This window comes from Panthera leo, chromosome E3, assembly GCF_018350215.1.
Source record: "Panthera leo isolate Ple1 chromosome E3, P.leo_Ple1_pat1.1, whole genome shotgun sequence".
Lineage (NCBI taxonomy): Eukaryota > Metazoa > Chordata > Mammalia > Carnivora > Felidae > Panthera > Panthera leo.
This window is the reverse complement of record NC_056694.1, coordinates 17,023,286-17,167,464: the sequence shown is the minus strand read 5'-3', so window position 1 is coordinate 17,167,464 and position 144,179 is coordinate 17,023,286. Positions and strand designations below refer to the sequence as shown.

Genomic DNA, 144,179 nt, shown 5'->3' with positions numbered 1-144,179 from the left:
CAGGTCCTTTATCCATTTTGAGTTTATTTTTGTGAATGGTGTAAGAAAGTGGTCTAGTTTCATGCTTCTGCAGGTTGCTGTCCAGTTCTCCCAGCACCATTTGTTAAAGAGACTTTTTTTCTATTGGATATTCTTTCCTGCTTTGTCAAAGATTAGTTGGCCATACAATTGTGGGTCCAATTCTGGAGTCTCTATTCTATTCCATTGGTCTATGCGTCTGTTTTTGTGCCAATACCATGCTGTCTTGATGATTACAGCTTTGTAGTAGAGGCTAAGTCTGGGATTGTGATGTCTCCCGCTTTGGTCTTCTTCTTCAATATTTGGCGATTTTGATTGGGATTGCATTGAATGTGTAGACAGCTTTGGGTATTATTGATATCTTAACAATATTTATCCTTCCAATCCATGAGCACGGAATGTTTTTCCATTTCTTTGTGTCTTCTTCAATTTCCTTCATAAGCTTTCTATAGTTTTCAGCATACAGATCTTTTACATCTTTGGCTAGGTTTATTCCTTAGGTATTTTATGATTCTTGTGCAATTGTGAATGGGATAAGATTCTTTATTTGTCTTTCTGTTGCTTCATTATTATTGTATAAGAATGCAACTGATTTCTGTACATTGATTTATATCCTGCGACTTTGCTGAATTCATGTATCAGTTCTAGTAGACTTTTGGTGGAGTCTATCAGGTTTTCCATGTCATCTGCAAAAAGTGATAGCTTGACTTCATCTTTGCCAATTTTGATGTCTTTGATTTCCTTTTTTGTCTGATTGCTGATGCTAGAACTTCAAACACTATTGTTAAACAACAGCGGTGAGAGTGGATATCCCTGTCATGTTCCTGATCTCAGGGGGAAAGCTCCTTTTTTCCCCATTGAGGATGATATTAGCTGTGGGCTTTTCATAAATGGTTTTATGATGTTTAAGTATATTCCTTGTATCCTGACTTTCTCGAGGGTTTTTATTAAGAAAGAATGCTGAATTTTGTCAAATGCTTTTTCCGCATTGATTGACAGGACCATATCGTTCTTATCTTTTCTTTCATTAATGTGATGTATCACATTGATTGATTTGCGAATGTTGAACCAACCGTGCAGCCCAGGAATGAATCCCACTTGATCATTGTGAATGATCTTTTTATATGCTGTTGAATTCAATTTGCTAGTGTCTTCTTGGGGATTTTTGCATCCATATTCATCAGGGATATTGGCCTGTAGTTCTCTCTTTTTGCTGGATCTCTGTCTGGATGGCAATCAAAGTAATGCTGGCTTCATAGAATAAACCTGGAAGTTTTCCTTCCCTTTCTATTTTTTGGAACAGCTTGAGAAGGATAGGTATTATCTCTGCTTTAAATGTGCGGTAGAATTCCCCAGGGAAGCCATCTGGTCCTGGACTCTTATTTGTTGGGAGATTTTTGATAACTGGTTCAATTTCTTCACTGGTTATGGGTCTGTTCAAGTTTTCTATTTCTTCCTGTTTGAGTTTTAGAAGTGTGTGGGTGCTTAGGAATTTGTCCATTTTTTCCAGGTCCAGTTTGTTGGCATATAATTTTTCATAGTATTTTCTGATAATTGCTTGTATTTCTGAGGGATTGGTTGTAATAATTCCATTTTCATTTGTGATTTTATATATTTGGGTCATCTCCCTTTTCTTTTTGAGAATTCTGGCTAGAGGTTTATCAATTTTTTCAAAAAACCAACTCTTGGTTTCATGGATCTGCTCTACAGTTTTTTTTTTTTTTAGATTCTGTATTGTTTATTTCTGCTCTGATCTTTATTATTTCTCTTCCTCTGCTGAGTTTGGGGTGTCTTTGCTGTTCTGCTTCTTGTTTCTTTAGGTGTGCTGTTAGATTTTGTATTTTGGATTTTTCTTGTTTCTGGAGATAGGCCTGGATTGCAATATATTTTCCTCTCAGGACTGCCTTCACTGCATCCCAAAACGTTTGGATTGTTGTGTTTCCGTTTTCATTTGTTTCCCTATATTTTTAAATTTCTTCTTTAATTGCCTGGTTGACCCATTCATTCTTTAGTAGGGTGTTCTTTAACCTCCATGTTTTTGGAAGTTTTCCAGACTTTTTCCTGTGGTTGATTTCAAGTTTCATAGCATTGTGGTCTGAAAGTGTGCATGGTATGATCTCAATTCTTTTATACTTATGAAGGGCTGTTTTATGACCCAGTATGTGATCTCTCTTGGAGAATGTTCCATGTGCACTCGAGAAGAAAGTATATTGTGTTGCCTTGGGATGCAGAGTACTAAATATATCTGTCAAGTCCATCTGATCCAATGTATCATTCAGGGCCCTTGTTTCCTTATTGATCCTGTGTCTAGATGATCTATCCATTGTTGTAAGTGGAATGTTAAAGTCCTATGCAATTACCACATTCTTTTTTTATATATATATGAAATTTATTGTCAAATTTGTTTCCTACCACATTCTTATCAATAAGGTTGCTCATGTTTGTGATTAATTGTTTTATATAGTGGGGGCTCCCATATTCTGTGCATAGACATTTATAGTTGTTAGGTCTTCCTGCTGGATAGACCCTGTAATTATTATATAATGCCCTTCTTCATCTCTTGTTACAGCCTTTAATTTAAAGTCTAATTTGTCTGATGTAAGTATGGCTACTCCAGCTTTCTTTTGACTTCCAGTAGCATGATAGATAGTTCTCCATCCCTTCACTTTCAATCTGAAGATGTCCCCAGGTCTAAAATGAGTCTCTTGTAGACAGCAAATAGATGGGTCTTGTTTTTTTTTTTTTTTTTAAATCCATTATGATATCCTATGTCTTTTGGTTGGAGCATTTAGTCTATTTACATTCAGTGTCATTATTGAAAGATATGGGTTTAGAGTCATTGTGATGTCTGTAAGTTTCATGCTTGTAGTGATGTCTATGGTCCTTTGTGGTCTTTGGAACATTTCACTCACAGAATCCCCATTAGGATCTCCTGTAGGACTGGTTTAGTGGTGATGAATTCCTTCAGTTTTTGTTTGTTTGGGAAGACCTTTATCTCTCCTTCTATTCTGAATGAGAGACTTGCTGGATAAAGGATTCTCGGCTGCATATTTTTTCTGTTCATCACATTGAAGATTTCCTGCATTCCTTTCTGGCCTGCCAAGTTTCAGCAGATAGGTCTGCTACTATTCTTATGTGTCTACCTTTGTAAGTTAGAGACTATTTAGCCCTAGCTGCTTTCAGAATTTTCTCTTTATCCTTGTATTTTGTCAGTTTCACCATGATACGTCATGCAGAAGATCGATTTAAGTTACGTCTGAAGGGAGTTCTCTGTGCCTCTTGGATTTCAATGCCTTTTTCCTACCCCAGATCAGGGAAGTTCTCAGCTATTATTTGTTCAAGTACACCTTCAGCCCTTTTCTCTCTCTCTCTCCTTCTTCTGGAATTCCTTCTGGAATATCCATGGATATTGTTCTGTTTGATTGCATCACGTAGTTCTCTATTTCTTCCCTCATACTCCTGGATTTTTTAATCTCTCTTTTTCTCAGCTTCCTCTTTTTCCATAATTTTATCTTCTAATTCACCTATTCTCTCCTCTGCCTCTTCAATCCAAGCTGTGGTCACCTCCATTTTTTTTTTAAATTTTTTTTAACGTTTATTTATTTTTCAGACAGAGAGAGACACAGCATGAACGGGGGAGGGGCAGAGAGAGAGGGAAACACAGAATCGGAAGCAGACTCCAGGCTCTGAGCCATCAGCCCAGAGCCCGATGCGGGGCTCGAACCCGCGGACCACGAGATCGTGACCTGAGCCGAAGTCGGACGCTTAACCGACTGAGCCACCCAGGCGCCCCAGTGGTCAACTCCATTTTATTTTGCACCTGATTTATAGCATTTTTTAGCTCCTCATGACTATTTCTTAGTCCCTTGATCTCTGTAGCAATAGATTCTCTGCTGTCCTCTATGCTTTTTTCAAGCCCAGAGATTAGTTTTATGACTATATTCTAAATTCTTGTTCTGTTATATTGCTTAAATCGTTTTTGATTAATTCATTAGCTGTCACTACCTCCTGGAGTTTCTTTTGAGGAGAGTTCTTCCATTTCATCATTTTGGGTAGTGCCTGTGGTGGCTCCAAACTGCAGGGCACTTCCCCTGTGCTGTCTGGAGTAACTTGTGTTGGTGGGCAGGGATGCAGACCCAATGTCTGTCCCTAGCCCACCACTGGGGCCACAGTCAGACTGGTGTGTACCTTATCTTCCCCTCTCCCAGGGGCAGGACTCACTGTGGAGTGGTGTGGCCCCTTTCTGGGCTACTTGCACACTGCCAGGCTTGTGGCGTTGCTTCGATGGGATCTGGCCAAGGGCATATTAGCCTGGGTGGATCCGCTAGGTGCACAGGGTCAGAGAGGCAGGCTTAGCTCACTTTACTATCGGTGGTCCCCTGAGGGAGGGGCCCTGCAGCACCAGGAGGGAGACAGGCCCGTGGGAGGGATGGATCCACAGAAGCACAGTGTTGCGCATTTGTGTGGTGCAAGCAAGTTCAGTGATGGGAACTGGTTCTCTTTGGAATTTCGGCTGGAGAATGGGAGAGGGAAATGGCGCTGGCTAGTGCCTTTGTTCCCCCACCAAGCTAAGCTCTGTCTTCACGGGCTCAACAATAGCAGAGCTGTTGACTTTTAACATTCCAGATGTTAGGTCCCACTGCCTGTCAGAACTCACAGAGTCCAGTTCCTCCACTTTTGCAAGCCAGACTTCGGGGGCTCTGCCTTGTTGGGCAGGCTGCCCCTCCACCTCCCTGGCTCCATCCTGCCAGTCCGTGTAGCACGCACCACCTCTCTGCCCTTCCTACCCTCTTCTGTGGGCCTCTTGTCTACGCTTGGCTCCTGAGAGTCCTTTCTGCTAGTCTTCTGGTGGTTTTCTGGGTTATTTAGGCAGATGTGGGTGGAATCTAAGTGATCAGCAGGATGAGGTGAGCCCAGCGTCCTATGCCACCATCTTCTTGTTTCTCCCAGTTAAAAAATTTTTTTAATGTTCATTTATTTTTGAGTGAGAGACAGAGTGTGAATGGGGGAGGGGCAGAGAGAGAGGGAGACCCAGAATCTGAAGCAGGCTCCAGGCTCTGAGCTGTCAGTACAGAGCCCCACCCAGGGCTTGAACCCACAAACTGAGAGATCATGACCTGAGCCAAAGTCAGACACTTAACCGACTGAGCCACCTAGTCATCCCTTTAGTTCCTTAAAAAAAATTATTTATTTTGAGAGAGAAGGAAAGAGAGTGAGAGTGCACGCATGTGTGTGTGACTGTGAGCCAGGGAGGGGCAGAGAGAGATACAGTGAATCCCGAGCAGACTCTGTGCTATCAGCACAGAATCCAATGTAGGGCTAGAACCTATGAACCATGAGATCATGACCTAAGCCAAAATCAGTACTCATACACTTAACTGATTGAACCACCCAGGCGCCCCTGAATTTCTGATTCCTTAAATTGTAAAGTTAGGATATTGATTTGAGGTCTTCCTTTTATTTTAATGTGTTTATAGCTATAAATTTTCCCTTAACACTGCTTTCATGTCGTCCCATTTTAAGTTTTGATATGTCATGTTTTTGCTTCATTCATCTCTAAGTATTTTAAAATTTCCCTTGTAATTTCTTCTTTGACCCATTGGTTGTTTAAGAGTGTATTGCTTAATTTTTACAAATTTGTGAATTTCCCAGTTTTCCTTCTATTGTTGATCCTAATTTGCTCCCATTATGGTTGGAAAAGATACTTTGTGTAATATCTATCTTTTAAAATGTATTGAGAGTGGGGTTCCTGGCTGGCTCAGTCAGTATAGCACACATCTTGGGGTAGTGAGTTCAAGCCCCATGTTAGGTGTAGAGCTTTCTTAAAGAAATCTGTTGGGACTTAAGGGGCACCTGGGTGGCTCAGTCAGTTGAGTGTCCAACTCTGGATTTTGGCTCAGGTCATGATCATGGTTCCTGGATTAAGCCCCGTGTTGGGCTCTGGGTTGGCAGTGCAGAGCCTGCTTGGGATTCTCTCTCTCCCTCTCTCTCTCCCTCTCCCCTGCTCTCTTTCTTTCTCTCAAAAATAAATAAACATTAAAAAAATAAAGTGAGTCTTTTATAGAAAGCACACAGCATATAGTTGGATCCTGTTTTTCAAATCCATTCTATAATCCTTGTCTTTTGTAAAGAGGTTAATCCATTTACATATGAAGTAATTACTGATAAAGAGGGACTTACTTCTGTCATGTTGCTGTTTATTTTCTTTATGTTTATGACTTTTATATCCTTCATTTTATGCATTACATTTTTTGGGTTTAGTTGATTTTTTTTTTTTTTTTTGCAGTGAAACATTTAAATTCCATTCTCATTTCTATTTTTGTATATTGTATACATGGGGTTTGGTTACCATGGGGATTACATTCAACATCATATTTATAACATTTTAATTTTAATTAAAAATTTTTTAATGTTTATTTATTTTTGAGACAGACAGAGACAGAATGCAAGTGGGTTAGGGGCAGAGAGAGAGGGAGACACAGAATCCGAAGCAGGCTCCAGGCTCTGGACTATCAGCACAGAACCCAATGCGGAACTTGAACTGTGAGATCATGACCTGAGCCGAAGTCGGATGCTCAACTGACTGAGCCACCCAGACACCCCTAATTTGAATTTATACTAGCTTCACTTCAGTAACATACTAAACTCTGCTTTTATATAGCTCCATTCCCATGGAATTTGGCTTACTTGTTTATTTATTTATTTAGAGAAAGAAAGAGTAGGGGAAGGGCAGAGGGGGGGAGAGAGAGAGAGAGAAAGAAAGAAAGAAAGAAAGAAAGAAAGAAAGAAAATGTTAAGCAGGCTCAATGCCGAGTGTGGAGCCTGATGGTAGGGCTCTATCTCATGATCATGAGATTATGACCTGAGCTGAAATCAAGAGTCAGATGTTTAACTGACTAAGCCACCCAGACGCCCTCCACCCTCCATTTTGCTTATTTATGTCACAAAATTGCATCTTTATACACTGCATGACCAAAAAATAGACTAATACGTGTTTTTAACTATGCATTAGTTTCTTAAATTATGTAGAAAATAAAATGTGGCCTACAAACCAAAGGTAGTAATACTAGCCTTTAGATTAGTAGTTTACAAAGTGCATCAATTTCTTAAATTGTGTAGAAAACCAAAAAAGGAGTTACACACCATTGTTACAATAACACTAGTGTTTACTACTGCATGTATTTACCTTTAACTGAGATTTTCATTTCTTCATATGACTTCAAGTTGTTGAGTAGTGTATTTTCACTTCTTTTTTTTAAGTTTATTTATTCATTTTGAGAGAGAGAGAGAGAGAGCAGGGGAGGGGCAGAGAGAGAGAGGGAGAGAGAGAGCAGGGGAGGGGCAGAGAGAGAGAGAGGGAGAGAGAACCCCAAGCAGGCCCCCTGCACTTATCATGGAGCCTGATATGGGGTTTGACCACACAAACCATGAGATCATGACCTGAGCTAAAACCAAGAGTCGGACCAAGAGCCCAGGTGCCCCTAGTGTCCTTTCATTTTAAACTGCAGGACTCCCTTTAGCATTTCTTTCAGGGTAGATCTAGTGGTAATGAGCTCCTTCAGCTTTTGTTTACCTGGGAATGTCTTGATTTCTCCTTCACTTTTTTTTAATGTTTCTTTATTTGTTTTGAGAGAGTGTGTGTGTGAGCAGGGGAGGGACAGAGAAAGAAGGTGAGACAGAATCCCAAGCAGGCTCCATGCTGTCAGAGAAGAGCTTGACACAGGGCTCAATCTCCCGACTGTGAGATCACCACCTGAACCAAAATCAAGAGCCAGATGCTCAACCAACTGAGCCACCCAGGCACCCCTCTCTTTGACTTTTGAAGGACAGTTTTGTGGGATATAAAATTCTTGGCTTACAATTTTTTTCTTACAGTACTTTGAAAATATCAGCCCAATGCCTTTTGGCCTCCAAATTTTTTGATGAGAAATCTGCTGAAATTTTATTTAATATCCCTTCTTTGTGATGATTCACTTCTCTTTTGCTGCTTTCAGACTCTCTTGTCTTTGGCTTTTGACAGTTTGATTATAATATGCCATGTATGAGTCTCCTTGAGTTCATCCTGCTTGGAATTTATTGAGCTTTTGTAATATATACATTCATGTCCTTCATAAAATTGGGAATTTTAGCCATTATTTCTTCAGAAAATCTCTCTGACCCCCTCTCTCATCTTCTGACACTTCCACAATGTGTATATTGGTCTGCTTAATGATGTTCCACAGGGGGCCATCTGGGTGGCTCAGTTGGTTAAGTGTCCAACTCTTGATTTTGACTCAGGTCATGATCTCATGGTTTGTGAGATTGAGCCCCAAGTTGGGCTTTCCAATGACAGCAATCAGTCTGCTCAGGATTTTCTCTCTCTTCTCTCTGCTCCTCTCCCGTTCTCTCTCTCTCAAAAATAAACATTAAAAAAAATCATGTTTCACAGATCCCGTACACTCTTTTAACTTTTCTTCAATTTTTTGTTGTTTCTCAGACTCAGTAACTACAGGTTATTGTCCTACCTTTAAGTTTGCTAATTCATTTTTCTGTCTGATCAAACCTGCTTTTATAACTTTCTAATGAATTTTACACTTCAATTAATGCACCTTTCAGCTCTAAAATTTCTTTTTGGCTTCCTTTTATTGATATTTCCATTTTGTTTATATATGTATAATATAATATACATATGTATTATATAATATAATATACATATATATAACATACATATATATTATATATGTATATATATGTATATATATATATATATACATACATAATATATATGTAATTTCTTTACTTTCTCTATGTTTTCCTTTAGTTATTTGAGCAATTTTAAGCAGTTGTTTTATTTACTCTTTATTTATTTAAATCTAAGTTAGTTAACGAACACTGCAGTATTGGTTTCAGGAGTAGAATTTAGTGAATTATCATTTACATATAACACCCAGTGCTCATCCCAACAAGTGCCCTCCTTAAGGCCCATCACCCATTTAGCCCTTCCCCCCACCCAACGTCCCTCCAGCAACTCTTGTTTTTTTTTTTTTTTTCTGTATTTTAGAATCTCTTATGGCTTGCCTCCCTCTCTGTTTTTATCTTATTTTTCCTTCCTTTCCCCTATGTTTATCTGTTGTGTTTCTTAAATTCCATATATGAGTGAAATAATATGATATTTGTCTTTCTCTGACTGACTTATTTCACTTAACGTAATACATTCTAGTTCTATCCATGTTGTTCCAAATAGCAAGATTTCATTCTTTTTGATCACTGAGTAATATTCTATTGTATAAATAAATAAATAAATAAATAGTTATATTTATTTATTTTTGAGAGAGAGAGAGAGAGAGAGAGAATGAGTGTGAGTGAGCAAGGGGTGGAGAGAGAGAGAGGGAAAGAGAGAGAGAGAGAACCCCATGAGGGGCAGAGAGAGAGAGAGGGAGAGAGAGAGGGAAAGAGAGAGAATCCCAAAGTGGGACTCAAGCTCACCTGATAAGGAGCTCAAACTCATGAACTGTGAGACCATGACCTGAGCTGAAGTTGGATGGTTAACTGATTGAGCCACCCAGGCACCCCTATATATCACATCTTCTTTATCCATTCATTTTTCGATGGACATTTGGGCTCTTACCATAATTTGGCTATTGTTGATAGTGCTGCTATAAACACTGGGGTACATGTGCCCCTTTGAATCAGCATTTTTGTATCCTTTGGATAAATACCTAGTAGTGCAATTGCTGGGTTGTAGGGTAGCTCAATTTTTGATTTTTTGAGCAAACTCCATACTGTTTTCCAGAGTGGCTGCACCAGTTTGCATTCCCACCAACAGTGCAAAAGAGTTGCCCTTTTTCCACATCCTTGCCAACATAGGTCATTGTCCTAGTTGTTAATTTTAACCATTCTGACAGGTGTGAGGTGGTATCTTACCGTGGTTTTGATTTGCATTTGCCTGATGATGAGTGATGTTGAGCATCTTTTCATGTGTCTGTTAGCCATCTGGATGTGTTCTTTGGAAAAATGTCTGTTCATATCTTTTGCCCATTTCTTCACTGGATTACTTGTTTTTTGGGTGTTGAGTCTGATAAGTTCTTTATAGATTTTGGATACTAACCCTTTATCTGATATGTCATTTGCAAATATCTTCTTCCATTCTGAAAGTTGCCTTATAGTTTTGTTGATTATTTCCTTCTCTGTGCAGAAACTTTTTTTATTTTAAAGTTTATTTTTGAGGGAGAGAGTGCAAGTGGGGGAGGGCAGAGAGAGAGAGAGAGGGACAGAGGATATGAAGCAGGCTCTGTGCTGAAAATAGAGAGCTCGGTGCAGGATGTGAACCTATGAACCGTGAGATCATGACCTGAGCTCAAGTCAGACACTTAACTGACTGAGCCATCCAGGTGCCCCTAGATGCCTTTTATCTTGATGAGGTCCCAATAGTTTGTTTTTGCTTTTATTTCCCTTGCCACCAGAGACATGTCTAGTAAGAAGTTGCTGCTGCTGAAATCAAAGATGTTGCCTGTTTTCTCCTGTAGGATTTTGATGGCTTCCTGTGTCACATATAGGTCTTTCATCCATTTTGAATTTATTTCTGTAGATGGTGTAAGAAAGTGGTCCAGGTTCATTCTTCTGCATGTCACTGTCCAATTTTCCCAACATCATTTGCTGAAGAGACTATCTTTTTTCCATTGGATAATCTTTCTAGCTGGCCATACATTTGTGGGTCCATTTCTGGGTTCTGTATTCTGTTGCATTGATTTATGTGTCTGTCTTTGTAGCAGTCCCATACTGTCTTAATGATTACAGCTTTGGAATACAGCTTGAAGTCTGGAATTGTGATGTCTCCAGCTTTGGTTTTCTTTTTCAGGATTGCTTTGTCTATTCAGGGTCTTTTCTGGTTCCATACAAATTGTAGGATTGTTTGTTCTAGCTCTGTGAAGAATGCTGGTATTATTTTGATAGGGATTGCATTGAATGTGTAGATTGCTTTGGGCAGTGTTGACATTTTAACAATATTTGTTCTTCTGATCAATGAACGTGGATTTTTTTCCCATTTCTTTGTGTCTTATTCAATTTCTTTTATAAGCTTTCTATAGTTTTCGGCATGCAGATCTTTTACTTCTTTGGTTAGGTTTATCCCTAGGTACTTATGGTTGATTTCTGGTGCAATTGTAAATAGGATTGATTCCTTGATTTCTCTTTTTGCTGCTTCATTATTGGTGTATAGCAATGCAACTGATTTCTGTACATGGATTTTTATATCCTGTGACTTGGCTGAATTCATGTGGCAGTTCTAGAAGTTTTGTGTTGGAGTTTTTCGGGTTTTCCACAGAGTATCATGTCATCTACGAAGAGTGAAAGTTTGACTTCTTACTTGCTGATTTGTATGCCTTTTATTTCTTTTTGTTGTCTGATTGCTGAGGCTAGGACTTCCAACACTATGTTGAACAACAGTGGTGAGAGTGGACATCCCTGCTGTATTTCTGACCTTAGATGGAAAGCTCTCAATTTTTCCCCATTGAGGATGATATTAGCTGTGGGTCTTTCATATATGGCCTTTACAATTTGAGGTATATTCCTTCTATCCCTACCCTCTTGCGAGTTGTTATCAAGAAAGGATGCTGTATTTTGTCAAATGCTTTTTCTACATCTATTGAGAGGATCATGTGGTTCTATCCTTTCTTTTATTAATGTGATACATCATTTATGGATATTGAACCACCCCTACAGTCCAGGAATAAATCCCACTTGATCATGGTGAATAATTCTTTAATGTATTATTGGATTTGGTTTGCTGTTATCTTTTGAGAATTTTTGCATCCACGTTTATCAGGGAGATTGGTCTGTAATTCTTCTTTTTAGTGGGATCTTTGCCTGGTTTTGGAATGAAAGTAATGCTGGCCTCATGAATGAGTTTGGAAATTTTCCTTTTATTTCTACTTGTTTTGGAACATCTTCAAAAGAATAGGTGTTAACTGTTATTCAAATGTTTTTATTAGAATTCCTCTGGGAAGCCATCCAACCCTGGACTCTTGTTTGTTGGGAGATTTTTGATTACTGATTCAATTTACTTACTGGTAATGGGACTGTTCAAATTTTCTACTTCCTCCTGTTTCAGTTTTGGTGGTTTATATTTCTAGGAACTTGTGCATTTCTTCCAGATTGCCCTATTTGTTGGCATATACTTACTCATAATATTCTTTTATCATTGTTTGTATTTCTGTGGTGTTGTGATCTCTCCACTTTCATTTATGGTTTTATTTATTTGGGTCCTTTCCTTTTTCTTTTTGATAAATCTGACTAGGGGTTTACCAATTTTGTTAATTCTTTCAAAGAACCAGCTTCTGGTTTCATTGATTCGTTCTACTGACTTTTTTTTTTTCTTCAATATTATTGATTTCTGCTCTAATCTTTATTAGTTTCCTTCTTCAGCTGGTTTTGGGCTTTATTTGATGTTCTTTTCCCAGCTCCTTTAGGTGTAAGGTTAGGTTGTGTATTTGAGACATTTTTTTTCCCTTCTTTAAGAAGGCTTGGATTGCTGTATACTTCCCTCTTATGATTGCCTTTGCTGCATCCCACAGATTTTGGACTATCATGTTTTCATTTTCACTGGCTTCCATGTGCTTTTTAGTTTCCTCTTTTATTTCTTGGTTAACCCATTAGTTCTTTAGCAAGATTTCTTCAATCTCCAATTATTCATGATCTTTAAAAAATTTTTCTTGTGGTTGATTTCAAGTGTCATAGTGTCATGGTCTGAAAATGTGCACGGTATGATCTCAATCTTTTTGCATTTTTTGAGGGCTGATTTGTGACCCATGTCCCATGTGCACTCAAGAAGAATGTGTATTCTGCTGCTTTAGGGTGAAATGTTCTTAATATATCTGTTAGGTCCATCTGGTCCAGTGTATGGTTTAGAGTCATTGTTTCCTTGTTAATTTTTTGCTTAGATGATCTATTCATTTCTGTAAGTGGGGTGTTGAAATCCCCTACTATTGTGGTATTATTATTTTTTTAAATCTTTATTTATCTTTGAGAGAGAGAGAGAGAGACAGACAGACAGAGCATGAGCAGGGGAGGGGCAGAAAGAGAGGGAGACACAGAATCTGAAGCAGGTTCCAGGCTCTGAGCTGTCAGCACAGAGCCCAACATAGGGCTTGAACTCACAGAGCACAAGACTGTGACCTTAGCTGAAGTCGGACACTTAACCAACTGAGCCACCCGGGCGCCCCTATTATTATGGTATTATTATCAATGAGTTTCTTTATGTTTGTAATTGACTTATATACTTGGGTTCTTGCAAGTTGGGGGTATAAATATTTGCAATTGTTATAAATCTTGGTGGATAGACCTTAATTATGATATAAAGGCAATTGTTTTAAAGTGTCTAGGTCTACCATCTGGTCTTCCTCTGGAATAGTTTCCATTTTTTTCCCCTTTGAATTGGGCCATACTTTCTAACAATATAGTAGCTCTGGAAATCAGATTCTTTCCCTTCCCCAGGGTTTGTGTTCTCTCTGTCTCTCTCATTCTCTCATTGTTGTAGGCTATCTCTGTGTCAGGGATCAGCTTGAGGTATTAATGTCCTCTTTGGGCATTTATGGTGACTTTCCAGACTCTTCCATGTAGCAGTTTCTCTTTTTTTAAATATGAAATTTATTGTCAAATTGGTTTCTATACAACACCCAGTGCTCATCCCAAAAGGTGCCCTCCTCAATACCCATCACCCACCCTCCCCACCCTCCCACCCCCCATCAACCCTTAGTTTGTTCTCAGTTTTTAATAGCAGTTTCTTTTGAATGTCCTAGTTCTTAAATGGCTGGCTCCCCCCAAAAAAAGAAAAGGAGAAAAAATGGAGAAGAAAATGTCAGGAGCCCTTTAAATCCCCTGGATTTTTGCTTCAGTCAGAGATGGAGGGGCTTCCATATCTGGGGAGGATGGAAATCCAACATGGCTGCCTGCCTGTGTCTGAAACTCTGAGATCAGAAGCTGCAATCAATAATCAGAACACTCCTGCAAGCTGCATGCAAGCTGCTCCTGGAACATAAACACAGCTTCCTGCTGCCAGACTGTGGGAGATGGGAGATCCATAGCTGCTGCAATAATAAGAAATGAAATAGACTGAAATTAGCCACAAGTGTATACATAGACTCCAGAGTTCCTATACAGTCCCACCAGACAGATTATGCCATTACAATTGCTGTCTAGGTAGGGAGAAGAATTCCTTGTTCTCCCTACTTTGCTATCTTTTGGAATCATCATTCTGTTTCAATTAATTTTGAGGGGATCTTTATTAGAACCAGCCACTGTTCTGTGCACTGGAAATAGAGTGATGAGCAAGACACACAAGAGTCTCTGCTCTTAGAGAAGTTATATATTATAGTTGGGAGTCAAACAATAGAAAAACTAAATAAATACATAATTTCATGTCATGATAAGTGCTATGAAAAAATACTTGAGTATCTGTAGCAGACATCGTAGTTTCTCCACTCACATCCCAATCAGTGTTTAACATTCTTATGTAATCTAGTCAGATTTCTAGCTATCATTGCCTGCAAGTGCTTGCCTGACGGTTCTTTCTGTTTCTTGGAGTCTCTTCTATGTGGGTGTAGGTCAGGCAGGTTGGGAGTACCAGAGAATTAGGCTACCACAGAGAACACCCCTCAACCAATAGCTGATGTGAATTGTGGATAAGAATTTAGACCCTTTGCCCTTCAGGTGGATAACTTTGAGGCATGTTCATTTATGTATGTATGTATGTATGTATGTATGTGTGTGTGAAAAGAAACTTATTTACATAATATTATTGAATACAAAAGAAAACATACAACTTGGCTGTGAAGACCAAACACACATGACATAACTAACAACAAACAATATGGTGGAAATTTGTAAACAAGAGTTAAATAATTAAGAATAGTAATCTTGACTATCAGGATGTTTTAGACAATTATCAGCTAGTTGAATTTTCCAGATAACTGAATTGTATTCCTTTCAGAATCCAAAAGAATTTTATTTTACTCATTATCCTTTCCAAATATTTATGCAATCCCTTGACTTTTTAAATAGAGTCAGCTAACATGATGCAATCTAAAATTCACGTTATCTACCCTCTCCCATCCAAGTACTAACCAGGCCCGACCCTGCTTAGCTTCCGAGATCAGACGAGATCGGGCGCGTTCAGGGTGGTATGGCCGTAGACTACCCTCTCAAAATAATACCAGCATTCTTCACAGAGCTAGAACAAACAATCCTAAAATTTGTATGGAACCAGAGAAGACCCTGAATAGTCAAAGCAATCCTGAAAAAGAAAACCAAAGCTGGAGGTATCACAGTTCCGGACTTCAAGATGTACTACAAAGCTGTAATCATCAAGACAGTATGGTAGTGGCACAAAAACAGACACATAGATCAATGGAGCAGAATAGAGAATCCCCAAATGGACCCACAAATGTATGGCCAACTAATCTTTGACAAAGCCTGAAAGAATATCCAATGGAATAAAGACAGTATCTTCAGCAAATGGTGTAGGGAAAACTAAACAGTGACATGTGGAAGAATGAACCTGGATCACTTTCTTACACCACACACACAAAAAAACTCAAAATGGATAAAAGACATAAATGTAAGACAGCCATCAAAATCCTAGAGGTTCTCCTCTAGGTACCTCCTAGCAGGTAAAAACTTCTCTGACCTCAGCTGCAGCAACTTCTTTCTCAACATGTCTCCAAAGGCAAGGGAAACAAAAGCAAAAATGAACTATTGGGACCTCAAAATAAGAAGCTGCTGCACAGCGAAGGAAATAGCAAAACTAAAAGGCAACCGACAGAATGGGAGAAGATATTTGCAAATGACATATTAGATAAGGGGTTAGTATCCAAAATCTATAAAGAACTTATCAAACGCAACACCCAAAAAAACAAATAGTCCAGTGAAGAAATGGGAATAAGACATGAATAGACACTTTTCCAAAAAAGATATCCAGATGGCTAACAGGCACATGAAAAAATGCTCAACATCACTCATCATCAGGGAAGTACAAATCAAAACCACAATGGGATACCACCTAGCACCTGTCAGAATGGCTAAAATTAACAACTCAGGAAATGACAGATGTTGGCTAGGATGCAAAGAAAGAGGAATCCTTTTGCACTGTTGGTGGGAATGTAAACTGGTGCAGCCACTCTGGAAGACAGTATGGAGTTTCCGCAAAAAATAAAAAATTTAGCTACCTTATGACCCAGAAATTGCACTCTTAGGTATTTATCCAAAGAATACAAAAATGCTGATTCGAAGGGGCACATGCACCCCAATGTTTACAGCAGCACTATTAACAATAGCCAAAGTATGGAAAGAATCCAAATGTCCCAAATGTCATCTACAGATGAATGGATAAAGAAGAGGTGGTATATATACACAATGGAATATTACTTGGCAATCAGAAAGAATGAAATCTTGCCATCTGCAACAACGTGGATGGAACTAGAGTGCACTATGCTAAGCAAAATTAGTCAAAGACAAATATCATATGATTTCATTCATATGTGGAATTTAAGATATAAAACAGATGAACATAGGGAAGGGAAGCAAAAATAATATAAAAACAGGGAGGGGGACAAAACATAATAGACTCTTAAATACAGCAAACAAACTAAGGGTTGCTGGAGGGGTTTTGGGTGAGGGCATGGCCTAAATGGACAAGTGGCATGGAGGAGGGCACTTGTTGGGATGAGCCCTGGGTGTAATATATATAGGTGATGAATCACTAGATTCTACTCCTGAAATCATTATTATACTATATGCTAACTAACTTGGATGTAAATTAAAAAAAATAAAATAAAAAGAGATAATAATAAAATTCACTTTACCTAGAAAAAACACAAAATCCTTCTTTAATCTCACTAATTATAATATGGGTATTTCTTTTTTAAATTTATCAGTACATGTAGTAATCCTAAGCAGCAGGCACTGTTCTTAGTATTTAACATATCTGCTAAATCAGTTTCTTATTCTTTTTTTAAAATATAATTTATTCTCAAGTTAGCTAACATACAGCGTATACAGTGTGCTCTTAGCTTCAGGAGTAGATTCCCACGGTTCATCACTTTTCTCTTTCTCAATTTTTGAGAGAGAGAGAGAGAAAGAGACAGGATGTGAGCAGGGGAAGGGCAGAGAAAGAGGGAGATATAGAATCTGAAGCAGGCTCCAGGCTCTGAGTTCTGAGCTCTCATCCCAGAGCCTGATGTGGGGCTCAAACAAATGAACTGTGAAATCATGACCTGAGCTGAGGTCAGATGCTTAACCCACTGAACCACCCAGGCATCCCTCATCACACAATTTTATGGTATTCTTCCTATTCCCACTTCCCCACCAGTGTTTCTTGCATCACCTCCCAAATAAATTACTTGCACTTGGATCCTTGTCTCAGGGTTCATTTTTAGGGGAACCCAAGCTAAGATTTTATCAAGAGGGGGTCTGGGGATGGATGGGAAGGAATGACAGGGACCCTATAAATAGGTGCCCACCTGTGGTCACTTGGTCAGGTGCACACCCATTGGCGAGTCATTGAGAAAGTCTCCGTGGTTTGGATAGCTATTCTGAAATTTTATCTATGCCTTTATATATAGTGGACCGTTGGCCCTGCCCAGGGCAAAAAAGGGCCCTCATGTCTGAGCTATAGCAACTTCCTGTGGTGGTCAGAGTGTGAAAGCTTTTTTTTTTTTTTTTTTTAAAGCTTATTTATTTTTGAGAGAGAGAGAGAGAGAGAGAGAGAGAGAGAGAGCTAGAGCACATATGAGCAGGGGAGGGGCAGAGAGAGAGGAAGAGAGAGATTCCTAAGCAGGCTCCAGCTCAGTGCAGAGACTGATGTGGGGCTCGCATTCATAAACTGTGAGATCGTGACCTGAGCTGGAACAGAGCGTGAAAGCTTTTACCAAAACAAACCAAGTATATTCATGAAACTACTCCTCCACACCCTGATATTCTCTCATCCAGAGCTTATGGTCTTCCTCTTTCTTCAGCTCCTTTTCCTGTTAATAGGTATAGGCACTTTGTTGTTTTAAATTATTTACTGGTGTTTTTATTTTCTTTCTGATCATAAAAGTCATTTTTTTTGGTATAAAAAATTTAAATACAAAAGAAATACAGAAGAAAATTCATAGACCACAATTCTTTGACACAACTCACATTGAGAAGTGGGATCTATGTCCCCTCTCCTTGAATGTGGATGAGCTCTGTGACTGCTTGACCAATAGAATATGGTGGAAGTGACTCTGTGACAGTTTCCAAGTCAAAACCTTATGAGGCTTGACACTTTCAATTATTGTTTTTTGGAATACTTATTCTTGAATTCTAATCACTGTGCTGTGAAAAGCCCAAGGAATATAGAGAGGCCACATGAAGGTACTTCAGTTTACAGCCCCAACTGAGCTCCCTGCCTGCACCACTGCCAGTTATGTGAGTGACCAATTTTGAAAGTCCAGCCCAACTGAGCCTTGGATGATTCCAGCCTTAGTCATGATCTGACTGAAACCATGTTAGGTTTAATGAGAACAGCTGAAGCTAGACAACCCACAGGACAATGAGACAATGAGTTACTGTTTTAAGTCACAAAGATTTGTAGTGGTTTGCTATGCAGCAATAAATGATTGGAACAAACTCGTAATCCACTGTCTAGAGATAACCATTATTAACATTTTGCTTTTCTTAACCACACACATTTTTATCTTTTTTAAAAGTTAGTTGTTAGTTAGTTAATTTAAAACATTTATTTATCTATTTTGGGAGAGAGAGAAGGAGGGGCAGAGAGAGGGAGAAAGAGAGAATCCCAAGCAGGCTCTGCATTGACAGCACAGGGCCTGATGTGGGGCTCTAACTTATGAATGATGAGATCATGACTTGAGCTGAAACTAAGAGTTGGATGATTAACTGGACAATTAATCAACTGAGCCACCCAGCAGCCTCCATACATATATGTTAAAAGAAGTTAATTAATTAATTAATTAATTAGTTTTGAAAAAGAGAGAGAGAGAGCAGGAGAAAGGCAGAGGGAGATAGAGAGAGAATCTTAAGCAGGCTCCATGCTTAGTGGGCCCAATCCCATGACCCTGGGATCATGACCTGAGCCAAAATCAAGAGTTGGATGCTCAACCAAGCCATCCAGGCACCCCTAAATAAATAATTTTAGAAAAAAATGAACAGAGGAGTGGCTGAGTGGCTTAGTCAGTTAAACGTCAGACTCTTGATAATCTGCTTAGGTAATGATCTCACGGTTTGTGAGATGGAGCCCCGAGTTGGTCTCTGTGCTGACAGCATGGAGCCTGCTTAGGATTCTCCCTCTCCTGTTTCTCTGCCCCTCCCTGACTCATGTACAAGTGCATAGTCTCTCTCTGAAAATAAATAAATAAATAAATAAATAAATAAATAAATAAATAAAATATTTAAAATATTTAAAAAATGTACAGATTTTTAATGGATTTTTTAAATTTATTTTTATTTTATTTTATTTTTTCAATATATGAAATTTATTGTCAAACTGGTTTCCATACAACACCCAGTGCTCATCCCAAAAGATGCCCTCCTCTATACTCATCACCCACCCTCCCCTCCCTCCCTCCCTCCTCCATCAACCCTCAGTTGGTTCTCAGTTTTTAAGAGTCTCTTATGCTTTTGCTCTCTCCCACTCTAACCTCTTTTTTTTTCCCTTCCCCTCCCCCATGGGTTTCTGTTAAGTTTCTCAGAATCCACATAAGAGTGAAAACATATGGTATCTGTCTGTCTCTGTATGGCTTATTTCACTTAGCATAACACTCTCCAGTTCCATCCACATTGCTACAAAGCACCATATTTCATTCTTTCTCATTGCCAAGTAGTATTCCATTGTGTATATAAACCACAATTTCTTTATCCATTCATCAGTTGATGGACATTTAGGCTCTTTCCATAATTTGGCTATTGTTGAGAGTGTTGCTATAAACATTGGGGTACAAGTGCCCCTATGCATCAGTATTCCTGTATTCCTTGGGTAAATTCCTAGCAGTGCTATTGCTGGGTCATAGGGTAGTTCTATTTTTAATTTTTTGAGGAACCTCCACACTGTTTTCCAGAGTGGCTGCACCAGTTTGCATTCCCACCAACAGTGCAAGAGGGTTCCCGTTTCTCCACATCCTCTCCAACATCTATAGTCTCCTGATTTGTTCATTTTGGCCACTCTGACTGGCATGAGGTGACATCTGAGTGTGGTATTGATTTGTATTTTCCTGATGAGGAGTGATGTTGAGCATCTTTTCATATGCCTGTTGGCCATCCGGATGTCTTCTTTAGAGAAGTGTCTATTCATGTTTTCTGCCCATTTCTTCACTGGGTTATTTGTTTTTCGGGTGTGGAGTTTGGTGAGCTCTTTATAGATTTTGGATACTAGCCCTTTGTCCGATATGTCATTTGCAAATATCTTTTCCCATTCTGTTGGTTGCCTTTTAGTTTTTTTGGTTGTTTCCTTTGCTGTGCAGAAGCTTTTTATCTTCATAAGGTCCCAATAGTTCATTTTTGCTTTTAATTCCCTTGCCTTTGGGGATGTGTCAAGTAAGAGATTGCTACGGCTGAGGTCAGAGAGGTCTTTTCCTGCTTTCTCCTCTAGGGTTTTGATGGTTTCCTGTCTCACATTCAGGTCCTTTATCCATTTTGAGTTTATTTTTGTGAATGGTGTGAGAAAGTGGTCTAGTTTCTATCTTCTGCATTTTGCTGTCCAGTTCTCCCAGCACCATTTGTTAAAGAGACTTTTTTCCATTGGATGTTCTTTCCTGCTTTGCTAAAGATTAGTTGGCCATACGTTTGTGGGTCTAGTTCTGGGGTTTCTATTCTATTCCATTGGTCTATGTGTCTGTTTTTGTGCCAATACCATGCTGTCTTGATGATTACAGCTTTGTAGTAGAGGTTAAAATCTGGGATTATGATGCCTCCTGCTTTGGTCTTCTTCTTCAAAATTACTTTGGCTATTCGGGGCCTTTTGTACATGTGCATATTCTCTCTCTGAAAATAAATAAATAAATAAATAAATAAATAAATAAATAATAAATAAATAAATAAAATATTTAAAATATTTTAAAAATGTACAGATTTTTAATGGAATTTTTTTTAAGAGGACAAATATTTATTTGCTCTGGTTATTAAGCAGGTGGCACTAGGGGCAAGAGAAAATGTGTTAGAGATAGAGTGAAAAAATCATTGGCTTGGGGAATCACATTAGTAGTCATATACAAGGTGCAGTTTGGTGTTCTATATATTTCATGTGTGACTGAATAAAGGAAACCTCATTTATTTATGTATTTATTTTTAATATTTTCATTATTTATCTTGAGAGAGAGAAAGCATGAGTGGGGGAGGGGCATAGAGAGAGAGAGAGGGAGAGAGAGAATCCCAAGCAGGGTCTGCACAATCAGCACAGAGCCTGACACGGGGCTTGAACCCACGAATAATAAGATCATGATCTGAGCCGAAGTTGGATGGTAAGCCGACTGAGCCACCCAGGTGCCCCAATGCTGCATTTAAAATGGAGTCAGGAGGGGGTGCTCAGTTGGTTAATCTTCCAACTCTCAATTTGGGCTCAGGTCATGGTCTCACAATTGGTGGTGAGATAGTGAGATCGAGCCCCTGAAATTGAGCCCTGCATAGGGCCCTGTGCTGGGCATGGAACTTGCGTAAGATTCTCTCTCTCCCTCTGCCTCTCTCGTACTCACTCATTTTCTCTCTCTGTCTCTCTCAAAAAAACAAAATGGAGTCAGGAAAACAGTAAGGGAAGCTCTCATACTCACTGCTCCTGGTCATTTGCAGGCTCCAACAGAAAGGGACTGCATTACACAACAGGAAGACACTTATACTTTATATTTTCTTTCCTTTTTTAAATTTAAATTCAAGTTAGTTAAAATACAGTGTAGTTAGTCTTGGCTTCAGGAGTAGAACCCAGTGATTCATCTCTTATATATGACACCCAGTGCTCATCCTGAAAAGTGCCCTCCTTAATGTCCATCACCCATGTAACCCATCCCCACCCACCCAGCTCCAGCAACGCTCAATTTGTTCTCTGTATTTAAAAGTCTCTTTTGACTTCCTTCCCTCTCTGTTTTTATCTTATTTTTCCTTCCCTTCCCTATGTTCATCTGTTGAGTCTCTCAAATTCCACATAGGAGTCAAATCATATATTTGTCTTTCTCTGAATGACTTATTTCGCTTAGCAAAATACCCTCTAGTTCCATCCATGTTGTTGCAAATGGCAAAATTTCATTCTTTTTGATTATCAAGTAGTATTCCATTGCATATATATACTACATCTTCTTTATTCATCAGTCAGTGGACATTTGGGCTCTTTCCTTAATTTGGCTATTGTTGATTGCATTGCTATATACATTGGGATGCATCAGCCCCTTCGAATCAGCCCTTTTGTATCCTTTGGATAAATTACTAGTTATACTTTATATTTTCTTCCTCCTAAAAGATTTTTTCCTTGCTGACCAACAGCCCAGTCAGTGAGAGAAAATGTCCCAACTCAGGAATGAAAAGCCACTATACTTTGAACTCCCAGTTTACTCCAATGGAGTTTTTGTTTATAACTGCCTTTCCCAACTCATTTCTTTCCTCTATAAAAGAGCTTTCCTGTCCTTTGTTTTTGGGACTTGGTTTTGCCATGGCTTGTAAGTCCCAAATTGCAATTTCTATTATTCCTGAATAAACCCAGTTTTGCTGGTAAAGTAACTGACAGTTTTGTTTTGAAGGTTAACACATGAAATTATGCCTTTGAAAACAGATTTGGAAGTGAGTAGTCATGATGGAATGTAAGGATGTATCACAGAGTGAGACATCATTCAACCATCCCTCTGTTGTTGGCTATTGAAGCAATTCTAGTTTTTTGTTATTAAAAACAATGCCACAGTGAACAAGCTTGTAAATACATCTTTGACTGTACTTCTCAACTATTTTTTAGGATAAATTTCTGGAAGTGAAAACTCCTAGACAAAGTGTTTGAGGTTTTTTTTTTAAGCAAAATAATATTCAAAAAGCACTGGGTTTCTCTGTACCTGACTTGTCCTTTCTGATGGCTATAAAAGGAGGACAGCTGTGGCTGAAGGGTACTCCTATTTCCTTGGGCAGGAGGGAAGGACATTTTGCAAAGTGTACTTTCAGAGAGACACAGTGTGACTGTCCACATATGCTTGGTCTGTATTAATATTAGTTTAGACACATGTTCCAGGAGGCAGACCCTAAGTTTCTTCAGCTTGCTTTTCTTTTTTAAATATATATATATATATATATATATATATATATATGTATATAATATTTATTTATTTATTTATTTGAGACAGAGAGAGGATAAGCAAGGGCAGGGGAGAGGGGTAGAGGGAGAGAATCTTAAGCAGGCTCCAAGTAAGCAGGCTCCACACTCAGTGCGAGCCTGTCACAGGACTTGATCCCAGGACCCTGGGATCATGACCTGAGCCAAAATCAAGAGTCAGATGGTCAACCAGCTGAGCCACCCAGGCACCCCTCAGGTTGCTTTTCATAATGCTTGGCCAACCCTAGAAGCGGGTGGGCAAAGAATACCTTTGGGACAGGGATCTTGTTGGTTTGGGCCAGGAATATGGTTAGGCAGGGAGCACAGGCTCTTTGTAGTCTAAGGGAAGAGGTTGAGCAGGACTGTGCTCACTAAGCCCCCGCCCTCTTCCTTTGAATCTCTAATAGACTTCTGCCTCCTACTTCTCCTTTTCTGTCCTTCCTGTCTTTGGTGGCTTTCTTGAAGTGGCTCAGTGGTGCATCCAGCTCCACAGTTTCTGCTCCCTCCAGCTATGACTCACAGAGTTCTTCTGTTAACAGGTACCCTAGGGACTTGGTGGTGGTGGGGTGATCAGAGTGAGGAGACAGGGACATTTTGAGTCTCTGAGTGGAGAGAGAGGGCACAGAATATCTAGGAGTTAGATGGGGGGAATTTGGGGAAGGACAAGGGATTTAAGAAGCAGAGAGAACTAGACCAAGATGGGATGACCAGAGAAGCTTGGATGAATATTTAAATTTACAGACAATGCAATGGGGTTTGGCTGTCCCCTTCACTTTACAGATGAGGAAACTGAGGTCCCAGACAGGTGGAATGATATGCCCAAAAGTCAACATATATTGGGTTCTCAGAGTGTTTCTTGGATTCCATTTTACCATGTCCACTTTGTCTACAGTTCTATTTTCCAAGGAACCAGGTGTAAATGTTTGTTGAATGACCAAAATGATTCAAATCTGCTTCCTTTCATGCCTGTGCTTTGTGGAGAATGAGCCAAAGAAAGGAAAAAAAAATGCTTGAGAGTTGCATACAAAGGAAATTGCCTAGTAGAGAGTCTTTAGGAACTTGTTAGGCAAATCAGCAGAGTAGGAGCATAGGGTGGAGCTCAGAGAGGGACTGATTGTACCCCATATTAGTGGTCTTTGGGCCAAGAGTCAGCAAACTAACTTATGCCTGTGGCCATAAGGCATGGATTCCCCTACCTGTTTTTGTACTGTGAGCCATAGGTCTCAGGTGAACATTTGCAATTGATTCATGATAAGGAAAGCTAACTCTGAATCCCGGTGAAGTGACACGTTATTTTCCCAAAAGAATTCCATTTGTCTCATTAGTAAATTTATATTACAAAAAAGCTGTACTCAATTATTATATTTTGAATTTCCCTAGTGAAAAATTTGTGGAAATACATTTTCTCTCTTGTTGTGTAAGTACTTACCTAATGTACTCTACTTGCTTTTTGGCCCACAAAACCTAAAATATTTACTATCTGGCCCTTTATAGAAAAAGTGTGCCAATCTCTGCTTCAGACAGTTGGACAGTAAGACAGTTGGACCTGGGAGGCAGATATCTCCATGCTGGGTTAGGGTGAATTCCAGCAGGTAGATGCACAGAGCAGGAGGGCAAGTTGCTTTTTTAAAAAATTTATTTATTTTTATTATTATTAGTGTTATTTTTATTTTTATAAAGAAAGGCAGACTGCCACGTGCAGCGCCTCATTTGGATGTGTCTGGAGTCTTGGAAGCTTGACTATCCTACGTTCTCCTACAAATGGACCTTGAGAGCTTGTTTGGAGGTTCTAGCAGGGGAGCGCAGCTACTCATACACTTGTGACCGAAGAACGGTCCTCCTCTGTCAGGGAAGGTCGTCCTCTTCGACCGAGGGCGCAACTTTGGGAGGGAAGCACATGGAGCGGTGAGGGAGGAAGGAGACACCCGCCTAGCCAGTCAAATCAGCCGAATCAACCCTGGCGATCAATGGGGTGACAGATGTCGCAGCCAGATCACCCTCACATCCAAGTTGCTTTCTTATCTCCTTATGTCCTCCTGACCCTCAGGCTTTCTCCTCCTTCCAGCCTTGGCCTTATTATGTCATGGGTTCAACCTGGACACTAAGCATGCAACGCTATTCCAAGAGAATGCAGCGGGCTTCGGGCAAAGTGTGGTCCAGCTTGAGGGATCCCGGTAAGGACCACATGTGGAGGTCTCTGTATTACACTTCTCTTTAACACTTATATACTTGAAAAAAAATCACAATTTTGTGGATTTTTTTCTTGATTTACTTTTTGTATAGGTAATACAGATAGAGAGTTCTAAATTCAAAAGATCCTAAAGAGTGCAATAGTAAAAAGTCTCCTCAGCACATACTCCCTTCCCCCATTCTTTACCCAGGAGGTTCCCTGTCAAATGGTTTCTTGTGGGTCCTTGCAGAGTCTATGTTGTGTGTACCTCCACATTTCCTTAACTCCCATTCCCCACACAATTTGTAGCACACATTGTATTCAAACTACTGCTGCCTATTTTTGTAAATAAATTTTATTGATCCCATCCTCATCCCAACTTGCTATGCGTTGTTTATGGACACTTTGGAGCTACAATGGGAGAATCAACAGGCTTCAACAGGGAGTATATGGCCTGCAAAGCCTAAAATATTTGCCTATATAAAAAGAATTATGGAAATAGTATTACCTTTCCACAAAAAGTTTGCCAGCCTCTGCTCTATACTGAGCTTCGCATTTTTTTTTCTTAATAGAGCTTGGTAATTTTCCCAGATACATTCATAAAAACTTTACCCATTCTTAAAAAAATTTTCTTAAATGTTTATTTATTTTTGAGAGAGAGAGAGCACAAGAAGGGGAGGGGCAGAGAGAGAGAGAGAGAGAGAGAGAAGGAGACACAAATCTGAAGCAGGCTTCAGGCTCTGGTGAGCGCAGAGCCTGATGTGGGACTAGAACCACAAACCATGAGATCATGACCTGAGCTGAAGTTGGACACTTAACCAACTGAGCCACCCAGGTGGCTAACTCATTCTTTTAAATTCTTGCATCATATTCTATTATTTTGAGGTACTATAGTTTACATTGATATTACATTTAAATCTCTTCTTAATAGACATTAGATTGTTTCCAAATTTTTGTGATGTGAAAAATGCTGTCCTTTTGTACATGTGTGAGTATATTTGGAAGTAAATTCCTAGAACTAGGATTCCTGGATCAAAGGAATGCATATGTGATGTTAATAGATGTTTCCAGATTACCCTTGGTGGAGGTGGAAACAGTTTGCACTTACACCAGAAATTTATGGAAACACTTACTTCCCCAACCACCTGCCAACCCAATGTATAATCAAACTTCTTGATCTTTGCAAATTGAATAGGTTAGATATGGTATCTCAATTTAGTTTTAAATTGCATTTATTTATTTATTTATTTATTTATTTATATTTATTTTTGAGAGAGAGAATGTGCAGGTGCTCATGTGTGTGAGTTGGGAAGGGGCAGAGAGAGAGGCAGACAGAGGATCTGAAATAGGCTTCTCACTGTCAACACAGAGCCCTGTGTGATGCTCTAACTCACAAACTTTGAGATCATGACTGAACAGAAGTCAGACTCTTAGCCACCCAGGTGCCCCTTATTTTTATTTTTTATTTTTATTTTTTAAAGCGTTTATTTATTTTGAGAGACAGAGCGAGAGAGCAGGGGAGGGGCAGGCAGAGAGGGAGACAGAATCCCAAGCAGGGTCTGCTATGTCAGGGGCTCAAACTCATGAACTGTGAGATCATGACCTGAGCTGAAACCAAGAGCTGGATGCTCAACTGACTGAGTTACCCAGGAGTCATGCAGGTGCCCCTTAAATTGCACTTGTTTTTAAATGAGAAATGTATTTCCTTTTCTGTGAACCTTTTTCTTATTTGTTGCCCATTTTTCTATTGTTTTATTTCTTTTTTCTTTATTGATTTGTAGGAGCTCTGACTATATTGAGGAAAGTAGTCTGTGGCATGAGTTGCTAATTTCCCTCTCACCAGTTTATTGTTTGTCCTTTAACTTTGTATATGGTAGTTTTTCACATACGGAAATTTAGAAAAAAGTTTTTGTTCTCTATAGTTAAGAATCTGTTTCTTGGTTTGCCTTTCTCTTTTTTTGTCCCTTCGCTTATTTCTTGGTTTCTTAAATTCCACATACTAGTGAAATCATACAGTATTTGTCTTTCTCTGACTGACTTATTTCACCTAGCATAATAGTCTTTATTTTTTAATTTTTTTAATTTTTAACGTTTATTTATTTTTGAGACAGAGAGAGACAGAGCATGAATGGGGGAGGGGCAGAGAGAGAGAGAGAGAGAGACAGAATCGGAATCAGGCTCCAGGCTCTGAGCAAGCATAATAGTCTTTAATTCCACCCATGTCGTTGCAAACAGCAAGATTTCATTCTTTTTTATGGCTATTAATATTCCATCGTGTATGTGTGTGTATATACATATATATGTGTATATATATATATATATATCATCATCATCATCTTTTTTTTTAAGATTTTATTTTTAAGTAGTCTCTACACCCAGTGTGGGGTTTGAACTCACAACCCAAGATCAAGAGTCGCACACTCCACTGACTGAGCCAGCCAGGCTCAGAATACACCATATCTTCTTTATCCATTCATCAGTTGATGAACAATTGGATTTCTTCTATAATTTGGCTGTTGTAGATAATGCTGCTGTAAACATTGGGATGCATGTATCCCTTTGAATTATTGGTTTTGCATTCTTTGGGTAAATATCCAGTAGTGCAATTGCTGTATCATAGCATAGCTTTATTTTTAACTTTTTGGGGAAACTCAATACTGTTTTCCAGAGTGGCTGCACTAGTTTGCGTCCTACCAACAGTGCGTGAGGGTTCCCCTTTCTCCATATCCTCACCAATACCTGTTGTTTCTTGTGTTTTTTGATTTTAGCCATTTTGATAGGTATAAGGTGATATCTCATTATTTTTTTAATGTTTATTTATTTTTGAGAGAGAGAGAGAGCATGTGCACAAGCAGGGGAGGGACAGAGAGAGAGGGAGGGAGACAGAGGATTGGAAGCATGCTGACAACAGAGAGAACTCACGAACCACAAGATCCTGACCTAAGCCAAAGTCAGATGCTTAACCAACTGAGCCACCCAGGTGCCCCCAAGGTGATATCTCATTGTAGTTTTGATTTGCATTTCCCTGATATCACATACAGAAATTTATTTAAAATGACTGAATTTAAAATGGTTGAATTTATTCATCAAAAATTTTTCTTTAAATTCCAGTATAGTTAACATACAGTGTTATATTAATTTCAGGTGTACAATATAGGATGCAACAACTTTTTTTTTAAATTTTTTTTAATGTTTATTTATTTTTGAGACAGAGAGAGACAGAGCATGAATGGGAGAGGGGCAGAGAGAGAGGGAGACACAGAATCAGAAGCAGGCTCCAGGCTCTGAGACATCAGCCCAGAGCCTGATGCGGGGCTCGAACTCACAAACCGTGAGATTGTGACCTGAGCTGAAGTCGGATGCTCAACCGACTGAGCCACCCAGGCGCCCCAGGATGCAACAACTTTTTAATGACTTCTTGGTTTTGTGTCATTCTTAAAGAGGCCCTTCCCCTTCCAATATTTAAACTTTTCCCATTTTTTTCTTTGCTGAATCTTCCTCCTATTTCAGGGAATTGGGAAATACTGAGGGTTGTCTCTTCTCACTTTCCTTTGAGTGGCAGAACTTTCATGGTCTCCTTCTTTCCCACATGCCATGGTTTTCTCTTGTCCCTGTAGTGATCTTTTCCTAACTCTCCCCCCAGGTTGGTGGTTGGAGCCCCCCAGGAGATAAAGGCTGCCAACAAAACAGGTGGCCTCTACCAGTGTGACTACAGCACGGGCAAGTGTGAGCCTATCTCCCTGGAGGGTGAGTCACTGCCCCTCCCTGGGATCCAGGGCTAGGCTTCCACCTGTGTGTACACCTGAACTTGCCAGGCATTCCTTTTGTTCTGAGTGTCTGTAGTTGGGGGCTCAGGCATCCAGTTCATCAGTCTCTGTGCTGTATGCAGACTCTACCTCAGATACTTTCAGGCACCCCCTTCATGTTCCTTTCCTGTGACTTAGGTTCACCTTGATCTGTTTAGTCTGCATGTCTCCCAGGTTAAAGTGACCTCTGTTGACCTTCACATAGCCCATTTTATGCCCCTGAAGGTGACCATGTATATATATATGTCTCCTCAGTCCCCCTGGAGGCTGTGAACATGTCTCTGGGCCTGTCTCTGGCATTTGCCACCAACCCTTTTCGACTGCTGGTGAGTTGTCCTGGGTCATGGGATTGTTCTGAAAGAAGGAGTTAGGGGCTTATGGCTGCTGGGGCTGGGGTCGTGGAGGGTGGTGATGCTGAGGTAAAAGGACAGGAAGCAGGAACAGCCCCTCCCACATGCAACCTTCCCCCAGGCCTGTGGTCCCACTGTGCACCAAACTTGTAAGGAGAACACCTATGTGAATGGCTTATGCTTCCTGTTTGGATCCAACCTACGGCAGCAGCCCCAGAGTTTCCCAGAGAGCCTCAGAGGTAGGTGGACTTCGGCAAAGAATACAGATGGGCAGTGTGAGCATAAGGGCAGGACTGGGATGGGGACTATTCACAGCCTGAGGGGTGACTTAGGGATCTAGGTGCAGAAGTGGGAGGCAACTAGGTTCCAACAGAGATGGTAGGAGTTGATGCTAGGATTTTGCACTTTAAGAAAAGTCCTGATACATAAATATAAATATAAATAATATAAATATAAATAATATAAATATAAATATAAATATAAATATAAATATAAATATAAATAAGGAAAGTCCTCATATGCCCACTCATCTTTGTGAGATGATGTCCCAACCATTGTCCTTAGAATACGTGCCTAAGTCTCCTAATCATAGCCTTTGAAGCTCCGAATGGTATGGCTTCTTCAACTTTTCTCCCATCCATTCTACCTCAGCCACTGTGCTCCAGCCACTCTGGCTGTCTTTCTTCAAGAACAACACCAAGTTGTTCATGTCTGTACATGCACTCACTATTGCACTCACTATTCCTTCAGCCTGGAATGCTCTTCCCTCAGATCTTACCTGGCAACCCATTATTGTCAACTCAGCTCAAATGTCACTTCTTCAAAGAGGCCTTTTCTGAGTGGATCTTCTAATCTTTTCCATCATCACTCCCTACCACATTGTCCTACTTTACCATTTTCATACTTGTATGTACATATTTTACTTGTTTATTTTATGTCCTTTCTTCTGGAATGCAGGCTTCATGATAGCAAGGATACTACTGTCCAGCTTGTTCATTGTTCTATACTCTCATATCTATTGCTGCTTAACAAATTGCCCCTGAACTTAGTAGCTAAAAACAATAAATGTTAATTATATTACAGTTTCTATGGATCAGGAATCTGGGTATGACTTAGCTGGGTAGCTCTGCCTTAGGGTTTTTTTTTTTTTTTTTTGTGAGATTGAAGCTAACTTGTTAAACTGGAGCTGTGGTCTCATCTGAATGCTTGACTGAGAAAAGCTTGAAAATCCAAGCTCATTTACAAGATTGTTGAACTGAAGGCCTCTGTTTTCACTGGCTGTTGCTGGAGGCTTCTCTCAGTTGTTTGTCACATGGGCTTCCCTATAAATAATCTCATAACTGCTCCCCACAGAGCAGCTGGCTTCCTCCAGAATGAGTAAACAAGGGATTAGGAGAGCAAGAGGGAGAGAAAACACCCAGGGAAGAAAACACAGTAGTTTCATAATCTAATCTCAGAAGTAAAAACACATTACTTCTGTAATTTTATATTTCTTTGAAGTGAGTCAAAAAGTCTAGCTCACACTCAAGAGAAGGGACTATGCAAGGGTGTTATTTCCATGAGGTGAGAATCTTGGGGACCACCTTAGTGGCTACCTACCACATTCTTGTTCCCCAAGCATTTGTTGACTGAAAGAGTGAGTGACTGACTGAATCTTTTTTTTCTAAACTACTTTTTGCCACTTATTTCTTCAGCTGCTTGGCCTTCTTTTTCTTGTCTTCAAGTTGGTTCTGGAAACAAGGGCAGATATGTCTTCCTTTTGTAAGTTTTTTTTTTCTCTCAAGCTCTGCTCCTTTGTACTTTACTCTCAAAAGATAACCTTCCTTCTTCACAAAGAAAATCAAAGTTGCCAGGGATGAACTCCCTCCACTTACCCCTTCTCCTTGTTCAAATTTTGCAATGGTATCACCCTTGGTTTTAGAGAAAGACCTGTCTCTCCACCTTTCCATGAATCACTCTTTTCTCTGGGCTTTTGAGGCTCTCTCACCTCACCAACTTGAAATCCACATCCTAAATCTTTCATTCTCTCTAGGAGCTTAAATTTCTACCCCTCTTTTGAATGTAAACATGCTCATGCTTATCCATATCTTAAAATCAATCAACCACCAAAATTAATAGCACTAAAAATACCCTTCCCTCTCCTTGATCTCCTCTATATCTTCTGCCATTTCTCCTTACCTTCACCACCACACTTCTTGAAAGGGCTCTCTCTCCTTGTTTCCATTTCCCCCATATCACCATTCTTCACCCTCTGACATCTGGCTTCTGCTCAACCATCATATAAATCTTCCTCTTGCAAATGGCACTTATGACTCCCTAAATGCCAAATCTCTTTTCTGCCCTCATATTTACTGACTTTTCTGATGTGACTTACAGATCATCTCTTCTTTCCCAAAACAACTTGGCTCTAGATTTCTCCCTTCTCCTCCCTTCCCCTCCTCCTCTCCTCTCCCTTCCCCTCCCTCCACCTCCCCTCCTTCCTCTCCTCTCCCTTCCTCTGCCCTCCCTCCCCTTCCCCTCCCCTCCCCCTCCCCTTCCCTTCCTTCTCCTCCCGTCTCCTGCCTTCTCCTCCCCTCCCCTTCTCTCTTCTGTCTTTGCTTCTCCCCCTGCCAAGGGCTTCTGTTAAGCTTCAGCTCCAGGCAGTCTTCCTCTGCCTTCTTTGCATGCATAGGGGGTACCAGGTTATAGCTTCTATTCTTGTCCATTTGTTCTTCCTGCCCAATCACATCCAGTTCTGTGGCTTCAGCTCTCACCCTCACATTTCTCTCTTCTGTTTTCACTCTCAGGATTCAATACTTTTCTTTTCTTTTTTATTTTTTTATTTTTTTTTTCAATATATGAAATTTATTGTCAAATTGGTTTCCATACAACACCCAGTGCTCATCCCAAAAGGTGCCCTCCTCTATACCCATCACCCACCCTCCCCTCCCTCCCCCATCAACCCTCAGTTGGTTCTCAGTTTTTAAGAGTCTCTTATGCTTTGGCTCTCTCCCACTCTAACCTCTTTTTTTTTTTCCTTCCCCTCCCCCATGGGTTTCTGTTAAGTTTCTCAGAATCCACATAAGAGTGAAAACATATGGTATCTGTCTATCTCTGTATGGCTTATTTCACTTAGCATAACACTCTCCAGTTCCATCCACGTTGCTACAAAGGGCCATATTTCATTCTTTCTCATTGTCACATAGTATTCCATTGTGTATATAAACCACAATTTCTTTATCTATTCATTGGTTGATGGACATTTAGGCTCTTTTCATAATTTAGCTATTGTTGAACGTGCTGCTATAAACATTGGGGTACATGTGCCCCTATGCATCAGCACTCCTGTATCCCTTGGGTAAATTCCTAGCAGTGCTATTGCTGGGTCATAGGGTAGTTCTATTTTTAATTTTTTGAAGAACCTCCACACTGTTTTCCAGAGTGGCTGCACCAGTTTGCATTCCCACCAACAGTGCAAGCATCTTCTAAATTTTGTTGTTTCTTTTTCACTTGTATTTCTTCCTTCATCTCTGTGATTCTACTTGCATTCCTTGAAAAATTGTTTATTTTTTGTTGTTATTCAAAAGTAACATTGACATATTCTACAGATGCCTTCCTCATGGTGACTGCCATCTTGAGACTGTGTCCATGTTTTTATTAAGCTTGGAGCATGGGTTGCATATTGTTTACTTTTTTTTTTCACTGCTTAGTAGAGGGTTGACATGGAAAAGAATTAATCCCAGTCTCTAATACTTAATCAGTTCATGCTTTTTCTCCTGTTTCCCAAGAGTGCCCTCGGCAAGACAGTGATATTGCCTTCTTGATTGATGGTTCTGGTAGCATCGTTCAGAGTGACTTTCAGAAGATGAAGGATTTTGTCTCAACTGTGATGGGTCAATTCAAGAAATCCAAAACCTTGGTGAGGGCAAATGGGTTGGTTAGGAAATAGTTCATATAAAGCTGGCAAATCCATGGCAACCAGTCTGCCACTTTTCTCTTTTACTTCTATTGCAAAATTGCCAGTTGATCATGTTTTCTTTCATGATCCTCTTTCCTGCTCTTTCTGGATGCAGCCTCAGCATTCTTCCAGCCCTCTGTAAAGCAGGCAGCTCTGACTAATTGATAAGGGTTGGCATGGGAGATGAAACCTACCTGTCATCTCTGGTTGAGTTCTAGTATTTAGAGGTGGGAGCTGGTGGCGGATCTCTGTCCTGGTGTGACAGAAGAATTGGGGGCAGTGTAGAATTTGGAGGGATTTGGAGGCTTGAGTGTTTCAAGATTTATGTAACATTTCCTAGGAGGTGGGTAAGTGTGAGGAGGGACACTTTCTCCAGGGTAATACCAGATGCCTGTTCCCAGTTTTCTTTAATGCAGTACTCTGAAGAATTCCAGACTCATTTCACCTTTAATCAATTCAAGAAAAACCCTAACCCATCATTGCTGGTGAGGCCAATAAACCAGTTGCGTGGGCGGACACACACTGCCACAGGAATCCGCAAAGTAGTGTAAGTTCTTTGCTTAGGATGGAAGGAGGAAGTGATATTTTTTAGTTGGGATTTGAAGAATGAAGGCAGTTGTTCAGACAGGGATGGGGTAAAGGGTATTTATGGTGGAGGGAACAGCATGAGTAAAGGTGTGGAGGAGGGACTCTGCATTGTATGTTCATGAAATATAAGTTGTGAGTAAAGGTAGGAGTGAAGGGGAGACGTGAGGGTAAAGCTAGAGGGTGGCCACAGAGATTAGTTGAGGTCAGGTCCCTTAAGGCAACTGAAAAGCCAGTGGGGATCCACTGAAGGTTTTAAGCAGTGGGGAGATGTCACCACATCTTGTTTTGGAAAGTTCACTCTGGTGTGTGTGTGTGTGTGTGTGTGTGTGTGTGTGTGTGTACGTGTATAGAGGTGAGGGTGGGGAATGGGACAAAAGTATAGGAAGGTGAGCTAGAGACCCGTTGCATCAAACCAGGAAAAGTTTGTGAGGGCCCAATTAAGCTTAAAAATTTTGTTTTAATTTAAAATAGTTTAAAAAAATCAATATATGCAAAAGTATATAAATGCAGTGAAGATTTCTTTTCCTTCCACTCTTCTACCTTCTCCTGTTGCCTTTCCAGGTCATGGGGCAGCCACATCTCAGTGTTCATTCCAAGGGAGCCCAAACCCCTCCTAGCTACATCGGAACCAGTGACTGCTGATGCTTCCTCCTTAGCATTAAGACTATCTCTATTCACATTTGACTTTTCTTTCCTCTTCCCTGGACAGAAGAGAATTGTTTCAGAGCAGTAGTGGAGCCCGGGAGAAAGCCTTTAAGATCCTAGTAGTCATCACGGATGGAGAAAAGTTTGGCGATCCCTTGGAGTACAAGGATGTCATTCCTGAAGCAGACAAAGAGGGGATCATTCGCTATGTCATTGGGGTAGGAAATGTGGCTCTCTGGCCTGAGCTTCTGTGGCCTGATGCTTCTACTTGGATACACCCTCCCTTCAATTTGTAAATATCAGTTAAACCAAGGTGGGGCAAGGTCACTGCTAGCCCACATGAGCCTGTATCAGTTAATTATTGTTACAATGATGCAGTACAACAAATTATCTCAGATTTCAGTCCTTTAATTTTTTTAACAATTTATTTTTATTTTTGAGAGGGAGAGAGAAAGAGAGAGAGAGGGAGACATAGAATCTAAAGCAGGCTTTAGGCTCTGAGCTGTCAGCACAGAGCCTGATGCAGGGCTCAAACTCATGGGCTGTGAGATCATGACTTGAGCCAAAGTCGGATGCTCAACTGACTGAGCCACCCATGCGCACCAGAATTCAGTCCTTTATTTAAAAAAAAACTTTTTTTAGGGCGCCTGGGTGGATCAGTCGGTTAAGCGTCCGACTTCGGCTCAGGTCATGATCTCACGGTCCGTGAGTTCGAGCCCCATGTCAGGCTCTGTGCTGACAGCTCACAGACTGGAGCCTGCTTCAGATTCTGTGTCTCCCTCTCTCTCTCCACCCCTCCCCTGCTCATGCTCTGTCTCTCTCTGTCTCTCAAAAATAAATAAACATTAAAAAAAATAAAAAAAGAGCAAGTGTAAATGTTTCAAGCACTTTTTTTTTTAAAGCATCTGTCTGAATCATGTATGATAATATCCATTGGGTGAAGCGAGACACATAGCCGGACCCAGAGACAACAAGCAGGGCAGATTGCTCTGCTGTAAATAGGAGGATACAGCAAAGTTTTGGGGGAAAGGGCTTGGATATAGGAAGAGGTATAGAGTTGGGGATCATCAGTGTAATCAAACTACCACAGTACCTTGTATGACATAGAAAAAGGTATCATCATGGGTACATGGGTTGGCAAGTAGGAAACTCCTTCATATAGAGAAAAAGACTCCCTTTACTCTGGGGAGAGGTCAGCTCCATACCAGGAGGCATAGCACAACAAAGGGACCAAAAGCTAATTTCTCCCTTGACAGAATGTTCTGTGCAGTGCATAAACTGCCCTACTATACTTGGTAGCCCTGTCCCTATTCTGGTGCATTTCTTCATCTGACAGATATTGTTTCAGATTCTTTTCCCACAGAATTTTCTTTGCTGGATGAGACTGATACCCCCAGATGATGTCTTATTTGGCCTCTATTCCTTGATAACAGGTGGGAGCTGCTTTCAACAGTCCAAAAACTCGTGAAGAGCTTAATACCATTGCATCAAAGCCTCCTCGTGATCATGTGTTCCGGGTGAATAACTTTGAAGCTCTGAAGACCATTCAAAACCAGCTTCAGGAAAAGATCTTTGCAATTGAGGGTAAGCTAAGGTTCTATATTCCTGTAGCAGCTCCAGAGGCAGCTCCTTATCTCCAAACATACATTTCCTCTTTAGTAGCTAGAACCTCTTAACCTTTGATATCCTCTCAGCATTAACTCTTTCTCCATTTCCTCTAGTTCCCAGCAACTCTGGCCTCACTTGGTCATTTCCTTTGAAATCAAAGAATCTAGACTTTATCTTTACTTTGTAAGCCTTGGCTATAGGCTGAAAAATTGGAGGATAGGGGAGCCAAATCTCAGATAGTATTTTTCAAAAAATTTAGATATGCTAACCAACATTTGTCTGTTTGATTCACTGCTGTATTTCCAGTGTCTAGAATAGTGCCTGGTACATAGAGAGTTCTCAATAAATGTTTATTGAATAAATTAATTCAAAAATTAGGGAAAGGTTCATACACAATCTGGATTTATGGTTTTTCTTGAAAAGTTGGAAGGTTAGACTGCATTCCTACTTGGCAAAAAGAAGGTGGGGCCAAATTGCCACCTTCTCTTTAAAAGGAGTACATGCTTTCTAGTGCAACATAGCTCCCATATGACTCTCTTTTTGTTTGGTCAACATAACATTTGAGTTCTCAGCTCTTCTGCTTTCTTTAATGTAGAAAGTGCTCCTCCTCACAGGTACTCAGACAGGAAGTACCAGCTCCTTTGAACATGAGATGTCTCAGGAAGGCTTCAGTGCTGCCATCACCTCTGTAAGTGGTCCTTTATTAAATTGTGATGGGGCAAGAAGAAGGGGGAGAAGAGGTGCAAGGGTTTGGGTGCTTTTATCTGCAATGGGTACTTGTTGGGAGGCATGTCTTTGATGGGGAGCAGTGGTCCCTTTTCTTTTCCTTATCAGACTTTTTTTTTTTTAAATGAGATATAGTGGACATATGGTATTATCTTTAGATATACAACATAACGATTTGATGTATGCATGTATTGTGAAATGATCAACACAATAAGTCTGATTAATATCCATCACACATTTAGGTAAAAAATTTATTTTTCTTGTAATGAAAACTTTAAGATTTATATTCTTAGCAACTTTCAAATATCAATACAGTGTTATTAACTATACTTACCAGGGTGTACATTATACCCCAGACTTATTTATTTTATAACTGGAAATTTGTACCTTTTGACCACCATCACCCATTTTGCCTACCTTCCCAACAAATTGCCTTTGGCTACCACCAATCTGTTCTCTGCATCTATGAGTTCAGTTTTTGTTTTGTTTTAGATTCCATATATAAGTGAGATCATACCATATTTGTCTTTCTCTGACTTGTTTTGCTTAGCATAATGCCCTCAAGGTCCATACATGTTACAAATGGCAGTATTTCCTTTTTTTTTTATGGCTGGTTAATATTCCATTGTATTATATATAACATTTTCTTTATCTGTGCTTCAGTGGACACTTAGATTATTTCCATGTCTTGGTTATTGTAAATAATGCTTCAGTGAACATGGGGTGCAGATATCTTTTTGAGTTAGTGTTTTCATTTCCTTCATTTCTTTCTTTTCTTTTTCATGACAGTCATTCTAACAGGTGTGAGGTGACATCTCATTGTGGTTTTGATTTGCATTTCCCTGATGATGTTGAGCACTGTTTCATGTACTTCTTGGCCATCTGTATATCTTCTTTGGAAAAATGTCTATTCAGATCCTCTGCCCATTTTTAATTAGAAATTTTTTGCTATTGAGTTGTAGGAGTTCTTTATATATTTTGTGTATATCAACCCCTTACCAGAGATATGATGCACAAATATTTTCTCCAATTCTGTAGGTTACCTTTTCACTTTGTTGATGGTTTCTTTTGTTGTGCAGAAGCTTTTTAGCTTGATGTAGTCTTATTTGTTTATTTTTGTTTTTGTTTCCTTTGCTTTTGGTGTCAAACCCCAAAAAATCCTTGCCATGATCAATGTAAAGTTGCTTACCACCAGTTTTATTCTTGGAGTGTTATGGTTTACGGTCTTATGGTCCATTTTGAATTGATTTTTGTAAGTGATGTGAGATAGTGGTTCAGTTTCATTCTTTTGCATGAGACTTTTCACTTTTCCCAATCCCATTTATTGAGAGACTGTCTTTTCCCCATTGCATATTCCTGAATCTTTTGTTGTAAATTAATTGACCGTATATGTATGGGTTTATTTCTGGGCTGTCTATGTATTCTGCTGTATTTATCTATATGTTTGTATTTATGCCAATACGATACTGTTTTGATTACTATAATTTTGCAATATAGTTTGAAATCAGAAAACATGATGCCTCCAGCTTTGTTCTTCTTTCTCAGAATTGCTTTGGCTATTTGGGGTCTTTTGTGGTTCCATACAAATTTAGGATTTTTGTTCTATTTCCATGAAAAATGCCATTGAAATTTTGATAGAGATTGCACTGAAGCTGTATGTTGCTCAATCTTGTTCTACCTTCTTTCCCAGAATGATCTCTTGCTAGGTGCTGTGGGAAGCTTTGACTGGGCTGGTGGAGCTTTTCTGTATGGGTCAAAGGACAAATTCACCTTCATCAACACAACCAGGGTAGATTCAGACATGAATGATGCTTACTTGGGTAAGTGGAGATGGCAGGGTAACTCTAAGAAGGGGTCTTGATAGGGCATACCTCAACTAGCATAGACATCACTGGATCTTTCAAAGGCCCTTGGAATAAATTTAAAGACAGAAATTTCAAAATTTCATTTTAGTTATGTTAAAAAAGGGGGATATAGTGCAGGGTCCAGTTATCCCAACCTACTAAGCATGGGGCTACTGCAGTGCCCCTACTCTAAGGATAGGTTTCCTAGAGGGGGGCTGAGTCTGTGAAGGAAAGCACTTATCCTCTCAGATCACCATCTTCAGGTTATGCTGCCGAAGTCATATGGAGGAGCAGGGTGCAAAATCTGGTTCTTGGGGCACCTCGATATCAGCACACTGGCCTGGTGGTGATGTTTAGAGAGAATGCTGGTACCTGGGAGGCCAACACTGTTATCAAGGGTAGCCAGGTAAGTGCAGAGTATGTGGAGCATAAATGTGCAAACAGAGGCATCCTGGGGGCTTGACATTCCAGTACGGGCATCACCAGGTGCCATGTGTATCAGAGTTTTGTAAAGGAGCTTTCAGAGGGCTTTGAGCTGGACAGTCACAAGAATAAGCTTTGTATTTGAGAATGTTGTGTTTTCACTTTTCTAACTACAATAAATAATGACACTTGACTTGTGCAAAGCTTTCTGTGAGTCTCCCTGTGCAAAGAGCTGGTATTTAACCAGTACACAACCAGTATAGCCATATTAGTTATTAGTACATGGAAATAATTCCATATCTGTCAATCAATAGACGCTTTCCTTAGATTAATGCTTTCTTCCCCCTCCCTTGCACTCTGGTCTCTTCCTCATTATTCTTTGAACTTCCCCATGATTCAACAACTATGAGGTCAGACAGGGCATCTCAGGGGAGCTTTTGGACCTACTTCATCTAAGCCCATAGTCAGAGCCTGAGCAATCCTAGCAGTTCAATATTTTGATTTTTTAAAATGTTTATTTATTTTTGAAAAGGAGAGAGAGACAGAGTGTGAGCAGGGGAGGGGCAGAGAGAGAGAGGGAGACATAGAATCTGAAGCAGGCTCCAGGATCTGCACTGTCAGCACAGAGCCTGATGTGGGGCTTAAACTCATGAACCATGAGATCGTGACCTGAGCCGAAGTAGGACCCTTAACCCACTGAGTCACTCTGGTGCCCCTAGCAGTTCAATATTTTGAATATCACCCTGAAAAAGCAGTGTGATTGCGTCTTATGTGTGGCATCATATGTGGTGTGAGACACAAAAGTTTCTAGTTCAAATTATCCTTGAAAATTCCTGAAATAGAGTTGCACTCGTGTGTCTGTAGTTCTGTGTGTATTCCTTTCATTTTTATCACTGGCTTACTTTGGTCTGCAATTAATGCATCATATGTGGATACCTGATTGCTCTGATACCTGAACAGCTTGTCATAATTCTTTGCCATAGTCAAATTCTTCATATGGTCTTTTCATAGTTTTTATTAACACATAAAACATAGGTATCAGTGCCTGACACATATAAGGGGTAGGGTGGGGGAGAATACATAGGGGAATTCTAGGAAGTCAAGTGTGAATGTGATGCTACTTCTCTGTTTTAAGTGTGTGTGGTCCAGAATTACATGGAGAAGGCTGGATGGTCAACTCTTTTATCATACACAGGTATTACACATGCAAATTAGAATCAAGGATGATGAATACTAAACTGGGACAGTCTGAGTGTTATGAGAGTAAATGGGAGGGATATCCACACAAGGATGTTAAGGAAAGTTTCCTAGAGAAAGTGACAATTGATGTGGAAGAACTAGAGAAATGAAGAATGTGGAAAGAAGAGGGCCAAAGGAAGGAGAGAGCACGAGACACAGTTCAGAGTGTGTGTATTGGGGTTTGGGGAGTGTGGGTGAAAACACTGGGAAGAACTAGATTAATGTCAAATCTATCACTCCCTCCATTTCTAATGAAATCAGCCTGGTCCATGCCATCATTTCCGTGGACCTAGCTTTAGGTTCCTGTGGGTCTCCCAAAGTCTTATGTTTCCTCTCTTTAATCCATAGAGGGAGGGTGAACTTTCTAAATGAGAAACTGTTGATATCAATCTTCAGTTTAAAACACTTTGTTGACTGCAGACCAATATTTAATAAAAATTTAAATCTATAAAAATGATAATGCATCACAATCAAGTGTAGTTAATCCCATGAATGCAGGGCTTGTTCAATAATGTTCCAGAAATGGACAAGCTGATTATAAAGTTCACATGGAAATGCTAGGGACCCAGAATAGTCAAAATATTTGAAAAAGAAGAATTTCCAATGTCAAAACCTGCTACCAATCTACAATAATCAAGACAGTGTGGTACCAGTGTAAAGATAGACCTACAGGTCAATGGAATAGGACGAGGGGCCCAGAAATAAACCTATACATCTATAATCAATTGATTTTTGACAAAGGTACCAAGTTCATTCAATAAGGAACAATAATCTTTTCAACAAATGGTGTTGGGATAACTGGATATCACCTACCTCAAAATATACAAAAATTAATTCAAAATAGATCAAAGAGCTAAATGTAAGAACTAAAGCTATAAACTTCTTAGAAGGACTCATAGGTAAATTTTTGTAATTTTAGATTTGGCAGTGGTTTCTTAGATATAACACCACAAGAACAATAAACCAAAGAAAAAATAGATAAATTTGGCTTCATCAGATTGAAAACTTTTGAGCATCAAAGGACACTATCAAGAAAATGAAAAGGATGGAAGAAACTATTTATAAACCATATATCTGATAAAGATCTGGTATTTAGAATATATAAAGAACTCTTACAGCTCAACAATAAAGAGACAAAACATGTAATTTAAAAATGGGTATAAGATTTGAACAAACATTTCTCTAAAGAGGATATATACAAATGGCCAATAGGCACATGAAAAGATGTTCAACATTATTAGTTTTTAGTGAAAGACAAATCAAAACCACAATAGAGATATCACTAGAATGACTATTTAAAAAAATAAAAAATAACAAATATTGGTGAGGATGTGGGGAAATGGGAGCCCTCATGTACTGCTGGTGGGAATGTAAAATAATAGAATCTTTTTGGAATACAGTTTGGCAGTTCCCCAAAAAGTTAAATATAGGTTTACTACGTGACCCAGAAATTCCCCTCCTAGATTAGATATATACCTTCCCCCCAAACAAAAATAAATGTTCAAATAAAAACACGAGTGTTCATAGCAACATTATTCATAATAGTCAAAAGGTGAAAAAAATCTAAATGTTCATCAACTTTTGAAGAGGTAAACAAAACGTGGTACATCTATACAATGAAATACTATTTAGTTATAACAAGAATGAAGTGTTGACACATGCTACATGGGTAAACCTTGAAAATTTTATGGTAAGTGAAAATAACCTGTCACAAAAGGCTACATATTGTATGATTTCATCCATCTGAAGTGTCTGACTTAGACAAATTCATAGAGCTAGAAAGTAGATTAATCGTTGCCAGGGAAAAGAGGAAAGAGGGAATTGGAGTTGATGCTAACAGAAAGGGTTTCTTTCTGGAGTGATGGAAATGTTCTGGAATTAGTGCTGATGGTTACACAACATAGTTTATGAACTAAAAACAACTAAATTTTAAATGGTGAATTTTATGTTATGTAAATTTTATCTCAATTAAAAAAAGCTATTCTGAGAAAAAGAGCAATCAATGAAATTTACCATAACAGCAGACTAAAGAAGAAAAAAAAATCTTAATAGATACAGAAAAAGAATTTGACAAAATACAACATTCACTCATGATGTTTAGTTCTCAGCAAACTAAGAACTAACATTTTTTGAGTTTTGTAAAAAAAAGTACAGCGAGCATCACACTAAAAAATAAAAGAGAACTTTTCCCCCCTAAAATTGGAAATAAGAATATTCACCTTCATAAGTAAGTAAATGAATAAAGAAAGAAAAGAAAAGAAAAGAAAAGAAAAGAAAAGAAAAGAATATTCACTTTTACCACTCCTATTCAGCCTTGTACTGACAGATGTAACCAGTGCAACAAGACAAGAAAAAGGGGGAAAAAAAGCATACAGAGTGGAAAGGAAAAAAATAAAACTGTCTTATTTGCGGATTACATGTTGCATGGAAAATCCTAAAGAATCTACAAAAAAAGCTCCTATAATTAATAAGATATTTCATTAAGTCATACAGAGAAAGACAAATACCATATGTTTTCATTCTTACGTGGATCCTGAGAATCTTACCAGAAGTCCATGGGGGAAGGGAAGAAAAAAAAAAAAAGAGGTTAGGGAGAGAGCCAAAACATAAGAGACTCTTAAAAACTGAGAACTGAGGGTTGATGGAGGGTGGGAGGGAGGGGAGGGTGGGTGATGGGTAGTGAGGAGGGCACTTTTTGGGATGAGCACTGGGTGTTGTATGGAAACCAATTTGACAATAAATTTCATATTAAAAAATAAGCTATTTCAGTAAGTTCTTAGGTTACAAGATGAATATATAAAAATCACTTGCATTTCTATACTACCAATGAACATTTGGAAATTTATTTTTTATTTTTATTAACTTGTTATATTTTTTATTTTTTAAAATTTACATCCAAATTAGTTTGCATATAGTGCAACAATGATTTCAGGAGTAGATTCATTAGTGCCTCTTACCCATTTAGCCCATTCCCCCTCCCACAACCCCTCCAGCAACCCTCAGTTTGTTCTCCATATTTATGAGTCTCTTCTGTTTTGTCTCCCTCCCTGTTTTTATATTATTTTTGTTTCCCTTCTCTTATGTTCATCTGTTTTGTCTCTTAAAGTCCTCATATGAATGAAGTCATATGATTTTTGTCTTTCTCTGACTAATTTCACTTAGCGTAATACCCTCCAGTTCCATCCACGTAGTTGCAAATGGCAAGATTTCATTCTTTTTGATGCTCCATTGTACATATATACTCCATTGTACATATATACCACATCTTCTTTATCCATTTATCCATCGATGGACATTGGGCTCTTTCCATACTTTGGCTATTGTTGATAGTACTGCTATAAACATGGGGATTCATGTGTCCCTTCGAAACAGCACACCTGTATCCCTTGGATAAATGCCTAGTAGTGAAATTGCTGGGTCATAGGGTAGTTCTATTTTTAGCTTTTTGAGGAACTTCCATACTGATTTTTAGAGTGGCTGCACCAGCTTGCATTCCCACCAACAATGCAAAAGAGATCCTTTTTCTCCGCATCCTCGCCAACATCTGTTGTTGCCTGAGTTGTTAATGTTAGCCATTCTGACAGGTGTAAGTTGGTATCTCATTGTGGTTTTGATTTCTATTTCCTTGATGATGAGTGATGTTGAGCATTTTTTCATGTGTCGGTTGGCCATCTGGATGTCTTCTTTGGAGAAGTGTCTATTCATGTCTTTTGCCCATTTCTTCACTGGATATTTGTTTTTTGGGTGTTGAGTTTGATAAGTTCTTTGTAGATTTTGGATACTAACCCTTTATCTGATATGTCGTTTGCAAATATCTTCTCCCATTCTGTCAGTTGCCTTTTAGTTTTTCTGATTGTTTCCTTCGCTGTGCAGAAGATTTTGATTTTGATAAGGTCCCAGTAGTTCATTTTTGCTTTTGTTTCCCTTGCATCCAGAGACGTGTTGAGTAAGAAGTTGCTGCAGCCAAGATCAAAGAGGTTTTTGCCTGATTTATCCTCGAGGATTTTGATGGCTTCCTATCTTACATTGAGGTCTTTCATCCATTTTGAGTTTATTTTTGTGTATGGTGTAAGAAAGTGGTCCAGGTTTATTTTTCTGCATGTCACTGTCCAGTTTTCCCAGCCCCACTTGTTGAAGAGACTGTCTTTATTCCCTTGGATATTCTTTCCCGCTTTGTCAGAGATTAGTTGGCCATACGTTTGTGGGTCAATTTGTGGGTTCTCTATTCTGTTCCATTGATCTGAGTGTCCGTTCTTGTGCCAGTACCATACTGTCTTGATGATTACAGCTTTGTAGTATAGCTTGAAGTCTGGGATTGTGATGCCTCCTGCTTTGTATGTCTTTTTCAAGATTGCTTTGACTATTTGGGGTCTTTTCTGGTTCCATACAAATTTTAGGATTATTTGTTCTAGCTCTGTGAAGAATGCTGGTATTATTTTGATAGGGATTGCCTTGAATATGTAGATTGCTTTGGGTAGTATCGACATTTTAACAATATTTGTTCTTCGTATGCAGGAGCATGGAATCCTTTTCCATTTCTTTGTGTCTTCTTCAATTTCTTTCATAAGCTTTCTTTCAGTGTATAGATTTTTCACCTCTTTGGTTAGATTTATTCCTAGGTATTTTATGGTTTTTTGTGCAACTGTAAATGGGATCGATTCCTTGATTTCTCTTTCTGTTGCTTCATTGTTGGTGTATAGGAATGCAACCAATTTCTGTGCATTGATTTTATATCCTGCAACTTTGATGAATTCATGAATCAGTTCTAGCAGTTTTTTGGTGGAATCTTTTGGGTTTTCCATATAGAGTATCATGTCATCTGCAAAGAGTGGATGTTTGACCTCCTCCTGGCTGATTTGGATGACTTTTATTTCTTTGTGTTTTCTGATTGCAGAGGCTGAGACTTCCAATACTATGTTGAATAACAGTGGTGAGAGTGGACATCCCTGTCTTGTTCCTGACCTTGAGGGGAAAGTTCTCAGTTTTTCCCCATTGAGGATGATATTAACGTTGGGTTGTTCATATATGGCTTTTATGATCTTGAGGTATGCTCCTTCTATCCCTGCTTTCTTGAGGGGTTTTATCAAGAAAGGATGCTGTATTTTGTTAAAAGCTTTCTCTTCATCTATTCAGAGTATCATATGGTTTTTGTCCTTTCTTTTATTGATGTGATGAATCACATTAATTGTTTTGTGGATATCGAACCAGCCCTGCATCCCAGGTATAAATCCCACTTGGTCGTGGTGAACATATTTTTTAAATGTATTGTTGTATCTGGGTGGTGAATACCTTGTTGAGGATTTTTGCATCCATGTTCATCAGGGAAATTGGTCTATAGTTCTTTGTAGTGGGGTGTCTGTCTGGTTTTGGAATCAAAGTAATTCTGACTTCATAGAAAGAGTTTGGAAGTTTTCCTTCTGTTTCTATTTTTTGGAAGAGCTTCAAGAGAATAGGTGTTAATTCTTTCTTAAATGTTTGGTAGAATTCCCCTGGAAAGCCATCTGGCCCTGGACTCTTGTTTTTTGGCAAGTTTTTGATTACTAATTCGATTTCCTTACTGGTTATGGGTCTGTTCAAATTTTCTATTTCTTACTGTTTCAGTTTCGGTAGTGTATATGTTTCTAGGAATTTGTCCATTTCTTCCAGATTGCCCATTTTATTGGCATATAATTGCTCATAATATTCTCTTATTATTGTTTTTATTTCTGCTGTGTTGGTTGTGATCTCTCCTCTTTCATTCTTGATTTTATTTATTTGGGTCCTTTCCTTTTTCTTTTTGATCAAACTGGTTAGTGGCTTATCAATTTTGTTAATTCTTTCAAAGAACCAGCTTCTGGTTTCACTGATCTGTTCTACTGTTTTTTTTGGTTTTGATAGCATTAATTTCTGCTCTAATCTTTATTATTGCCTGTCTTCTGCTGTTTTGGGGTTTTATTTGCTGTTCATTTTCCAGCTCCTTAAGGCGTAAGGTTAGGTTGTGTATCTGAGATCTTTCTTCCTTCTTTAGGAAGGCCTGGATTGCTATATACTTTCCTCATATGACCACCTTGCTGCGTCCCAGATATTTTGGGTGGTGGTGTCATCATTTTCATTGACTTCCATATACTGTTTAATTTCCTCTTTAACTTCTTGGTTAGCCCATTCATTCTTTAGTAGGATGTTCTTCAGTCTCCAAGTATTTGTTACCTTTCCAAATTTTTTCTTGTGGTTGATTTCAAGTTTCATAGCATTGTGGTCTGAAAATACGCACGGTATGATCTCAATCTTTTTGTAGTTACTTAGGGCTGATTTGTGTCCCAGTATATGGTCTATTCTGGAGAAAGTTCCAAGTGCACTGGAGCAGAATGTATATTCTACTGCTTTGGGAAGAAATGTTCTGAATATATCTGTTAAGTCCGTCTGGTCCAGTGTGTCATTCAAAGCCATTGTTTCCTTGTTGATTTTTTGATTACATGATCTGTCCATTGCTATGAGTGGGGTGTTGAAGTCTCCTACTATTATGGTATTACTATTGATGAGTTTCTTTATGTTTGTGATTCATTGATTTATATATTTGGGTGCCTCCACATTTGGCACATAAATGTTTACAATTGTTAGGTGTTCTTGGTGGATAGACCCCTTGATTATGATATAATATCCTTCTGCATCTCTAGATGCAGATTCTAGATTGTCTGATATAAGTATGGCTACTCTGGCTTTTTTTGTTGACCATTAGCATGATAGCTGGTTCTCCATCCCCTTATTTTCAATCTGAAGGTGTCTTTAGGTCTAAAGTGGGTCTCTTGGAAACAGCATATAGATGGATCTTGTTTTATTATCCATTCTGTTACCCTATGTTGTTTGATTGGAGCATTGAGTCCATTGACGTTTAGAATGAGTACTGAAATATATGAATTTATTGCCATTATGATGCTTGTAGAGTTGGAGTTTCTGGTGGTGTTTTCTGGTCCTTTCTAAACTTTGTTGCTTTTGGTATTTATTTATTTATTTATTTATTTCTCTATCTATCTATCTATCTATCTATCATCATCTATCTATGTTTTTTTTTTTTCCAGCTTTTCTCCCCTCAGAGTGTCCCCCTTAAAATTTCTTGCAGGGCTGGTTTAGTGGTTACAATCTCCTTTAATTTTTGTTTGTCTGGGGAACTTTTTATCTCTCCTTCTATTTTGAATGACAGCCTTGCTGGATAAAGAATTCTTGGCTGCATGTTTTTCTGATTCAACACATTGAATATATCCTGCCACTCCTTTCTGGCCTGCCAAGTTTCTGTGGATAGGTCTGCTGCAAACCTGATCTGTTTCCCTTGTAGGTTAGGGACTTTTTTTTCCCTTGATGCTTTCATGATTCTCTCCTTGCCTGAGTATTTTGTGAATTTGACTATGATATACTTTTTGATGGTTGGTTTTTGTTGAATCTAATGAGGGTCCTCTGTGCTTCCTGGATTTTGATGTCTGTGTCTTTCCCCAGGTTAGGAAAGTTTTCTGCTATTATTTGCTCACATAACCCTTCTACCGCTTTTCTTTCTCTTCCTCTTCTAAGACCCCTATGATTCTGATGTTGTTACTTTTTAATGAGTCACTGATTTCTCTAATTCTTAAATCATACTCTTCTGCCTTAATCTCCTTCTTTTTTTCTACTTCATTATTCTCTGTAAGTTTGTCTTCTGTATCGCTTGTTCTCTGTTCTGCCTCATCCATCCTTGGCGTCACTGCATCCATCCATGATTGCAGCTCAGTTATAGCATTTTTAATTTCATTCTATTTTTTTTTACTCATTTTATCTCCACAGAAAGGGATTCTAATCTATTTTTGACTCCATCTAGTATTCTTATTATCGTGATTGTAAATTCTAGTTCAGACATTTTGCTTGTATCTGTGTTGGTTAAATCCCTGGCTGTTGTTTCTTCATGCTCTTTCTTTTGGGGTGAAATCCTTCATTTTGTCATTTTGAACGGAGAAAATGAATTAATGAGGTAGAAAAATTAAAATAAAAAAATTAAAGTTAAAAATATTAAAATTAAAAAATTAAAACACACACACACACAAATCTAATAAATGATGCTAGATCCTAGGTGTGTTTTGGTCTGGGTGTTGACAGTGGTTTGACAGATTAGAGAAAAAAAGCGAGGGGGAAGGAAATCGTTTGAGAATTTGAAAAAATGAATACAGTGAAGTATGCTAAAATGAGATGATGGGAGTAAAATGGAATTTGAAAAAATTTACACAAAAGTAAAGAATATAGTAGGAAAAAATTAAACAAAAACATTTTTAATAAGAAGTAAAAATGAAAATGAAATTTTCTCTTTATGTATTCAAGAAAAAGAAAAGAAACAAAAAAGAAAAAAGAGAAAAAAAATCATTTGAAAATTTGAAAAAGTGAGTACACTGTAGTAGACTAAAATAAAATGATGGAAGTAAAATAGAATTTGAGAAAACTTACATAAAAACAAAAATATAGTAAAAAATTAAAGAAAAATATTTTTAATAGAAATTGAAAATAAAAATGAATTTTTTTCTCTTTATTCAAGAAAAAGAATAGTGTAAAAGAGAAAAAACAAAGAAAAAGAAAGAAAATTGAACAGATGGACCTACTAACAGATTGAAATAGGACTGATATTACTTTGTTTTCCCCTATAAATTAGACCATGTAGCGCTTTATAGTCCATAAACTAAGCAGGCGGTGAGACTTGTGTTCTTGAAGAGTGAGGTTGGCCCAGTTGGGCGGGACTCAGTGTAACATCTCCATTCTCCATTAGATGGCGCTGCTAGCCTACTGGGGTGGATTGTTGCAGCATTGGTAGGTGCGTATGCTCATGCGTGGGAGCAGTGAAAATGGCATAACCCAGCTACCCAGTCTCTAGTATGGGAACTCTGTTCTCTCTGATCAGCAATCGCACACCATCCTCTGTCTTCAGCTTTCATCCACTCCCCGCTTCTTCACTGCCTGTGACCAAGCCCCAGGCAGTACCTCTTTCCCGAGTTTTGTCTCAGATGCAGCTGTTTTCCCCGGCCCCTTACTTCTGAAGGGCTGAGGCTTTGACCTGCTCTGCCCCTCTGTGGGAGGGTCTTACTGAGCAATAGTCAAATGCTGGCTGCACCTAGGAATGCCTAGCACCTAGGACCTGCTACTGATGGTGTCCCAAGACTGCAGCCAGGTACCAGCCTGCCCAAGAAAAAGTTCACGAGATAGTGTAGCAGAAACTTTTCAGGGATTATGGAAAATTACAACACACATCTGGCAGCAGGCTTCACTCTTAACGACCTTGTTCCAGCACCAGCAAATGTAGCCATTTTCTGGGGTCTGCTGGGACCAGGTGGTTTCAACACTCTCCACCAAATGTCCTTCCAGCAGTGGAACCGCTTTTCCTATATGGCCCAAGAGCCTCCTGGATCCCACTCTGTTTCTGGTGATTCGCCCTTCCCACCAGAGCACCACCAGGTATTGAGCTGCAGAGTTTCAGAGTTTGTGCTCCTCTTGTTTACAGTCTTAATGGAATTTAAACCCTTTCCTTTCTCCTTTCTCCTTTCTCCCTTTTTAGTTTAGTCCCTGTGGCTGTTTCCAATTTTCCACTTTCTCTCCAGCTGCTTTTGGGGAGGGGTGCTTTTCCCATATTCTCCTCTGCCCCAGTCTCCATCCTCTCTCCACCCACAAAGGTGGCTCCCTGCCTGCTGCCGGCTTCTCTCTCCCTAAGTTCACCTCTCCACACGACATACCTGATGAATTCTGTGGTTCAGGTTGTGCAGATTATTGTGTTAATCCTCCAATCAGTTTTCTAGGCATGTAGGATGGTTTAGTGTTGGTCTGGCTGTACTTCACAGATGGGAGACACACAAAAAACTTCCATGCTCTTCCGCCATCTTGGCTGTAACCCAACATTTGGAAATTTAAATTAAAAAGTACCATTTACAATAGCACCAAAAGACCATGAAAGACTTAGATATAAATTTAACAAAATGTGTATGATTTCTGTATGCTAAAAGCTATGAAACACCAATGAGAGAAATCGAAGACCTAAATAAATTGAGAGATATGCTGTGTTCATGGACTGGAAGACTCAGTATTGTTAAGATGTCAGTTCTCCCCAAGCTGATCTATACATTCAACACAATGCCAATCAAAATTCTAGCCACTTATTTTGTAAAATTGACAAGCTGATTCTAAGATTTATATGGAAAATAAAAGAAAGTAAAATATCCATAACAGTTTTTTTTCCAGAACTGTTTTAAAAAGAAGTTAAATAAATAGCACTAGGTATTTAGTGGAGAATTCATACACTACCTGATTTTAAGACTTACTATAAAGTTACAGTAATCAGGATAGTGTGGCATTGGCAAAAGGATAGATATAAAGGTCAGTGGGAAGAATAGGTCTGGAATAGACTGATGCATATATAGTCAATGATTTTAAATAAAGGCACAAAGACATTTCAATGGAGACTTCAGTGGAACAGTCACACATCCACATCAAAAAACAAACCAAAATAAAATCTCACCCATATGTGATATCGTATTAAGCTTAATTCAAGGGGCACCTGGGTGGCTCAGTCACTTAAGTGTCTGACTTCATCTCAGGTCATGACCTTGTGGTTTGTGGGTTCAAGCCCTGCATCAGGGTCTGTGATGACAGCTTAGAGCCTGGAGTTTGCTTTGGATTCTGTGTTTCCCTCTTTCTGCCCCTCCCCCACTCACACTCTGTCTCTCTCTCTCTATCAAAAATAAATAAACATTAAAAAATTTAAAATTAATTAAAAATAGACCATGGAGCAAAATATAAAGTCTAAAATACAATAGTTGTGGAAGAAAACATAAGAGAAAATCTTTGTGACCTGTGTTAGGTAAAGAGTTCTTAGCTATAACACTAAAAGCATGATCCATAAAGGAAAAACTGATAAATAAGACTTCATAAAAATGAAAAGTTTTGCTCTGTGGACACTATTAAGAGAATGGACAGGTAAGCTATAGACTGGAAGAAAATATTTGCAAATTTTCCTTCTTTTTTATTTTTTAATACATATTTTTAAAGTTTATTTATTTATTTTGAGAGAGAGAGAGAGAGAGAGAGAGTGAGGGAGAGGCAGAGAGAGAGAGACAGAGAGGGAATTACAAGCAGGCTCCACATTGTCAGTGTAGAGCCCAATATGGGGCTTGATCTCATGAACATGAGATCATGACCTGAGCCCAAATCAAGAGTCAGATGCTTAACCAACTGAGCCATCCAGGCACCCCTCCTTCTTTTTTAAATTATGTAGCTGACAAAGGACTTCTATTCAGAATATACAAAGGATTCTCAAAAACGAAACAATAAGAAGCCAAACAATCCAATTAAAAAGTAAGCTAAATATTTTAACAGACACTTCACCAAAGAAGATACATGGATGGCAAATAAGCACATGAAAACATCCTTCATGTCATTAATCATTATAGAAATGCAAATTAAAACCACAATGAGATACTACTGCATACCTATTAGAATGATTAACATAAGGAAATAAATTGGTAATATCAAGTACTGGCAAGGGTATGCAATAACTAAAACATTGCCATCTGAATGAAAAATGGCATGCCTACTTTGGAAACAGTTTGTCAATATCTTATAAAGTTCAATATGCAGTTACCATACTAGTAATCCCACTTTTAGGTATTTATGTAGGAGAAATAAAAAGAGATGTATACATGAAAAACTGTATGTGAATGTTTCTACTGGTGGTATTCATAATTGCCCAAAACTAGAAACAATCCAAGTGTCCCTCAACTGGAAAATGAATCAACAAACTGTGGTACATCCATACAATGGAATATCAGAAATACTGGAAATTTAAAGGAATGGACTACTGATAGACAGAACAACATGACTGCATCTTAAATGCTTTATTATACGTGAAAGGAGCCAGACGTGAAAGGTTACATACTATATAATGGCATGTATATAACATTCTGGAAAAGCCAAAACTATAGGGATAGAAAATCGAGCAATGGTTGCCAGGAGTTGGTGTTTGAAGGAAGAGGTTGATTACAGCAGGGTATGAGGGAATATTTTGGGAGTGGTGAAACTTTTATATTTTGATCATTGGTAGTGGTTACATGACTTTATGTGTTTTCAAAACTTATAAAACTATACTAAAAAGGCTGAAATAGGGGTGTCTGGGTAGCTCAGTTGGTTAAGTGTCAGAGTCTTGATTTCAGCTCAGGTCATGATCCCAGGGTTGTGGGGTCGAGCTTCATGTTGGGTTCCTCGCTGAGTGTGGAGCCTGGTTAAGATTCTCTCTGTCTCTCTTCCTCTGCCCTTCTCCCCTGCTTGTGTTCTCTCTCTCTTAAAAAAAAAAAAAAAGCTTGAACTTTATTGTATGCCAGTTATACCCTAATCAACTTAACCTAAAGACAAAAAAATCCTATTGACTTTAGGTTAAAGCTTAAATGCCTTTATTGGGACATTAGTGAGGTCTCCTTCAATTGTGTGTGGGGCAGAAATTAGATTGCAGTGAGTCATGTGTGACATCCTCTGCACTTTTCCTTCCTAGAACTTGCCCCCGTTTGAAATTGCTAAATACTCCTCCCTGTTTATCTGTTACTATTTCCCTCTGCTCCACTCTGCAGTACTGAGAGCTCTGGAGGACACTGTTTTTCCACCACACAGACTTATGCTTAGCAAATAGCAAATACTTGCTGTTGAATGAATGAATGAATGAATGAATAAAAGGATGAATCTTGTTGATGAATTCTACATATTGACATTAAACATTTTTTTAGAACATACTTTAAAAATTATTTTAAAAGATAGACAGTACTTCTCAATATCATGCAAAAAAATCCTGTAGCAATAGTTATTTTTAATCTAAGCCAGTTGATTCCTTACTAGCAGGACAATCAACTTTGAATTTTTTATCCCCGTCCCCACACACAGAGATTTACAATATATTGTAAAGATATCCTGTGTGCTCTTCCAGGCTTTTCTGTGTAGTTTCCAATCCAACTTCTTCTTTGCTATATTAATCATCTCCTTGGAACACCATTTGGGGTAAATCCTCAGCCAATGCCCATCAACTCTATATTTTTCTCTAGCTAGCAGTACACTCAAATGAGAATTTGAATCATATGGAAGATCACATCTGCTCCAAAGGGCTTTCCCTGGTTGAAATGATTTTTCTTCACAGGAAGAAAACACTCACACTTTGATTTTGGTGGCAAGAGATATATGTGTGATCCTGGACTCGTCTCTTACAGATTGGCTCCTACTTTGGGGCCTCCCTCTGCTCTGTGGACATGGACAGAGATGGCAGCTCTGACCTGATCCTTATTGGGGCCCCCCATTACTACGAGCCGACAAGGGGGGGCCAGGTGTCTGTGTGCCCCTTGCCTCGGGGAGTGAGTAGCTGATGGGGCCTGGGCTTGGGTGGGGCCTGGGCATGAGCTGGGAGTTGCCCAGGTTGGGACCTGACACTGTTTTTGTTCAGCAGAGGGCTAGATGGCAGTGTGAGACTGTTCTCCATGGGATGCAGGGCCACCCCTGGGGCCGCTTTGGGGCAGCCCTGACAGCGCTGGGAGATGTGAATGGAGACAAGCTGACAGATGTGGCCATTGGGGCCCCAGGAGAGCAGGAGAACCGGGGTGCTGTTTACCTATTTCATGGAACCTCAAGACCGGGCATTAGCCCTTCCCACAGCCAGGTGAGGCCAGGTCACTGTCCCTGTCATGACAGTAGCCTCTTTGCTGATATGTACTTTTCTTTCTTCTTTCTTTCTTTCTTTCTTTCTTTCTTTCTCTCTCTCTCTTCCTTGGTGTCCTTCCTTTCTTTTTTAACGTTTATTTATTTTTGAGAGAGAGAGACAGTGAAAGTGGGGGGAGAGGCAGAAAGAGAGGGGGACAGAAAATCCCAAGCAGGCTCTGCACTGTCAGCATAGAGCCCCATGCTGGGCTTGAACTCATGAACCATGAGATCGTGACCTGAGACGAAGTCTGGCGCTCAACCGACTGAGTCACCCAGGTGCCCCTCTGTCTCTTTCTTAAAAAATTTTTTAAATGTTTTATTTATTCTTGCGAGGGGGGAGGGGCATAGAGAGGGAGACACAGAATCCAAAGCAGGCTCTAGACTCTGAGCCGTCAGCACAGAGCCCAACACAGGGCTCAAACCCACAAACCGTGAGATAATGACCGGAGTCGGGCACTTAACTGGCTGAGTTACACAGGTGCCCCTTTCCCTTTCTAATTCAGCATCCTCAGAGCTGCCAGATCAATTCTCCCAGTACTGGATTTTTAGAATCTTCAAAAATAATAACACACTTCATAGAAATTCTTACCACAACTATAGGAGGTGCATGGGGGCACAATCACCTCCTCTTCACAGATGAGGAGATTAAGGCTTAGAGGTGGTAAGTGGTTGGCTGGGAGTGTTGGGATGCAGGCTTTCCTTTCTTCTGAATCTCAATCTTGGTAGAGTGACCAGTAGTCCTGGTTTGTTCAGATCTGTCCCAGTTTTAGTGCTCAAAGTCTTGAATCTCAGGAAACCCCTACAGCTGGTCACCCTACAGGACTACATCTTCATGGGTTTGTGACCTATACAGCCACACAGAAGGGCCCTGCACTTGGTTAATGCTCTGCATTTTGTTTGTTTTTTGTTTTTTGTTTTTTTTTTGGTACTGGGTCCTGCAAATTATGTAGTCCATCTTGATGGTTGGTCACCTGAAATCTTGGTCACCACAACTGGTTTCCTCTCTAAAATGGCTCCTTGCTTCTTGCTAGATGGAACCCACTGTTTGGAGGGATCCCAGAGTCTGGTTCTCTCCCACCACTGCCAGCTGAGGCCATCTGGTCTTCTACCCTTGGATCTCTGACTTTTTTCCAGACTTACCTTTTTCTTATGTTCTTTTTCTCTCTGTCCCCCATCGGTTCTACTAAATCCCTCACACCAGAGTTTCAATCTTATGAACGCATTAAAATTACTTGAAGGCCTTGGGACACCTAGATGGCTCAGTTGGCTAAGTGTCCGACTTCAGTTCAGGTCATGATCTCACGGTTTGTGGGTTCAAGCCCTGCATTGGGCTGTGTGTTGACAGCTCAGAGCCTGGAGACTGCTTTGGATTATGTGTCTCCCTCTCTCTCTCTGCCCCTCCCTCATTCATACTCTGTCTCTGTCTCTCAAAAAAAAAATAAACAGTAAAAAAATAAAATTACTTTAAGGTCTTAAAAGGCACAGATGCCTGGGCTCTGCTAATAAGAGCTCCAGTTTAATTGGTCTGGGGCAGTGTGCCAGCTATCAGTAGAGTTTTCCAGCACTATTTAGAAAAATTTCAAATTCACAACAAAGTGAAGGAATTGTACAATGAACACCCATATATTTACAACCTAGAATCTACAATGAACATTTGACTAAATTTATGTTATCACAGATCAAACCTTTTATTCATCCTACTTCTATCCATCCATCAGTCCATCTTGTTGTTTTAAACTACTTTTTAAAAAAAGTTTATTTGTTTAGAGAGTGTGTTCGCATGAGCAGGAGAAGGGCAGAGAGAAAGAGAGAGAGAATCCCAAGCAGGTTCTGTGCTGTCAGCGTGGAGCCTGACATGGGGTTTGAACACACAAATTATGAGATCATGACCTGAGCCAAAACCAAGAGTCATATGCTTAACTGACTAAGCCACCCAGTGCCATTGTCCATCTTATTTTTAATGAATTTTAAAATTCTAATTCAAAATAAGTTGCAATGCCCCTAAATAGTTCAGTATGTTTATCATTAACTAGAATTCAATATTTGCTTACTGTTGTTTTTAGGATAAAGTTTACAGACAGGAAATATGCAAATCCTTTGCCACTCAGTGATTTTGATAAATGCATACACATGTGTAACCCACACCCCTATCAAGATATAGAATATAATCACCACTCCAGAAAGTTCCCTCATGCCCCTTTCCAGTTAATTTCTGACCCCACTCCATTCCAGAGGAAAGCACTGTCCTGATTATTTTCCACCATAAATGAGTTTTGCCCATTCTAGAATTTCATATAAATGGAATAGAATGAGATGCAGGCCCCAGTATTTTTAAGACACTTGTTAGTTGATGCCAGGGATAAGAAGCACTGCCTTACCCACTTCTCTCTGCACCAGGGAGCCTTTTTCTACACACAATTGTATGAATATTGTAATTAGGCCTCTTTTCACTGACACCTGTTGCTTCCCTGTGTCAATGCAGTGTGAAGGCTCTGATTTTACTTTATTTTATTATAAAACCTTGACATGCTTGTATAAATTTATTAATCTAAAGTAAACGGTGAAAACCCTAGTTCCCTCTCCTTATCTGCATCATAACTCACTTTGCAAAGGAAAACAAAGGTAAGGGGAGGGTGCTTTATATGTACACACACACACACACACACACACACACCCCACAGACCCAGGAATTAAAAACAAATGCCAAAAGGATTATCTTATCCTTTTCTACTGTTTATGATCTTATCCTTTTCTACTGTATGTATTTTTTTACTTGCTTTTTTCCTTATGATTGAGGATAAGGTTGGTCAGTGTTTGGATAAGTAAATATGCTGTGGATCTCCCAACTGTGTAATTTTACTTTATAGCTAATCACAAAACAAAACTTCCTCCAAACAGAATACAATAAATTTTTCTCAAAAAACGTTGAGGTATAATATACATACACTAAACACATAAATCTTAAGTGATGAATTTTCACATATCTGTGAACCCAAGTCAGCACCATTTAGATTTAGATATAGCATATACCCAGCATCCCATGCTTCCTCATCCTTCCTTTCAGTTAACAAAATTTGTAAAAAATGTGGTAAAATATATATTACATAAAAGTTTTCATTTTAACCATTTTAAGTGTACAATTCAGTGGCATTAAGTACATGACAAGATCACTTTTAAATTTTCTTTTTATTTGGTTGTTCTTTCAGTGTTATTCTTGCACATAGATTAAAGAGTAAAAATTGTTCTTATATCTCATTATGAAAAATAACAATCACCACACTCACACTGCAACTTCCTCTTCATTTTCCCTTCTCTTGAGGAAACTTTATTTCAGATTTTTCAATTATTGTCTATACTCCCCAATAAGATGATTATTTTGCTGCTTCTTGACTTTTATTTTAGCATTGACTTCCCTCTATGAGAGGTGATCTCTCTTTCAGAGGGCTTGCCCCCTCGGCCCTTTCACCTCTTTGCCCCACTCCTTACATTTATATGAGAATTTTGGTAGATCGATATTCAGTGTTTGCATTATTTTGACATGTCAATGATATTAGGTGAGTCAAATAGCATGCTATGTCACTTCTTTCCTTTTTTTAAAAGTTTTTTAAATATGTTTCATCATTTTGAGAGAGAGAGAGAGAGAGAGAGAGAGAACATGAGCAGGGGAGGGGCAGAGGGAGAGGGAGAGAGAATGTCAAACAGGCTCCACATGGTCACCACAGAGCCTGGCGTGGGGTTCAGTCCCACGAACTGTGAGATCTTGACCTGAGCCAAAATCAAGTGTTGGACATTAAACCACCCAGGTGCCCCTGTCATTTCTTTCCTGTAAAACTTTGTCCTGGAAAACCTAGGTGATTGATGGAAACTTTGGGTATCATCTCAAGGCTGTGGTCTAAAGCTGAATGGTTGCTCTAATTCCCTGAGAAGTTATAAGAGATGAGACTTGAGTGGAACCCAGACAATCTGTCCTCTTGGGTCACTCTGGGTAACCGAGTTACACACTTCCCTATTCTTTCCCACTCCCTTTCTCTCCTCTTTTCTACCTTCAGCGGATTGAAGGCTCCCAGCTCTCCCCCACACTCCAATATTTTGGTCAGTCACTGAGTGGGGGCCAGGACCTCACAATGGATGGACTGGTGGACCTGGCTATAGGAGCCCAAGGCCATGTACTGCTGCTTAGGTAAGAAATTCTTTTATAGCACACCAAATATCTTCCCTTTCAGGAGTGGCTTTGCTGTCTGAAGGCCCCTGATGGTCCTCTGGTGTCCCTACAGATCCCAGCCTGTGCTGAGACTTGAGGTTACCATGGAGTTCACACCCAAAGAAGTGGCAAGGAATGTGTTTGAGTGCCGTGCAAAGGTGGTGAAAGGTCAGACTGCTGGGGAGGTTAGAGTTTGCCTTCATGTCCGCAAGAATACACGGGACAGGCTAAGAGAAGGTGAGGCTGGGTAGGTAAGTCTGAAAGAGTTAAATAACTGGAGATATTGATGGGTGGCCCAGTGCAGTCTTCCCAGCCTTCTGGCAGTCCAGAGCAAACTTCCACAGGCTTCTACAGCCTTTTCGAAGCTTGGCTGGAGTGAGAAGACAGTTCCCTGACTGGGTACAGAGGCCCAGAAAACCTCACCAGAAGTGAGCATGTGGCACTCCTTTATTCTCTCAGTTCTCCAGAGAAACAATGGCCCCACATCTGTGAACTAACCAGGATTTTTTTTTAAGTCAAGAGATAACTCATTTAAAGGGCAGGTTGGGTTGATGAAGCTAAACACAAATTCAGAAAACATTTAGGCATGGCATTTTATCACAACTAACTTGACTTCTCCTTGTCTCTAATCTGAAAGAGTGGCATTGTGCTGGGTGTGGGGGAATTGTAATGATGGTACTAGAGAGAAATGAGGGAATAAAATTAGGTTTCTAACAGTAATCTTACTAGGCTGAGGAGACAGTAGTCAGTTTGGGGCAGCTTGCATGGCTAGACATTAATATAAAAGTGTTGGAGAGTAGAGAATCATGTAGAAGGTGCCCCGAAACCTACATATAAATTCCTCTCAAGTCATAGGCTGACTTCCTCAGCAATGTATGTCTAGATCAATACTCTAAGAAACTCAGTAGAAGACAGCAGCCAAAGAGTTGTATAGAAGTTCAGCTCCCTAGTGCTGGAGAAACAGAAATTTGAGAGGGGTATTGGTAAGCAACTTGGTCTTTCTATTGGAACAATGTCTATTCAGACCAGCAACTAAGAGAAACAATAGACAATAGAAATAGACCCACAGGTGATTCAGAAATTGGAGTTATTAGGAATCTAAAAAACAACTACAGTTAATATCTTCAAGAAAAAAAGAGAAAATGATGGAGAACTTCAGAAAAGACCTGGAATTCATAAAATAGAGTAAAATGGAAACTATAGAACTGAAAAATACCCTGACTTAAATTAAGAATTCAATAAATAGATTTGATAGTAGGTTCAAAGTGGAACAAAGAATTAGTGAACTGGAAGGTAAATCAATTGAGAGTATTTAGATTAACACACAGAGAAAAGAGGATGAAAAATACAGAAAAAAATGGTAAGACATATGGAGCATGGTGAAAAATTTAATAAACATGTAATTTGAAATTGAAAGAAGAGAGAATAAGAAAGAAGCAACAAAATAGAGGGAAAATCTTTTCTTTTTTTATTTAAAATTATTTACTTATTTTGAGAGAGAGAGAGAGAGAGAGAGAGAGAGAGAGAACAAGCAGGGGGAGAGGCAGAGAGGAGAGAGAGACTCACAAGCAGACTCCAAGCTGTCAGTATAAGCCTGAAGTGGGGCTCATGTGAAATCATGACCTGAGTCAAAATCAAGAGTTATACTCTTTTTTTTTTTTACAGTAAATTTTATTTTATTTTTTTAATATTTAATTTTTATTTATTTATTTATTTATTTTTTATTTTTTAATATATGAAATTTACTGTCAAATTGGTTTCCATACAACACCCAGTGCTCATCCCAAAAGGTGCCCTCCTCAATACCCATCACCCACCCTGCCCTCCCTCCCACCCCCCATCAACCCTCAGTTTGTTCTCAGTTTTTAACAGTCTCTTATGCTTTGGCTCTCTCCCACTCTAACCTCTTTTTTTTTTTTTTTTCCTTCCCCTCCCCCATGGGTTTCTGTTATGTTTCTCAGGATCCACATAAGAGTGAAACCATATGGTATCTGTCTTTCTCTGTATGGCTTATTTCACTTAGCATCACACTCTCCAGTTCCATCCATGTTGCTACAAAAGGCCATATTTCATTTTTTCTCATTGCCACGTAGTATTCCATTGTGTATATAAACCACAATTTCTTTATCCATTCATCAGTTGATGGACATTTAGGCTCTCTTGACTGACTGAGCCACCCAGGTTTCCCAGTAACAATTTTTTTTTAAACTAATGAAAGACATCAAGATTCTCTGCCAAAACAAAGCAAGATAAATATAAAGGAAACCATACCATAGTACATTATACCAATGTGTATGACATACATTGTACCATTCCAAGGCACAAGTTACTGAATGCCAATGACGAAGAGAAAGAAGTTAAAAGCGACCAGAAAAATATACTTAGTTTTCTAGTATGTAACAGAACAGCTACTATTTTTTGAGTACTTTCTGTGTGGCAGAACTGTGATAAATGCTTTATAGACACTATTTCATTTCATTTCATTTTCACCACTGAGAAGGTAAAATTATCTTCCTCAACTTGAAAATAAAGAATGGACAGGGTGCCTGGGTGGCTTAGTTGGTTAAGCATCCAACTCTTGACTTCGGCTCAGGTCATGATATCAAGGTTTGTGAGTTCGAACCAGCTGGCTCTGTGCTGACAGCATGGAACCTGCTTCGTATTCTCTCTCTCCCTCTCTCTGCCCCTCCCTTGTGTTCTCTCTCTCTCTTTCAAAATAAATATACAAATTTAAAAAAATTAAAAAAAAATAAGGAATGGAGACTCAAAGAGGTCAGGTAGCATGCCCAAAGTAGAGCTGGGCCTCAAACTCATGCTTGTCTGACTCCAAAGCTGGGATCCTCACTACCATGCTGCCCTGCCCCTTCAGGAGAGATTCAGAGCAACATCACATATGACTTGGCTCTGGACCCAACTCTCCCACATCCCCGAGTTGTCTTTGATGAGACAAAGAACAGCACACGCAGACAGACAAGAATCTTGAGGCTGAATCAAGAATGTGAGACCCTAAAGCTACTGTTACCGGTGAGCAAGGGTTGGCCACACTCCTGGGTCCTCCATGCATGGGGTGGGTTTGGGAATCTAAGGAGGGCAAACCCTCAAACCCCCTACTATCTCTCAGTATTGTGTAGAGGATTCAGTGAACCCCATCATCCTGCACTTCAACTTCTCTCTGGTGGGGAAACCCTTGTCCTTATTCGGGAACCTCCAGCCAGTGCTGGCTGTGGATGCTCAGAGACTCTTCACAGCTTTGGTGAGTTCTGGAGTTGGGGTCCTTCAGGGTCATGGAAGACACCAGAGGCCAAGATTGTTGAAGAACATTTTATTTCATTTCACATAATTTTATTTCAATATTTTATTTTATTTTGAATTAAATTTTAGTTAACATACAGTGCAATATTGGTTTCAGGAGTAGAATTGAGTGATTCATCACTTACATACAACATCCAGTGCTCATCACAACAAGTTCCCTCCTTAATACCCATGACCCTTCTAGTCCATCTCCCACTCACTTCCCTCCATCAACCCTCAGTTTATTCTCTGTCATTAAGATTCTCTTGTGATTTGTTTCTCTCTCTTCTCTCCCCATCCCCTTCCCATATGCTCATCTGTTTTTTTTAAGTTCCACATATAAGTGAAATCATATGGTATTTGTCTTTCTCTGATTGACCTATTTTACTTAGCATAATACACTCTAGCTCAATATTTTATTGTTTCATTTTATTCTTTCCTTTTCTTTCATCATACTTTATTTTTTTTTTTGTAGTTTCCTTTTGAGCAGAATTGTGGCAGTGACAACATTTGCCATGATGACCTCAGCATCACCTTCACTTTTATGGGGTGAGTTTCTTTTCCTCACTGCTACCTGAAAATCTGCACCACAACCTGGTGCTCTGTTCTGGCCTCTGAGGGAGCCTGGAACAGAGCAGCTGCTTTGGAGGTGTTTGTGTGGTTGCCCCATCCACTGTCTTCTCTCTCCAAGAGTCTGTGCCACCAGAGTAGACTTGCCACATGGAGGGCCTCAGCATCTCACGGCCTGGCTTGTTCTTTCCACAGTCTGGATACCCTGGTGGTGGGTGGTCCCCGAGACCTGAATGTGACAGTGACTGTGAGAAACCAGGGCGAGGACTCCTACAGGACTCAAGTTACCTTCTTCTACCCACCTGGCCTGTCCTATAGGAGGAAGTCAGTGACCCAGGTAGTCAAATCCTTCTCAGGCTCTGACTTTGCTTTCCTTGTCCCCACAGGTTCTGGTTCACATCACCATCTTTGTCTCCCTTGCCTTCCAGAAGCAGCGCTCACAGCGACCATGGCGCCTGACTTGTGAGTCTGAAGACTCCACCAATGGGCCAGAGGCTTTGAAGAATAGCAGCTGCAACATAAGCCACCCCATCTTCCCAAACTACTCAGAGGTCAGGCTGCTGTCCCCCTCTCCCTTTCTCTTTTGCCTTTTTCTGAATGCTTTTCTTATTTTTTAAAAGTAGAGGCTCCTTTTTTGTTTTGAAAAATAGCTTTACTGAGATACAATTCATATACCATACAATTTACCTATTTCAAGCAGACAATTGGGTGGCTTTTTAGTATGTTCACAGAGTTACATATTCATCACCATGATCAATTTTAGAATATTTTATTACCTTGAGAAAAGACGCTGCTCTCCTCAGCCATCAACTCTAGTCCTCTCATTTCTCCAAGCTCTAGGCAACCACTAATGTATTTTCTGTCTCTAGGTTCACCTATTCTGGACACTTCATATAAATGGGATTATATTGTATGTAGTCATGTTTTCAAGGATCATGTATATTTGCAGCATCTATCAATATTTTATTTCTTTTTACTGTTGCATAGTATCCTGTTGTATGGAAGCACCACATTTTATTTATCCATTCTTTAGTTGATAGACATTTAAGTTGTTTCTTCTATTCTTTTCACTATCTCTCCTCTCTCTAACTCCAGATCACCTTTAATATCACATTTGGTGTGGAATCTGATGCTTTCTTTGGAAACAGACTACTACTCAAGGCCAATGTGACCAGGTGTGCTGTGCCTATCTTACCCCTTTGAGCCCCCAACCCCCTGCCCAGGATGGACCACTGCCCTCTCCCCACTGGTTCTCTCCTCAGCTTAGTCAGTTATTTATTCATTCATTCAATAAATACCAACTGAGCACTCACCATGTGCCAGGCATTGTGCCCAGTGCTGGTGAGACAGTGATGGACAAGACAGCTGTGGTTCCTGCCATTACAGAGATTATAATTTAGTGGAAATATACACAGGAAAGCTCTCTGTTTCCCTTTAGTGAGAACAACACAACTAAGACCAACAAAACCGAATTCCAGCTGGAGTTGCCTGTGAAATACACTGTCTTCGTGGTGGTCACCAGGTGCTGGCTTCTAGGGCTTTAGCTCTGCCTTTACCATTATGCTGGACATGACCCATTGTGTATTTGTGTGTGTGAGTCTATGCACATGAGTGCCTGTGTATATGTGTCTAGTTTATATGTGCCTGGGAGTGTATTTGTGCCTGTGTGCATATGTGTGTGTGTAACCCAAACTAGCACATCCTGTGTGTCTGACACACATCCCCCCCCTGCTTACCGCCCCACTGGCACCTTCTCAGGGCAGCATTACCCATGTACTTGTTCACTCCCTTACATACTTAGTCCAAGACTCCTTCTCAGGACACCTCTGATGTCCTGACACCTCCTGTACTTTCTTCTTTCTCCCATCAGCCATGAAGTCTCCACCAAATATCTCAACTTCATAGCCTCAGAGAAGACCAGCCACATTATAAAGCACCAGTATGAGGTGGGGAGCTGAGAAGGATGACAGGGAGGGAAATCAATGTGCTGGGAATGCAATAATGGGAAATAATGATGGGATACATGCCTCAGGTGCCTACTATGTTCTGGGCTCTGTTCCAAGTTTACTTTCACCCTATACACACAGAACCACACACACACACACACACACACACACACACACACACACACCTCATTTTATCCTTACAATGAGTCTTTGAAGGAGGCACTATCATTATCTCCAGTTCACAGATGGAGAAACTGAGGCTCAGAGAAGTTAACAGAACATGGCCAAAGTGTCCCCACTAGTAAGTGGAAGAGACACCACTTATTACCAACTTATCTGGTTCTTGAATGTGTGTTTAAGTGCTACAATTTACTGCATTCCAGAAAGCATCAAGAGGCAGGCTGCTTGGGTCTGTGAGGCCTTATTTAAGTGTACTGGGGTGTCAGGAGTGGGAAGGCTGATTCTAGTTGCTGGTGTAAGTGGAAAGGCCAGAGCTCTGAAGTCCACTGCCTTCTTCCCACTGTGCAGGTCAACAACTTGGGACAGAGGAGCCTCCCCATCAGTGTGGTCTTCTGGGTGCCTATCAAGCTGAACCAGGTGGCTGTGTGGGACAACCTCCAGGTCACCCTTTCCCAGGTAAGCCTAGCTGGGCTTGAGAAGTGTCCTAACTCCTCCCTCCATAGCCCTGGTCTTTCCTAAAATCTCTGTTTTATTTTGGAGGCACTTTGACCTTTTCCTGGACTTAGGCCATTTCAGCCTCCTTAAGTCTGGATTCACAAGCCCTCATTTCTCTCTATTCTCATGGTGTCTCTTTTCCTCAGAACCTCTCCAGAACATGCAACACCACGGAGAAGTCTCCCCCTCTCTCTGACTTCATGGCAGAGCTTAAGAGGGCCCCAGTGGTGGTAAGAATAAGCCAGACCCAGCACTGTCCCCTTGTTGATGCTCAATATCATCTGTCAACTGAGTGGGCTGGGTGCATGAGCATTTTCCAGTTTCTTTAGTCACTTCTCCCCTTTCTTCCCTTCCCCAGAACTGCTCCATTGCTGTCTGCCAGAGAATCCAGTGTGACATCTCATCCTTCAGCATCCAGGAAAAAGTCAACATTACCCTCCAAGGCAAACTCTCATTTGACTGGTATATCAAGGTATGTGAGGGACAGGACTCAGCTGGGCATGGACACGATATTTCAGAGGGCCCATGGGTCCAGATTCAATCTACTCTCTCCTGTAGACTTCAGCAAACTACCTTCAGGTTGTGACCACGGCAGAGGTCTTGTATGATGATTCGAAGTTTGCCCTGCTTCCAGGACAAGAGACATTTCTGAGGGCCCAGGTATCTATCTTTGGCACAGAGGGACTATTGGAGGTAGGAATTGAGGCTGGGCTTGTGGAGATCTCTTGGTAAAGAGCTAGAAAGAGACAGAGGAGGAGGAGTGGGAGGAGGAGTGAGGGCAGAGGGAGGGGCCAGTCATTGGGTTAAGTGGGGGCAGAAGGTCTGACTGGGGAACCCCTAGAAATTTGGGGTTCCCCTGATGTACCCTCCCTCCCCCTGCTACAGATAGAAACCAAAGTGGAGCCAAATGAAGTGCACAACCCCGTACCACTTATAGTGGGCAGCTCAGTGGGGGGGCTGGTGCTTCTGGCCCTCATCACCGCTGGACTGTACAAGGTATCCCCTCTTCCTGTTTGCTCTCCTCTATCCTCACTGCTTCTTACTCAGCAGCTCATTATTGGGTTCAACTCACACCAAGTCACAGAGTCTCAGTTTCTTCAGCTATGAAATGAGAATATAAATACTACTTTGTGAAGGTAATTGGGTTAATATATATGTAGTGTACTTAGAATGGTCCCGGGTACAGAATGACCACTATGTAAGGATTAATCCTTCTCCTTGTATGTTTTATTTATTTTCACTTTCCTGACTCTAACATCAAAGCCATCTCTTTCTCTGCCCCACTTTCCCCAGGTCTCTTTATACTCTGTCACATTATTCTTTGTGCCTCCTGGCCCCTAGGTCTCCCCTCCTGTTCTGCATGGCCTTCACCACTTCCCTGACTTTGGTGGCCCTTACTCCTCTGTCTTTGCCTCCACAGCTTGGCTTCTTCAAACGGCAGTACAAGGACATGATGAGTGAAGCTGGTCCCAATGCCCAGCCCCAGTAACAGCTCCTTCCCCATTGAGTGGCCTCTCCTGCAGCAAGTAGGATTCTGGTTAGACCAGCATGCAGGTCCCCAGGCTGTTGGGCAGACTCCGCTATTAGGAGAGTGGGGTGGTAACATCTCAGTCGAAAAAGAACTGCTTGGGTTTCCATTCATGTGTGTGTGTGTTTGTGCAAGTGTGTGTGCAAACATGTGCATGAGTTTTGTGTATGACTCAGATGTCTTTTGCATGGGGATGAGTGCCGTCAGTACAACCTCTCAGGCAGAAGAGAATTGCTTAGGCTTCTTTGTGTATGGGTGAAGGTGCCATTGGGCCTTCCTCTGGACAGAAGTGATGGCAGATTTTGTGGGTGAAGATAAAGGGAAATGTAACAGATCCTGTTCCTGCTGAAGGAAGCAAGACCTTCTTTCATGGGTGAGGACACATATCTGCAGGATGCTTTGCAGCTGGATCAAGACCACATGGAGGAGCTGTGATGGAGCCAGGATCTGATTAGCCACCAGGAGCCTGTCCACTCATTCCATTCCATACTAGAGCTACATAAGGTCCAATGAGCAATGGTGCACCTCCTTTTATGTATGCATTTACTTATTATTTTAATATTACTTTTATTTTTTGGAAGGGTAAACCCATCGACAGAACAAAAATCAAAAGTTGTCCAAGCATGAATGATGAAAATTTTCCCTTCCATCCTGGTCCCCCTAGCCATTCAAGTCCTTCCTAAGGGGTTATAAGGTTATGTGTTTTGGGGTCTTCTTCACAAAGATTTTAAGCATATGCAGACACACACACACAAGCTTTTTTACACAAATGGTAATAGGTGTTATTTATACTGTTTTGCATCTTGCTTTATTCATCAATATGGCTTAGATGTTTTATATCAAGACATAAAGTATTTTTTTTCATTCTTTTATACAGCTGTGTAGTATCCCATTGTATGGAAAGATCATGATGTATTTAACCAGTTTCTTTTCGGTATATTATTTCCAACCTCTCGCAACTACAAACAATGATGAATTAATAAATTGAATATATGTAATTTTTGCATATGTGTAAAGATAATTTATAGGATATATTCTCAGAAGTTTGGGTTCTCCCAGAAACAAACTCAAGATAAGAATTTGAGTGAAAGAAGTTTATTTAACAGTGGCCCCAAGAAATAGGGGAGGGATGTGAGCTGGGAAGGAAAGTCATTCAGGAAAGTCATCCATTTTCAAGAGGGACCACTCTGAACCCTTGGAGCATAACCCTACTGGGATTTCTGGGAGACAGTGTAGAAAGCACACCTCAACATTGTCCCACTTGAAGACAGAAAGAGATGAAATATGTATAGTTGACCTTTGAACAATGCAGAGGTTAGGGGCACTGACCCCTCACACAGTTGAAAATCCATGTATGACTTTTGACTCCCCAAAAACTTAATTACTAAGTCTTACTGACATAACATAAATAGCCAACACATAATTTACATATTGTATGTATTATATTGTATTATTTTATGTATTCTTATAATAAAATAAGCTAGAGAAAAGAAAATGTTATTAAGAAAATCACAAGGAAGGGGTGCCTGGCTGGCTCAATCGGTAGAGCATGATACTCCTGACCTTAGGGTCATGAGTCCAAGTTCCATGTTGGGCATGGAGCCTATTTAAAATAAAGATTAAAAAAAAATTTAAGAAAAAGAAAATCATAATGAAGAGAAAATACATTTACAGTACTATATGTATCTTCATTGGAAAAAATCCACATAAAAGTGGACCTGTGCAATTCAAACCTGTGTATTTCAAGAGAACTGTCCACCAATTCTGCAGTTATTGGCTGAGGTCTGCTCTTGGTGGGGAAAGGAGTCATTAATTCTCTGGCACTTCTGGCCTGTCCTGAATGAGGACAGAGTGGGCTCTGGTGGTCAGAGAAAGAGATAACAGGTGCTGCTAGTTGGAAGTCTGACTGATGAGGCTATGCTCCCCTGGCAAGGTCCACAGGGATCTGGGCAGGGCACCAACAGCACTTGCTACCAAGGGTGTGTGCAGGTAAAGTTTTGATAGCTGTTTCTAGGTAGCCTTCCCTCCTCCCAGTGCCCATCTCCCATACCTTTGTCAGTGCAGTAGCCACAACTCTGGCTTCAGCATGTATCCTAATTCTCACACTAGTCCTGCTAAGTAGCCACCACTTGCTAGTTAATAACATTGCTATTTAATATACCTGAATTTCACTTATGAGAAAACTGAGGCTTGGAGAGATCACACTAATGGCCTGAGGTCATTACAGATAGGACTAGAATGGATCTGGGATTCAAATCTGGTCTGTCTGGTTCCAAAGCTTTCCTCCTTTACTGTCCTGATGATTTTTTTTTTTTTTTGAAAAAAATAATTGGTTTTGTTACGAGTCTTCTTATGAGACTCTCTATCATGTTTTCTTTTTTTTTTTTTAAATATATGAAATTTACTGTCAAATTGGTTTCCATACAACACCCAGTGCTCATCCCAAAAGGTGCCCTCCTCAATACCCATCACCCACCCTCCCCTCCCTCCCACCCTGCCCTCCCTCCCACCCCCCATCAACCCTCAGTTTGTTCTCAGTTTTTAACAGTCTCTTATGCTTTGGCTCTCTCCCACTCTAACCTCTTTTTTTTTTTTTTTCCTTCCCCTCCCCCATGGGTTTCTGTTATGTTTCTCAGGATCCACATAAGAGTGAAACCATATGGTATCTGTCTTTCTCTGTATGGCTTATTTCACTTAGCATCCTGATGATTTTTGAGGAATGGGTGTGCAGCAGGGGCAGTCAGGAATGGGTATGCAGCAGGTACAAGTTAAGTGTCAGGAGAGTGACTTTTATTTAGCTGTTATAATAATATTAGGTGAGCCATATGAAAGTGCCAACATGTTGAGAAAAATGACAATTTCATGGGGCTCATCAAAATACAAGAAAATCATGGTTTAGATTAACAGAAATGCAAGAAAATCATTGCTCAGATGGAAGTCTGTTCCAGATGTGATAGGAAGAGGGAAGGGATCTTCCTGTTTGGGAAGGTTTGGGAAGAGACCCCAGGGTAGGCAACATCTGAATCAAGTAGGGGCAGAAGTGTTCCAGTCAGGGGACAGCATAGATGGGGCTGGAGAGTGGGCAAGAGCTTGGGCAGATGCACTTTGTAAGCCAGAGTGGAGGAGTTCTAATTTTATTCAAAGTGTAATATGATGTCATCAAAGAGTGACTAATGAGACAATGGCCCTTTGTATCCTGGGGGTGCCAGGATACATGTGTAAACATGTCAGATGATTCCACATACACATTTAGATGATTTATTTATTTTTTTTATTTTTTTTTAACGTTTATTTATTTTTCAGACAGAGAGAGACACAGCATGAACGGGGGAGGGGCAGAGAGAGAGGGAAACACAGAATCTGAAGCAGGCTCCAGTCTCTGAGCCATCAGCCCAGAGCCCGAAGCGGGGCTCGAACCCGCGGACCGCGAGATCGTGACCTGAGCCGAAGTCGGACGCTCAACCGACTGAGCCACCCAGGCGCCCCGATTTAGATGATTTAGATACACATTTAGATGATTCCACACAATTTTCTCTCTGACTTTAAAATCCATTAAAAATGTTTTTTTCCTAAGTTAAAAGATAAATGACCTTAATATCTGCAGAAGTCCTTAACTGCCCCAGGAAAGAGGGCCTCTGTATCTGCAGGGACCTGCTCTTGGATGAGCAGCTAAGGTCTTGTGGGCTCAGAGTCCACATTGGCATCATTGAATCGGAAGCTTGTGTCGAATTCAGCCAGATAGGAGTTTTATGATGGGTTGGAAAAGAAATAATTTCCAGTGAAAAATTCTCTTAACATGACCATAATGTTATTAATAAACAGGGCCATAAATCTCTCATGATAAGCAGCCAAACCAGGAAAGTCTGCCTTTGATTTTACTTTTTGGGGTCCCTTGATTCAGAATAAATAAATCCCTTCAGTCTCTGCCCTCTTTTTCTTACTTAGTAATAGGGTTCTTATCTGGGCCACCATGGAATATTGTTAGAATTATAATCTCCAGTGAATTGTGCCTCTTTGTATCCCACTCCTTTGCACTGGGACATTGTGCTCTTCCCATCAAGTGGAGGGACAAATTCCCTGGAATTTGGGCTGGTCTTGTGGCTTACTTTGACCAATAGAATGTGGTGGCTTAAGGGATGTGTTGGAGTTCCAGAGCCTGGGCCATGAGAAGCACTACAGCTTCTGCTCCCACCCTCACACCACCATGCTGATACCCATCTAGCTCATTGGAGAATGAGCAGCCATATGGAAGAGATGACTAAGGCTCCCAGCTGATAGCTAGCACAACTGCATGCCCGAGGCCATTGTGACTCTTCCAGCCCAGTCCTGGAATCTGATGACTGCAGCCACTGGCAAGTCCAACAAAAGAACTGCCCAGAACTGAGGGAAATAATCCACTCTGCTTTGGAATGGTTTATTATGCCACAATGGATAACTAATATGGCCACCCAGTTAAAGAGCACGTTTCCCAGTTTCCTATACAGCTATCATGGCCATGTGGCTATTTTCTGGCTAATGGGACATGAGTAGGGTGAGTGAACAACTTTGGAGTCTGGTCTCCTGAGAGAAGTAGTGTACCTCTTTTCTCCTTACCATCTTTTTACCAACTGAAGTGTGAGTGTCATTCACCATTTTAGACTTTGCTGACAAGGGCAACACTTAAGAATGCCAAAGTGAGACAGAGTTTGGGTTCTAACTCTGTAGAACCACTATGTTATCCATGGACTCCATAATCTCATATTGTTATAAGAAAGAGAAATCTTCTTTAAGGCACTGGTATTTTGAGTCTTCGACACAGCAGTTGTCCCTGTATTGTAACTAATAACATTACCTTCTCAAGAGTTTTTACCTACTTGGTCAAAGAAACTAAACTTGTGGTAAATTCTGATAGAAACCCCAGTTTCTAGCATTTCAGTCCCCTCCTTCTTGTCAGGACTTATGATATGACTGGCACCTAAAATGGGGGGGAGGGCTGGAGAATGTTCCACTCTATCCATTCTCAGGCTGGTCACAGGCATCAGTAATACTTTCTTCATCTGTGGGACCTTCCTGATGAGCCCACTTGGGTTGGTCTCCAGGATTTATCCCCAACCTCTGAGATCACAAAGGTGGGGTCCTTCCTGCTGGCTAAATGACCTCATAGAGAAATTAATTATCCTGTTTCACCTGTAAATGCATGAGAAAGGTACTTGGAAGGTATTTCTCCCTTCTCTGTCTTGAGAGATTACCAGAGATGTGTGTCCTGATGGTGTGAATTTCCCCTCCCCAGGGAAAGTTCAGAGCCTTTAAAAAAATCTATTGCTTTTACTCACTTACAGCTTATTTATTCTTGTTTGTTTCAAATTTTTATTTAAATTCTAGTTATTTAACATATAGTAATATTGATTTCAGGAGTAGAATCTAGTGATTCATCACTTATATATAACACCTAGTGCTCATGCCAACAAGTGCCCTCCTTAATACCCATGACCCATCTAGCCCATTCCCTGCCCACCTTCCCTCCAGCAGCCCTCAGTTTGTTTTCTATAGTTAATAGTCTGGAATGGTTTCCACCTTTCTTTCTTTCTTTCTTTCTTTCTTTCTTTCTTTCTTTCTTTCTTTCATTTCCTTCCCCTATGTTTATCTGTTTTGTTGTTCAAATTCTACACATGGGTGTAATCATATGGTATTTGTCTTTCTCTGACTGACTTATTTTGCTTAGCAAAATACACTCTAGCTCCATTCATGTTATTGTAAATGGCAAGATTTCATTCTTTTTGGTGGCTGAGTAATAGTCCTCAGGTTTTAGTTAGCCTACATAGTTTTGTTTGTTTATTTGTTTTTGATTAGTTACTGACATTTTATTATTAAAATTTTTTAATGTTTATTATTTTTGAGAGAGAGACAGAGAGCAAGCTGGGGAGGGGCAGAGAGAGAGAGAGAGAGAGAGATACACAGAATTGGAAGCAGACTCCAGGCTCTGAGCTGTCAGCACAGAGCCCAACGTGGGGCTGGAACCCACAGACTGCAAGATCATGACCTGAACTGAAGTCAGCCGTTTAACCAACTGAGCCACTGAGTTGCCCTGAGTTGATGACATTTTAAAGTTGGCAGATTTCTTAGAGAAACCCAAATTTATGGCTTTTATTGAAAAATGGGAGTGAGACAACATGAGGCTGCAGCTAGGTAGAGCCACCATAAACAGGCAGGACATGGCTTTCCAGTTCACTCCATATAGCGCTCCTGCTCTGAGGTTAGGGTCCATTGGATTAAAGGTGATCTTGAAGCCCTATGTGATCTGGTCACTGCCTACCTCTGTAGCTCACCTTCTGCTCCCTTCCCTCTCAACCTCATATTTCTCAAATGCACCATATCTAGCGTGACCAGTCAGGACCCTTTTGAAAGTGAAAGGAAGTGTGAATAATAATTGCATTGTGATGTCAAGCCTAAACATGACCTGTTGAGGACAGGTCAGGATGTATCTGTTCCCCCTTCGTTCTTTCTCACTTCCCAGTCTTTGTCCATGCTTTATTCTTTGCCCAGAACTCACTTCCTTTCCTCCTTCACTTGACTCTTGTCTCAGCTTGAATGTCACTTCCTCCAGATCCTCCTGAATGCCTAGCCAAGAGAAGCTTCACCTCTCATATGCTGTCAGTAACCTGTTTTTTTATTCCTGGACACTGTACATTCCTGGAGTGCAGGAACCCCTATGACAATATCTGGAACACAGAGCAAACAATTGCTGAATATATGTGTTTGGTGAATAAATGAATGAATGAATGAATGATCTTGGTTTTCCTGGCTTCCTGTTCTTGTTCCCTCCACCAGAAGACAGAGCTCTCAAAAGTCTGTTTCCCTACAGCACAATGCATTTCTTCAGGACCATATAGTATCTGGCTATATGTAACTACTTCACATTTTCTAAATCTTGAGAGAATGAATGGATAATGGATAGACTATACATAGAAACAGAGCTCTGACCCATAATCTGTAGCAATCAGCCCAAGAAACCCATCCAGTAACTATAATAAACAGCCCAAGAAGCTGGTTTGCCACCTGTAAGTCAGACTTGTAGGAAGTCAGACCTTTAGCAACTGGTCCAGGAAGCCAAACAATAACCCCTGTAATAATTGGCTCAAAATGACCAGGGCTTGATTAATAACTGACAGCTTCCCTAATTTTTGTTGCTGTATCCAACTTAGGCCCAACCAGGAAAAGCCAAATATGCTCCCCTAACCAATCAAAAGATGTTCTGCTTCCAGTTAATCCACCTCCAGCTTCCCTGGGCCAACAGCCTCCAGTCAGGGCACACCTGAAAACTTCCTTTTTTATGCCATAAAGCCTAGCCTCTCTTCCTCCCTTGCCTTTGGGTATTTGTCAAAATGCAAGTGACGGTGGCTGAATTTCTTGCTAGAGCAAGCTCTGAATAAATAGCCTTTGCCTATCAACAGACATTTTGTTGGTCTTCATTTATTTTCTCAATCCTCTGGTCCAGCTACTACAATTAAAAAACAAACAAACAAACAAACAAACAAACAAACAAACCACAATGATCTCCTTTCCAGTTTCTCTGTGGGCATTACCATTTTGGCACAGACTTTGAACAACTGCTGAAATGGGTCTCCTTATCTGCCCCCATCTCTTGTTGCCCATTGAAGTTCCAAGGCCCCTCTGAGTAAACATGAATTGAATGCATTGATTGCCATGTTCTTCCATATATATATTTGCCTGTTGAGAATGATCTTGTTATTGGGTGTTGTATGGAAACCAATTTGACAATAAATTGTATTTAATATAAAAAAAAGAGAATAATCTTGCTACCAAGCCAAGAGTAAGATACAGAAGCTAAGCCTGATGACCCAGCCTTACCTCTGTTCTCTGGAATTCTCCCTCCCCTAATTCCCACAAGCATCTCCAGCCCAGCCCCTCCCATGTGCAGCACAGCTGCTGTGCTTGAGCCTCTATTAAAGTCAAGGCACCAAAAAAATGATGGAAAAAATTTTTTGAAAAGGATATAATATTTGTAATTGACAAATACAAAGAAACATCAAAATATTGGAAGGAAAACCAGAACTTTGAATACCTTTCTTGCACTTACTTTTTCATTTAGAATTTTTTTTGAGTCACAGAGTGGAGTAGGCAGAAAGCCACTGTGTTTTCTGATTTAAGAGCATCTTGATTTATGTGTTACAGTTCAGGTGTAATCAGCCCATTGTTCACGCTATTTTCCATCGTATTTTGAGGGGTGTGCTGACCAGACTCTAGCTCAGACAGGGCTGGAGAAGTCCTGCCCTGAAAGTCAATTCAGTTCTCATTAAATTCTTCACACCTACCCATTGAGGTGGATATTATTGTTCCTATTTTGCAGAAGAGGATACTGATGATTAGTGAGGTTATGTTAACTTGCCCAAGGTCAGTCAAGGCTTCCTATAGCTTGGACTCCAGCCCAGCTTTTCCTGCTCATCTTTGTGAGTTGAATCTAAGGCTGGGAATTGAGGCAGCATTATGGAGCCTTCAGATGGAAAGTATGAATGTTCCCTCCAAGGGAAACCCAGAAGAAGGTAGGTCAGTCATCAATATTCAGCCCCTATCCACCTTACTCTGACCACCTCATTTCTGCTCTCTTTCCTCTTCTCTGTCTTTCCTTTTCTCAATGAATTATCTTTGCTTCTCATTTTCTCTTCTATTTCACAGAACTTAAGTGCAAATTAAGTACTATGTTCCTCTAATTCCAGCTAAATCATTTGCCAGCAGTGGGAGTTAAAGGACAACCATTTGATTCTCCAAGGGGTTTTTGCCAATGTATGTACAGAAGCCAAGCCAGTGTTCCTTCCTTTTCCCTTCACTGTTGCCCCAGGCTTTTCCTCATCCACCAGACACACGTTTGCTGTGTTCCCTAACATTCTTCTACTTATTTCCTACAGCATTTACTCAACCTAAACAAATACCTGTTGTATCCAAAATTTGCCCCAATTCATTAGTTTGCCTCCTAGAAAGGCTGCTTTTGCCTTGTTCTGAGGCAGCCTTCGATTTATACAACAATTGGGGGGATCCCAGGTTATCTGGGCTGAACGCTTGGTCTATCACCTTCAAATATGTGCAGATTTCCTTTCCACATACCCATCCACCCCACTTATCCATTCATCCACTCATCCTCCCATCTACCCAGCCACCTGCTCATCTGTCCACACACAAACTCACCTACCCTCTTATCACCCAACTATCCACATACCCAACAGACATGTTTGACCCCTGGTTGTATCTACTCTAGGTCTAATGGCCATCCTTGGAGAAAGAAAGAGAAATGAGTGTCTGATCTCAATGAGCTGTCATTGAGAGGGTGTCACTTTTTATTCTTCACTAAGGAAAACTGTGAATTCTCACCCTTATCCTCAACTTATAACAGCTATAGCAACAAACAGAAGCAAGTGCTATTTCCCAGGCACATAATTGAGGTGCAACAGTGACTGAGACCAGAACTGTTGGATGTTCTGTACAAAAAGGCTTGTTCCCTTGACTGGGATTAGCTCTGCCCTTCTTTAACTTCATGCAGGCACCAAGTATTGATTGGGTGCTTCCTATGTGTCAGGTGTTGTGCTGAATGCAGGGGATAGAGGACCAGAAGGATACAGTCCTTATATTGAAGAAGTCTATAGTCTCTATACCAATCCCTGGTGTATAAAAGCACCACCCCCCAAGAATTTCCTTCTGAGATTCACCAAAGCAGAGCTAATCACTTCCTCCCTGAGCCACTCAAATTATTCTGCTATCTAGTAAAACTTGTGATTTGAATGTATCAGAATATTGTTTCCCTTGTAGGGTATGATCTCTTAGAAGGCCAGCACCCTTTCTTGCTTGTTTTGCTTCCCTAGCAGCCAACCCACAGCCTGGATCACACGAGAAGCTCCTGTGTGTGGGATGAATGGTTGAGTGAACAAATACTGCCCCGGCAGCAGATGGGGTAGAAAGGAGGAAGTAAGATCATTAACAGTGTGGTCAAGACTCCAGTGCCTTGATATCTGTCTTTACCTTGTACTAGCTGGCAACTTGAGGCAAATAACTCAACTTCTCTGTGCCTTAATTCTGCATCCATAAAATGAGGATAATAGCAGCTCCCCACCCCCATAGGGCTGTTGAGAAGATTCAGTGAGCTAACAGACATAAAGGGCACGTTACGTTAGTATTACTCAGTTCTTTTTTTCTGCCATAAAGATGTTATTACCCTATGCCTGCTTCTCACTTCCATGTCCCAAACTTCCCAACCACTGGCTAAAATCCTCTAGCGTTCTCAAATAATCGATCACAACAGAATTCCATGCCCACGGCTCCTGGAGTGTAGGGAGAACCAGTTGCTTTTGGAAAGCAGCCTCTTCCTGAGAACCTGAGTATACATGTGTGTATTTCTACACTATAGAGTTAAATAAATTGTTTTGGGGTGCCTGGGTGACTCAGTTGGTTAAGCGTCTGACTCTTGGTTTCAGCTCAGGTCATTATCTCACAGTTCTTGGGTTTGAGCCTTGGGTCAGGCTCCATGCTGACAGTGCAGAGCCTGATTGGGATTCTCTTTCTCCTTCCCCCTCCCCTTCTCTCTAAAAAAATTCTGTTTTGAGAAAATTTGGTGGTGAGGTGGCCAATTGTTCATCAAAGAAAGAGAAGTGAGACAGAGTGCATATGGTAAGAAGAAGGGCAGAAACTCTAGGGAAAATCCATTCAGGCCTCATGGGTAAGTGTGGGGGTGGAAACAGACTGAAAAATACCAAAGTTTCCACCCACCAGATTTCTGTTCCCTTTCCATGGAAAAGAAACAACCCAGGAAACAGACCCAAAATTATTCAGTTCCACTTAGTTCAGGTAAATCAGACCTGAATTAAATCAACATCTGTCCTGGTTTCTCCATTTCCCATCCTTGCTCCAGTATGTGACAGATCAGAAGCAGCACCTCCTGCCCCACCATCCTACCAGAATCTTCTTCAGTCAGTATATCTAGTCTCAGGGACAGAGCAGAAACTTATTGAGTGAGGAATTCCAGCAGTGAGAAAGGCTGGCTGCCTCCAAACTTCCCCAAACCCTCCCATTCTGCTCTTGACTTCTTCCACCGGCTCAGCCTTGGCTCTGAACAACCTACAGGTGTCAGATGGACAGAGTTGGATGTGACTGACTCATGGTCCTACTGGGCTGAGGAGATTAGGGAACTTGGGTATCCACCCTTTCCTTGCTTATATTATGCTCCTCAGCTGCCATCCTTTTTCTGGAAGTGTCACAACATGATTCACTGGAATGAAAAGGGGCTGTGAGTTTTAGAAACCCTAAGTTCCTATCTGGAGGCTCACTGCCTTCATGGATGGCTTGAATTAAGGACACATCCTGTTCTACACTTTTATGATACAAGTTATCTTTGTTAAAGGTGAGATGTCTTACCTTGCTTGGCTTTTCCTGAAGTATCATAGAAGTATGTTGGTCGGCTTGAAAGAAGAATTTAAGTCTTAGTTGTCCAATATTCTTGTTTTGTGTACCTCATCCATCAAGAGTGGAACCCAAGCCCTGGAAAGGCCAGGATTCAAGGCACCTTCAAAGGCTTGGTGGCTCTCTTGTACTTACCCTGTCTGTGAGTCCAGTCCTGAGTCTTCTAGACATCTCCTGGCTTGAGTTATTTCTGGCTTGCCTTTTATCTTGTCTGAAATCTGGGTCACTTCTTTCTTTTTATTGGGTTTCTGTGTCTCCATTTCCTTCTCTTTCAATTTTTTTTTCATCTCCAAGAATTCCAGGGATTTTCTCCAGTCATATTGTATCTGAGGTCCCTACAAGGCTGCTTATCTTCAGGTGGCATTAATGCCCACATTACTCACTCCCAGCTCCCTCCCCCCCCCCACTAACCTGGCACTGCCACCTCTAGGGTCCTTGATAGCCTCTGTTGCCATATCTGGGGACTTCTTCATTTCTCACCTCACTTGACATCTGGCAGCTTGTGAAATTATTTACATTCCTCTCCAGGTAGCCCTTTCATGATACCGTTTTTTTCTCCTGGGCTCCTTTCTCCCTCTTTGAGAACTCCTTCCTTCTCAATATTTCTGGGCTTCTGCTCTGCTGCTAACACTGGTTTCCTTCCCCTCTTCCACCCATCTTTCTCTTCCCTCTTCACACTCCCACCAGGATCTCATTCAGCACTTCTGATGGATCCGAAACCCAGAATTGTCTCCTGAGCTCTAGCCCCATTCACTCAACTGCCTCTAGGACATCTTCTCTTGGAAGGCCTTCAGGCCCCTCTTACCTAACACAATAATCACCAGAGCATAGTACTCATAATAGCCAATGACAGAAGCTCATATACATTTTTATCAGCATTTCATACTAATTCAACTTTCCCAGAAACAAACAATAGGAAATGTGTACTTTTAAAGTTTTAAAAAATGTTTATTTATTTTTACAGAGAGAGAGAGAGAGAGAGAGAGAGAGAGAGATTGAGAACACGAGTGGGGAGGGTCAGAAAGGGAGAGAATCCCAAGCAGTCTCCATGCTGTCAGTGCAGAGCTTGATGCGGGGCTCAAACTCACAAACCATAAAATCATCTCCTGAACTGAAATTGAGAGTTGGATGCTTAACTGACTGAACCATCCAGGCACCCTAGGAGATATGTAGTTTTATTATCACCCTCATTTTGTGGAAGAGGAAACTGGAGCCTAGAGAGATTGAGAGCCCAAGCTCTTAAAGACTAAATTTTGGCTTTCTAAAAACCGTAACTATCCTAGTCCATTGTCCCTCCCTTCCTCCAAGTATGCTCAGGGACCATCACCAGTGTCTTCCCCTTAGAGACCAGTCAGCCTCCAGCCCATCCCCATAGCCACTAGCTCACCCCACAGGGCCCCATTACCTCTCTCTTAGCTGGTCTGTCTTCAGCTAGTTCTCAATGAAACCATGCCCCATACTGCTCCTCTTTCTAGCTTTCTAAAATGTAAATTTGAAGATTTCAGTCTTCCCAATTTGATTCAATGCTTCCCTCTGCCCTCAGGATAAAATCAACATACCTTAAGGGGGCTTTCCAGACTTGGGGCCTGCTTCCCCTTCTCCCCTTCCTCCATGGCACTGACCTCATCTCTTGTCACTTCCCACCTCCCACTCTCTGGTTTACCATCACTGGTTTCCCAAGAGGTCCTCCAGTCTCATGCCTTGGTCACATTTGGCTACCCCTTCTGAAATATGCTCCCCTATAGTCAGTTGCCTTCAAAACTCAGCTCAAGTGCCAGGAAGCCTTTTCAGAAATAGACACCCTTCTAAGTGGGTAAGGTACTCTGTGGTCAATGGGCTTCTCATCTCATAGCAATACCTTGCTCTTTGCACATTTTCCTTCTCTACTGACCCCAGGGCTGGGCCTTCTGGTTTGTGTTTTATCTCTTTGCTAATAGAGAGTTGCGTAATTAGCCTCAAATGAGGCTTGTTGAGTAAATGACTAAATGCCCACTCCATTTTCCTCCTAAGGTCCAGATGCTTGCTTCTTAGCCCAGAGGTTTCCAGGCCTGAGAGTACCCACCAGAGTCTCCATTAGGGCCCTAAATTGACCCTGGCATCTGCCTGTTTTCCCTCCCCAGGCTAAATGAAGTTTCAAGGTCAAGAGGAAACTTCTGCCTGTACAACTAGAGAAGCTAAAGAGGTGAGGCAGGGAGGGGATTTGCATTCACTTAAGTCTAGTTTGGTAAAGCAAAAGAAGCAAGCCATCTCTGGTTAGAAAGACTCTTGGACCCAGGATGTGTGGGCTACCTCAGCCCCTTTCTCTGTTTATTTTAGTCCTATTCTCCGCCCTCCACTTCTGAGTCATGCTGACAACTTCCCTCTCTGCTTCTATTCTCCTGACTACCTCTCTGCTCACTGGCCCCTCTGTACCTTTGTCCAGTTCCCTCAGTGGCTGAGGAACTCAGAAGCCCATATCTTACCTTCCAGTCATGACCATGATCAGGACCTTCCTCCTGTTGATGGGTAAGTGGCGGGCTCCAATGAAGAGACATGAGAGCATTGGGGTCCAGATAGGGAAAGAGCTGAGAATGTATATGTTTTGGACGCAGACATTAGGGGAGGGATCTGGAGTTACACAGGGCTTGGTATCTGGAGTTTTTGGAGGGAGAGGGAGGGGACAGTTGCCTGAACAATCTAGAGATTTCCCAAGTAGGTAGAACAAGTCAACCTTGTGCTCTGTTCACAATGTCACCTTGGCCCAAGTTTTCCTGGACTCTTTCTCCTAGAAGCCCCAGGGTGGCAAAGGAGTTAGAGTCTGGGTGTTTCTCTGTGAAAATGGAGAATTGAAACATTCCAGCAGGCCAATGAGTGAAGAGCTGTCTCTGGACTTCCTGCAGGAGAGAAGCAGGACTGGGGGAAGCCTGAGCCTAAGAGTTCAGAAGTCCAGGAGACATTAGGGCATTGGACCTGGAGAGGAGAGCAGGTCTGGGGTCTGGGGAGATGGAATAGGAGGAAGACCCTTCTTCAGAGCTTCTCTTCTCACCTCCCTTTCCCAGGCTTGGCTTCTTCTCTCTGTTTCAACTTGGACACAGATCAGCCAACAACCTTCCTTATGGAGAGTGCTGGGTTTGGATACAGTGTGGTCCAGTATGCCAACTCCTGGTGAGGACTGGGTGGTGACTGGCTTTTGGTTCTCATCAACTCCTTTCCATGCACAAAGTCCTGTCCTTCCCCATGATTCTCTTCTCCAGTGCCCGGTGTAGAAATTCTCTTAGGGATATGAAGAGTTGGACTGAAAGCAGGTACTGTCTTGCCATCTTGATGATTACAACTAACATTTATTGAGCACTTTCTAAGTGCCCAGCACTGTGCCAAGCATGCTTTATGTGGTCACTGATTTATTTTATTTAAAAATTTTGAATTTAAATTCCAGTGTAGTTAACTTATAGTGCTATATTAGTTTCAGGTGTAAAATAGAGTGATTCAAAATTCCATACATCATCTGGTGCTCATCACAAAAAATGCATTCCTTTTAATTTATTTGTTGTTTAATTTATATCCAAGTTAGCATATGGTGCAATAATGATTTCAGGAGTAGATTCCTTAATGCCCCTTACCCATTTAGACCATCCGCCCCTCCCACAATGCCTCCAGTAACCCGCTGTTTGTTTTCTATATTTAAGAGTCTTTTATGTTTTGTCCCCCTCCCTGTTTTTATATTATTTTTGCTTCCTTTCACTTACGTTCATCTGTTTTGTATCTTAAATTCCTCATATGAGTGAAGTCATATGATATTAGTCTTTCTCTGACTAATTTCTCTTAGCATAATACCCTTCAGTTCCATCCACATAGTTGCAAATGGCAAGGTTTCATTCTTTTTGATTGCCCAGTAATACTCCATTGTATTTATATACTACATCTTCCTTTTTCTTTCAATGTATGAAGTTTATTGTCAAATTGGTTTCCATACAACACCCAAGGCTCATCCCAAAAGGTGCCCTCCTCAATACCCACCACCCACCCTCCCCTCCCTCCCACCTCCCATCAGCCCTCAGTTTGTTCTCAGTTTTTAAGAGTCTCTTATGCTTTGGCTATACCACATCTTCTTTATTCATTCATCTGTCAATGGACATTTGGGCTCTTTCCATACTTTGGCTATTGTTGATAGCGCTGCTATAAACATTGGGGTGTATGTGCCCCTAGAAATAGCACACCTGTATCCCTTGGATAAATACTTTGGATAAATAAGGTACTTAAATTTTTAATTTTTTGAGGAACCTCCATAATGTTTTCCAGAGTGACTGCACCAGTCTGCATTCCCACCAGCAGTGCAAAAGAGATCCTCTTCCTCTGCATCCTCGTCAACATCTGTTGTTGCCTGAGTTATTAATGTTAGCCATTCTCACAGGTGTGAGGTGGTATCTCATTGTGGTTTTGATTTGTATTTCCCTGATGATGAGTCATGTGGAGCATTTTTTCATGTGTAGGTTGGCCATCTGGATGTCTTCTTTGGAGAAGTGTCTATTCATGTCTTTTGCCCATTTCTTCCCAGATTATTTGTTTTTTGGGTGTTGAGTTTGATAAGTTCTTTGTAGATTTTGGATACTAAGCCTTTATTTGATATGTCATTTGCAAATATCTTCTCCCATTCCATTGGTTCCTTTTTAGTTTTGCTGATTGTTTCCTTCGCTGTGTGGAAGTTTTTTATTTTGATCAGGTCCCAATAGTTCATTTTTGCTTTTGTTTCCCTTGCTTCTGGAGACGTGTTGAGTGAGAAGTTGCTGCAGCCAAAGTCAAAGAGGCTATTGCCTGCTTTCTCTTTGAGAATTTTGATGGCTTCCTGTCTTACATTTATGTCTTTCATCCAGTTTGAATTTATTTTTTTGTATGGTGTAAGAAAGTGATCCAGGTTCATTTTTCTGCATGTCACTGTCCAGTTTTCCCAGCACCATTTGCTGAAGAGACTGTCTTTATTCCATCGGATATTCTTTCCTGCTTTGTCAAAAATTAGTTGGCCATACATTTCTGGGTCCATTTCTGGGTTCTCTATTCTGTTCCATTGATCTAAGTGTCTGTTTTTGTGCCAGTACCATACATAACAAATGCACTCCTTAATCGCTATCACCTATTTAACCCATAACCCTACCCTCCTTCTCTCTGGTAACCATCAGTTTATTCTCTGTAATTAAGAATCTGTTGCTTGGTTTCTCTCTCTCTCTTTTCTCCTTTGTTCATTTATTTTGTTTCTTAGATTCCACATGAATGAAATCATATTTCTGACTTATTTCACTGACTTATTTCACTTACCATTACACTCTCTAGCTCCATCTATTTCACTGCAAATGGCAAAATGTCATTCTTTTTTATGGCTGAATACATAAGATTCCTGTGACGACTAAATTAGTACTCACCTAGAAATGCAAATCAAAGCTACACTGAGATATCATCTCACACCTGTCAGAATGGCTAAAATCAACACAAGAAACAACAGGTGTTGGCAAGGATATGGAAAAAAGGATCCCTCATGTACAGTTGGTGAGAATGCAAACTGGTGCAGATATATATATATATATATATATATAATATATATAATATATATATTATATATTATATATATATATATATATATATATATATATATATATATATAGTGTGTGTGTGTGTGTGTGTGTGTGTGTGTGTATCCCACATCTTCTTTATCCATTCACCAATTGACATTTGGGCTGCTTCCATATCTTGGCTATTGTAAATAATCCTGCTATAGACACAGGGGTGCATGTATCCTTTTGAGTTAGTATTTTTGTATTCTTTGGGTAAATACCCAAGAGTGTGATTGCTGGATCATACAGTAGTTCTATTTGTAGCCCTTTGAGGAAACCATACTGTTTTCCACAGTGACTGCACCAGTTTGCATTCTCACCAACTGTACATGAGGGATCCTTTTTCCATATCCTTGCCAACACCTTTTGTTTCTTGTGTTGATTTTAGCCATTCTGACAGGTGTGAGGTGATATCTCCATGTAGTTTTGATTTGCATTTCTAGGTGAGTACTAATTTCGTCATCATAATAATCTTATAAGATAGGTAAGAATCAACTTTTCAGGAAATATTTATTGAGCACTTACTACTAAAGGAGCCAGACATATACAGGAGAACAAAACAGACAAAAATCCCTCCCATGTGTAACTTAAATTGTTATTAATCTCCACTTTGCAGATAAGGACTTTGAGGCTTAGAGATGAAGCAAACTTGCCGAGTGGCAGTCTGGCTCCACTGTCCATATTCTTTAAAAAAAATTTTTTTTTAACGTTTATTTATTTTTGAGACAGAGAGAGACAGAGCATGAACAGGGGAGGGGCAGAGAGAGAGGGAGACACAGAATCTGAAACAGGCTCCAGGCTCTGAGCTGTCAGCACAGAGCCCGACACGGGGCTCGAACTCACGGACCTCGAGATCGTGACCTGAGCCGAAGTCGGCCGCTTAACCGACTGAGCCACCCAGGCGCCCCATCCACTGTCCATATTCTTAACTTCAGTGTTCTTTGTCTTCCTCCCCCCAGGGTGGTGGTTGGAGCCCCCCAGGAGATAAAGGCTGCCAACCAAACAGGTAGCCTCTACCAGTGTGACTATAGAACGGGCAAGTGTGAGCCTATCCGCCTGAAGAGTGAGTCACTGCCTCTCCCTGGGACCCAGGTCCAAACTCCTATGCTCTGGGGACCTGGGGGGAGCACAGAAGATGCACTTCCCAGTTCCAGCTCTGTCTGCAGACCCTCACCCTCAGACAAGCTTCCTGATGCCTTCATAGCCTCTTTGTCCATCACACCCCTTACCCTCATGGCTTAAGACCTGAAAGCCTCCTTCACTTTCCAGACCTCCTTGTCTTGCAGGGTTGAGGTGACCCCTGCCCAGATCTTACACAGATCTGAGGGTGACCATGCACATATCTGTCCCCTCAGTCCCCCCAGAAGCAGTGAACATGTCCTTGGGCCTGTCCCTGGCAGCCTCAACCAACCCCTCTCAACTGCTGGTGAGTTACCTGGGTTGCAGAGCTGTCCTGAAGGGAAGAATGGGGACCTGGGGTTAGTGGGGCTGGGGACCTTGGGGAGTGTGAAAATACTGGGTTGGAAGGATGGAATGGAAGCAGGGACAGCCCCTCCCATCAGACACCTCTGTCCTTAGGCCTGTGGCCCCACAGTGCACCATACATGCAAGGAAAACATGTACTTGACTGGGTTCTGTTTCCTGCTGGTTTCCCCTTCCTGGCAGGCCCAGAGGCTCCCGGCTGCCCTGCAGGGTGAGTGTTGGGGACTACTGGTTTCTTTGAGGAGCCCACACACTTGTGATTGGGAGTGTAGTGGGCCAGAGACACTTTTGCCAGAGTGGATAAAAAAGACATCTGGAAAAAATATGTACTGGATAGTATAGCAGTTCCAGACATGAGTTGGGTAGTCACTGTATGCTTTCACATCTTGCCACATTACTGTTCCACTTTTCTATGACCTAACCCTTTTGGAGCTCCAGTTTCTTCATTTGTGAGATGGGGGTAATGACACCCAACCCTGAGAGTGACATAAGATGATCCATGGCCAAGGTTTAGCACATAGTGAGGGCTCAATTAATGTTAGCTGCTATTATTTTTAGGGAGAAGGGAATTTATTTTCAGTCAATACACCCTGGGGTATAACCAATTTGTGTAACAGAATGGGAAAGAATGATGAAGGCGCAGACAATCTGAGCAGTGTGTGTATGTGTGTGTGTGTCTATGTACATGGATATATATATGTGTGCATATATATGCACATGCATATGTGCCTGTATGTATATTTACATGAGTGTATATATATGAGTATGTGTGTATATGTGTGCATATGAGTATGCATGGGTTTATTTGTGTATGTATGTGTATGTGAATAGGTATGCATGAATGTATGTGTGCACACTAGGCCCCTCCCTGGTTTCACATTTCCACTGAAGCCCTTGGGGAAACTGACGTCTGGCCACTGAATGGAGTTCTCTTCTAGCACTTCCTAGACTTTGCCCATAGGAATCTGGGCTCCCATAAGAACACCCAGGACACCACTGTCTGGTGGGAACCTCTGGAATGAAAGAGGGAGGCTGGGAGGTCTCTTCTTGGAGAACTGGGAGAGCTTCCTCTTTTTGACCAATTTTGAATACACTCAGGAGGGGAATAGGGGCCCATATTTAAGCTGAGAACAGAACAGAGCCAGTGTGTGGTTATTTCCAGGGATGACATTAAAAATATTTAACAAAAGCACAGTTTGGCATTGACTAATGAGGACAGATTCTGGCCAGGGGCTGAAGCAGGCTCCTTTCATTGCTGGATCATGGGGATATGGGAGAGGGAGTGGGATAGGGTTTGGGAGAGGGGCACAGACAGCCAAGGTAGAAGGAGGGGCTCCCCGTTTCTTACCATCTGGATTGGAGGAACTTCACTTTTTTATCACCTAGGCTGACTACACAGGTGTGAGAAGCTGAATCACAGATATAGCCTCTTTAGGGACTTAAGGAGGCCAAAGGACCCTATTCTAGGCAGGGCTTAAGGAGGTCCCTGGGTTGGGGGGCAGTGAGTTCTTGTGGCCAGGATGCTGAAGTCCTGGGCTCTGGGAGTGTTCCTTGGAGAACTGGTGCCACTTCCTTTCTCAGAGTGTCCGAGGCAGGAGCAGGATATTGTGTTCCTGATCGATGGCTCAGGGAGCATCTCCTTCAGAGATTTTACCAAGATGTTGAATTTTGTGAAGGCTGTTATGAGCCAGTTCCAGAGACCTAGCACCCAGGTGTGTCCTTGGGGGAGGGAAGGCAAGTGTGCAGGGGCCCCGTGGGAGGTTTGTGGGTGGGGTGCCTGGGGTTTTGGTCAAGTGGCCTTGGCTCCCAGCCCCCTTCAATTCTCCCAGTTCTCTCTGATGCAGTTCTCCGACCATTCCCGGGTGCACTTCACTTTCAAAGACTTCATATACAGCTCAAACCCACTAGGCCTGTTGGATTCTGTATACCAGCTGCAAGGGTTCACTTACACAGCTACAGCCATCCAAATGGTTATGTGAGTCCTCCCTTCTCCCGGGTCCTTCCCCAAAACATCTGGGTCTTCCTTTAGGCCTCACCTATCTCCATGAGAGAGGGACAGGCTGGGACAGAAATTCAGCCTGTGGTCTCCTCACCAAGCTGGGGGCCTACAGGTGGGACTGGGACCTCCAAGAGAAAGGGTCAACAACTTGTTCTCAAAAGGCATAAGGGACCAGTAGCAGTTCTGTTCACAGGTCTCTGGATCTTCTTCTCTGACAGAAATCAACTGTTCAGTGCCTCAAGTGGGGCCCGAAAAGATGCCTCCAAGATCCTTATTGTCATCACTGATGGTCAGAAAAAAGGAGACCCCCTGGGTTATGAGGATGTTATCCCTAGGGCTGAAGCTGCGGGTATCATTCGCTATGCAGTTGGGGTAGGATGTGGAAATACCCTCCCACCGCTTCCTCCCTTCACTTCCTCTTAAAGCAACTTCCCTTTCTAGGACAAAAACCTCAGCTCTCTCAGCTTCTACTACCTTCAATATGAAAGCTGTGTTCCAGCCTGGGGACCCTGATCCTTTTCTTTAAATTCCCTGATGTTGTCTGAGCCTCATTTTTCTCATCTGTACACTGAGTGTAATATTATTGACCTTGTGGCGTTATTGGGGGATATGCACCCAGCATGTGGCAGGCATATTAAATTTATTATTATTTTCACTGAGTTGGTCTTTGTTGGGGACAGGTGGGATTGGCTTTTCAAAATCCACATTCCCGGAAAGAATTAAATGACATTGCATCAAAGCCCTCCCATGAGTACATTTTTCAAGTGGAGAATTTTGATGCTTTGAGAGACATTCAAAAGCAACTGAAAGAGAAGATCTTTGCCATTGAGGGTAAGTCAGAGATGAAAGTACTCACTTTAGAAGCCATAACCCATAAATGCTTTCCCTTCTTGGACCTGGACCCACTTGTCATAGCCACCAATTCCTCCCTTTGGGTATTAATGTCCAACATTAGATCGTCTAAAGCTGAGATGTCCTTTTCAGACTTGGTAAAGCCTGTATTTCCCCCTGGAACCCAGGTGTCATGTCTTCTTCCAGGTACGCAGACCATAAGCAGTAGTTCCTTTGAATTGGAGATGTCCCAGGAGGGTTTCAGCGCTGTGTTCTCACCTGTGAGTGGGGCCATTTTCAGGCCATTGATGTAAGAGGTAGGGAGTGGTGGGAGGAGGGAAGGTAAGGATAGGTGTTAGATGAATGAGTGGAGAAAGAGAATTCCAAATAATAAGTGGAGTCAGGGGGCACCTGGGTGGCTCAGTCTGTTGTGTGTCCAGCTCTTGATTTTGGCTCAGGTCATAATTTAGCTGTTTGTGGGATTGAGCCCTGTATTGGGCTCTGTGCTATTGGCATGGAGCCTGCGTGGGATTCTCTTCCTCCCTCTCTTTCTGCCCACCTCCTTCTCGTTCTCTCTCTCTCTCTGTCTCAAAATCAGTAAACATGAAAAAAGAAAAGTGGAATCAGTGGTAGGCATTGCTTTAAATAGGCTGTCTGTTTTTGACTCAAACCTGCTTAGCCCTGGAATCCTTTCCTCCCAGGATGGGCCAGTTCTGGGGGCTGTGGGGAGCTTCAGCTGGTCTGGAGGAGCCTTCCTATACCCCAAAAATATGAACCCCACTTTCATCAACATGTCTCAAGAGAATGTGGACATGAGGGACTCTTATCTAGGTGAGAAAGGGCTGTGATTGGGGGCACAGGAGGGAGATGAACTGCCTGGGAAGGGCAGGAGCTTGGGGAGTAGGGAGGAAGCTTTTATGCTGAGGTCTGCCCCCCTCAGGTTACTCCACTGAGCTGGCATTTTGGAAGGGGGTGAAGATCCTGATCCTGGGGGCCCCCCGCCATCAGCATACTGGGAAGGTTGTTATCTTCACTCAGGCATTCGGGCAATGGAGGCCGAAGGCTGAAGTTGCAGGCACCCAGGTTGGATGTAGAGGAAGCCAGAGTGAAACACGAGGGTGGCAGGGTCTCCAGGGGCAGAGAGGGAGGAGAAGGGGTTTTGGGATCCATGGGGGAAGTCCCTGGTGACTGGGGAGAGGAGGGACCTATCCCAGAAGGGGATGCCTCTGACAGAGGCAGGCAGGATGACTTCACACTCTATCCTCCAGATTGGTTCCTACTTTGGGGCCTCCCTCTGCTCTGTCGATGTGAACAGAGATGGCAACTCTGACCTCGTCCTCATTGGGGCTCCACATTACTACAAGCCAACTCGGGGGGGGCAGGTGTCCATGTGCCACTTGCCCCTGGGGGTAAGTGTCTGATGAGACCTGGGCTGGGTGGGACCTGGGTGTGGGGTGGAGGGGTTGCCTGGTTGGGTCCTGACACTTGTTTTGTTCTGCAGAGGGCTAGATGGCAGTGTGAGGTCATTCTCTGTGGGGAGCAGGGCCACCCCTGGGGCCGCTTTGGGGCAGCCTTGACAGTGCTGGGGGATGTGAATGGGGACAAGCTGACAGATGTGGCCATTGGGGCCCCAGGAGAGCAGGAGAACCGGGGTGCTGTCTACCTATTTCATGGAACCTCAGAACTGGGCATCAGCCCCTCCTACAGCCAGGTAAGGACTGGTCGCAAATTCTGTTGTTACAACCACCTCCTCCTTGCTTCTCCCTGTCTTCTGCACTGCCACCAAGAAAATTCTCCTTTCCCTTAACTTGCTTCCTTTGCCTAGCCCTGGGCACCTTGTAGGCAGCAAGGAAAATCTGGAACTTTAGATAAGGACACATTGGTATGTTCCCTGTTTCTATGAGGACTTGATTCTTTTTTTTTTAATATGAAATTTATTGTCAAATTGGTTTCCATGCAACACCCAGTGCTCAACCCAACAGGTGCCCTCCTCAGTACCCATCACCCACCCTCCCCTCCCTCCCACCCCCCATCAACCCTCAGTCTGTTCTCAGTTTTTAAGAGTCTCTTATGTTTTGGCTCCCTCCCTCTCTAACTTCTTTTTTTTTCTTCCCCTCCACCTTGGTCTTCTGTTAAGTTTCTCAGGATCCACATAAGAGTGAAAACATATGGTATCTGTCTTTCTCTGTATGGCTTACTTCACTTAGCATAACACTCTCCGGTTCCATCCACATTGCTACAAAAGGCCATATTTCATTCTTTCTCATTGCCACGTAGTATTCCATTGTGTATATAAAATTTCTTTGATCCATTCTTTATCCATTTTCTTTATCCATTCATCAGTTGATGGACATTTATGTTCTTTCCATAATTTAGCTATTGTTGAGAGTGCTGCTATAAACATTGGCGTACAAGTGCCCCTATGCATCAGTACTCCTGTATCCCTTGGGTAAATTCCTAGCAGTGCTATTGCTGGGTCATAGGGTAGATCTATGTTTAATTTTTTGAGGAACCTCCACACTGTTTTCCAGAGCGGCTGCACCAGTTTGCATTCCCACCAACAGTGCAAGAGGGTTCCCGTTTCTCCACATCCTCTCCAGCATCTATAGTCTCCTGATTTGTTCATTTTGGCCACTCTGACTGGCATGAGGTGATATCTGAGTGTGGTTTTGATTTGTATTTCCCTGATGAGGAGCGACGTTGAGCATCTTTTCATGTGCCTGTTGGCCATCTGGATGTCTTCTTAGAGAAGTGTCTTCTGCCCATTTCTTCACTGGGTTATTTGTTTTTCGGGTGTGGAGTTTGGTGAGCTCTTTACAGATTTCGATACTAACCCTTTGTCCGATATGTCATTTGCAAATATCTTTTCCCATTCCGTTGGTTGCCTTTTAGATTTGTTGATTGTTTCCATTGCAGTGCAGAAGCTTTTTATCTTCATGAAGTCCCAATAGTTCATTTTTGCTTTTAATTCCCTTGACTTTGGAGATGTTTCAAGTAAGAAATTGCTGCTGCTGAGGCCAGAGAGGTTTTTTTCCTGCTTTCTCCTCTAGGGTTTTGATGGTTTCCTGTCTCACATTCAGGTCCTTTGTCCATTTTGAGTTTATTTTTGTGAATGGTGTAAGAAAGTGGTCTAGTTTCATCCTTCTGTATGTTGCTGTCCAGTTCTCCCAGTACCATTTGTTAAAGAGACTGTCTTTTTTCCATTGGATATTCTTTCCTGCTTTGTCAAAGATTAGTTGGCCATACGTTTGTGGGTCTAATTCTGGGGTTTCTATTGGATTCCATTGGTCTATGTGTCTGTTTTTGAGCCAATACCATGCTGTCTTGATGATTACAGATTTGTAGTAGAGGCTGAATTCTGGGATTGTGATGCCTGCCGCTTTGGTCTTCTTCAAAATTACTTTGGCTACTCGGGGCCTTTTGTAGTTCCATACAAATTTTAGGATTGCTTGTTCTAGCTTCGAGAAGAGTGCTGGTGCAATTTTGATTGGGATTGCATTGAATGTGTAGATAGCTTTGGGTAGTATTGACATTTTAACAATATTTATTCTTGCAATCCATGAGCACGGAATCTTTTTCCAATCCTTTATATCTTCTTCAATTTCCTTCATAAGCTTTCTAAAGTTTTCAGCATACAGATCTTTTACATCTTTGGTTAAGTTTATTCCTAGGTATTTTATGGTTCTTGGTGCAGTTGTGAATGGGATCAGTTTCTTTATTTGTCTTTCTGTTGCTTCATTATTAGTGTATAAGAATACAACTGATTTCTGTACATTGATTTTGTATCCTGCGACTTTGCTGAATTCATGTATCAGTTGTAGCAGACTTTTGGTTGCATCTATCAGGTTTTCCATGCATACTATCATGTCATCTGCAAAAAGTGAAAGCTTGACTTCATCATTGCCAATTTTGATGCCTTTGATTTCCTTTTGTTGTCTGATTGCTGATGCTAGCACTCCCAACACTATATTAAACAACAGCGGTGAGAGTGGACATCCCTGTCATGTTCCTGATCTCAGGGGGAAAGCTCTCAGTTTTTCCCCATTGAGGATGATATTAGCTGTGGGCTTTTCATAAATGGTTTTATGATGTTTAAGTATATTCCTTGTATCCTGACTTTCTAGAGGGTTTTTATTAAGAAAGGATGCTGAATTTTGTCAAATGCTTTGTCTGCATTGATTGACAGGATAATATGGTTCTTACCTTTCTTTTATTAATGTGATGTATCACATTGATTGATTCGGGAATGTTGAACCAGACCTGCAGCCCAGGAATGAATCCCACTTGATCATGGTGAATAATTCTTTTTATATGCTGTTGAATTCGATTTGCTAGTATCTTGATGAGAATTTTTGCATCCATATTCATCAGGGATATTGGCCTGTAGTTCTCTTTTTTTGCTGGGTCTCTGTCTGGTTTGGGAATCAAAGTAATGCTGGCTTCATAGAATGAGTCTGGAAGTTTTTCTTCTGTTTCTATTTTGGAAAAGCTTGAGAAGGATAGGTATTATCTCTGCTTTAAATGTGTGGTAGAACTCCCCAGGGAAGCCATCTGGTCCTGGACTCTTATTTGTTGGGAGATTTTTGATAACCGATTCAATGTCTTCGCTGGTTATGGGTCTGTTCAAGTTTTCTATTTCTTCCTGTTTGAGTTTTGGAAGTGTGTGGGTGCTTAGGAATTTGTCCATTTCTTCCAGGTTGTCCAGTTTGTTGGCATATAATTTTTCATAATATTCCCTGATAATTGCTTGTATTTCTGAGGGATTGGTTGTAATAATTCCATTTTCATTCATGATTTTATCTATTTGGGTCATCTCCCTTTTCTTTTTGAGAAGCCTGGCTAGAGGTTTGTCAATTTTGTTTATTTTTTCAAAAAACCAACTCTTGGTTTCATTGATCTGCTCTACAGTTTTTTTTTAGATTCTATATTGTTTATTTCTGCTCTGATCTTTATTATTTCTCTTCTTCTGCTGGGTTTGGGGTGTCTTTGCTGTTCTGCTTCTATTTCTTTTAGGTGTGCTGTTAGATTTTGTATTTGGGATTTTTCTTGTTTCTTGAGATAGGCCTGGATTGCAATGCATTTTCCTCTCAGGACTGCCTTCGCTGCATCCCAAAGCATTAGTATCGTTGTATTTTCATTTTCATTTGTTTCCATATATTTTTTAATTTCTTCTCTAATTGCCTGGTTGACCCATTCCTTCTTTAGTAGGGTGTTCTTTAACCTCCATGCTTTTGGAGGTTTTCCAGACTTTTTCCTGTGGTTGATTTCAAGCTTCATAGCATTGTGGTCTGAAAGTATGCATGGTATGCTTTCAATTCTTGTATACTTATGAAGGGCTGTTTTGTGACCCAGTATGTGATCTCTCTTGGAGAATGTTCCATGTGCACTCAAGAAGAAAGTATATTGTGTTGCTTTGGGATGCAGAGTTCTAAATATATCTGTCAAGTCCATCTGATCCAATGTATCACTCAGGGTCCTTGTTTCTTTATTGACCGTGTGTCTAGATGATCTATCCTTTTCTGTAAGTGGGGTGTTAAAGTCCCCTGCAATTACCACATTATTATCAATAAGGTTGCTTATGTTTGTGATTAATTGTTTTATATATTTGGGGGTTCCCGTATTTGGTGCATAGACATTTATAATTGTTAGCTCTTCCTGATGGATAGACCCTGTAGTTATTGTATAATGCCCTTCTTCATCTCTTGTTACAGCCTTTAATTTAATTCTAGTTTGTCTGATATAAGTATGGCTACTCCAGCTTTCTTTTGACTTCCAGTAGCATGAATGGACCTGACCTCCTCAGGTCTAAAATGAGTCTCTTGTAGACAGCAAATAGATGGGTCTTGTTTTTTTATCCATTCTGATACCCTATGTCTTTTGGTTGGAGCATTTAGTCCATTTACATTCAGTGTTATTATTGAAACATATAGGTTCAGAGTCATTGTGATGTTTGTAGGTTTTATGCTTGTAGTAATTTTTCTGGTCTTTTGTGGTTCTTGCATCATTTCACTCACAGAATCCCCCTTAGGATCTCTTGTAAGGATGGTTTAGTGGTGATGAATTCCTTCAGTTTTTGTTTGTTTGGGAAAACCTTTATCTCTCCTTTTGTTCTGAATGACAGACTTGCTGGATAAAGGATTCTCAGCTGCATATTTTTTTCTGTTCATCACATTGAAGATTTCCTGCCATTCTTTTCTGGCCTGCCAAATTTCAGTAGATAGGTCTGCTACTATTCTCTGCTACTGTCTACCTTTGTAAGTTAGAGCCTATTTAGCATTAGCTGCTTTCAGAATTTTCTCTTTATCCTTGTATTTTGCCAGTTTCACCATGATATGTCATGCAGAAGATCGATTTAAGTTATGTCTGAAGGGAGTTCTCTGTGCCTCTTAGATTTCAATGCCTTTTTCCTTCCCCAGATCAGGGAAGTTCCCAGCTATGATTTGTTCAAGTACACCTTCAGCCCCTTTCTCTCTCTCTTCTGGAATTCCTATTATAAGGGTATTGTTCCGTTTCATTGCATTTTCACCTCATAGTCGTGGATTTTTTAATTTCCCTTTTTCTCAGCTTCTTCTTTTTCCATAGTTTTATCTTCTAATTCACCTATTCTCTCCTCTGCCTCTTCAATCCGAGCTGTGGTCGCCTCCATTTTATTTTGCACCTCATTTATAGCATTTTTTTTTTTTTTAGCTCTCATGACTGTTTCTTAGTCCCTTGATCTCTGTAGCAATAGATTCTCTGTTGTCCTTTATACTTTTTACAAACCCAGCGATTAATTTTATGATGATTATTCTAAATTCTTGTTCTGTTATATTGCTTAAATCATTTTTGGTCAATTCATTAGATGTTGCTATTACCTGGAGTTTCTTTTGAGGAGAATTCTTCCATTTCATCATTTTGGATAGTCCCTGGAGTGGCGCAGAACTGCAGGGCACTTCCCCTGTGCTGTCTGGAGTAACTTGAGTTGGTGGGTGGGGCCACAGTCAGACCTCATGTCTGTCCCCAGCCCACCGCTGGGGCCACAGTCAGACTGGTGTGTACTTTATGTTCTGCTCTCCCAGGGGCAGGACTCACTGTGGAGTGGTGTGGCCCCTGTCTGGGCTACTTGCACACTGCCAGGCTTGTGGTGCTGCTTTGATGGGATCTGGCATATTAGCTGGGGTGGATCCCCTAGGTGTACAGGGGTGGGAGGGGCAGGCTTAGCTCACTTTGCTATCAGTGTTCCCCTGCACAAGGGGCCCTGCAGCACTGGGAGGGAGGCAGGCAGACCCGTCGAAGGGATGGATCCACAGAGGCACAGCATTGGGTGTTTGCGTGGTGCAAGCAATTTCAGTGACAGGGAATGGTTCCCTTTGGAATTTCGGCTGGGGGATGGGAGGGAGAGATGGCGCTGGCCAGTGCCTTTGTTCCCTGCTGAGCTGAGCTCTGTCTTCCAGGGCTCAACACCTCTCCCTCCTGGTGTCCTCTCGCCCTCCTGCTCTCTGAGCCGAGCTGGTGACTTATAACATTCCAGATGTTAAGTCCCACTGGCTGTCAGAACTCACGCAGTCTGGCCCCTCCACTTTTTCAAGCCAGACTAGGGGATTCCACCTTGCCAGGCAGGCTGCCCCTCCACCGTCCTGGCTCCCTCCCACCAGTCCGTGTAGCACACACCGCCTCTCTACCCTTCCTACCCTCTTCCGTGGACCTCTTGTCTATGCTTGGCTCCGGGGAGTCCGTTCTGCTAGTCTTCTGGCGGTTTTCTGGGTTATTTAGGCAGATGTGGGTGGAATTCAAGTGACCAGCAGGACGCAGTGAGCCCAGTGTCCTCCTATGCCACCATCTTCTCCTGTGTAAATCTAGGACTTGATTCTTGAGTGAGCTCTCTATCCAGACCTGTTAATCCCCCAGCAGCTTTACAAGGTACATAAGCCAGGCATTAGCAAACCTATGTTAGAGATGAAATCTGGGGCATGGAGAAAATCAGTGATTTGTCCAAGGTTTATTGTGGATTAGGAATGGTGATGAGGGAGGCTTCAATTTCCTGACTTCTAACCCAGTGCTGGCTCTCTTGGTGGCTCCCTGTTGCCAGTTTAGGTTGGGCTGCCTCTGTGTGCCTGTCTATTCACCCCTTCTCCTTTGATGCTTTATGACTATTTCCTCATGTCATTAGTAATCCTGCCAAATATCTGTCTAGGCAGGAGTACTTCATCCTTGGGGCAGGTTCTCCTGAAAAGGGAGGGTTTCTTCTCATGGCAAAAGTTAAAGAAAGCCTCAATTAAAAAATAGGCAAAGGATTTGAATAGACATGTCTCCAAAGATGATATACAAAGGACCAATATGCACATGAAAAGATGTCAAACATCATTAGTCATCAGTCATCAGCAAATCAAAACCACTGTGAGATACCATTTCACAGCCACTGGCATGGCTAGAATAAAAAGATAGATCATAAGTAGTGTTGGTGAGAATGTTGAATGTTTGGTATCTGTAAACACTGCTGGTGTGAATGTAAAATGCTGCAGCTACTTTGGAACACATCTGGCAGTTCCTCAAAAGGTTGTACGTAGAGTTACTGTATGACTCAGCAATTCCACCCAAGAGAATTGAAACCTTATGTCCACACAAAAAGTTATACATCAATGTTCATAGGGGCATTATTCATAATATCCAAAATATGGAAATAATCCAAATATCCATTAACTGATGAGCAGATAAATTCTGTTGTAAATAAATACCTATATGATGGAATATTACTTGGCCATGAAAGGAATGAAATACTAGTATTTGCTACAACATGGATGAAGCTTGAAAACATAATGCTAAGTAAAGAGAAGCCAGAAACAAAAGGGCACATATTGTATGATTCCATTTATATGAAATGTCCAGAATAGGTAAATCCACAGAGATAGAAAGTAGATTGGGGGTTGTCAGGGACTGGCAATGGAGGAAAATGAGGAACATGGGTGTGGGTGATAAGGGGTATGGGTTTTCTTGGGGGGTGATCAAAATGTTCTAACATTGATTTGGTGATGGTAGCATAACTCTGAGAACATCCTAAAACCACTGACTTGTATGCTTTAAAAGAGTAAATTGTATGGTGTGTGAACTATATCTCAAAAAGTTGTTACAACAAAAATGTCAAAGAAGGTCTCTACAGTTCTGTTACTTCCCAGCTACATGGTCTTAGTCATTACAATCTCTCTGTGTTCAGTTTCCTCATCTGTAAAATGGTGATAATAAGAGAACCAACCTCACTTGGCTGCTTCTGTGAGGATTAAATGAGTTAGTACATATAGAGTACATACATAGTATAAATATACACATGTGCCTGGCATATAATTGGTGTTACAGTATTATAATCAACTATTGTTAATACAGTTTAACAATGGGAGGGGTTCTAAATAACTTGGAATTTTTTTTTAAGTTTACTTATTCATTTTGAGAGAGAGCAAGAGTGAGGGTGTGCTAGTAGTAGAGGGGCAGACAGAGAGAGGTAGAGAGATAATCCCAAGCAGGTTCTGCATTGCTACAAGCTAGCAGATCATGACCTGAGCTGAAATCAGGAGTCAGACGCTTAATCTACTGACCCACCCAGGCGCCACTAAAGAACTTGGAAGTTTAAGAAGAGGGTGAAAGGCTTTGTTGACAATAACACCAGATGTCAAGAAACTGCATTCATTCCACACCACCTGTTTAACTTCACGTTGCTACAGCTGCTTAGAAGCATATCTATGAAAAATCTCAATTGCAAATATCACTTGAGTTATACCCAAGAGGGTATAAGGACTCTAAGAGGAGACCTTTCCAGATTTGCTGGCCCACCATGATTTTCCTCCTTCCCACCATGATGTATCCCACAACATACTTGACTGGGAAGGACTTACCCTGTTCCCACTGGGCCCCACACAAACCTGAGGATATGGTGGTAAGATCAGTTTTCTTGAGCATGAAGCCATTTGACTGGGTTTGTATATCACTTCCTGCCTCTTCCTTTCTAGACACCCTTAGTAATTGGTAAATTACTCTTTATTTAATATGACTATGCTTAATGTCTTCCAGTCCCAGCAGTGTCCAGAGATTTTAAAGGACACATTCTTCAAGGGATTTGTCATTACAGGGGCAATGGAAATAAAAGAGAAGGAATGCACAGGGGAGGCAAGTTTCCAGAGCATTTTATTATGGGTACAGCCACTTCCCATCCCTTGTCCTCTGAAGAGATATGGTCGCCCTTGGGAGCAAAAAGGGGCCTTGGGCATGGTGTCAGAGGATCTGATTTCAGATATGGAGCTGATCTCTTAAAGGTCATGTGGCCTTGGCACTGTCTGAAAAGTAGGAGGTGGGGTCAGATGAGCTCTGAGGTCCCATTTAGCCCTAATACTCATCATAATCAGTAACTGACTAGTGACTTTTCCAGGTGCTGTTCAAAGAACTATATGCATTAATTCATTTACTACTCACAGCTAAACTCTGAGGTATTATTATCCCCATATGAAGCATGAGGAAACTGAGGCACAGTAAGATCAGATCCTGGCCCAAGGCCTCATGCTCATGAGTGGAGGCTCCATAATTGAACCTGAGACTAAGTAAATTAATGAATGAATGAGACCCAGGTCGCCAGGCCAGCCTTTCTTTTTTTTTTTTTTTTTTTTTTTTTTTTTTTTTTTATTTTTTAATATATGAAATTTACTGTCAAATTGGTTTCCATACAACACCCAGTGCTCATCCCAAAAGGTGCCCTCCTCAATACCCATCACCCACCCTGCCCTCCCTCCCACCCTGCCCTCCCTCCTACCCCCCATCAACCCTCAGTTTGTTCTCAGTTTTTAACAGTCTCTTATGCTTTGGCTCTCTCCCACTCTAACCTCTTTTGTTTTTTTTTTTTTCCTTCCCCTCCCCCATGGGTTTCTGTTATGTTTCTCAGGATCCACATAAGAGTGAAACCATATGGTATCTGTCTTTCTCTGTATGGCTTATTTCACTTAGCATCACACTCTCCAGTTCCATCCATGTTGCTACAAAAGGCCATATTTCATTTTTTCTCATTGCCACGTAGTATTCCATTGTGTATATAAACCACAATTTCTTTATCCATTCATCAGTTGATGGACATTTAGGCTCTTTCCATAATTTGGCTATTGTTGAGAGTGCCGCTATAAACATTGGGGTACAGGTGCCCCTATGCATCAGTACTCCTGTATCCCTTGGATAAATTCCTAGCAGTGCTATTGCTGGGTCATAGGGTAGGTCTATTTTTAATTTTCTGAGGAACCTCCACACTGCTTTCCAGAGTGGCTGCACCAATTTGCATTCCCACCAACAGTGCAAGAGGGTTCCTGTTTCTCCACATCCTCTCCAGCATCTATAGTCTCCTGATTTCTTCATTTTGGCCACTCTGACTGGCGTGAGGTGGTATCTGAGTGTGGTTTTGATTTGTATTTCCCTGATAAGGAGCGACGTTGAACATCTTTTCATGTGGCCAGGCCAGCCTTTCAATCACCATGTCTTCACTTATGTCTTAGGGATCTTTCCTTTTCTTTAGTCATCATTGCCCCACCCCACCTCCTCTTTTTAAGCACTTCTGGTGACATCTTTTCACTACTCACCTCTTCTTTCTGTCTCCCACATTCATACCTTCCTGTTCCTCTTGTTGCTAATTTCCAACTCGTTTCCCTCACCCTCAACTTGACTTGCCGTTCCCTTTCTCGCCAGCGGATCTCAGGCTCCCAGCTCTCCCCCAGCCTCCAGTATTTTGGGCAGTCACTGAGTGGGGGTCAGGACCTTACCCTGGATGGACTGGTGGACCTGGCTGTGGGGGCCCAGGGGCAGGTGGTGTTGCTAAGGTGAGAAAGCCTTTCTCAGACACTTCCAGATGGTATCCTAAGTCCACGTAGGACTCCAGCCTCCCAATCCCCATCCCACGTTGTCTTCCTGGGATCAAGGGCCTGCCATCAGCTCAGTTTTCCACTCATAGGACCAGACCTGTGCTCAGGGTGTGGATGAATATCCAATTCACATCTGCAGAGATTGCCAGGTCTGTGTTTGAATGTCGGGAAGAGACAGCCTCTGTCAAGGCACTGGGTGATGCCAACGTCTGCCTTCGTATTTATGAAAGTCCCAAGAATCGGCTGGGTGAGTCCTCTCCTCTTTGACCCAAGATACCCTGACACTTGGAATCCCTCAGCTCAGGACTCCTGTCTCCTACCTTGAACCTTGTCCACCTGAGGCATTTCTGGCTCTCTCATCTCTCCTTATCCCCTCCTTTCCCCTGCAGGTGACCTCCAAAGCTCTGTGACCTTTGACCTGACCCTCGACCCTGGCCGCCAGAATCCCCGTGCCATCTTTGAGGAGACAAAAGCCCGGAATCTGACTCATATCCGAGTCCTTGGGCTGAGACAGTACTGTGAGACCGTGAGGTTGCTCCTCCTGGTAAGGGGACTTTGAAGTCCTGGGGATGGCAGAGATTCTGAGGCTGGCAGTGGGCTGGGCAGGGAAAGAACAGAGTGTGTTCTGATTCTCACTGTGGTTCAGCCCCAGCACAGCACCTGGCATACAGGAGGTGCATAACATTGTTAGCTGAATGAGTGAGTGAGCAAACGAATAAATGGATGGGTCACCTGTAATTGCTAAGGCTACATAGCTGGATTTTAGGATAGAACCACTGGTTTAGAGAGCTATGGGTTGATGTACTGGGATTCTTTTAGGAACTGCTTCTCTGAGACAGGCCTTGTCTGAGGCACTGGGGACACAGCATGATCATGGGAAACTCTAGGGGAAGGCCAAAAGCAATCAAGTTCCTAGATAATAGATGTCAGATAGTGATGAATGCTATGAAGAAAGATAAAGTCGGGGCACCTGGGTGGCTCAGTCGGTTGAGCATCTGACTTCAGCTCAGGTCATGATCTTGTGGTTCATAAGTTCGAGCCCTGTGTCAGGCTCTGTGCTGACAGCTCAGAGCCTAGAGCCTGCTTTGGATGCTGTGTCTCCCTCTCTCTGCCCCTCTCCCACTTGCTCTCTCTCTCTCTCTCTTTCAAAAAAAAAAAAAAAAAGAGAATAAACATTTAAAAATTAAAAAAAAGGATAAAGTCAGGGAGGAGAGCAGAGAAGGTATTGGGGAGACCTCTTGAGCAGGTAGAGTTTGGGGAGATCCTGAATAGAATGAATGAGCTGTGTAGGAGGCTGGGGGTAAGGAATTCAAGGCAGAAAATAGGCAAAGCAGAGGTTCTGCATGGTGGAATTATAGTCATTGCACACAAATTTTACATTTTACAGATGAGGGAACAAGACACAGCTAGTGACTGTGAGGATGCATTCCTTAGCCACTGCTGTTTTCAATGTCCATTCTCTAGGCCTGTGTGGAGGACTCAGTGACCCCCATCACCTTGCGTCTCAACTTCTCTCTGGTGGGCAAACCTATCCCTTCCTTTGGAAACCTCCAGCCTGTCTTGGCTGTGGATGCTCAGCGATACTTCGTGGCCTCTGTGAGTCCTGGTACTGGAATCTTCCAGAAAGGAGTGGAGGGTGTGGACTCCAGAACTTGGGGAAAACCTCATTTGCCTTCCCTTTCAGCTTCCCTTTGAGAAGAATTGTGGAACTGACCATGTCTGTCAGGATGACCTTGGCATCTCCTTTGACTTCTCAGGGTGAGCTACCACTCCTTAGACCTGCCCTGGTTCCCCAACCCCTCTTCTTGAACCTGGAGCTCCTGCTCTGGCTCTCCCTAACATTTCTACCCTGTGCTCAGAAACAGACAACCTGTACCCCATTTCTTCCCTACTTCCTCACTCTGTGTTTTATCCCCAGACCATTTCTAGCCCCAGTCCCAGAATTATCTCCTGCCCTCTACCCCAACAACTAGCTTGAAGACTCTGGTGGTGGGGAGTACCCTGGAGCTGAATATGAAAGTGACAGTGTGGAATGATGGTGAAGACTCCTATGGAACCACAATCACCTTCTTCTACCCTCCAGGGCTGTCTTATCGTCGTGTGGCAGGGAGCCAGGTATCTGGGGAAGAAAGCAGCTGATGGCTGGGGGTCAGCAGAGACTCCTGTGCTTGGTTTAGAGCTCAGGCAGGTGCCACCATTGCTTAGCAGCCTCTTGTAAGCCAAGAGGACTGGGGTGATCATAGTTGGATGAATATGGTTATATTGCTGGAGCTTGCCTTGGCTCATGCTGTGTTCAACTCTGGGTATTGTATTTTAGAGATACTATCAGAAATTAATTCCCACAAGGCTGCAAATGTGGAGAGAAAGGGGACCCTGCCTTAAATTTCTTTGTTTTCCACACCATATAAGTATTCCTCTTTAAATAAAACAGCTTGGCCCTCAAATAGTTTAAAACACTGTTCTGTAGAAGAAAGAGTTGAATTTATTGGTTTCTATAGATCAGGGCTTTGGATACTTTGGTAATCAAACCTCAGTCTGTATGCCTAGTGCACAGCAAAGCCAGTCACTGAGACATTGAATACGCAGCATGGGAAGGGTTTATTCGAGAGGCAGCCCAACCAGGAGATGGGAAATCCAGCCTCAAATCCACCTTCTCTAAGGGGGAGAGTCAGAGATTTTTAAGGCAACAAACAAAAAAAGAGTCTGGCTATAGGGGAGAGGAGCTACATGACTTCAAAATCAGATAAAGGAAATTAATAAGTAGGGGAAGGTTGAAGTCATTTTGTCATCTGTGCCTGCGAGAAGCTTCTACATATGTTTTCATGCAATCCACAACCAGAGATTGGTGTCCATAATATGATCTGAGAGTAGGGTTTTAGGCCCTTCTATGTCAAAAGTTCATACATTGGACATATGTGCATTCTCAGAGACAGTCAGTGGTCATGACTGGTTCTGGTCAGTTTCTTTTTCTTTTTAAACCTTTTATTTATTAATTAAAAAAATTTAAATGTTTATTTATTTTTATTATTTATTTTTTATTAAATATAATTTATTGTCAAATTGGTTTCCATACAACACCCAGTGCTCATCCCAACAGGTGCCCTCCTTAATGCCCATCACCCACTTTCCCCTCTCCCCCAACCCCCATCAACCCTCAGTTTGTTCTCAGTATTTAAGAGGCTCTTATGGTTTGCCTCCCTCCCTCTCTGTAACTTTTTTTCCCCTTCCCCTCCCCCATGGCCTTCTGTTAAGTTTCTCAGGATCCACATATGAGTGAGAACATATGGTATCTGTCTTTCTCTGACTGACTTATTTCACTTAGCATAATACCCTTCAGTTCCATCCACGTTGCTGCAAATGGCCAGATTTCATTCTTTTTCAATGCTAAGCAGCATTCCATTGTACATATAAACCACATCTTCTTTATCCATCCGTCACTTGATGGGCATTTAGGATCTTTCCATAATTTGGCTATTGTTTCCATAATTTGGCTATATAGCACCCATAAGAGCTGCTATACGGGTACATGTGCCCCTATGCATCAGCGCTCCTGTTTCCTTTGGATAAATTCCTAGTAGTTCTGTTCCTGGGTTGTAGGGCAGTTCTATTTTTAATTATTTGAGGAACCTCCACACTGGTTTCCAGAGTGGCTGCACCAGTTTGCATTCCCACCAACAGTACAAGAGGGTTCCCGTTTCTCCACATCCTCGCCAGCATCTGTTGTTTCCTGAGTTGTTAATTTTAGCCACTCTGACCAGTGTGAGGTGGTATCTCAGTGTGGTTTTGATTTGTATTTCCCTGATGATGAGTGTGTTGAGCATCTTTTCATGTGTCTTTTTGCCATCTGGATGTCTTCTATGGAAAAGTCTCTATTCATGTCTTCTGCCCATTTCTTGATTGGATTATTTATTTTTTGGGTGTTGAATTTGGTAAGTTCTTTACAGATTTTGGATGCTAAGTCCTTATCTGGTATGTCATTTGCAAATATCTTTTCCCATTCTGTCAGTTGCCTTTTAGTTTGGTTGATTGTTTCCTTTGCAGTGCAGAGCTATTTATCTTGATGAGGTCCCAATACTTCACTTTTGCTTTTAATTCTCTTGCCTTTGGAGATGTGTCAAGCAAGAAATTACTGCGGCTGAGGTCAAAGAGGTTGTTGCCTGTTTTCTCCTCTAGAGTTTTGATAGTTTCCTGTCTCACATTTAGGTCTTTCATTCATTTTGAGTTTATTTTTGTGTATGGTGTAAGAAAGTGGTCCAGTTTCATTCTTCTGCATGTTGCTTGCTGTCCAGTTCTTCCAGCACCATTTGTTAAAGATACTATCTTTTTTCCATTGGATACTCTTTCCCGCTTTGTCAAAAATTAGTTGGCCATACATTTATGGGTCCAATTCTGGGGTCTCTATTTATTCCATTGGTCTATGTGTCTGTTTTTTGTGCCAGTACCATACTGTCTTGATGATTACAGCTTTGTAGTAGAGCCTAAGTCTGGGATTGTGATGCCCCCCGCTTTGGTTTTCTTTTTCAACATTACTTTGGCTATTTAGGGTCTTTTCTGATTCCATACAAATTTTGGGATTGTTTGTTCTAGCTTTGAGAAGAATGCTGGTGCGATTTTGATTGGGACTGCAGTGAATGTGTAGATAGCTTTGGTTGTGTTGACAGTTTAACAATATTTATTCTTCCAATCCATGAGCACGGAATGTTTTTCCATTTCTTTGTGTCTTCTTCAATTTCCTTCATAAGTTTTCTATAGTTTTCAGCATACAGATCTTTTACATCTTTGGTTAGGTTTATTCCTAGGTATTTTATGGTTCTTGGTGCAATTGTAAGTGGGATCGAAGTCTTGATTTCTCTTTCTGTTGCTTCATTATTGGTGTATAGAAATGCAACAGACTTCTGTACATTGATTTTGTACCCTGTGACTTTGCTGAATTAATGTATCAGTTCTAGCAGCTTTTTGGTGGAGTCTTTCCGGTTGTCCATGTGGAATATCAAGTCATCTGCGAAAAGTGAAAGCTCAACTTCTTTGCCAATTTTGATGCTTTCTATTTCATTTTGTCATCTGATAGGTGATGCTAGGACTTCCAACACTATGTTAAACAACAGTGGTGAGAGTAGACATCCTTGTCCTGTTCCTGATCTCAGGGGGAAAGGTCTCAGTTTTTCCCCATTGAGGATGATATTAGCTGTGGGCTTTTCATATATGGCTTTTATGATGTTCCGGTATGTTCTTTCTATCCCGACTTTCTTGAGAGTTTTTTTATTAAGAAAGGATGCTGTAATTTGTCAAATGCTTTTTCTGCATCTGTTGACAGGATCATATGGTTCTTAGCCTTTCTTTAATTAATGTGATGTATCACATTGATTGCTTTGCAAATATTGAACCAGCCCTGCATCCCAGGAATGAATCCCACTTGATCATGGTGAATAATTGTTTTTATATGCTGTTGAATTCGATTTGCTAGTATCTTGTTGAGAATTTTTGCATCCATATTCATCAGGGATATTGGCCTGTAGTTCTCCTTTTTTGTGGGGTCTCTGGTTTGGGAATCAGTGTAATGCTGGCTTCATGGAATGAGTCCAGAACTTTTCCTTCCATTTCTATTTTTGGAACAGCTTGAGAAGGATAGGTATTAAGTCTGATTTAAATGTCTGGTAGAATTCCACTGGGAAGCCATCTGGCCCAGGACTCTTGTTTGTTGGGGCATTTTTGATAACTGATTCAATTTCTTCACTAGTTATCAATCTGTTCAAATTTTCTGTTTCTTCCCGTTTGAGTTTTGGTAGTGTGTGGGTGTATAGGAATTTGTCCATTTCTTCCAGGTTGTCCAGTTTATTGGCATATAATTTTTCATAGTATTCTCTGATAACTGCTTGTATTTCTGAGGGATTGGTTGTGATAAATCCATTTTCATTCGTGATTTTATCTATTTGGGTCCTCTCTCTTTTCTTTTTAAGAAGTCTGGCTAGGGGTTTATCAATTTTACTTATTTTTTCAAAAAATCAGCTCTTAGTTTCATTGATCTGTTCTACTGGTTTTGTTTTTTTTTAAATTCTATATTGTTTATTTCTGCTCTGATCTTTATTATTTCTCTTTTTCTCCTGGCCTTGGGGTTTCTTTGTTGTTCTGCTTCTAGTTCCTTTAAGTTTGCTGTTAGATTTTGTATTTGGGATTTTTCTTGTTTTTTGAGATAGGCCTGGATTGCAATGTGTTTTCCCCTTAAGACAACCTTTACTGCATCCCAAATGGTTTTGACTGTCGTGTTTTCATTTTCATTTGTTTCCATAAATTTTTAAATTTCTTCTTTAATTGCCTGGTTGACCCATTCATTCTTTAGTAGGATGTTCTTTAACCTCCACGCATTTGGAGGTTTTCCAAACTTTTTCCTGTGGTTGATTTCAAGTTTCATGGCATTGTGATCTGAAAATGTTCATGGTATGATCTAAATTCTTTTATATTTATTGATGGATGTTTTGTGACCCAGTATATGATCTATCTTGGAGAACATTCCATGTGCACTCGAGAAGAATGTGTATTCTGCTGCTTTTGGATGAAAAGTTCTGAAAATATCTGTCAAGTCCATCTGGTCCAGTATATCATTCAGGGCCATTGTTTCTTTATTGATCTTCTGCCTATATGATCTGTCCATTGTTGTAAGTGGAATATTAAAGTCACCTGCAATTACCATATTCTTATAACAAGATTGCTTATGTTTGTGATTGTTTTATATATTTTGGAGCTCTCAAATTGGGCGCATAAACATTTATAATTGTTAGCTCTTCTTGATGGATAGACCCTGTAATTATGACATAATGCCCTTCTTCATTTCTTGTTACAGCCTTTAGTTTAAAATCTAGTTTGTCTGATACAAGTATGGCTACTCCAGTTTTCTTTTGACTTACAGTAGCATGATAGATGGTTCTCCATCCCCTCACTTTCAATCTGAAGGTGTCCTCAGGTCTAAAGGTAGACAGAAAATTGATGGGTCTTTTTTTTTTTTAATCCATTCTGATACCCTATGTCTTTTGATTGGAGCATTTAGTCCATTTACATTCAGTGTTATTATTGAAAGATGTGGATTTAATGTTAATTTGTTATCTGTAGGTTTCATCTTTTTGGTGATGTCTCTGGTCCTTTGTAGTCTTTGCAACATTCCTCACAGAGTCCCCTTTAAGATCTCTTGCTTTTAGAATTCTCTCTTTATCTTTTCATCTTGACAGTTTCACTATGATATGTTATGCAGAAGATCGATTCCTGTTGCATCTGAAGGGAGCTTTCTGTGCCTCCTGGATTTCAATGTTTGTTTCTTTCCCCAGATTGGGGAAGTTCTCAGCTATGATTTGTTCAAATTGCTCCTATCTCTCTCCCTTCTTATCCTGAAACTCCTATGATATGGATATTATTCCATTTCATTGAATCACTTAGTTCTCTAATTCTCCCCTTATGGTCGAGAATTTTTTTTTATCTCTCTTTTTCTCAGCTTCATCTTTTTCCATAATTGTATCCTCTATTTCACCTAATCTCCCCTCTGCCTCTTCAGTGTTCAGTGTCAGCACCTTTAGTTTATTTTGCACCTCATTTACAGCATTTTTAAATTCATCATGACTATTTTTTAGTTCCTTGATCTCTGCAGCAATAGATTCTCTGCTGTCTTCTATGTTTTTTTTTCAAGCCCAGTGATTAATCTTATGACTATTATTCTAAATTCTTGTTCAGTTATATTGTTTATATCTGTTGTGATCAATTCTTTAGCTGTCATTTCTTCCTGGAATTTATTTTGAGGAGAATCCTTCTGTTTCATCATTTTGGCTAGTTTTCTGTCCCTTCTGTGTTTTAGAAACTTTTGTGTCCTGCACCTGCGAGCACTACTATACACTGTCCAGGACCTGGACCTTCAGGAGGTGTTTTTTTGGAGTGTGTTATGTACTCTCTGTTGTTGTGACTCTAGCTTCTTTATTTCCCTCCTCGTAGTGATGTTTTGGACTCTGTACCAGGTGTGCTTTGATTTGTTCATTAAAGTAACCCTGGAAAAAAAATTTTTAAAAAAGGGGGTGGTGGGAGTGGTGGAACAGGCCTTATCCCATACAAAGAGAAAAATGACCGTGGAAGGGAAAAAGAAAAGAAAAGAAAATTGACCAGGCAGAGAACTATATGGCTTAATTCAGAGAGAGAGTGAGAGAGAGAGAGAGAAAGAGAGAGGGGAAAATAAAGAGGGAGATATAGAACAGGTATAAAGAAAATAGATTAAATATGTCTGCTTAAACAAACCAACAACCTGAATACCCAGACTAGGGAAGGGAAGAAATAAGGAGAAAAGGAAGAAAAAATATATAAACTAAGAATTGTCCAAGAATTAAATTTGGAAAGGCAAAACCTCTGGGTGCCTTGGAACCGGTGGCAGCGCTCATCTGGAAGAGGGGGTGCCTGGTTGGTCAATGTCAATCTCTGGTAGATATGTAGTTATCTGGTGTTGAAGGGTATGGTTTGGTGTAGGTGAGTCCCGCCTCCACTGTGGGCCTGCTGTCCCTTCTCTGAAGCCCCACCTTGTTGGTGATGGGGAGAAAAATGGTGACACCCCAGTCTCTCCTCCCCAGACCAGGTGTTCCAAACCACTCTGCTCAGGTAGTCCTCGCAGCACTGTGTGGGCATAAGCAGGCCTATTTTTTTTCTTTGCTCCACTGACTCGACTCCTATGCCTCCCTAGTGCTCAGCTGGGATTCAAACCCTGATGTCTTAAAGGGTCCCACTCTGTGCACCTCAGTTCCGGGAGAAGTGCCGCTCCACCCCACCGATAAATGGTTTCTGGCTGGTGGGCACAGGCAGGGTGCTTTTTCCTTTGAATGGCTGTATACATTCTTCCCACAGCACATGAGGGAGGGGATTGCTTTCTCCCACTGTGGACTGTGTCGCTGAACTAGTTACTGAGCCCTGGGTGGGCTCCCCTCCTTTCCAGGTGCGAGAACAGGGCAGCTGACTCCAGTCCAGAGAAAGCCTCGAAGTTAGAAATTGGATATTTCTTTCTTTTTTTTTTTTTTTTTTTTGATCTCAGGTCTGTGGTTTCTCTCTTGTCCAAATATAGTCTTACACTTCCACAGCCTCTCTTTCTCTCCCCTTTGTCTCTCCACAGAAGGGGATCCCTCCCCTTCATGCCTATGCCACCCATTTTATCTCTCCCAGTTCACAATCATACACCTATGGCCCACCAGTTTGTCCTTGTGGGCCCCTGGAGATGTCTCTGTCACTCTGTGGCCCGGACTCTTGGAATTCAAAGTCCTTTGGCCTCAACACTGCTGTGTTTGAGGGACTAGGAAGCTTTGGGTCCCCCTACCTCTCTGCCATGTGTATTCCCTGGTTCTGGTCAGTTTCTTAGTGAAGGCTTGAGTCTCTGCAGGACAACTAAATCAACCTTCTGTTATCATGGCATCAGGCAAGACTGTTATCTACAGAGACATGGTGGCAGGCTGCATTCTGAGAACAAGCAGATTTGGGTAAAAAGTTGCAGTTGCACTTATTAGTCCTGTTAACTCTTTGGTTACTGGTTTCCATGCCCACTGTCTTTTGATTATTCCTCATTCTTGAGGGAACTGGGATGATGACTACTCTAGCTACTTCCTGCTGAAATAGTGTGTAGATCAGGGTTAGAGGAATGGAAACTTTTCGCACTTATTTGGAAATATCCTTTGTTCCATGTTGTAAGCTAACATTTTGCATTACCAAAATTTTTGTACTTTGGTTAATAATTTTTGTACATTTTATACCACATTTTATGATTAAGTAGCAAAGGAGAAGTAGGAATATGAATAATCCTAGGGAAATTTATCTAATTTCTTGGAGGATCCAAGAAAATAACCTGGAAAACGAGTCCAAATCTGAGTCTGGGACATTAGGGGAGACTTGTTGTAACCAAGTAGCTTGTTGTCTTATTTTGTAAATACAAGCTTCAATTTCTGAGGAAGTGCTAATGTATATGCTGCATGATGAATTAGCTTTTACACAAACACCTCCTTGCTCTGCTAAAATATAATCTAAATTATGTTATATAAAACTATTATATATTATATTATATAAAATTATATATTTTACAAATTATATTAATATTAAATTATATTATATAAAACTATTCCTGCCCAAGGCCTTTTGTTGGGCCGCTATGGCTTGGGAAGTTTTATTTTATTTAATAATTCCTAAAGTTACTGAAGAATTTCTTATCATATGTTCATGTGATGTCATTTCAACACCTTGGCAATAATGGTCTCCCAAACATGTACCAAATTCCATCTTCCTGACTTCTGGGAAAATAATCAGAATATTTTGTGATTTCTCTCTTTAACCTGTAGAACAGTTGAGAGGACTTGTCAAACGTCTGCTTTTATTAGAATTATATATGAAAAAAGGGGTGACCAAATGTCCTAGGAGACAAGTACCTCCCATGTGCTAGCCACATAAACATTCATATTGCCAAGGGAAGTGTTGATATCCACAAACAAAAATGTAACCTGGGGTTCACATAGCACTTCTCTTAGTTTATTGGGGTCAATACTTTCATTTTGCAGAATCATTGTATTATTTGAAACCAAGAACAAGTATAGTTAAGTTTGGTGTAATTGGTAAGAGAGTAACACAGAAGGGTGTGGGGGTCCTATGTTGTCAAGTTCTTTTAGTTTTCAGTATTGTACAGAGAGGAGCAGGACAAGATGAGTAACTTTTTTTTTTTCAATTTTTAAAAGTTTATTTGTTTTTGTTTTAAGTACACATTTTATTTTATTATTGTTTTTTAAATATAATTTATCATCAAATTGGCTAACATACAGTGTGTACAGTGTGCTCTTGGTTTTGGGGGTAAATTCCAGTGGTTCATCATTTACACACAACACTCAGTGCTCAAGATGAGTAACTTTTAAAACAGCATGTTTCTCAAAAATCTCTAAAAGGTGATGAAAGGAAAAAGGGTCAATTAATTTAACAAGAGGTGAAATTATTAACTGTTATGATTATATTGTAAACAAAAGGAGAAATACAAGCTTCTGGGGTGTATTCCAATCATTGAATGTGAGAGGCCCATATTTTGGGATAGTTGGGAGAAAAATAAAGGATAAGGAAAATGAGGGAGGCCAAGTTGATTAACCTGACTCTAAGCTAATGGAGTGCATTGATTTAGATGTATTGAAAAATTAGGGATCAGAGAAAAGTTGGTTACAGGCATTACTATTGGGTCATTGTGGTTGTACACTGAGTGTGGTTTAGGGTGACATATCCAATAGGTATATGACATTTGAGAAATCCTAATCATGGAGTTATCTTTCCAAACTCGAGAGATTGTAATAGGAAATTACTTAGGAAATGTAAATAGGAAATATAAATAGGAAATGTAACAGGAAAATGCAAATAGAAAATGGAATAACATTCATAGTGTATAAACTATTAATAGGTCATTTGTTACTTATCTATTGGTTTCTTTAGACCAGTTCTCCCAAGTAGCAGTTTCAGGTCCATCTCAGGCTTTCTGGTCCAAGCAGAGTTTTTCCCTATGTTCTTGTTGACAGGACATAGGGAACCAATGGATTCTTGTGGAACCAGCTTGAGTGTGGTAAATCTATGGCTTAATTCCCTTCAGTTTCACTGAAGAATGGTGGTCAACAGCACCTCATAAGGTCCTGTCAACTGAGGTTGGAGTTGATCCTCCAGGTGCTTCTTATTCAAGGTGTTTAATAACACCAAGTCTCCAAGATTCAAGCGGTGTAAGAATACATCTGTGAAATGCATCAACCTGATAGAAGCAAATGTATGTATAGCACTTAGAATATTTCCCAAAGAATCAATGTACCCGATAGTATCCAAATCCCTAACACGAGCCCCACCTGGAACTCCTAAGTCATGAAAAGAATACAGAAAGTGTCTTTCATAAAACATTTCATAGGGGATTAAACCAAGCCTACTTCTAGAAGCCACTCTTACTGAAGCAGGGCAACTGACAAGACCTTTTTTCCCAGTTAAGTTGGTTTCTTGGCAGATTTTTACCAAAGTTTTTTAAGCATATGGTTCATTTTTTTTCCTGTTTTCCCAGAATATTGGTGTCTCTAGGAAGTATGTAGTCTCCATCAAGTGCCCAAGGCGTTAGATACTGCTTGTGTGACCTTAGCCACAAATGCTGCTTCATTGTCTCTCTGAATTGTTAGTGGCAATCCAAACCTAGGATTGGTTTTAAAGTGTTTTGAAAACTTCTGAAAACTTCTCTGAATGGCATGAAAAAAACTCAACCCAACTTGTAGAGGTGTCTGTAAATTCTAGCAAATATTGAAAGTTACCTGTTGTTTTCGGCATCATGGTAAAATCTTCCTACCAATTTTCTCCAGGTTTGGTGTCTCTAAGTTCTATATCTTTTAGGACTGGTGGGGGTTCGGTCCTAGGATTTTTTTTTTTAGCACAAATGTCACATTTTTCAACTATTTTTGAACAGTTTTCTAAATATTGGGATCCATAATATATGATTAAAGAGCAGCATTATGTCCATAACAGGTGCTTTGTGAATATCACTAATTATCTCTTCCATAAGATGTTCTAGGTTAAGGTTTATTCCTTATTTATTATATTTCCAGCCAGTTTCAATGCCAGAAATATGTCCAAATATCCATTTCTTAGCTCTTCTTAGGTCTTCAGAGGAAGGTTAGAGTTGGTATTTAGTTAAGTCTATGTCTGGTACTAAAGCTGTTATAGAGGGTTTTTGAAGTCTTTGTATGATCATGCCTGATTGTTACCTTTGGCAAGAAAACAGTCCAATTTCTGGTGTCCTCAGCAGGGGACAATAGCTACCTCCTTGAGTTCCAAAACAGCTTCTAGTACTTGTAAAGTCTCTTTGTCATGTTCAATTTCCCTATTTCCTGAATTTAACAAACCTCTTTCCTTCAAAATGGCTCTGCATGTGCATGGACTGGTAAAAAGGTGTATTTAGAATAAGTAAAAATAGTCACTGTCTTGTCATACCTAAATGGAGGGCTCTTATGAGAGCTATGGCTTCAGCTTTCTGAGTGGAGGTACCTGGTGAGAGAGCTTCTACTGATGGGTCATCACTGCATATCCAGCTCTTTATTGTCCGTGATCCATGATATACTGCTCCAGTCCACAAACATCTCAAAGTCTGGATTTTCCAGTGTCAGATCCATAAAATCAGGATGGCTGGAATAAACTTGTTAATTATCTGTATACAGTCATGTATGTGTCCCTCAGTGTTGTTGGAGAGCAATGTGGCTGGGTTCAAGGTGGAGACCGCTTTCTAAGTAACATTGGGGTTGTACAATAGGACAACCTGATATTTGCCTAATCTTCTAGAGGTGAGCCAGTAGCCACCCTTTTGTTCCAGTAGGAAGAGTACGTAAATGTGGAGTATGCAGTGTGGTAGGATACCCCAAAGCAAATTTTTCTACTTGTAATAGATTACAAGTGGCTGTTATTGCTCTCACACACATTGGCCATCCCTTGGTTGTTAGATCTAATTATTTAGAAAAAATAGCGACAGATCTTTTTATGTTGCCCAAATTCTGAGTTAGCACTCCCAAGACTGATCCCCTGACTCTCATGGACAGACAAATCAAAAGGCTTCCTGATATATGGAAGGCTCAAAGCAGGAGCTGTGAGTAGCTTTTCTTTAACAACTTGGAATGCCTAATGACATTCTCCAGTCCAATCAAGAAGTTCATTATTTCTTCCTTTAAGAATTTCATAGAGAGGTTTAGTGATGAATCTTAAGGACTGAGAAAAAACTAAGGGTAGATGGTGGTGGGAGAAAGGGGAAAGTGGGTGATGGGCATGGAGGGGAGCACTTGTTGGGATGAGCACTGGGTGTTGTATGGAAACCAATTTGACAATAAATTATATTTTAAAAAATCAGGAATCCAAATGTGGAAAAATCCAGTGATGCCTAGGAATCCATGCAACTGTCTTTTGGTAATGAGCACTGTGACCCTTTGCTAATGCTTCCCTTCGGTCTGGAGCAGATTCCTTTGTCCCTTTGACAGTTTGATATTTAACACATGTTTGAGAGATTTGGGACTTTTTCTTTGAGGCTTTATAGACTTGCTAATTCAGGAAGTTTAGGGTCAAAATCATATTTTGGTCTGAGGTTTCTCTAGTCTTGCTTGCAACCAAAATATCAACTACATATTGAAGGAAGGTTCCCCCTTATAATTGGAGGTCCCTTAAGTCTGTGGCTAAGACTTTCCTCAAAATGCAGAGAGAGTTCTTAAAACCTTAGGGAAGGACCATCCAGCAATATTGATGCTTATTCTTAGTCTCAGGTTCTTTCCAAATGCAAACAGTTTTTGGGAGTCTGAACTGAGAGGGATGTAAGAGAATGCATCTTTTAAATCTAGAAAAGTAAACCATTGAAAGTCTCCGGCAAGGTTGTTAAGAGAGTATATGAATTAGTTACCACCAGGTGGATATCTTCTACAGTTTGGTTAATGGCTCTTAAATTTGTACAGGCAAAATAGGTGTATTGTAGGGGTGCCTGGGTGGCTCAGTTGGTTGAGCATCCAACTCTTGATTTCATCTAAGGTCATGATCTTATGATCGTGGGATAGAGCCCTGTGTTGAGCTCTGCACTGAGTGTGGAGCCTGCTTGGGATTTTCTCTCTTCCTCTCTCTATGCCACTCCTCCACACTCACATGTGCTTGCATGCTCTCTCTCTCTCAAAATGAATAAATAAACAGAAAAAAATAGGTGCATTGTATGTGGACTGGCAACAGTGGAGAAGGCCAAATTCTAAGAAGGCAGAGAGGACAGGCTGAATTCCCCCTTTTAGTTTGTTTCTTTAATGGGTACTATCTGAAGTTTGGAATTCCCATCACAAAACTTAATATGTACAAGTGTCCCTGCTTTTGCTTGTCCTGGCTTCCTATCCATCCAAACATCTGATCTTACTTTTCAGATGATTTCTTCAGGCAGCTCTAATAGAACTTCTCTACCTTGATGAAGCTTGTTCTGGTGGTACCTTTATATCTATGGATCCAATAGCAAAATTAACTCTAGCATTCAGTTTAGTTAATAGATCAAAGCCCAGTAAAGGGATGGGACATTCGGGCATATTCAGAAATCTGCGTTTAAGGTGAATTTGTCCCATTTGGCAGTTTAGTGGTTGTGGGAAGGTTTTAGTCAATACTTCTCCCAAAACTCTTGGTACAGCTATAGCAGAGAGAACCCAGAGTACTGAATATGTGGCCCTCACATCAGTAAAAAGTCCATGAGTCTATTTCCCATTGCCATTGTTATTTGGGGTTCCTTGTGGTATATGATGATAGGCTTTACAAGATTTAAAGGAACCCCTGATCCCCTTCATTGTTAGTCACTATCAGCCAGTTAAGGTATCTGGTGGGCATTTTGGGACTCTGTCCCCTTAAGAGAACTCATGAGCCTAGGGCATTCTCTTTTCCAATGGCCCTCTTCTTTACAATAGGCATATTGACAAGACCCAAATTGGGGCACCTGAATTTCTTATCTGTTGTCGATCTCACCCTCTAGGGGTCCCTGGCCTGGTCTTGGATTTCCTTGAGTTAAGGCCGCAGTTAACAAGGCAACATGCTGTTTCATTTTCTGGTGCTCTTTTATTTCTTGTGCTTGGTCTCTGTTGATACTGTTAAAAACTTCAAAGACAGTTTCAAACAATTGTGAAGGGCATTACCAATGCAGCTTTTGGAGTTTTTTTTTTTTTTTTTTTTGAATTTCCAGATACGTTTTGTTTGATAAACATCATATTGATCATCTTAAAAATTTCTGGTGCCTCAGGATCAATATCAGTTTATTTCTGATGTGTCTCAAAAATTCTTTCAGGAAATTCTGAAGGGTTCTCATTCAGTTTTAACTTCTTGACTCTTATTTACACTCCTTTGCTTAGGGACTCCTTTTCTTAATCCAGCTAAAATGCAATCCTGATAGTGTTCAAGCTAACTGCAGTCTCCAACGTTGACACTCCAGTTGGGATCCACAGCAGCAATGGCCATCATGGAATCAGCTCTTAAGGGGTTACTGGGGTTTCAGCATGTAGCTGATTAGCTTCTTCTCTAGCCTTTTCCTGGCCACATGCAGCATTCCTTAGAAGTGAGGAAAGTATTTAACAGATTTTGTACCTCTACCTAAGTGGGTTGTGAGTGGCAAAAATAGATGAAAACAAATTTTCCATCCTCTTGGGGTCATCTCTATAAGTAAGCATATTGTTTTTTCAATTAAACAAATCTGAGGTAGAGAATGGAGAGTGGACCCAAATCATTCTTCCAGCGTCTGAACATCCAATTGGGACCTGTGTTAGCAGATATTGCCATCCTCAGGAATCAGTGATTCCCTGGATGAATTAAACACCCTGCTGCATATGAGAAGGGGAAATCTTTCCAAACTCTGCCCCCCCCCCCCGAAGGTAAGGGGACCTGGTTCAGGGTCCCTTTGGTGCTCAAGTTGTTGGAATGGAGCTGCTGTGGAGGGGCAGCTGCTCTGGCACCCCCTTTGGGGGTTTAATTCAATAATCAGTAAATTATCCTCTTTTCTCCAGTTGGATTCAGGCAACACAGATTTTTTAGTGTCACTATGTTGTTGAAGTAAAATTTTACATCTTTTCTGAGCCAGCTTATTCTGATACAAAATCATAAAAGACTGAACAGAAGGTATTTCGTCCCATTTACCTTCCCTTTTACAAATATCTAACTGTAAAATGGTATTATAATTTATGAATCCATTAATTAATGGCCATTTTTCTCCAGAATGTAACATATCTTGGCCAAGCAGTTTGCAAAAAAAGATAATTTTTTCATAGTTTCATAACTAAACACTGCCCAATTTTGGAGAGTATAGCCCAAAGGGCTACATGCAGAAATCAAATAGTCATTTCTCATTTTCTAATTAGAACATGGCTGGTATTATGCAAAGATGCCAAAAGCTGCAGCAACAAACATACCAGATGAAGCTCAGAGAGTACTACTGTGAGCATTTAGTTCCTCACTAAAAGTTGGGGCTTCACCTACTGAACCAAATGGCTTCCTAGTCTCTAGTTCCTCTCTGAAAGTTGGGTCTTCACTGACTGAACCAAAAAGTTTTCTAGTCAACCTTTTCTTTTTATGTTTATTTTATTTTTTTCTTCCAAGATTTTATTTAAATTCAAGTTACTTAATATAGAGCATATAGCGTAATATTGGTTTCAAGAGTAGAATTTAGTGATTCATCACTTACATATAGCACCCTGTGCTCATTCCAACAAGTGCCCTCCTTAATGCCCATTACCCATTTATCCCATCCCCCCCCATCTACTTCCCCTCCAGCAACCCTCAGTTTGTTCTCTATTACTTAAGAGTCTCTTATGGTTTGCCTCCCCCTCTGTCTTTATCTTATTTTATTTTTCCTTCCCTTCCCCTGTGTTCATCTGTTTTGTTCCTTAAGTACCACATATGAGTTAAATCATATGGTATTGTCTTTCTCTGACTGACTTATTTCACTTAGCACCCTAGGAAACTTTTCTTAGTTAAGCAAGAAAAGGAGGCTAAGAGAACCAAACCAAATGCCCCTACCTATTTTGAGGCAACTGAATGAGAATAAGAAATAAGCTCACGTGCTATCATACCAAAATACTCTTGAAAAGATGTCTGTCCAAACCAAAAGATGTTTCCTTGCCACAGAGTTAAATTAAACATAGAAAGTCAGTGGTGCCAAGTTGGGGTGGTGCCCCTGGGATGGTGTCTAGAACAAAAGAGCCTAGGACACTCCTTGGACTTATCACCAACCTCCTGTTACTTTTACTGGCTGGAGAGTAGACAAATCATAGGCAGAGTTCCTGGCTGGTTTGCCAAATTTGTAACCAAATCCAAGTCCATACCCTCAATGTGCAGTAAAGCCAATCATTGAGACATTGCATAAGGAAAGGGAGAGTCAGGGATATTTAAAGGCAAATAAAACAAGGTCTGGTTATAGGGGAGAAGAGTGATATGACTTTAGAATCAGATAAAGGAAGTTAATAAGTAGGGGAGGATTGCGGTCATTTTGTTATCTGCACCGTGAGAAGCTTTTGCATAAGCTGTCATGCATGTTACGTATTACCAGAAGATGGTTTTCTTAGCATGATTCAAGAGTGGAGTTTTAGGCCCTTCTATGCCAAAAGTTCACCCCTTGTGCATTTGTGCATGGTCAAAGAGGCAGTCAGTGGTCCTGATCAGTTCTGGCCAGTTTCTTGATGAGGCCTGAGTCTCTGCAAAACACCTAAATCAAGTGTTTTGTTATCATGGTTTTAGGCAAGACTGTTTCTACAGAAACGTGGTGGTAGGCCACATTCTGAGAACAAGCAAATTTGGGTAAAAAGTTGTAGTTGCACATATTAGTCTTGTTAACCATTTGGTTACTGATTTCACTTTTTCTATGAAGGACTAGATGATAAATATTTCAGCTTTGTGGGTCACACAGTGTCTGTCACATCTATTCACCTCTGCTGTTGTAGAATGAAAGTAGCCATTGACAATGAAAGTATGTATATGAATGAGCATAGCTGTTTTCCAATAAAAAATTATTTATAAAAATCGATGGTGAGCTGTCATTTGGCAATCTCTGTTCTAGAAGATAGAACTAGGACAACAGGGAGTCAAAGAGAAACAGGTTGTTTAATGAAAATTTTATTATGAAATGTTAAACATTTACAAAAATAGGAGGTAGTTCAACAAACCTCCCCACAATTTATCATCCAAATTCAACAATTATTAACATTTGACCACATTTATTTCATCTGGGTTTTTTCCCTTTGCTGATGTATTTTAAAACAAGTCCCAGACAACATGTCATTGCATTCCTCCCACACATCTTACATGACCCCAATCTCATGATCACATCCAACAAAATGAATGATTCCTTTGTATTTAGACCATAGTCTAATTTCCTTAATTGTCTCAAAAATATCTTTTTTACAGCTGGTTTATTTGAACAAACATCTAAACTAGGTCTATACTTTCCATTTGGTTGGTTGGTCTCCGATGTCTCTCTTAGGCTAGTGATATTCCCAATGGGAGCATATTTTGATTTATGTATGAAGGAATGCACTAGGAATGGCAAATTCTGGCTGTGTGAGGGTTGAGCACCCTATCATTGAATGTACTACTAGATGTGTCAACCAAATGCAATATGTGAACCTTCGTTGGATATTGATTTTAAAAATAGCTGTAAAAAATAAATAAAAATGAGCTGCAAAATAACATTATTGGAGAAAATGTGAAGACTGAACATGACCTGGATATTAGCTAGTATTAAGGAGTTATTTTATTGAGTGTGATTTCTTAAGTCTTGTGGTTATGTTAAAAAATACCCTTATCTGTTAGTGGCATACACTGAAGTGTTTCTGGATACAATGGTGTGATATCCAGAATGTGCTTTAAATTATTCAGAAAAAATTGTCAAGCAGCTGAATAAAACAAGAGTAGAAATTTAAATTGAGTGATGGAAACAAAGAGGGTTGACTTATCTAGTCTGTCTTTCTACTTTTGAGTATGTTTGAAAATTTCCATAATAAAAAGCTCTTTTAAAAGAACAAAAAATAAAGAGGGTAAACTCTAATAAATCTGGCATTTCTACATTAGGAAGAAATTTGACCAGACAGTGTCTGAAGATATTTTAAAAAACATAACCTTAAGATACATACCAGGAAACTCACTACTTCATGGAGTCTCTTTAGAATATTAAACAATGCTCACCTGCCTTTTCTTTACTTGCCCTTGCCTAGAACCAGCTGCAGGCACACTCCCCAAGCCTGACCTGTGATGGCACCCCAGCCCAGGGCCAGAGTACTCAGAGCACCCGTTGCAGCATCAACCACCTCATCTTCCGTGAGGGTGCTAAGGTCAGCCTTGCTTCTGCCCACCCACTGCTTACCTGCCCCTACCCTGTCTCATTTCTTGGTGACTCCCTCATTCTTGCCTCTTCCTCAGATGACCTTCATGGTCACCTTTGACGTCTCCCCCAAGGCCATACTGGGTGATAGGTTGCTTCTGACAGCTAATGTGAGCAGGTGAGCTGGGCCAGGCCGGGGGCAGTGCCTCCTTGCCCCTAGCCTCCTCCTCTGGGGTCCTTGCCAATTAGGCTCCTCCTCTTTCTCCAGTGAAAATACTACTCCCAGGACCAGCAAGACCACCTTTCAGATGGAGCTCATGGTGAAGTATGCCATCTACACTGTGATCAGCAGGTACCATACCACCAGCTCAAAAGCGTTCTTCTCTATCACTCTGATGGGGCTAGGAAAGGATTTTATCCCCTGCAGCATTTCAACATCTGGAACATTCAGGTTTTATCACCACCTTTTCAATTGGTAGATGATACTGCTAGCACTTACTAATTAAATATCGAGTGTTTATTGCGGGATAGCTATGATAATAATAATTGTAATAATATTATTGTTATACATTTAATAGAGGTTACAGTTCTCAGAAGGCTTTTTTAGAAACACCAAGATTTTCCTGGGTTTCCTGAGAAATATGAGACATTTCCATGTCTCAAGATTCCTACAGCTTTATTTGGAAGTGAGGTTACTCTGATCCAAGACAGAATCTCATCAAGGACCTCTCCATGGTTCTGTACTCTGAGGCTGAGTTTCCAAGAGCAGCTAGAGCCTTCTGTCAGGGGAGGCCTCTGCTAAATGTGAGAGTCCATGGCATTGGGATTAGCCAGCAGTGGTTCTCAAAGGAGTCATTGACATTTGGGTGAGACAACTCTTCATTGAAAGGAACAGATTTACACCTGCAGGGCGTTAGACCTGCTACTCCTCCTCTTCCCAGTCCCTTTTGGGAGGTATAGAGACAAATGACCTGCTTGCTGTAGAGGTCAAATTTCAGGGAGAAGTTAGATAAAAGAAAAAGAGCTTAAAATGCTGCTCCAGGAAGGGTAATAGATGAGGTGTTTAAAACTCAGGAGTCAAGTCATGTGTTGGAGCAGACACCTTCTTTCAGTAAATAGCTTCCTAGCATTTCCTGTGTTCTAAGCACAGTGCTCTGGCTGCTTTCCATAAATTCATTTGAAATTCAACAAAAATTTATTGAGTCTGTATTGTATAATCAAAACTAGACACAATCTCCTGCCCTTGTGGGATGTATACATCCATGATATGCAACAAGTCTGTGTGGCTTAGCCTGGGTACCTTTCCCTGTGCTAGTTCTGCCCTTGTGCCTCATTGGACACCCTCCTCCTGCCCAGTGTCACATTCTAATTCACATCTCCACATTGGGAGGTCTCAGCAGCCCAGCCAGGTGCATGCTCTGAGCTTGTTTGCTGGAGTGTGTACTGGAAACCCATGGGCAGGGCATATCTAGGCATATTTGGCCCTACAGTTCAGCTGTACTCAGCTGATTTGACTCTGTGGGTGGGAGCATTCAGAGAGGCCCACAGGATGAGGCTGGGGCATTTTGGGGAAGCTCCTCACAGAGGAGGGATGAGAGTTTAGAGTGGAAGTGGTCTAGAATTAGGACTGTGTGGGCAAAGGACAGGTACCCAAGAAGTGGAGCAAGAAGGGCCAGAGGTGAGCCCACCCACCTGTGTGAGGAGCCAGGCTGGCCACTGGGTCTCCACACATGGGCTTGGGTAGGGCTCAGGAGGAATTGTTACGCTGAGATCCAGTAAAGAGTACTGTTAGGCCTTCCCTCACCTCTAAGTCCCAGGACCAAGAAAAGCCAAGGAAACAGGAGAGGAAGGAAGGTCTGTGGGAGGCCAGACAGTGGTAGTGTCCAGTAAACATTTACCAATAGTATAAGTCCAAGTCTCCCCAAAACTTTGCTGGGTCTCACATGCATATCCTGTATCCTCTGTGCCCATGAAGGCCTGAAAGGAAAACAGAGACACAAAGAGGGATGGTTTGGCCCCTGCTCTCTAGTGAGTCAATGGCATAGCTCTGGGTCCCTTTCACGGTGCTCTCTGCCAGCCTCCTTGGCAGTTTACTCCATTGACAGCTTCTGCAAGAAGCTTGCACCCAGCTTGAAGCCCAGCCCTGCTCCCTAAATCCTCCCATTACCTCAGATCAGTCACAGAATTCATTGAAGGCCACCCCAAGGCCCCACTGGCTACCTATCCTGTCATGATGCTAACTTGAGCCTCTTTAGGAGTCCCTCAAGGAACTTCAAATCCATCTGTGCCTCTTTTCTCCCCAGCCATGAACAGTCCACCAAGTACCTCAACTTCTCAGCCTTGGACTGGGAGGAAAGCAGCCAGGCTCAGCATAGATACCAGGCAAGTGATACTGACTCAAGAGCATGGGCTGTGGCAGGGGGCTAGCAGCCAGCAACTAGGGAGGGATATGGCATTTGGCATGGTCTTTGCTCTCACTGCCCTCTGTGCAGGTGAACAATCTGGGACAGAGGGACCTGCCTGTCAGCATCAACTTCTCTGTGCCTGTGGAGCTGAATGGGGTGCCTGTGTGGACAGAGTTAGAGGTTTTCCACCCCCAGGTACTCAAGGACTGTGTACAGCTCCCCAGCTAATGCCCTTTACTTGGATCTCTCTGTCCCTCATGAATTCCTGATGCCCAACCCCCTTAGATGCTTGTTCTCTGTGTTTTTTCCTAGAACCCCTCCATTCAGTGTTCTTCAGAGAGAATGGTGCCCATAGAGTCTGACTTCCTGACCCACATTCAGAAGAATCCCGTGCTGGTAAAAGGAGGGCTCTGGGCCATTTCCACTTCAAACCACACACCAGAAGAGTTTAATTCAAGAACCTGTATTACATTCAGATGGCTGTCTGCTGAACAGCCCTCTTGAATTCAATTGTGACTGTTCCTCTCACATCAATCAGTTTTATGCTGTCATCTGCCTTCAAAACCACCTTTCTCTGGCCTAATGCTACTACTTCTCTGTCCCTAGAACTGCTCAATTGCTGACTGCCTGAGGTTCCACTGTGACCTGCCTTCCTTTGGCGTCCAGGAGGAACTTGACTTCATCCTAAAGGGCAACCTCAGCTTTGGCTGGGTCAGCCAGGTGTGTAGGCCCAACAGCAGAGTCCACCCACCCCCCACCGCCCCACCACAAGATTCAGGTGCCACCAGATGATGTCTGTGTCCATCCTCCAGCCAGGACATTTCTTGAACTCTGTGCCTTTCCCAGTGCTAGTTCCTCATCTGTGCCCCCTCTGTTTTGTAGACATTGCAGAAGAAGGTATTGATTGTGAGTGTGGCTGAAATCATGTTCAACACATCTGTGTATGCCCAGCTTCCAGGACAGGAGGCATTCTTGAGAGCTCAGGTAGTGACTGTGTGGTAGGCAGTGGCCAGGCTGGTAAGAGGGCTCCTAATGCAAAATCTGTGGTGCTGTGAGGCTCACAAGCCTGGAGGGAGGAAGGATGAAGGTCCCTCAGCAGGAGAGGTGTCCCCAAGCCTATGAATTTTTCTCTTTGTCACCCCTTGGAGTAAAGGAAGGAGGGGAGAGAGTTAAAGGTTGGGGAACCTGGGAAGAGTCTGGGACAGCAAGAGTTCTGATACTTTCTGATGAGGTCACCTCCACTCCAGATGGAGATGGTACTGGAGAAGTATGAGGTCTACAACCCTGTCCCCATTATTGTGGGCAGCTCTTTGGGAGGACTGCTGCTGCTGGCTCTCATCACAGTCATTCTGTATAAGGTGAGTATTTTCATCCTGCTCTTGACACTACCAGGTTTTTTTTTTATTTTAACATTTTTATTTATTTTTGAGAGACAGAGACAGGGGAGGGGCAGAGAGAGAGGGAGACACAGAATCCGAAGTAGGCTCCAGGCTCTGAGCTGTTAGTACAGAGCCCTGCGCGGGCTATAACCCATGAACTGTGGGATCATGACTTAAGCCGAAGTCAGACGCTTAACTGACTGAGCCATCAGTTTTTGATCCCATTCTTTCTGCAGTGTAGGGAAGAACTCACCTTGGATATAGATACACATTCTTGCTAATGCACTGCGTATGAGAGATCCCCTCCCACATATGACATCACCAGTCCCCAACACTCCCTCATGCCTTCCTGTCTGATTCTCAGGCCTCCTTATGTGTTTTTCTTCCAAATTTTTATTTAAATTCAGGTTAGTTGATGTATGGTGTAGTATTGGTTTCAGGAGTAGAATTTAGTAATTCACCACTTTCACATAATACCCAGCGCTCATCATAATTCCTCCCCTTAATGCCCATCACCATTTATCCCACCTCCCACTCACCTACCCTTCAACAACACTCAGTTTGTTCTCTATTGTTGAGTCTCTTATAGTTTTCTTCCCTCTCCTTTTTTTCCTTTCTCGTATGTTTATCTGTTTTGTTTCCTAAATCCACATATGAGTGAAATCATATGATATTTGTCTTTCTCTGACTGACTTATTTCTCTTAGATTAATATACTCTAGCTCCATCTTGTCATTGCAAATGGCAAGATTTCATTTCTTTTGATATCTACAATCCTCTTTATCCATTCATCAGCCTATGGACAGTTGGGCTCTTTCCATAGTTGACTATTAGTGATAATGCTGCTGTAAACATTGGGGTGCATGTATCCCTTTGTTTTTTGTCTTTTTGTTTTTTCTTTCAATTTTAATTTTTTAAAGTTTTTTATTTATTTTGAGAGAGAGAGAGAGAGAGCGAGCAGAAAGAGGCAGAGAGAGAGAGAGAGAGAAGGAAAGACAGACTCCCAAGCAGGCTCCACGCTGTCATCATGGAGCCCGATGTGGGGCTCCAATTCATGAACCGTGAGATCATGACCTGAGCCGAAGTCAAGAGTCAGATGCTTCACTGACTGAGCCACCCAGGCGCCCCTTGAATCTGTATTTTGTATCCTTGAGTACCTAGTAGCACAATTGCTGGATTAGAGGGTAGTTGTGTGTTTTTTTTTTTTTTAAATTTTGGGTAACCTCCATACTGTTTTCCAGAGTGGCTGAACCAGTTTGCACTCCCACCAACAGTTTAGGATGGCTTCCCTTTCTCTGCATTGTTGCTAACATCTGTTGTTTCTTGTGTTGTTAATTTTAGTCAGACTGCCTTTAATTGCTCTCCTTGTCTTTTCCACTCTCCTCTTTATCACTACATGTTTCTCTTCACAGCAAATTATAAAATAAAGCACAGCACTGGATTGGGTGCTGACACTACCACTGATTCTTTCTGTGACTGTAGGCAGTGACTGGTCCATGCTGGGTCTTGACTTCTCATTCTGAAGGTGATTTCATCCAACTCACAGAATTTTGGTAAAGGCTAAATGACACAGTGTGTCTAATGTTTCTAGTGTAGTGCTGGAACATAGTAGGGGCTCCAGCAATGGTGATCCCTCTCCCTCCTCAATCATCTCTTTTCCTCTCTTCCACTGGATTTCCTAATTCTCTTTTCCTTCCTCTCCACAGGTTGGCTTCTTCAAACGTCAGTATAAGGAAATGATGGAGGAAGCAAATGGACAGACTATCCCAGAAAATGGGACACCAGACCCTCAAGCTTCCCAATAAGAAATTACCTCCTATTCTCCCTTGAACCTGTTCTCTTCTGAGAGGTTTCCTGGCCCTCTTACTCTCAGCTAAGTTAGGCCAGCAGGGAGAGAAATGCTCCATGTGAGGGAGGCCAGCTTTCTCCCTTTGGGGGGATGCATTGTGTTCACTGAAAGTTCTTGCCAGGGAAGGGCTATTTGTTTTGTCAAGTCTGCAACTGGAAACCCCAGAACAGGATTTTCACCATGCCCTTGATTTTTACCTAGAAGTACATGAACAATAGCCTCAGGCTCCAGTCTCTCTTCACTAGCTACCAATGATCTTTCTAAAATACAATACTAAACAAGCCACAATCCTCATCTATCTTTGGTGGCTCCCTATTAACATAGGATAACTCCTGAACTCTCCAACTTGAAGTTAGGAATCCAGTTGAATTTCCAGAAGGTGGGCTTTGATGTACACACCATGAGTTGCTTTGTGCCTTCCTATCATCCTCATTCCTAGTAAATACTGTCAAAGCAGCTTTTTGTCTCAGAAATTTCAGCCCGCATTTTGAAACTGAATTGGGAATAAAATGTCTACACATTGAAATTTGTAAACATGGCTTCCAGCCTTTGTCAGCATTGCTGGCTTGGAGGGAGAAGTAGAACCCCAGCAGGGGTATTGCCCCAATGTCACTCTGGCTCAACTAGCTCCAGCATCTCTCAAGAGATCAAGATGCCCAGGATACTTCCATTTTTTTGAGGTTCCAAATATAGCGAATGAAGAAACGCTAAAGCATTATTCTAAAAATTGTGTATTTTAAAGTTTGCATTAACAATTTAACACATTGCACAAAAACAATGCATGCACCTTCATTGGAAAATATGTCAAAGGTATAAAATTAAGGCCTTTTAGGGATGTGAGTCATGTATAGTGGTCAGTCCATGGTGTCCCCTAACCATGGTGGACACCTGCCAGCCCTGAAGCCTGAGGCCAGGACAAGTAAGTTAAATAGAGTGAGGATTATTAATGTTCTTATGTTGGATAACCTGACTTCTTCATCTACTCACTCGATTCTCAAAGCTGTCACTGATGGGAGGCTGATGGGGCTGTGACAGGGGCATGAAGAAGGGGCTTACCTGGAAAGGTCATTAGAGTGGATCAACACACAGGTGTTTCTTACAAATCCTAGGATGTAGTGAAGGGGACATTGTTTGCATATGGTAAGTGATTGGAGAGCACTTTGAAGTCTTATATCAGAGACCTGCTGCCCCAAATAAGGCCATTCTTACTATTATGCCACCAATCTTAGCATAAAGCACAAAGTGGTGCATGGCACTGAGCTGGGGGTCAACACATAGCAGGCCATTCCTTGCCTGGAGAGATCCCACTGCTGCTGCCACCCCTTAGGTGTTTGGGCCATGTGTATGGTTGCATTAGAAACACAGAAGGGTGAAGCAGTTGATGAGTGATTTAGGAGAAGCTGGAAAATAACCCTTCATAGAAATCCTTTCCATGAATAGACTTTCATGGAAATCCTGCCATATACTTAAGTAATTATGTTCCTAAAGGTGTTCCTAGACTCTAAGGACTGCAGCAATCTCTTGTCTAAAATGAAGGCAACAGGGGCACCGGGGTCGCTCAGTCAGTTGAGCTTCCGACTTCAGCTCAGGTCACGGTCTCACAGTTTGTGAGTTCGAGCCCTGTGTCGGGCTCTGTGCTAACAAACAGCTCAGAGCCTGGAGGCTGCTTAGGATTCTGTGTGTGTGTGTGTCTCTCTCTCTCCCCCTCCCCTGCTCATGCTCTGCCTCTCTCTGTCTCTCAAAAATAAATAAATGTTTAAAAAATTTAAAAAAATAAAATGAAGGCAACAGGTGTTATTTTCACATATTTTCTGTGCATATTATTGCTTACATTAATTTTATTAACATTTTTCAGGGTTGCCATTGTGTTGTGTTATATCCCCAAATCATAAAAATGGATCAATGGCTTAAAAATTTTTCTTTGAAGCATAAAAGTTGAGGTTCCAAAAAAAAAGTAAATTGCTTCAACTTAGAATAATATCATCAAAATCAATGAGGTTCCAGTGCACATTTAGTATCGGGATGTGTAAATGGTGGGATGAGTGGTTCTGAGCAAAATTTAAATATATCTAGAATATATTATACCATTGAAACTGTATTTTATTGGATCACATATCTTTTTTCTCCTAGGGTGTTGTCCATTATGAAACTTTGTTAGATGGCTTGAAGCTATCAAAGCTTTTGTGTCATTTTCACACATGACATAATGACCTCACAGACAAGGCAACAGAGACTTCTTAGAATGATTGCAACATATTGCTTTCCCATCCCAAAGCAATAATTTTATCATTAAATACAGAGAAGACAGCAAAACTACAGTGGCATAAATCAAAGTTGCTCTTACAGCAAAAGTATGTACAAGTCACATAATTTCAAAGAAGCTTATAAAAGCAGCAATAAAGTTAATGTTTATGCTGGAAGGTTGCTCTTGGCTATAAGTAACAGGGGACAATCCAAAGTCTTCCCACATGAAGTTCAGATATAGTCATTGGTTAATTCAGTTCCTCGATAATGACATTAAGATGCAGCCATCTTGTGATGCTTTTGTCTTAGACCATGCCCCTCATTGTTGCAAGATGACTGCCATTGTTCCAGGCATTTTGTCCTTGGATAATAGCACCTAAAAGCAAGAGGAGCGGTTTGTTGGAGGAGGTCATCGAGAGGACATGACCATTGGTTGGCTCTGGGTATATAGAGGCTTCTCACTCCCTGCCCTGTCCTTGGAATGTATACTCTGCCTACCATTTCCAAAGTGGGAACCATTTTGAAAGACACAGCCCTGAGAGAACAATGCATTATTGAGTCTATCTGGATGGTACATGTACCTGAACCTAGTTAAAGCCTCTATATAAACTTAAGATTCTAGTGGGCCAGTGTAAAGATCTACTTTTCTTGAAGCTGCCCAAGTCAGGCCTCTTACTTCCCTCACTTATTAACCCTGCTAAAGCCTGCCTCTTTCTGTCTGCTTTCCATATGGGGGCTGGTTTCAAATTTCATTCTGGGAATACCCGAGGTTGCAAACCAACAACTTGCTAGCCAGCCAAGAGACTGAAAGATGGGTCTTGGGAGTTGTTCGTGACCTTTTTGTGGGGAGGGATGAGACATAGGTCAGAGGCTTGTGGACCAGTGCATGAGTACAAGGATGTTCCCTAAATGGTGACTGGTCTGATACTTTTGTTTGAGGAACCGTGCAGAGTGCAGTGCAGCAGAGAAGAGAAATGCACAGCTGTGTAGTTGGCTGGCTTCTACTGTGGGCTGGCCATTAGTACCCAACTAGAGGCTGAAACTTGTGTTATAAAGTTGGAAGAAGAGCTGAGGTTAGAGAAAGATGGGCAGGTTTCCACTACTCTGCTGGCTTTGAGGGCTGGAAGACAGGATGCAAGAGCAGGATAATTAGTTGGAGATCCTAGCATTCTTCTTTACAAACTAGGAGATGACAAGCTGCAATGGAGTAAGGTCCAAGTGCTTATGACAAAGCCTGATTGGGACACAAAGAGGTGGAATACCTGGGAAAGTGAGGAAAATGAGGAGGACGATTTTATGGTGATTAGCAGTGAAATGAATGAAACACCTGGTGCTGTTTGATCCTTAATACACAGGAAAGCAAAAGCAGAGCAACAGCAATCCCAGGCAGTGGGGCAGCCCACAGTTCAGGAAACATTCATGATGAGAGAATATACTCCCCCTGAGCTTATTGGTGTAGCTGCTAAGTTTAGGAAAAGACCAGGGAAACTATCCTGGCATGGTTACTGCAGCTATGGGATATGGTGGGTGATGGCATTTCTCTGACCGGGTAGGAGACAGAGAAAATGAGCAACAACAACACACACACAGTCTTCCAGCAGTGCTGGCCTGGTGCTCAGGGGTTTAAAGTTACTCATTCCCTTATAGATTGGATTATTCTAGCCTGCAGGGAGGCTTGGCCCAATGAAAGGGAATCTCCCTAGGCATGTGGGATCCTGGTAATCTATAGATCTATGGAGGAGTTACAACAAATTCGTAAGGAGTTGGGAATGAGACAGGCTGTTTTTGACCAGTTTTTAAAAGCTCTGATTAGGTGACATTCACTGCAGGAACTAAAACCAGGATAACACAGTCCACCCTCAGTGCACCTGGTATGGGACACTGATATCCATGCAGAGTCCAGTCATAAGACAAGATATTTTGATGATGTTGGACAATCTATTGCTGATCTGGGGAAAACTGACAAATCCTGGGAACAGGTACAGTTTATGGGAAAGACCCAAGACAGAGAGGGAACTCAGAAAGCAAAAAGACTATCCCAATATAACCATAGTGACTCTGACAAAAAATAACCCAGAAACAAATGTGGTTTGATCTCACTGCTGCTAGGACCACACCTGAAAAGAGACTGGAAACCTCAGGAAACATCATACTGTGCCTTAAAACCTGGACACCAGTTAAGACCTGTCCCCTACCATCTTTGAAGCCCTGTCTACTCTAGTAGAGGCCTCAAGAATATTGTCATATTCAGGGTTGATGCATCCTATTCTCCAGGTATAGGAATCAGGACAAGACTGCCTCCAGGTCAGAGCCATTGGAGGCAATTGGAGACCTCATGTTGAGCTTACAATAGCTCCCCAGAAATAAACAAAAAGTGTTGGCTCTAGTTATAGTGGAGCTAAATGTATTTTGTTACATGGTAACCTTCAGGAGTTTTCTGCCCCACCTCAGCATCCTTGATGGATACAGAGGACAAATCATTATGGTCAAGAAGGTCTCCTGGACAGCAACATGCAGAAGGATGAAACTAGACCACTTTCTTACACCATTCACAAAAACAAACTCAAAATGGATAAAGGACCTGAATGTGACACAGGAAACCATCAAAACCCTAGAGGAGAAAGCAGGAAAAAAACCTCTCTGACCTCAACCGCAGCAATTTCTTACTTGACACATCCCCAAAGGCAAGGGAATTAAAAGCAAAAATGAACTATTGGGATTTCATGAAGATAAAAAGCTTCTGCACGACAAAGGAAACAATCAGCAAAACTAAAAGGCAACCAACGGAATGAGAAAAGATATTTGCAAATGACATATCGGACAAAGGGCTAGTATCCAAAATCTATAAAGAGCTCACCAAACTCCCCACCCGAAAAACAAATAATGCAGTGAAGAAATGGGCAGAAAACATGAATAGACACTTCTCTAAAGAAGACATCCAGATGGCCAAAAGGCACATGATAAGGTGCTCAACGTCGCTCCTCATCAGGGAAATACAAATCAAAACCACACTCAGATACCATCTCATGCCAGTCAAAGTGGCTAAAATGAACAAATCGGGAGAATACAGATACTGGCGAGGATGTGGACAAATGGGAACTGTTTCCACTCTTGAAAACAGTGTGGAGGTTCCTCAAAAAATTAAAAATAGATCTACCCTATGACCCAGCAATAGCACTGCTAGGAATTTACCCAAGGGATACAGGCTTGCTGATGCATAGGGGACACTTGTACCCCAATGTTTATAGCAGTACTTTCAACAATAGCCAAATTATGGAAAGAGCCTAAATGTCCATCAACTGATGAATGGATAAAGACATTGTGGTTTATATACACAATGGAATACTACGTGGCCATGAGAAAGAATGAAATATGGTCTTTTGCAGCAACGTTGATGGAACTGGAGAGTGTTATGCTAAGTGAAACAAGTCATACAGAGAAAGACAGATACCATATGTCTTCACTCTTATGTGGATCCTGAGAAACTTAACCGAAGACCATGGGAGAGGTGAATGAAAAAAAAAAAAAAGAGAGAGAGAGAGAGAGGGAAGGAGCCAAACCATAAGAGACTCCTAAAAACTGAGAACAAACTGAGGGTTGATGGGGGTAGGAGGGAGGGGTGGGTGCGTGATGGGTATTGAGGAGGGCACCTGTTGGGATGAGCACTGGGTGTTGTATGGAAACCAATTTGACAATAAATTTCATATATTGAAAAAAAAAAGAAAAAAAAAGAAAAGAAAAGAATAAAATAAAATAAAGGAAATAAAATAAAATTTAAAAATTTAAAAATTTTTATAAAAATAAAAAAGAATTTGCTCTTTCCATATCCAAGAAAGAAAGAAGAGAAAGAAAAAAGAAAACAATTTAAGCAAAAACAGAAATAAAGAAAATGAACAAATAAATGAACCAGCAAACAGAATTTACAAACCATAAGAGACTCTTAAATACAGAAAACAAACTGAGGGTTGATGGGGGGGTGGGGGAGAGGGAAAGTGGGTGACGGGCATTGAGGAGGTCACTTGTTGGGATGAGCACTGGGTATTGTATGGAAACCAATTTCACAATAAATTTTATTAAAAAAAAAAAAACAGAATGAGACCTGAATGAAGTTACATCCAATTTCCCCTAGGACTGAAACTTTGAAGCACACTATAGTCTTAGACTAAGCAGGTGGGAGGGATTTGTGCTGGTTTTCTGAGGATGTGCTCAGAGGGTGAAGTTGGGAAGGACTTGGTGTAACAGCTCCATCTTCCACTTGGTGGCACTGCTTAGCTACTGTGGTGCATCTGTGTGTGCTAGTACACATGTGGGTGCACATGTGCCCACATGTGCTCAGGGTGAAATTTGATTCACTCAGCCCCCTAGTCTCTGGTACAGGAACTTTGTGCTCTCACTGATCTGTGATCAAGCACCCCTCGCTTGTCTCAGACCGCCACCCACTCCCCGCATCTACCTTCTCCATGTCCAAGCTGTCTCCCTGCCAAGTGGCACCTCCCTCCAGAATTTTATCTCAGATGGGGCTGTGTTTCAAAACCCCACACTTTAGAGCCACCCGCATCTTAGACCCGTGCTGATTCTCTGGGGGAGGGTCTTGTGGAGCAATGGCCAGGTGCCAGCTTGTCCCAGAAAATATTTGCATGATCGTGCAGTGGCAGAGGTTCAGAGTTCATGGCAAATCGCAACACACAGCTGGCACCAAGTTTTGCCACACTCTGACGTCTTTGTCCCAATATCAGCAAACGTGGTCCTTCTCAGGAGTCCGCCAGGATTTTGCCCAAGGGGAGGATGTATGGCCTCTATCAAATGCACTCTAATCACTTCCCATGTGACACTTGGACCCCTCAGACTACACTGCCTGCTCCTGGGGATTCAACCTATTTCCTTACCAGAGCACTGCCAGGCACTAAGCTCTGAACCTGAAGACTCTGCACTCCACTGCTTATAGAACAATAATAATAGAACAAAACCTGGTGGTATTGAAACCCTCTCCTATATCCCCATCACTGGACCCTTCTTGTCCAGTCCCCTGCAAGTGCTTTCACTCTTACTTTCTCACTTTCTCTCCAGGCACTATTGGGTGGAGTGATTTTCTTGCACGATCCTGATACACTGCATTCCCCCTCTTTCTCTTTCTGTCTCGTCCTCTCTCTGAAAAAAACAGCTCCCTACCCTCCGCATCTTTGTGGCATTTCTCTCCCCCAACTCACCCTTCACACCACATACCTGTCAAGTTCTGTGACTCAAATTATGCAAGATTGTTGTGTTAATCCTTGGATAAGTTTCCTAAGTGTTCAAAATGGTTTGATGCTGATCCAGCCATGTTTCAGGGACAAGACAAACTCAGAGTCCCTGTACAACTCCTCCATCTTAACTCCCTCCTCTGTACACAAACTCTTAAATCATGGCAGGTGGGTGTGGAGATATACTTGTCCTGTGGCTGCCAAAACAATCTCTTGCTTATTAACCCTGCCACCTACCAGTCTGGAGCAGCCTACCTCTTTCTTCAGTCTCTCCTGACCCTCTGTGCACAGGGGCAATTTTCAGAGTTCATCCTGGCGATTCCCAAGTTTGAAAACCCATGCAGTTTCTCCTCTCATCTTTATTACTAGGGAAATAAATCTTTTCCATAGATCCTCAGATTCCCCCTTAGGTCCTGTGGACCTTGATTCAAGTAAGTTCCATCCCTAGATTACATGAGTGCTGAGAGAGTAGTCACCTGCCTTTTAGAAGCCTAATAATAGAAGTAATTGTGCTAGCCAGGAAGAAATAGCAGGACTGATGGCTATTGAATAGGCTACCCTGAGCATTTGGCAAATGTTATGCCTGAAGAATAAGGTAAGGCCAAAATCCCTTTACCAAGGAACAGCTTGGACATTGTATAGTCTCAGAAGTATATGGTGGAATATCAATGACTAAATCATGTGTGGCAGAATAGACACACCACTTTATACTTGGATTAGATTAAATCAATGATGTTGAAAGTCTGAATCAGCCCTAGGTTCTTTGCAGTGCATATATGAGGGAGACGTGCTTGATGAATTTTTGTTTATTGCTGAAAACCCAAGTAACAGAAAATGAGGTTTGGTTGTTTGTTTGCAATTAATGCTCACCCTGTGAGTGGCAGAAAACTGGGTGGGATCACTGCTGATGGAGCATTTCCCTAAAGAGGTTGGTCTACATATACTTTATTTGTTGCGGATGGTGCAGTTTGTAACAATATACCTTTTAACCTTGATTAAGTGCTGAAGGAGAGAGAGAAAATTTTAAATCTGATAAAATCATGGCCTCTTGGTGTTCATCTTTGCAGCGCTGTATGGAAATATACGTTAGTAGGAGACTCCTTTCACACTAAAGTAATGTTAGGGAGAAATACAGTCCTTTGAATTTTTTTTTTTTATGTTTATTTATTTTTGAGACAGAGAGAGACAGAGCATGAATGGGGGAGGGGCAGAGAGAGAGGGAGACACAGAATGTGAAGCAGACTCCAGGCTCTGAGCTGTCAGCACAGAGCCCGACGCGGGGCTCGAACTCACGGACCATGAGATCATGACCTGAGCTGAAGTCGGACGCTCAACCTACGGAGCCACCCAGGCGCCCCCAGTCCCATGAATTTTTATTTTTATTTTAAATTGTGGTAAAGTACACATAAGATGGAATGTGTCATCTTAATCATTTTTACGTGTATAGTTCAGTAGTATCAAGCACATTCCCATTTTTGTGCAACCATTCCTCCCATCCTTCTCCAGAACTCTCTTTGTCTTGCAAAACTGAACCTCTATATCCATCAAACAATGACTCCCTATTCCCATCAACTCCCAGCTCTTAGTAACCACCATCTTACTTTGTGTCCCTATAAATTTGACTATTTTAGGTACCTCACCTAAGTGGAATCAAAGAGTGTTTGTCTTTCTGTGTCTGGCTTATTTCACTTAGCATAGCGTCCTCAAGTTTCATCCACATTATAGCATATGTCAGAATTTCTTTCTTTTTCAGGCTGAATAAGCACGATTTCATTAGGATTTTATTTATCCATTGATGGACACTTGGATTGCTTCTATCCTTTGGCTATTGTGAATAATATCTCTATGAACATGAGTGTACAAATATCTCTTCAAGATTCTGCTTTCAATACCTTCTGGGTACATAGCAGAAGTAGAATTCCTATGTCATATGGCAATTCTATTTTTAATTATTTGAGGAACCACCAAACCGCTTTCCATAGAAGCCACACCACTTTACATTTTCATTAATAGTGCCCATGGGCTGTAACTTTTCCATATCCTTCCCCAAACTTGTTATTTTCTATTTTAAAAAAGACAATGTTCATCCTAATGGTTGTGAGGTGGTTTTTCATTGTGGCTTTGATTTGCATTTCCCTAATGATTAGTGATGTTGAACATCTTTTCATGTGTTTGTTAGCCATCTGTATATCTTTGGAATATATATAATATAATATAATATAATATAATATAATATAATATATATATTATAGCCATCTGTATATCTTTGGAATATATATTATATTATATACAAATTATATACAAATTATATACAAATTATATAATATAATATAATATAATATAATATTTAATGTATTTAAATATATTTAAATTTATTAAATATATAATATATATTTATATATTATAAATTTTAAATATATTTATACTATATATTATATTAAATATATATATTATAAATATATTATATATGTATATTTATTTAATGTCTTTTGCCCATTAAAAAATTGTGGTTATTGCTGTTGAGCTGTAAGAGTTCTTTATATATTCTGGATATTAACCCCTTATCAGATATATGATTTGCAAATATTTTCTCCTATTCCATCTTTTCACTCTGTTGATGGTGTCCTTCAATGCACAGAATTAATTTTGATGAAGTTCAATTTATCTATTTTTTGTTGTTGTTGTCTGTTCTTTTGGTGTCATATCCATGAAACGATTGCCAAATCCAATGTAATGAATTTTTCAGGAATCCAGCTTCTCCTATTTTCAAAGGGTGTTGTAGGTTAACTAACTCACTTAGGTCTTTGAGCCATTTGAGTTATTTTTTGTACATGTTTGAGCCATTTTGAGCTAATTATAAAGATATACAATAATTGTCTCCTCGGCATTGCATCTGGGCACATGTTTGTTTATTAAATAAAATATATTTTTTCTTCTTAAGGCTAGCTGAAGAAATATTCTTGAGTAGGGTTAGTTTGTAAAGCAATAGACAGACAAAATTTGAGTATATAATACAATCAAAGGATGATAGTATGTCAGAAGGGGAAAAGACCTTGCACCATGGTCTTCATTTATTCCAGCCAATCTTTGGCTCTGAGAGCACACTCCCCATCAAGTTCACCCCTTTTAAGGCCACTTAGGCAATGGTAAGGGGCCAGCTTCAAGCTTTTAGATGTGGGTATCCAGTTTTGCAACCTTGTGCCTCTTTTTAATCCTCTCTCTTCCATCCTCAGGCAACCACTGATCTTATTTCTGTTACTATATGTTAGTTTGCATTTTAAAAAGACTTTCTATACATCATATCACATAGAATTTGTTATTTTTCATTAGGCTTCTTTCACTCAAGATAATTACCTTTATTTATTTATTTGTTTGTTTATTTATTTATATTGAAATTAGTTAACGTACAGTGTAGTATTGGTTTTAGGAGTAAAACCCAGTGATTCACCGCTCATATAACACCTAGTGCTCGTCCCAACAACCTCTCTCCTTAATGCTGTCACCCAGTTAGCAGATACCCCCCTCCCCACCTTCTCTCCAGCAACCCTGAGTTTGTTCCCTGTATTTAAGAGTCTCATATGGTTTGCCTCCCTCTCTGTTTCATCTTGTTTTTTCTTCCTTCCCTTATGTTGATCTGTTTTGTTTCTTAAATTCCACATATGAGTGAAATCACATGGTATTTGTCTTTCTCTGACTGACTTACTTTGCTTAGCACAATACACTCTAGTTCCATCCACGTTGTTGCAAAAGGCAAGATTTTATTTTGAGATTCGTCCATATTGTTGTCGGTATCAATACTTCTTTCCTTTTTATTGCTGAGTAGTATTCCATTGTAATCATATGGAATTTAAAAATTAATGCGGCTTAAAGCATTTTATCAGAGTCAGAAGATAACTTGTAGGTCCAGTTTTAAAATTTCAAGTAGTTTTTTCAAGCTTCACATCTTAGCAATATATTGTTCCACATATTAAAGAGACTAAACCTGTCCCGCTAGGACCAAAACAGCACAATTTTAAATATTAAGGAAAAGCTTTGGGAATTTCTTAAGACCAAATTGTGTTACAAACTTTCCCCCTGACTTTAAGATGTTCTTTACTCATCAAAGAAAGACAAAGAAACAAGTGATGCATTGTTAGACATATTTTAACACACATCCAAATGGTGCAGCACAGCATAGAATCTTTGATCAAATGCAATCAAAGACAGGGCTAGGAATCCATTTGCTACTATCCTTGAATCTCAGCACCCAAACTTCTCTCTTTGGAATTCTCATTGACTTAAAGCCTAAGAAAATTCTGAAAGCGATCTCAGAGACTTCTCCATAACTTAGGGTTTACATTTTATCTGAAAATATAGAAATATACACAGCTGTCAACACATGCTACTATCCTGTTGACTTATAATTTTCATCAGGATTTTCTCGTTTAATCAAATAAAAAGTAGGGACCAACCCCCCCCCCCCCCCCACACACACACACACACTAGATGTGGAAATTAAGTTGTGTGGACCTGCGGGCATGATTTCCATTACTGAGGCAGGCAGAAATCATTCTGGTGAAAGATGGGAAACACATCCTCCTTCACACTGATTTGAAAAAATTATTAAATGTGTTGCTTAATTATTTTTTAAGTGTAGCTATAATGGTTCTGAGCATCCCAATCCCAATGAAGTTTGTGTGTGATGTTTTCCCACAAATGAGCAATTCTTCAACACCAACTGTGTGCCCTACAATTCAACTCAATTTGACACTATCTACCTGGAGATTCCACAGATTAAGGATTCAGTCCTACAAGACTGCCCTCTACTGCCATTTCAGATGCCAACTGTAGGTCCGGTTTATCATTTGTGCTTCTGACCAACAGACTATAGACTGGAGGTTTCAGCAACCCGCCCCCATTGGGTTAATTTGCTAGAGCAGATCACAAAACTCATAAAAACATTTTACTTTCCAGGTAACCGATTTATTATAAAAGATATGAAGAAGAATAGTGAGACAGGAGAAATACATGTGGTAAGGTTTGGGAAAAGGTGAGAGCTTCTATACCACCTCCAACTTCATCACTCTCCCTAAATTTCTGTGTGTTTACCAACTAAAAGCTCTCCAAACCCACCCCTTTGGGTTTTTCTGGAGGCATTGTTACATAGGCATGATCAAATCATTGGCTGTTGGTGATTGGTTTAACCCTAGCCCCTCTTCCTTCCCGGGATGTTGTTATTTCAGGGTGGACCTGAAAGTTCCGAACACATTGTTGTACCTACTGGCAACTAGCCCCTACCCTTAGGTGATTTTCAAAGTCACCTCAGCAATGTAACAGAAGATACCTTTATCACTGCACAGTGAAAGTGTTGTAAAACTGGCCAAACAGCACAAACTTGTCAAACCCCCTGACCGGTAAAATGGGTTCCCTGATCACCATGAAGTTTTAGAGGGGTTCCCCAGGTAGGGATAATTTCTTCTAACAGAATTTTAGCCACGGAAGAGATGCAAGCCTATCCACGAAGGAAAAGATTTGGTCCAGTGAGAAAACATACAAACTACGAGATGGAGAAGTTGTATGAAATCCATCCGTATGAACAGCTTTTCCTGGATTATGCTTTGGACAAGTGGCACAAGTAAGGTAGGCCCTTCTTATGGTCTTATTAACTGTTCTCCAGCAATATGGGTCCACGAATGCTGTCATTTTGTCAGTACACCAATGGCTTAATGCATGTTACAATTACAAGTATTGAGAATTTTAGAATTACTGGAATGACCAGATTGTTATCTGGCTGAAACCAGAGTTCTCTCTCTCTCTCTCTCTCTCTCTCTCTCTCTCTCTTTCTCTTTTTATCAAACCAAAAATTAATAAATTTCCAATATTGCTTCTCCTTTTCTGTGGTCATGTTTCCCCAATTTTTTTCTGGTCAATTTTCCCAAAACTTATCATTTGGGAGAACATCCCTTTGGAACATGACAGAGATTTGGCTATTGGTCTCATTATAAGCAGCATTTTTGGTACATATATCAGTGAGGTGGCTTCTGTTGGCATCTATGGAGTTGAGTCTGGAATACCCCAGAACCTTAATAACAGCTAGAGCCACATGCGAAAGTATGACATCTAATAAATGTTGTACATAGGAGCCATTTTAAATCTTATCCCCATTGGGGGTAAAGAAACCTCATTGTTTCTATAATATTTGAAAATCATGAGCTACTCCAGAGGCATACTGACTATCAGTATAAATATTTGTGGTTTGCACACTTAATGGGTAAGATGACCAAATACATTTATCAAGTTATTTATTTTAAATACGTGTAGTTTATTAGTTGTCAATCCTCTTTCAATAAAGCTATTTTTTAAAAGTTTAAAAAAAATAAATATTTGTGGTTTTATCCTTGGCTAAAGTATAAGCTTGAGTAAGGGTGTATAATTCAGCTGTAATAGCCAAAGGTAAAAGTGCTGCAATGACTGCAATGACTTCAAAGAGAGTTGCAATAGCATACCCAGGACAATATTTACCATTTTTATCCTTTAAATAAGAACCATCAGGAAACTATGAACAACGTGTATTGGTTAGAGGAGTTATCTGTAAATTTTCATTGGGATTGAAAAGGTAACCTGTCAGTATTAAGCAGTTGTGAGGAGTTTCTTCTGGATCAAATGCAGTCCTTGTTTTGAGATCCAATTCCCTAAGTATCTAACCTGAGCCTGAGTAAACTGTAATCTTTCTTTGGAGACTTTGTGTCCTTTAAGGCCAAGAACTTTTCTGTGAAGAGGTTTGAGGAAGGGGAAGGGAGAAGCAAATCATCTGTATACCGTAATAAATTAGAGACTGTAGAAGACTTTATATCATCTAAATCAGCTTTTAAGATTTGTAAAGGTGGGAAGGACTCTCTGTGAATCCCCGGGGCATTATTGTCCAGGTGTATTCCTGTTCTTTCCTGTAAAAGACAAAAAATATATTGGTTATCTTTATCAACTGGAATACTAAAAATGCACTGCATAAAACAATTATAGTGAAGAGTTTGCTCTCAGTGGGAATGGATGTTAGCACACGGGAGTTATGAACTTTAGGGTACTGAGGGATAACTGTGGTTATTTGTATTTATTGCTCAGAGGTCTTGGAGAAACCTCCATCCGTGGCCATGGGGTTTTCTCACAGGTAAAACAGAGGTGTTGCAGGGACCATTGGAAGGGGTAATTAGACCCTGAGCTTTATAATCTTTTATAATGGGCCTGATGCCTTGAAGGACTTCTTTATAAGGTATTGATTATTATGGGAGGAGCCTTTAAAGGATCTATTTAAATCCTGATGGGAGATGCAGTGTAGATTCTGCCCATATAAGTTGAGGATTTTCTTGCATAAAGAGGATGGTATCAGATCTAATAAGAATAAATAATCAGTGTCCGCAGACTCAGCAATAGTGCTGTCAGAGACAGAACAAACAAAAGATGTCGAATGGTCATTTAATTCCCCTAGTTGGCTATTTTGGTTACAACTGTCAAGTTCTGGAATGATTTCCCCCTTTTGGGAGAGATTTTGCTATGATACTTTTCTAAGAAATCTTGGTCCGATAAATGAACAAGGGCATAAGAACAAAGGAGAAAAAAGGATGGGTGTCTCTCAAGGGGCCTAGATAAAAGAAAATATGCTCAGAGGCAGGAAACTATTGACGCTTATTAGACACCCCCAGTATTTGAGCTGTTTTAGTGCTCCAAGACAGGGACTGCTTTATATCAGGGGTGTTAAGCGCTGAGAGTGTAGGTCTGATGTCAATAAGGACAGGGAGAGATTAATTACCAATCTGAAAAGTGTTTTTTTCTGAGCTGATTAAGAAGAAGGATTGGGAAGAGCCCTTGTAGTTCCCTGGACCATGTCACCGGCAATTCAGAGGGCTTTGGAAAGACTGACCAGAGGGCTGAGGATGCATGGAACATTTAAATTTGGAACAATCTCTCTCTTTTTTTAAATTCAATAATAGCAGAAAGGCTATTTGGTTTTGTTCAAGGGTCTTCATTTTCTGGAGTTGAACATTGAGAATTTTAGCAATCTTTCTTCTAGTTGCCTCATGTAGGGCGTGAGTTGGTTTGCCATATTAAGTATATTTGGAGTGGGTTACTTCCCATTCCATTCTGCTCCTCTTTAACTAAAAGAGAAAAGCTTAACCCTCTGATAAACATAGAGTTAAATGCTACCTAGGTGGATTCAACATCTAAAAGAAGATCAGAATTTTACTTAAAGACAATTTGGAGTTGATTGTAATAATCATTAACACATTCATCAAGCTTTGGTGTGCAAGCCTGAATTTTGTTCTGATCAACAGGCTTAGGAAAAGTTATTGTTTTTTTAATATGAAATTTATTGTCAAATTGGTTTCCATACAACACCCAGTGCTCATCCCAACAGGTGCCCTCCCCAACACCCACTACCCACCCTCCCCAACCTCCCACCCCCCATCAACCCTCAATTTGTTCCCAGTTTTTAAAAGTCTCTTATGTTTGGATCCTTCCCTCTCCAACCTTTCTTTTTTTGTTGTTCCTTCCCCTCCCTCATGGTCTTCTGGTAAGTTTCTCAGGATCCACATAAGAGTGAAAACATATGGTATCTGTCTTTCTCTGTAGGACTTATTTCACTTAGCATAACACTCTCCAGTTCAATCCACGTTGCTACAAAGGGCCATATTTCATTCTTTCTCATTGCCACGTAGTATTCCATTGTGTATATAAACCATAATTTCTTTATCCATTCATCGGTTGATGGACATTTAGGCTCTTTCCATAATTTGGCTATTGTTGAAAGTGCTGCTATAAACATTGAGGTACAAGTGCTCCTATGCATCAGCACTCCCGTATCCCTTGGGTAAATTCCTAGCAGTGCTATTGCTGGGTCATAGGGTAGGTCTATTTTTAATTTTTTGAGGAACCTCCACACTGTTTCCCAGAACGGCTGCACCAGTTTGCATTTCCACCAACAGTGCAAGAGGGTTCCCGTTTCTCCACATCCTCTCCAGCATCTATAGTCTCCTGATTTGTTCATTTTAGCCACTCTGACTGGCGTGAGATGGTATCTGAGTGTTGTTTGGATTTGTATTTCCCTGATGAGGAGCGACATTGAGCATCTTTTCATGTGCCTGTTCGTCATCTGGATATCTTCTTTAGAGAAGTGTCTATTCATCTTTTCTGCCCATTTCTTCACGGGATTATTTGTTTTTCAGGTGTGGAGTTTGGTGAGCTCTTTATAGATTTTGGACACTAACCCTTTGTCCGATAGATCATTTGCAAATATCTTTTCCCATTCCGTTGGTTGCCTTTTAGTTTTGTTGATTGTTTCCTTTGCTGTGCAGAAGCTTTTTATCTTCATAAGGTCCCAGTAGTTCATTTTTGCTTTTAATTCCCTTGCCTTTGGGGATGTGTCAAGTAAGAGATTACTACGGCTGAGGTCAGAGAGGTCTTTTCCTGCTTTCTCCTCTAGGGTTTTGATGGTTTCCTGTGTCACATTCAGGTCCTTTATCCATTTTGAGTTTATTTTTGTGAATGGTGTGAGAAAGTGGTCTAGTTTCAACCTTCTGCATGTTGCTGTCCAGTTCTCCCAGCACCATTTGTTAAAGAGACTGTCTTTTTTCCATTGGATGTTCTTTCCTGCTTTGTTAAAGATTAGTTGGCCATACGTTTGTGGGTCTAGTTCTGGGGTTTCTATTCTATTCCATTGGTCTATGTGTCTGTTTTTGCGCCAATATCATGCTGTCTTGATGATTACAGCTTTGTAGTAGAGACTAAAGTCTGGGATTGTGATGCCTCCTGCTTTGGTCTTCTTCAGAATTACCTTGGCTACTCGGGGTGTTTTGTGGTTCCATATAAATTTTAGGATTGCTTGTTCTAGCTTCGAGAAGAATGGTGGTGCAATTTTTATTGGGATTGCATTGAATGTGTAGATAGCTTTGGGTAGTATTGACATTTTAACAATATTTATTCTTCCAATCCATGAGCACGGAATGTTTTTCCATTTCTTTGTGTCTTCTTCAATTTCCTTCATAAGCTTTCTATAATTTTCAGCATATAGATCTATTACATCTTTGGTTAAGTTTATTCCTAGGTATTTTATGCTTCTTGGTGCAGTTGTTAATGGGATCAGTTTCTTTATTTGTCTTTCTGTTGCTTCATTATTAGTGTATAAGAATGTAACTGATTCTGTACATTGATTTTGTATCCTGCGACTTTGCTGAATGCATGTATCATTTCAAGTAGACTTTTGGTGGCATCTGTCGGGTTTTCCATGTATACTATCATGTCATCTGCAAAAAGTGAAAGCTTGACTTCATCTTTGCCAATTTTGATGCCTTTGATTTCCTTTTGTTGTCTGATTGCTGATGCTAGCACTCCCAACACTATATTAAACGACAGCGGTGAGAGTGGACATCCCTGTCATGTTCCTGATCTCATGGGGAAAGCTGTCAGTTTTTCCCCATTGTGGATGATATTAGCTGTGGGCTTTTCCTAAATGGCTTTTATGATGGTTGCATATGTTCCTTCTATCCCGACTTTCTCAATGGTTTTTATTAAAAAACGATGCTGAATTTTGTCAAATGCTTTTTCTGCATCGATTGACAGGATCATATGGTTCTTATCTTATCAAAGTAATGCTGGCTTCATAGAATGAGTCTGGAAGTCTTCCTTCCCTTTCTATTTTTTTTAGAACAGCTTGAGAAGGATAGGTATTATCTCTGCTTTAAATGTGTGGTAGAATTCCCCAGGGAAGCCATCTGGTCCTGGACTCTTATTTGTTGGGAGATTTTTGATAACTGAGTCAATTTCTTCGCTGGTTATGGGTCTGTTCAAGTTTTCTATTTCTCCCTGTTTGAGTTTTGTAAGTGTGTGGGTGCTTAGGAATTTGTCCATTTCTTCCAGGTTTTCCAATTGTTGGCATATAATTTTTCTTTTTTTTTCATTCCTTAATTTTTTTCTTTTTTCTTTTTTTTTCAACATATGAAGTTTATTGTCAAATTTGTTTCCATACAACACCCAGTGCTCATCCCAACAGGTGCCCTCCTCAATACCCATCACCCACCCTCCCGTCCCTCCCACCCCCCATCAACCCTCAGTTTGTTCTCAGTTTTTAAGAGTCTCTTATGCTTTGGCTCTCTTCCACTCTAACCTCTTTTTTTTCCTTCCCCTCCCCCATGGGTTTCTGTTAAGTTTCTCAGGATCCACATAAGAGTGAAACCGGCATATAATTTTTCATAGTATTCTCTGATAATTGCTTGTATCTCTGAGGGATTGGTTGTAATAATTTCATTTCCATTCGTTATTTTATCTATTTGGGACATCTCCCTTTTCTTTTTGAGAAGCCTGGCTAGAGATTTATCAATTTTGTTTATTTTTTCAAAAACCAACTCTTGGTTTCATTGATCTGCTCTATAGTTTTTTTAGATTCTGTATTGTTTATTTCTGCTCTGATCTTTATTATTTCTCTTCTCCTGGTTTTGGG

General features: G+C 40.9%; 2 protein-coding genes and 1 non-coding gene across 9 annotated transcripts; 2 read left to right on the top strand and 1 right to left on the bottom strand.

Moving 5' to 3' along the window:
• Nucleotides 1-23,757: 23,757 nt before the first annotated feature.
• On the top strand, nt 23,758-67,414 carry LOC122209447 (integrin alpha-M-like). 5 transcript variants are annotated; one of them, XM_042921288.1, is made up of 30 exons: nt 23,758-23,847; nt 25,374-25,482; nt 29,122-29,225; nt 29,540-29,610; nt 29,756-29,873; nt 33,402-33,532; nt 33,973-34,118; nt 34,869-35,022; nt 36,238-36,388; nt 37,027-37,100; nt 38,829-38,958; nt 39,246-39,388; nt 53,865-54,005; nt 54,098-54,307; nt 58,398-58,528; nt 58,623-58,786; nt 61,419-61,573; nt 61,671-61,802; nt 62,316-62,389; nt 62,606-62,747; nt 62,839-62,961; nt 63,506-63,585; nt 63,849-63,932; nt 64,281-64,356; nt 64,885-64,992; nt 65,178-65,261; nt 65,390-65,503; nt 65,590-65,691; nt 65,917-66,027; nt 66,452-67,414. In XM_042921288.1, the coding sequence occupies exons 1-30, from the start codon at nt 23,820-23,822 to the stop codon at nt 66,518-66,520; spliced, it is 3,459 nt and encodes a 1,152-aa protein (XP_042777222.1). In that variant the 5' UTR covers nt 23,758-23,819; the 3' UTR covers nt 66,521-67,414. The 5 variants fall into 5 exon arrangements, with proteins under 5 accessions (XP_042777222.1, XP_042777221.1, XP_042777220.1 ...); XM_042921287.1 differs by having other exon boundaries at nt 54,095-54,307; XM_042921286.1 differs by having other exon boundaries at nt 25,356-25,482.
• A 2,541-nt stretch (nt 67,415-69,955) lies between these two features.
• On the bottom strand, nt 69,956-70,040 carry TRNAR-UCG. The gene has a single exon. It is a non-coding gene; the product is annotated as a tRNA-Arg (tRNA).
• Nucleotides 70,041-80,347: 10,307 nt separating this feature from the next.
• LOC122209506 (integrin alpha-X-like) lies at nt 80,348-126,850 on the top strand. 3 transcript variants are annotated; one of them, XM_042921390.1, is made up of 30 exons: nt 80,348-80,506; nt 81,040-81,145; nt 84,543-84,646; nt 84,939-85,009; nt 85,162-85,276; nt 86,647-86,777; nt 86,910-87,040; nt 87,283-87,436; nt 87,745-87,895; nt 88,103-88,176; nt 88,597-88,726; nt 88,836-88,978; nt 89,164-89,304; nt 89,397-89,606; nt 99,584-99,714; nt 99,846-100,003; nt 100,146-100,300; nt 101,221-101,352; nt 101,441-101,514; nt 101,730-101,871; nt 119,490-119,606; nt 119,695-119,774; nt 119,865-119,948; nt 121,900-121,978; nt 122,089-122,196; nt 122,314-122,397; nt 122,608-122,721; nt 122,884-122,985; nt 123,249-123,359; nt 125,086-126,850. In XM_042921390.1, exons 1-30 carry the CDS (start codon nt 80,473-80,475, stop codon nt 125,182-125,184), a joined length of 3,465 nt encoding a protein of 1,154 aa, XP_042777324.1. In that variant the 5' UTR covers nt 80,348-80,472; the 3' UTR covers nt 125,185-126,850. The 3 variants fall into 3 exon arrangements, with proteins under 3 accessions (XP_042777324.1, XP_042777325.1, XP_042777323.1); XM_042921391.1 differs by having other exon boundaries at nt 80,351-80,506; nt 85,249-85,276; nt 86,895-87,040; XM_042921389.1 differs by having other exon boundaries at nt 80,352-80,506; nt 86,895-87,040.
• Nucleotides 126,851-144,179: the final 17,329 nt, after the last annotated feature.

What these genes read in the sequence shown, in the direction of transcription:
- LOC122209447 (XM_042921285.1), top strand. Translation starts at nt 23,820, where the DNA reads ATGACTCACAGAGTTCTTCTGTTAACAG. An exon ending in CCAACCCTTTTCGACTGCTG is followed by an intron (nt 29,611 to 29,755) that starts GTGAGTTGTCCT and finishes ACCTTCCCCCAG; the next exon opens with GCCTGTGGTCCCACTGTGCA. An exon ending in CTCAAGGCCAATGTGACCAG is followed by an intron (nt 63,586 to 63,848) that starts GTGTGCTGTGCC and finishes GTTTCCCTTTAG; the next exon opens with TGAGAACAACACAACTAAGA.
- LOC122209506 (XM_042921389.1), top strand. Translation starts at nt 80,473, where the DNA reads ATGACCATGATCAGGACCTTCCTCCTGTTGATGG. An exon ending in TCATTCGCTATGCAGTTGGG is followed by an intron (nt 87,437 to 87,744) that starts GTAGGATGTGGA and finishes TGTTGGGGACAG; the next exon opens with GTGGGATTGGCTTTTCAAAA. An exon ending in TCAGCGCTGTGTTCTCACCT is followed by an intron (nt 88,177 to 88,596) that starts GTGAGTGGGGCC and finishes CTTTCCTCCCAG; the next exon opens with GATGGGCCAGTTCTGGGGGC.